At 47.7% G+C, this 113,905-nt stretch overlaps 1 protein-coding gene across 10 annotated transcripts; it reads right to left on the bottom strand.

Annotated features, from left to right (window-relative positions):
* Nucleotides 1-6,339: 6,339 nt before the first annotated feature.
* DLG1 (discs large MAGUK scaffold protein 1) lies at nt 6,340-110,021 on the bottom strand. 10 transcript variants are annotated; one of them, XM_077347925.1, is made up of 25 exons: nt 109,722-110,021; nt 109,317-109,448; nt 107,457-107,623; nt 94,248-94,415; nt 66,378-66,467; nt 61,683-61,736; nt 59,642-59,692; nt 56,721-56,845; nt 51,341-51,510; nt 50,814-50,953; nt 44,776-44,920; nt 41,638-41,764; nt 39,174-39,330; nt 38,716-38,818; nt 34,815-34,929; nt 32,676-32,852; nt 31,465-31,534; nt 26,381-26,414; nt 25,028-25,069; nt 22,258-22,308; nt 18,992-19,093; nt 15,658-15,830; nt 8,222-8,331; nt 7,837-7,928; nt 6,340-7,527 (listed from the first exon to the last, which is right to left on the bottom strand). In XM_077347925.1, the coding sequence occupies exons 1-25, from the start codon at nt 109,738-109,740 to the stop codon at nt 7,421-7,423; spliced, it is 2,721 nt and encodes a 906-aa protein (XP_077204040.1). In that variant the 5' UTR covers nt 109,741-110,021; the 3' UTR covers nt 6,340-7,420. The 10 variants fall into 10 exon arrangements, with proteins under 10 accessions (XP_077204040.1, XP_077204041.1, XP_077204039.1 ...); XM_077347926.1 differs by having other exon boundaries at nt 50,814-50,950; nt 109,722-110,020; XM_077347924.1 differs by lacking the exon at nt 26,381-26,414 and adding an exon at nt 26,860-26,956 and having other exon boundaries at nt 50,814-50,950; nt 109,722-110,020.
* Nucleotides 110,022-113,905: the final 3,884 nt, after the last annotated feature.

Consider the following 113,905-nt stretch of genomic DNA (forward strand, 5'->3'; position numbering starts at 1 on the left):
ACCAGTGGTCCCTCTAGTCCAGCATCCTGCCTCACACAGTGGCCATTCAGTTCAACTAGGGCAGAGAAACCAAGGCCTTCATACTTTGAGAACATCAGAAGAAAAGCTATTTTTTGTATTCTGATTTTTCCTACTCAGGGGAGTCTCGAAGCAGCTTAGAAGAAGAGTGTCTGAACAACCTGGCTGAACAACCGGGGTAGGGAGAAAAACAGCTGGGGCAACTCCGACGGGCGCTGTGGAACTGTCTGCAGAGGCTCCGTAATGAGGTCAATCCCCTTATCCTCTTCAGGACTGGTTGTATCCTCTTTATTCCGAGTTGCACAGCTCTGGTCTATGAACTCCTCCCCTTTCTTAATTTGGGTCAGAGTAATAATCCTCTCTTCTAAGCCCCTAATCCTTTCCTCCAAAAGTGTTACCAGATTCTATGATTCTATGATTACACTTGGGGCAGATGTAGTCCATCTTGTCTTCAGGGAGGAAGGCAATCATGTCACACTCACTGCAGATGGTGGGATGAGTGTCCTGGAGGTCCATTGTAACTTCTATGCAGTGCAACTACTAGGGAAATATAATCTACTGATTCTAATTGCTAGGCCAAGAACCCGAGGCTAAGAGCTGCAGTCTAAGAGCCCTTTGTCTCTTGCGCTCCTGTGAGGAGCAGCCCTTTTTAATCCTCCCAGCAATCACCTCACTCAGCACCACAATAGATTCTTGCCCTAGGACCATGGGATGTACCTGGACGTAAGCTTTAGCAGTTAACTAGAGGGTTTGCGAGCGGTTTCACTTCCACAGGAACATGCTACTGGTAAAACTGGGTGAGCATTGCACATGTCTCCTTCCCTACCATTGAGAGTCCAATTTCTCCTCAGGGAAGACGGAAAGGAATGTGCAGTGACTGCTGCCAAGCTGAATCAGTGAAAAGGCTGCTGGGTGGAGAATTGATGCAACCCCCTCCCCCAACTCCCAGTAGATAACTGATTTTTTATTTGATTTGCCCATGAAATGTCTGGAGAGGATGAGGAAGAACCTGATGCACAGAGGAGTGGTGGGGTTCCCAGCCGGGGAGTGCCTAATGTGGGAGCGGAGGAGGCAGAAACATGTCTCCCTGCTCACCAACCTTGGCCAGTGGAGAAGACATGCTGCAGTGCAGGGCCATTGCAGAGTCCATGGTGCATTTGGAGAAGGAAAGGATGGACAGGATGGAGTCAATCTCCAGTAGGGAAATGGAAAACTCAAGGGAAGAAGGGAAGGATTCACCACCAGCATGGTGGAGAACAATGCCATCTTTCACAGGACTGTGCAGTCTATGGACAGGATGGGAGACCTGTTGGAGAGGATTGTGGTCTTCATGGAGGCCAGGGAAAGATAGGAACAGGCCACTACACCCTGTCCCACCGCCCCACAGACCCCTGCACCACCAGCCTACTCCCACACACACTCCTGGGTCTAGCCTTGGTCAAAAGGAAGAGAATAATAAAGCCCAGGGACAAGTATTCACCATGAGAGTATTTTGCTTATCCAACCACCCACTTTTTTATTCACAATAAAAGGTTTATTTTGCTATAGCAGTGCTTGTGTTGGTCATCATTTCACTTGGGCATACCCAGAGTGGTGAAGGATCTTGGCTCAGCATTAAAACATTGGGAATCCCTTCCAGCAATGTGTGAAGGTTTGTGGTTGCTTGGGGTGTGTGTGGAGGACTGGAGAGGTGCCAGAATACTGGAGGAGAGCAAATGTATCCGAATCTTCAAAAAAGGGAGGAGAAAATCTGGGAAACTACAGGCCAGTACATCTGACCTCAATTGCAGGGAAGATAATGGAGCAGATTAAAGGGGGCGATCTGCAATCATCTGAAGGACAATTTGTTGATCTGGGAAAGCCTGCATGGATTTGTCTACAGTAGATCCTGCCAGACCAATCTGGTTTCCTTCTTTGACTGAGTGACAGGTTTATTAGTGCATGGAAACTCAGTGGATTTCAGTAAGGCTTTGACATAGTTCCCCATTATGCTCTGGTGGTTAACTGGAGGACTGTAAACGGGATTTTTGGAGGGTTGTGTGGATATGGAACTGGGTAGAAAACTTCACCCAAAGAGTGGTTGTCAATGGTTTTTCACCAGAGTGGAGGGAGGAGAGCAGCAGAGTGCCACAGGGCTCAATACTGGGTCCGGTACTTTTCAACATTTTTATCAATGATCTTGGTGAGGGGGTAGAGGAACTCCTCATTAAATATGCGGATGGCACCAAATTGCGAGTAGTAGTGAGCAACCCAGAAGATATAGAATTCAATGAGATCTGAACACACTGGAAAAGTTGGCAAATGAAAACAAGATACAATTCAATAAGGAGAAGTGTAAAGTTCTACGTTTGGGTCACAAAGCATGCATGCATACTAGATCGGAGATACACTTCAGGGTAGTAGTGTGTGTGAATGTGATCTTGGGGAACTTGTGGACTGTATATGAGCAGGTAAAGAAGGCAAATGCAATCTTGGGCTGTATCAACAGAGGCATCACATCAAAATCAAAATGTCATAGTCTCACTATATACCGCATTGGTCAGACCTCACCTGGAGTCCTGCATGCAGTTCTGGAGGCCTCACTTGGAAAACGACATGGAAAAAATTGATGGAAATGATCCGGGGCCTGGGGACCAAGTCCTGTGAGGAAAGGTTCAGTCTGAAGGTTCAGTCTGGAGGAGGCTGAGAGGGGACATGATTGTTATCTTTAGGTATTGGAAAGGTTGTCACTTAGAGCAGTGGTCCCCAACCTTTCCGAGGCTGGGGACCGGCAGGGCATCGGGCCGCGCCCCCGCGGCCCGTGCCCGTGCGGGCCACGCCTGCGGATCGGGCCGCGCCCACGCCGCGCCCGCGGGCTGCGCCCACGCCGCGCCCGCGGATCGGGCCGCACCCGAGCCGCGCCCGCGAGCCGCGCCCACGGATCGGGCCGCGCCCACGGGCCGCGCCCGCGGATCGGGCCGAGCGGGCGTGGCCCGCACAGGCGCGGCCCGGCCCTGATTCCCTCTCCCCGCCTCCCGCAGTAAGAAGCTTCCCGGGCCGCAAGCTTGCGGCCTGGGAAGTTTTTTACTGCGGGGGCGGGGCGGGGAGAGGGAGCCGCGGCCCGGTGCCATGGCCTTTGCGGCCCGGCACCGGGCCGCGGCCCGCAGGTTGGGGACCACTGACTTAGAGGAGGGCAGGGAAAGGTTCCTGTTGGCAGCAGAGGACAAGACCCGCAGACATGGGCTTAAACTACATGGATGATGATATTGGCTAGGTATCAGAATTTTTTTTCAGTCAGAGTAGAATCATAGAATCATAGAGTTGGAAGGGGCCATACAGGCCATCTAGTCCAACCCCCTGCTCAACGCAGGATCAGCCCCAAGCATCCTAAAGCATCCAAGAAAAGTGTGTATCCAACCTTTGCTTGAAGACTGCCAGTGAGGGCTCACCACCTCCTTAGGCAGCCTATTCCACTGCTGAACTACTCTGACTGAATTTTTTTTTCCTGATGTCTAGCCTATATCGTTGTACTTGAAGTTTAAACCCATTACTGCGTGTCCTTTCCTCTGCAGCCAGCAGAAACAGCATCCTGTCCTCCTCCAAGTGACAACCTTTCAAATACTTAAAGAGGGCTATCATGTCCCTTCTCAACCACCTTTTCTCCAGGCTGAACATTCCCAAGTCCCTCAAACCTATCTTCATAGGGCTTGGTCCCTTGGCCCCAGATCATCCTCGTCGCTCTCCTCTGTACCCATTTCAATTTTATCTACGTCCTTCTTGAAGTGAGGCCTCCAGAACTGCACACAGTGGTCTGACCAGTGCCGTAAACAATGGGACTATGACATCTTGTGATTTTGATGTGATGCCCCTGTTGATACAGCCCTAAATGGCATTTGCCTTTTTTACCGCTGCATCACACTGCCTGCTCATGTTTAGCTTACAATCCACAAGTACCCCAAGGTCTCGTTCACACACAGTGTAACTTAGAAGCGTATCCCCCATCCAGTAGGCATGCTTTTCATTTTTCTGACCCGGATGCAGAACTTTACACTTATCTTTATTATATTGCATCTTGTTCTTGTTCTCATTTGCCCATTTTTCCTTTGTGTTCAGATCTCGTTGAACTCTGTCTCTATTTTCTGGAGTATTTGGCAGTCCTCCCAATTGGGTGTCATCTGCAAACTTGATGAGCAGTCATAGAATCATAGAGTTGGAAGGGGCTATACAGGCCATCTAGTCCAACCCCCTCTCTAGATCATTAATAAATATGTTTAAAAGTACCGGACTGAGCACCGAGCCCTGGGTTACCCCGCTACTCACCTCCAGTCTGATGAAACACCAATCTTTTCTTGTTACAATGGGCTTCCCTGGCCAATCTTAGCTCACTCTCAGCTTTGGCCTTTCTGATGATTGATCTACAGTGCCTAGTAACTTGTAGGTACTCTTCTTTAGAGCTCTGTCCTTCCCTACATTTCCTGAACATTTCCCTTTTCTTTCTTAGTTCCTCTTGAAGTTCTCTGTTCATCCAAATAGGTTTCTTAGAGCTCCTGCAGTGTTTTCGTCTTTCTGGGATAGTTATTGATTGAGCATGCAGTAGCTCTTGTTTGAGTAGCACCCACCCTTCACATTCTCCCTTCCCTTCCAGCATTCTCGTCCATGGTATGACACTCATCATGTCTCTGAGTTTATTAAAGTTTTCCCTACGATAATCCAACATCCGCGTCTGGCTACAAGCTTCCTTGGCTCCCCATCTCAAAAGGGGTCCCCACCTCCTTCACCCCATCCACCAACTCTTGCCTCCAGGGGCCATCCAGGCTATCTGGTTCAACCCCCTGTTCAATGCAGGATCATAGAATCATAGAGTTGGAAGGGACCTCATGGGTCATCTAGTCCAACCCACTGCACTATGCAGGACACTCACATCCCAATCGCTCATCTACTGTAACCTGCCACCCCTTTGCCTTTACAGAATTAGTCTCTCCATCAGATGACTATCTAGCCTCTGTTTACAAATTTCCAAAGATGGAGAAACTCACCACCTCCCAAGGAATCCTGTTCCACTGAGAAACCGTGCTAATTGTCAGGAACTTCTTCCAGATGTTTAAATGGAATTTCTTTTGAATTAATTTCATCCCATTCATTCTGGGCTGTACCTCTGGGGCAAGAGAGAACAATTCTGCTCCATCCTCCATATGGCACCCTTTTAAATACTTGAAGATGGTTACCAGATCCCCTCTCAGTCATCTCTTCTCTAGGCTAAACAGACCAAGCTCCCCCAACCTTTCTTCATATGTCTTGGTCTCCAAACCCCTCACCATCATCCTAAAGGATCCAGGATAAGGATCTGTCGAGCCGCTGCTTGAAGACTGCCAGTGAGGGGGAGCACCCCACCTCCTTAGGCAGCCCATTCCAATGCTGAACATCGGGGGCAGCCCAACCGGCAAGGCCAGCTCATAGGGAACCAAAAGTAAAAGGATTCAGATGCCTTTATACTAATGCCCGAAGCATGGGCAATAAGAAGGAAGAGCAGGAACTTCTCATGCTGATGGAAAGGTATGATCTAGTAGGCATCACAGAAACTTGGTGGAATGATTCTCATGACTGGAATGTAATGGTGGATGGATATGAACTGTTCAGAAAAAAACAGAATAGATCGAAGAGGTGGAGGAGTGGCACTGTATGTGAGGAAAGGGATTACCTGTCAGGAAATTCTAATGAAGGAGAGCATATCTACAGTGGAAAGCATCTGGGTGAAAATAAGCGAGGGGAAAACAAACAGTGTGGTGGTTGGTGTCTGCTACCGACTGCCTGACCAACGAGAGGATGTGGATGCTGCACTTTGTGAGCAGCTTGAGAAAATATCCAAGCGGCAGGACCTTGTCATCATGGGTGACTTCAATTTTCCAGATGTGTGCTGGGAAACAAACTCTGCGAAGCGTCCTCAGTCATGCAACTTTCTGACCTGCCTGGCTGACAATTTAATTTATCAAACGGTGGATGAGGTGAATCTGCAATCTAGAGTTGGTGGATGAGGTGAGAGAGGATTTGCGGAATGAAACATCTGGTGACATGTCACTGCCAGGGGCATGACAAGGGAGGTGTGGTCAGTTGACATCACTTCTGGAGTGTCTCAAAGCCTGAAGAACATTTCAAAGGACCTCCACAGTCAAAAGGTTGAAAAACACTGCCCTAAAAGGTCTGGGGCCAAGACAGCCCAAGGACGATCCGCTCCCAATGCTCCAAGCATTCCTGCAATGTAGAGGGAGATGATTTTGGGTCTGCTTTTAGTCCTGGGTGAAAGAGGATGTATCTGGCGCTATGTAAAGAACACAATCCCCACAGTTTAGTTAAAGAGAGTTTAATATATATTTATATATATATTTATATATATGTATATAATATGCTTATTTTAACAAAATAGGCAGTTATTGTGAGTAAAATAGCCATTAAGATTTCTAAGAACATATACTTTGAGCAGAACTCTTCTCATCCTGACTAGAAGCACGAGAAGACTGGTGAGGCAGAAGCTCCTCTGGTGCACACAGAAGCCTGGAGTGCTCAGCCCCACTCCCCGCCAGATGTGCCTGTCAGAAACCCCCAACAGAGTCCTCTTGCTTGTGCTCTTTTAAGAAAATGGAAGACCCCCCCCCCAGACCCAGCAAAACATGAAAAAATAGACTATTAAGAACATTCTTAAGAAATTATGAAAGCTTGTTTTCCCTTGTGAAGCAGCCATGGCAATTCTGCATACATTCCCATGGACATTTTTTAAAAAGTTTCTCATTTAAAATGTATTTGTTACCAACAAAAGAAAACTATAACATGAAATCCTGAAACCAAGCCTCTTGAACCAAACCATGCAATTAAAGTTAAGCATAGAGTGCTTACACTTTACATAATTTAAGACCACTTTTCTTTCATTTCATTAGGAAATTTTTAAAGCTTTTATTTCTCAAAATCTCTGAAGGATACTTTTCCCTTAAACATTAAGGAGTTTACTATGTAATTCCCCATCCAACATCCACAATAGCTGGTCAAGCTGCTGCCCCTGATATTTGAGAAACTGGCCATACAAAAGCAGATTGGGAGACTCAAACTGGTCTAAGCTAGAAAGGGTAAAGGTAAAGGTAAGGGTAAAGGTGTGCAAGCACCGGGTCATGTCTGACCCTTGGGGTGACGCCCTCCAGCGTTTTCATGGCAGACTCAATACGGGGTGGTTTGCCAGTGCCTTCCCCAGTCATTACCTAGAAAGGGTACAGAGTGTAAAATACAACCAGAAGCCATAGGGCATGGCAGCTGTGAGACCACCTCCCTGCAGGGGAGAGACTGGAGGTGGTGGTGGTGGGGGGGCTGCCAGGCCTAGTGCCCCATAGAAAGCGGAAGCCTTCGGTTCCTGAACAGAATTGGAGGGGCCGGCTGGCCTTCACAACTTCTCCTTGGCCGGCACCCAGATGGAAGGGCCCGAGTGCTCTTCAATTATTTGCTTGACCTGGCTGTAAATGTCTTCCAAAGTGTCACCTTGCACTGTTGCTAAAAGCAGGGGAGAGAGAAAAACATCAGTCAGTGGTTTGGCCCACAGGACGGAGAGCAGTGCTTTCTGCCAAATCGGACCCCTGTGCCTCAGGTCTTGTGCCAGGTCAGAGACCCTCCTCAAGAGTTGTGCCAGGTCAGAGACCCTCCTCCCGCCTCCTCTTTAGCCACACAACATGCAGGGTCACCAAGGCCCATGCAGAGTCATCTAACCCGTTTGCGGCTGCGCATGTGTGGCCGCGCGATCGCCCTCCCCACCACCGTTGGTCCACAGCCTTGAAAAGATTGCGGACCACTGATCTGACCAACCTGTAAAATGTTCTGTAAATTCTTGCTCTAGCTTCATGGCTCTCTCAAATGTCTTCCGAGCTTGCTCATCTGTTAATCGTTTATTCATTTCCCTGAAATTATTAGAGGTTATGAAGTCATTAGCAGCATCAATTGTGATGGATTAAGGAGTTTTCACTTAAACAAATGAAGTTCTGGCCCTTAGGAAACAGACAGTCTCTGAACGGTGTTCCATATGTCCTGAATGTGGTTTGGGCCTGAATTTCTTCCCCTGGTCAGGAGGCAGAAGCCCCTAGTTATGGTTGCTCACTCCCCCCCCCCCAAAAAAAAAAAAGAAAAGAAAAAAAAAAGAAAAGAGGGTTTGTCATAGACAGAAGCCAGGGAGAGGCGCTGATTGCACACTCACATGACATTTTCCACTGATTTGGGCCTGATGAAAATGGAGATGGGGTGCAGCTGGGCAACCTGAAGCCTCTTGATGGCATTTCCGGACACATCCAGGATGCAGTGCTTGCCCTGGCACAGAGGGGAAAGGGGCGCTTTAGAGAGCAGAAGGCAGTGCCTGAAATCAGGAGGCCCAAACTCAGGCAGGCAAGCTTCAGAAGGTGGCCTGATGCCCAAGGCCATCCTGAACACACACCTACTGCTAGGGCAGAAGACAGCAACTCTTGATTATTATACAGTGATCCTAATATGACGCCTAAGGGATCCCCCCCCCCCAAAAAAAATCCCCAGAATCCATCCTGGCCTGGAGGGAATTCACCTGCCACACCACAGCGGTGATCAGCAATCCTCTGGGTATGCAAAGAAGGGCCACAAGAGACAAACCCTGTTTAGAAGAGCTGGTTCTTATATGCCACTTTTCTATACCTGAAGGAGTCTCCAAGTGGCTTACAGTCACCTTCCCTTTCCTCTCCTCCCAACAGACCCCCTGTGAGGGTGGGGAGGCTGAGAGAGCCCTGAGTTTACTGTAGGAGAAGAAGAAGAGTTGGTTCTTGTATGCTGCTTTTCTCTACCCCAAGGAGTCTCAAAACAGCTAACAGATGCCTTCCCTTTCCCCACAACAGACACCCTGTGAGGTGGGTGAGGCTGAGAGAAAAGAATAGTTGGTTCTTATATGCCACTTTTCTCTACCTGAAGGAGTCTCAAAGGGGCTTCCAGTCGCCTTCCCTTTCCTCTCTCCACAACCGACACCCTGTGAGGGAGGTAAGGCTGAGAGAGCCCTGAGATTACTGAAGAAGAAGAGTTGGTTCTTATATGCCGCTTTTCTCTACCTGAAGGAGTCTCCAAGCAGCTTCCAATCGCCTTCCCTTTCCTCTCCCCACAACAGACACTCTGTGGGGCAGGTGGGGCTGAGTGAGCCCTGAGATTACTGCCCGGTCAGAACACCTTTATCAGTGCTGTGACGAGCCCAAGGTCACCCAGATGGCTGCATGTGGGGAATGCAGAACTGAACCCAGCTCACCAGATTAGAAGTCTGCACTCTTAATCACTACACCGAACTGGCTCTCTTAAGAGTTGTGCCAGGTCAGACCAGTGATCCTTCTAGTCCAGCAACTTGTTTCACACAAATTTCATAGGGAGATTACAAAGAAAGCAGAAAGAAGGAAACTTTCCACTGCCGCTCCTGCTGAGCATGGAGGTTCCTTTCAGCCACATTCAAAGCCTAGTTCGCTGTTGATAACTATAGATGGGAACACTGCAGATTTAAAGGAGTGAACTGCTCAATTCCTATTGTTCAGTCTTCTCTTGAGAGGGGAATTTTGCTCAATGTGGCAAAATATTTCATGTGATAAATGATGGGAGTTTCTGCCTAGAATCACTGTAGAGGTAGTCCATAAACACTAGGTTTCTTTAAATGAAACCAAATACTTCTTGGAGGAGAGTGACGTGTGGAGTGCCTCATGGATCTGTCCTGGGCCCTGTGTTGTTCGATATATTTATAAATGATTTGGATTTGGATGAAGGAATAGAGGGGGTGCTTACTGAATTTGCAGATGACACTAAACTTGGCGGGTTAGCAAACATACCAGAAGACAGAATCAAAATACAGGATGATCTTGACAGGCTAGAAAACTGGGCTGAAACTAATACAATGAAGAGGTTCAGCCATACTGGACTTAATACTAACCAACAGGCAAGAGTTGGTGGATGAGGTGAAGGAGGTGGGGACCCTAGGGGGAAGTGACCATGTCCTCATAGAATTCCTTTTGAGATGGGGAGCCAAGGAAGCTTGTAGCCAGACGCGGATGTTGGATTTTCGTAGGGCAAACTTTAATAAACTCAGAGACATGATGAGTGTCATACCATGGACGACAATGCTGGAAGGGAAGGGAGCATGTGAAGGGTGGGCGCTACTCAAACAGGAGCTATTGCATGCTCAATCAATGACTATCCCAGAAAGACGAAAACACTGCAGGAGTTCTAAGAAGCCTATTTGGATGAACAGAGAACTTCAAGAGGAACTAAGAAAGAAAAGGAAAATGTTCAGGAAATGGAGGGAAGGACAGAGCTCTAAAGAAGAGTACCTACAGGTCACTAGGCACTGTAGATCAATCATAAGAAAGGCCAAAGCTGAAGGTGAGCTAAGATTGGCCAGGGAAGCCCATTGTAACAAGAAAAGATTTTTTAGCTATGTGAGGAACAAACGTAAAGTGAAGGAGGCAATAGGCCCACTGTTGGGTGCGGATGGACAAACTCTAACAGAAGATGCAGAGAAAGCAGAAAGGCTTAGTGCCTATTTTACATCTGTTTTTTCCCACAGGTCAAAGTGTTTAGGCACATCTAGAGATGGCCATAGCCAAAGGACAGTGTCTGGGTGGCAGGTTAACATGGATAGAGAGGTTGTCGAGAGGCATTTAGCTGCACTGGATGAGTTCAAATCCCCTGGTCCGGATGAAATGCACCCGAGAGTACTCAAAGAACTTTCCAGAGAACTTGCACAGCCCTTGTCCATCATCTTCGGAACCTCTTTAAGGACCGGAGATGTCCCGGAGGACTGGAAGAGAGCAAATGTTATTCCGATCTTCAAAAAAGGGAGGAAGGATGACCCGGGAAACTACAGACCAGTGAGTCTGACCTCTGTTGTGGGGAAGATAATGGAGCAGATATTAAAGGGAGCAATCTGCAAACATCTGGAGGACAATTTGGTGATCCAAGGAAGTCAGCATGGATTTGTCTCCAACAGGTCCTGCCAGACTAACCTGGTTTCCTTTTTTGACCAAGTAACAGGTTTGCTGGATCGGGGAAATTCGGTAGATGTCATTTACTTGGATTTTAGTAAAGCTTTTGACAAGGTTCCCCATGATGTTCTGATGGATAAGTTGAAGGACTGCAATCTGGATTTTCAGATAGTTAGGTGGATAGGGAATTGGTTAGAGAACCGCACTCAAAGAGTTGTTGTCAATGGTGTTTCATCAGACTGGAGAGAGGTGAGTAGCGGGGTACCTCAGGGCTCGGTGCTCGGCCCGGTACTTTTTAACATATTTATTAATGATCTAGATGAGGGGGTGGAGGGACTACTCATCAAGTTTGCAGATGACACCACATTGGGAGGACTGGCAAATACTCCGGAAGATAGAGACAGAGTTCAACGAGATCTGAACACAATGGAAAAACGGGCAAATGAGAACAAGATGCAATATAATAAAGATAAGTGTAAAGTTCTGCATCCGGATCAGAAAAATGAAAAGCATGCCTACTGGATGGGGGATACGCTTCTAGGTAGCACTGTGTGTGAACGAGACCTTGGGGTACTTGTGGACTGTAAACTAAACATGAGCAGGCAGTGTGATTCAGCGGTAAAAAAGGCAAATGCCATTTTGGGGTGTATCAACAGGGGCATCACATCAAAATCACAAGATGTCATAGTCCCATTGTATACGGCACTGGTCAGACCACACCTGGAGTACTGTGTGCAGTTCTGGAGGCCTCACTTCAAGAATGACGTAGATAAAATTGAAAGGGTACAGAGGAGAGCGACGAAGATGATCTGGGGCCAAGGGACCAAGCCCTATGAAGATAGGTTGAGGGACTTGGGAATGTTCAGCCTGGAGAAAAGGAGGTTGAGAGGGGACATGATAGCCCTCTTTAAGTATTTGAAAGGTTGTCACTTGGAGGAGGGCAGGATGCTGTTTCTGCTGGCTGCAGAAGAGAGGACACGCAGTAATGGGTTTAAACCTCCAATTCAACGATATAGGCTAGATATCAGGAAAAGGTTTTTCACAGTCAGAGTAGTTCAGCAGTGGAATAGGCTGCCTAAGGAGGTGGTGAGCTCCCCCTCACTGGAAGTCTTCAAGGAAAGGTTGGATACACACTTTTCTTGGATGCTTTAGGATGCTTAGGGCTAGTCCTGCGTTGAGCAGGGGGTTGGACTAGATGGCCTGTATGGCCCCTTCCAACTCTATGATTCTATGATTCTATGAAATTCAATAGTGATAAATGTAATGTTCTTCATTTAGGTAAGAAAAACCATATATCATATATATCATTATAGGGTGGACAAGACTTGTCCTGGCAATAGCATGTGTGAAAAGGATCACTCTAGGGGTAGTCCATAAACATCTAGTTTCTTTAAATGAAAACAAATCCTGTGGGCCAGATGAACTGCATCCAAGTTCTTGCATCCAAGTAAAATAATTTGCCGATTCTCAGCCCCTATCCAATATTTTTGAGAATTCCTGGAGAACAGGTGAAATGTCAGAAGATTGGAGGCAGGCATATGTTGTCCCCATCTTCAAGAAGGGGAAAAAGAAGGATCCGAGTAACTACCACCCCAACAGTTTGACGTCTACAGCTGGCAAAATTTTAGAACAAGTCATGTCTCAAGAACAAGTCATGTCAGACTAACCTTATCTCTTCTTTTGCTAGATCAGGGGAATGCTGTCGACATAATTCACCTTGATTTCACCAATGCTTTTGATAAGGTTCCGCATGATATTCTTATTGACAAGGTGGTAAAATGCAGTATGGATCCTATTACCGTTAGGTGTTAACAGATCACATCCAAAGAGTGCTTGTAAATGGTTTGTCATCTCCTTGGAAAGGAGTGATGTGTGGACTGCCTCAGGGATCTGTCAGGGGCCCTTTGTTGTTCAACATATTTGTAAATGATTTGGAGCGGGTACTTATTAAATTTTCAAATAACAGCAACATAACAGAAGACAGAATCAGGAAAAAGGATGATCTTGAAGGCTAGAAAACAGGGCTACAATGAATAAAATGAATGCATCACTAGAGGATGGCCACGAGTTGTCTTGGCAGTAGTACGTGGGAAAACTGGGTTCTCCCAATTTGTTACTGTACCCACCCATCAGGAACTAGGGGCCCATTGGCTATTGTGAGGAGATACGTTTGATGGTGAGGGGATACCGCCTCGAGCCTTCGGGGGGAGGCGGGGTATAAATACAATAATAATAATAATAATGGCTTCAGGTAGCTCTCAGAAACCGAAGTGGATGAGTTGCTGGGGTCAATAAGGGCGACCACTTGCCGCCTTGATCCCTGTCCATCTTAGTTACTCAAATCGAGGGACCAGTGTATAGGAGGCCATCTGGGAGAAATCACTGATCTCACCCTGCTTACCAGAGAGTTCCCAGAGGTGCTGAAGAAAGTGGTGGTTTGTCCCCTACCGATAAAAACAATGCTGGACTTGTAAGACCCGGCCAGCTACTACCCATTTCTGTATCTTTCGTTTCTGGGCAAGGTGGCTGAAAGGGCCGCAGCAGAACAGCTCCTGGCATACTTGCTTCAGCGCTTGATCAATACCAGTCTGGCTTCTGTCCCGGCCACAAGGTGCAGACATTGTTGGCCACTCTAGTGGATGATCTTCTGTGCCGGCTGGATCAGGGCAGTTCAGCCATACTTGATCTGTTGGCCACGTTTGACATGGTTGACCATGAGTTGTTGGCCCACCGCCTTGCTAGGGCTGGAATTCGGGGCACAACCACTCAATGACTGTGCTCCTGTCTCCAGAACCAGACACAGAGGATGGTTGTGGGGGAGGATATATCGTATCTCTGTTGACTCCTTGTGGGGTCTCACAGGGAGTGGTACTCTCCCCCATGCTATATAACATCTTTATGCATCCTCTGGCCCAGCTGGTTTGGAGCTATGGGCTGGGTTGTCACCAATATGCTGATGACACATGGTTGTCACCAATATGCGGACATTCTCATGGATGGCCACCCAATCCCCCCCCCCCCGGATACATTTGCCAGATGTTTGGAAGCCACATGAAACTCAACCCCTCCAAGACGGAGGTCATATGGCTGAGCAGGAAAGGGGAATGACAGGAAACGCATTTACCCACCCCGGCAAGGTCACTGCTTAACATCGTGCCCACTGCCAGGAATTTGGGGGTGATCCTGGATGCCTCCCTTTCTATGGAGGCCCAGGTCACAGGAGAAGCCCACATAGCATCTTACCATCTGCGCCAAACAAGGCTACTAGTGCCCTACCCCAGACTGTCTGGCCATGGTGATCCATGCAACGGTCACCTCTAGACAGGACTTCTGTAACTTGCCCTACACTGGCTTACCCTTGACATGGAAACTTCCAACTGGTACAGAATGCAGCTGCTGAGGTGCTCATTGGGACACCCTGGAAGGCCCATATCCAGCCTGAGCTGAGGCAGCTGCATTGGCTATCAATTATGCCCTGATCAGGTTCAAGGGGTGGCAGGTTACGTAGATGAGCGATTGGAAGTGAGTGTCCTGCATAGTACAGAGGGTTGGACTAGATGACCCATGTGGTCCCTTCCAACTCTATTATTCTATGATTCTAATGTTTTGACTTTTAAAGCCATCTGTGGCTTGGGCCCTGCCTGAAGGACTGTTTGTCTGTTTATACCCCCTGCAGGGCTCTTTGATCTGTGGGTGCTAATCTCTTGGAAATTTGTGGCCCTAGGAAGGTATGCCTGGTCTTGACCCAGCCCAGGGCCTTTTTGGTCCTAGCCCTGACCTGCTGGAATGAGCTCCCAGGAGAGCTGAGGGTCCTGATGGAGCTATCACAGCTCTGCAGGGTCTGTAAAACGGAACTTTTCCACCAGGTCTTTGGTTGAAGCCAGGAATAAAATCTATGAGGCCCCTCCTCACTTGGAGGAGGGCAGGATGCTGTTTCTGTTGGCTGCAGAGGAGAGGACACGCAGTAATGGGTTTAAACTTCAAGTACAACGATACAGGCTAGATATCAGGAATTTTTTTTCACAAGCAGAGTAGTTCAGCAGTGGAATAGGCTGCCTAAGGAGGTGGTGAGCTCCCCCTCACTGGCAGTCTTCAAGCAAAGGTTGGATACACACTTTTCTTGGATGCTTTAGGATGCTTAGGGCTGATCCTGCGTTGAGCAGGGGGTTGGACTAGATGGCCTGTATGGCCCCTTCCAACTCTATGATTCTATGATTCTATTCCTCAGGCTAAGCATTTACATCTTACAATCCCCCAAGGTGGATGGCAGCTGGGTGGGAAGGGAGCTACGGGATTATGTTTATTTTATGGAAAGGTTCTATGAGGTAGGGCTTTATAGGGTTTATATGACTTGTAACCCACCTCAAGTCCACGGAGAGTGACGGCCTAGAAATATAATAAATGAATGAATGAATGAATGAATGAATGAATGAATGAGGGGGGGTACAACATCTATAAGAACAGAATGACAATATTGGCTGTTTTATTTTTTGGACTGCTTAAGGACACCCAGCATGAAGTTCACCTTTTCCACTCCTACCCTGCACTGACCTGACATTAACTCACCATGATCCCAAGACCTTCCCATCTTCGTCTCCAAAGACATCCAGCCCTAATATTGCTTCATTTGAACCTCTGGAGTGCGTTGGCAGCAGCCTACCTTTTCAGCTACTTCTCGTACAGACTGAACACTCGTTCCATATAGATGGTTGTTGTACTGTCCAGCTTCAATGAATTTGTGGTCCTGAATATCCTTTTCCATCTGTTCTCGGGACATTACAAAATGGTAATCCCGTCCATCCACCTCATAGTCTCGTTTTGGGCGAGTGGTGTCTGTACCAAGACAGGAAAGCAGGCAGTCAAAGCATTTAGACAGGAGGAGACAAGACACAGGTCTGTTTCGCATGAAGCTCCCAATGGAGATATGGAGAGCCCACCAGTATTGCAGGGCACAGATGGCCCCACTCTCCCAAGGACAGCGGACCCAAGCAGAATGCTTTGTCACACAGAGGCTTCCTAGAAGGCCAAGCTGCCAGCAAGCCAGTGTGCAGCCAAAGGCTCCCACTGACCTGTGTCTGTGGGGAAGGAGCACTGCTAGCTGCAGTGAGAAAGCAAGGCCTCCTGCGAGGCCTCTGCTGCTCCGCCTGCCCGTCCCATCCAAAGCAACCTGCTGTTGCTGAGGCCGTGCCCCTAATCCCATCCATCCTCCTGCTCCTGCGCGGTACTCCTGGTTTTCTGAGTCTTCCATTCTAGCCTCTGGCTGCTTACCCCTTCTGCCAGAGCCCTTCTTAGGGATTGAGCAGCATCTTGCCTCCCCCAGCTCAGATTCCTGTTCCCTCCAATCTCTCCTTGTTCTCCCCCTGGAATAAGGAGGACACCTGTGAAGCTGGGTTTTCCCATCAGTTGCTCATGGAGGCAGGGTTTAATTAAAAGTGCCCTCCTTCCGGTCCTTGTCCTACGCATTGCACCTCGTCCCCAGTCTTTCTCCTGCCTCGAAAGGGAGAGCACTGTAGCTAGACTCTGCTATTTTTCTTCCTAAACTTTCTCTATAATATTTCCAGACTTCCTTACTACCTATCTCTACCTAACCTTCCCCCCCTCACCTTTTGAGTCCTTTCTTTCTAAGTAGATGACGGCCGTACAGGGGAAATTCTAGAACGTAGGCAGCAGGAAGAACGGCAGCCGCTTTTTGGCGCGTGTACAGAATCGCGGCAGCCATTTTGAAAGCATTTTTTATATTCGTGGTGGAATTTTCCTGACCAAAATAGCATCCTACAGGGACCAAGAAGATTTTCTCCCAGTGGATGAGCTGGAGGCCCCTTAGGGGCAAGTGGAACGAGAAGCAACGGCCCAGTGAGTGTTGCCCCACCCAGGGCCGCTCTATCCAAGGCGAAGAAAGCCCATAAATAATCAGCTAGCCCTAGAACCACTACCTCTGGTGAGAACAGCTCTTCTTCCTCCCGGGCTTCTCAAAAAATGGCTCAACCAACCTGGCAGCCAATACAAGAGCACAACAGAAAATGTTCTCAAGATTGTGCAGCAGAAGGCATACTGGTAGCACCCCACTGGACCAGGAGGCCATGGTTCTCCTTCATACTTCAAATGATAACAGAACCACAACTAAAACTTTCAGACCTTTTGCGACAGGGCCCAGTCTGGCACCCAGATGCAGACTGGATGGAACTGACCATCTGGAAATTGAGAGGAGACTTCTAACTGATGCTGGTTATTCGCAGGAGGAAGGGGTGACCATTATGGCCTCCAGGAGGGCCTCCACTACACAAATCTACAATGTCACATGGAAAGCCTTCATAAGATGGGGAAGAAGGAAAAAGGTAAACTTCATGGAACCTTCCATCACAGCATTACTCAACTTCTTACAGGATGGGGTAGCTTAGGGTCTCAAGCCAGCGACCTTCAGAAGACAAGTGGCTGCCATCGCCACTATATGTCCACAGGGTGATGGGTTCCAGTTGTCTCCTCACCCATTCATAGTGCGTTTCCTGAAAGGCACTACAGCTAAAGCTCCTCCACAGGTACCTAGATTCCCAACTTGGAAGCTGAATGTTGTTCTTTGGACCCTGACATGGACTCCCTTCGAACCCATGGTGATTATTCCCTTGAACAGACTTAACATGAAGGTGACTTCCTAGTAGCAATTACATCAGCAATGCGCATGTCTGAGTTGGTGGCCGTTTCCAAAAGGCCAGATTTTTTTTGTGTTTTCCACAAAGACAAGGTAGTCTTAAGACCAGATCCAACATTCAGACCAAAAACAGACACGGTTTTCCATATGTCACAAGAAATAATTTTTCCCTCCTTCTGTACAGACCCTAAACATCCTAAAGAAAAGGAATTGCACAAGCTGGATGTTAGGAGGGGTCTCAAGGCGTACCTAATCACACAGAAGATAGAGCTTCAGTACTGTAAGTTTGCAAAACAGCGACGTGGTCCTCCCTGGCCACCTTCACCAGACACTACAAAATCAACCAGTACAGTTCAGCAGAAGCCACCTTCAGCAGGCAGGTACTGCAGCAAGTTTTGGAACCTAAGTACCCACCCAGGTATCTAGGAGAAGAGCCCAGCTTCACAGATGTCCTCCGTTCCAGAGGGAGAACGGCCAGCGGACTTACCAAAGAGGGTCCTTCTCCCTTGAAATAAGGAAGACATCTGGCCCTCCCAAACTAAGTTCCAGACCCTATTGCAAAGCACTATGATGGCACAGTACAGGTGAAGTTAGAGAAGCGTTGCTGAATCCCCTTTCCTTCCTACTCTTCTTTCTATTACAAAAAAAGAAAGCATGTTTACATTTAATATGTGAAATATGTTAAAGTTTAACCAATAGTCAGTTTCAGTTAATGAGTGTTATGGCTCTTGGAGGGTCCAACTGGGGATGAGGTGCAACACGCAGGGCAGGAACCAGGAGGAGGGTGTTTTTAGTTAAACCCTGCCTCCCTGACCAGCCAACGGGAAACCCAGCTTCTCTTTATTCCAGGAGAGAAGTCCAGTGGCCGTTTACCTTGTTCCTTTGCCCCCACCCTCCACATTTTGGCACTTCTGTAACTTGGATGGACCAGCTATAATACTGTATGGGACTAAGAACATCTTCTTTTTGCTAGTTTGCATTTATTTATAAGAAAGAACTCCTCTCTTTTAGTCAAGTCTTTAGCTAAACATCCTAATCACTGCTCTACCCCCCCCCCCCCAACAAGTGTTGCTAGGGCTGTACCCCTCCACTGCTGGTGCCTTCAGCAGAGGGGCCGTGAGTCAGCAGCTGAGCATCTGCATGCCCCAGCACTCCCAGTTTAGTGAATGCAACAGGAGGCAATCTGAGAGTCTCTGGAGCGTTGCTACTGGTCTGAGTAGGCAACAAGGACCTTGATAGACCAGGGGTTTGACTCAATCTCAGGCAACTTCATGTGTGTGTGTGCACATGCTCATTTATCTAAACACCATCACAACAAGCCTCCCTTGAAAGGATCTGCCATACATACGTGGGACGCACGATCCAAATTTGTCTGGAAATTCAGATATCAAGTCGTCATTTATCCTGTCTTTCATAGGTCCTAGGATAATCACTGGCCGCGTGTAACTGACTGAAATAAAAAGGGACACACATGTTATGGCTGAGGCTTTCCCTGCAAGCAACAGGGGCCACCATTCAGGTACTAATGAGCTCCCCCCCCCACTTGCAATGGGAGCTTGCTCTCCCAGGAGGAGGGGGGGGGATGCTGGATGTTCGGCCTCACATTGTTTGGCTCTACAAGTGAATGATGGAGTGGGCCTCCCAGCATCAGCTTGTGCAAATGCCAAGGACCATGCAATCCTCTCAAACAGTGAGTGGAACCTCTTTGACTTTGTGGTGCATCATAAAGGTCTGGGCACTGTGCTCTCATGCTTGAGGGGAAATCTGTCACTGAACAACCATCACCAACCAAAGTGACAGCCTGTCAGGGGAGGGGGAAATGGCAGATCTGCTTTAGAAGGATTGTCCCTAGCTGAGGAGAGGCAGACTCCTGGGCCGCTGATTCTGCCAACATCTCAGGCTGAGGAACTAAGAAAGAAAAGGGAGATGTTCAGGAAATGGAGGGAGGGACAGAGCTCTAAAGAAGAGTACCTACAAGTTACTAGGCACTGTAGATCAATCATCAGAAAGGCCAAAGCTGAGAGTGAGCTAAGATTGGCCAGGGAAGCCCATTTTCAGTTATGTGAGGAGCAAATGTAAAGTAAAGGAGGCAATAGGCCCACTGTTGGGTGCGGATAGACAAACTCTAACGGAGGATGCAGAGAAAGCAGAAAGGCTCCGCGCCTATTTTACATCTGTTTTTTCCCACAGGCCAAAGGGTTTAGGCACATCTAGAGATGGCAGTAGCCAAGGGATAGTGTCTGGGTGGCAGGTTGACACGGACAGAGAGGTTGTCAAGAAGCATTAGCTGCACTGTTCAAATCCTCTGGGCCGGATGAAATGCACCCGAGAGTGCTCAAGCAACTTTCCAGAGAACTTGCAGAACCCTTGTCCATCATCTTCGGGACCTCTTTAAGGACTGGAGATGTCCCGGAGGACTGGAAGAGAGCAGATGTTATTCCGATCTTCAAAAAAGGGAGGAAGGATGATCCGGGAAACTATAGACCAGTGAGTCTGAACTCTGTTGTGGGGAAGATAATGGAGCAGATATTAAAGGGAGCGATCTGCAAACATCTGGGGGACAATTTGGTGATCCAAGGAAGTCAGCATGGATTTGTCTCCAACAGGTCCTGCCAGACCAACATGGTTTCCTTTTTTGACCAAGTAACAGGTTTGCTGGATTGGGGAAATTCGGTAGATGTCATTTACTTGGATTTTAGTAAAGCTTTTGACAAGATTACCCATGATGTTCTGATGGATAAGTTGAAGGACTATTAACTGGATTTTCAGATAGTTAGGTGGATAGGGAATTGGTTAGAGAACCGCACTCAAAGAGTTGTTGTCAATGGTGTTTCATCAGACTAGAGGGAGGTGAGTAGTGACCTCAAGGCTCGGTGCTCAGTCTGGTACTTTTTAACATATATTTATTAATAATCTAGATGAGGGGGTGGAAGGACCACTCATTAAGTTTGCAGATGACACCACATTGGGAGGACTGGCAAATACTCCAGAAAATAGAGACAGAGTTCAACAAGATCTGAACACAATGGAAAAACGGGCAAATGAGAACAAGATGCAATTTAATAAAGGTAAGTGTAAAGTTCTGCATCCGGGTCAGAAAAATGAAAAGCATGCCTACTGGATGGGGGATACACTTCTAGGTAACACTGTGTGAATGAGACCTTGGGGTACTTGTGGATTGTAAGCTAAACATGAGCAGGCAGTGTGATGCAGCAGTAAAAAAGGCGAATGCCATTTTGGGCTGTATCAACAGAGGCATCACATCAAAATCACAAGATATCATAGTCCCATTGTATACGGCACTGGTCAGACCACACCTGGAGTACTGTGTGCAGTTCTGGAGGCCTCATTTCAAAAAGGACGTAGATAAAATTGAAAGGGTACAGAGGAGAGCAACGAGGATGATCTGGGGCCAAGGGACCAAGCCCCATGAAGATAGGCTAAGGGACTTGGGAATGTTCAGCCTGGAGAAAAGGAGGTTGAGAGGGGACACGTTAGCCCTCTTTAAGTATTTGAAAGGTTGTCACTTGGAGGAGGGCAGGATGCTGTTTCTGTTAGCTGCAGAGGAGAGGACACGCAGTAATGGGTTTAAACTACAAGTACAATGATATAGGCTGGATAAAAAATTCTATGATTCTATGACTAAGGAGTGGTGAGTTCCCCCCACTAGCAGTCTTTAAGGAGTGACTGGACAGATACTTATCCCGGATTCTTTAGGCCAAGCTTTCTCGATCAGGGTTTTGTGAAACCATGGGGTTTCTTGATGGCTGAGGAAGAGTTTCCTGAATGGGTGGGAGTTAATTAACTTTTTATATATTTTTTAATGTTTGTGAAACATTCATCAGTTGATATTTATTTATTGGTTTTGTATGCCACTGCTCCCAGCAAGCTGGCTCGCGGCAGTTCAGTCATGTAACATAAACAATATCCAATCCATAAAAACTACATACAATATACAACAATAACATAAAACAATTCCCAAAAGCTAAAAATCTATAACTTTACAAGATGGCGGTAAAAATACTAACTCTCCTCTCCCTGCAGCAGAGCCATTGGAATCAGTCCAGATCTCAACACTGATGATGGTAAAAACAGGGGAAGATAACCCAATGGCTCAGTCTAATGCCATACCCAGGACCCCAGGACCACCACCCAACCTCAACCAAATGTCTGGTGGAAGAGCTCCGTCTTACAGGCCCTGTGGAACTCAGAGAGCTCTGCTAGGGCCCACAGTTCTTCTGGGAGCTCATTCCACCGGGTAGGGGCCAGAACAAAGACAGTTAGGGGCTCTGGTCTAGGCCAGGCGTACATATATGACCATGCATGTTCATGTTGATCCATCCACGCCTCCCCAAATGGCTGATGGGCTTGGCGGGGGAAGGAAGGAGAGGTATGTATACAGCTATGCTTCCCAACTGTATTCTGCATGATGGCACCACTTCTGGGGTTTCTCAAAGCCTGAAGGATGTTTTAGGGGTTTCTCAATGTAAAAAGGTTGGGAAAGGCTGCTTTAGGCTGATGCTGCATCGAGAAGGTGGTTTGAACTCAATGATCTCTATGGCCCCTTCCAACTCTAGGATTCTATGATGGCCTATTGGTTGCTGAGTGACTGACCTTCTTGCTGAGTGACTGGCTCGTAAGACAAAACAAACTCCTCTTGGCCACCTAGAAAGTTGTATAGAAAATACATTTTTCCAAGCAATCAATGAAAGTATTTTTACAATAAAGTTTAGGAAAGGAGCACTCAATGAAATGCTGATAAATACCACTTTACAAGCCACCATGGTGCAAAGGCTAGACTAGAACCTGGGACACTCTGTTCTGAATCCACACTGGGTCACAGAAGCTCAGAGGGCAACCTTTTGCTAATTTTGCTCTCTCAGGCCCACTTGTTCGTGTGTAGGTTAAATGGATACCAGCTTCCCCCCCACCTTACTGCAGAAAAATAGAAAGACAAAACTTGTTGGCACTTCAGTCTTGAAAGAGTTAAAATTGTTCCTATTGTATTCGTCTCATAGCGAGTTAACACAGAAGCTATAGGGCGCCCAGTAACAGTTTCCCTCCAAAAGGGAAGCTGTATTAATGTAAATACAGTAGTCATTAAAAACACAGATTGGTTAACCACGATATTGATTAGTGCGTGTGACTGACTTTTTGTGTGCCAGTGTGCCCGCAGTGTGACTGCAGGCACACTGGCAAAATGGAGAACTGAAGTGTAGTATCCCTGTGTTCATTGTTCTCCCAAACACTGAGACTTAAAGAAGCTATGATAGTGTAGATAAGAAAGAGAGGTGGTTGTTGTTTTTTATGTTTATAACAACAGTAAAATGTGTAAAGAAGCTATACACACGACTGCATGATCTATTTCAAAATCTATTTCACATTTTAAAACTCCCTCCATATATAGGGTTGTATATAAATAAGCAATTTCTTTTACTTCTGTACTAATTCTCTGCAAAAAAAAAAAATACAAAAGATGATCACTATTGCTTCTACCAGAAGCCTCCTAGTCCATAGAGAGAGTCCAACACAGAACAGCTGTGCTCTCTCGTCCATTGCTAGGATAAACCATGTTCCACTAACCAGATGTGACTAACCAGCAACTTTGTTGTATTTGATTTTGGGCCAAGAGCATCTCTTTTATCTGGTACCCATCCAACTGAGGCCCGCCCAGCAACTATGCCTGTATGGTTAACAACTTAAGTCAAGGGAGCCCTAAAAGGCAAAATGTTCCCTTCAAAAAATGGAAGGTTTGTCCAAAAGAGGTTTGTTCCGAGAGCTCATTCCACCAGGCAGGTGGAATCTCACGAGGGCCAGGGACCTCCAGTCCGTTGGCAGTTTATTTATTTAGATTTATATACCGCCCTCCCCGAAGGCTCAGTTGCAGAACTGGTTGAATTCCAGATCTGCACATTGCAACTTACTGGCAGTCCCCAGCCCCAAAGACTGGCAGTCCCCTTTTCGGCCCTGGCTCCAGCCTGGTGGAATAAGTTGCTGGCCGAGAACTGGGCCCTATCGTAGCGGACACTCCAAGGTGCCTCAAGACAGCACTTTTCCACCAGGTATAAATCTGAAGCCAATGTAAGCATAATATGACACCAATAAGCCCCCTCCCTCCTGCTCCCATTCCATCTTGGAATCTGGACACAAAATTGATGCCAGAATTACTCTGAGCCAAGTTGTCAGATCCAGTGCACTCTAGACAGTTTTTAGATTAAGAATGTTTAAAAATGAGCTTTAGCTTAAGAATTTTTAAAATTAACATTGAATATTTCATTTCTGTATATGTATTTTTATTGATGTTAGCTACCCCAAGCCTATTTCTAGATTTAATATTAAATCTAAATAATAATAAATCTAATAATATAATAAATCTCAATAATAATAATAATCATAAGAACTTGTAAATAATTTAAAATGAAGTCCATCACTCATCTGACAAAGAGCTCTGCCAACCCCACCCTGGACCTTGATCTAGGCAGCCAAGTCCCTTCTTTCTGCACCCCACAAATGCCCGCCCCAATGAAGGAAGGGAAGATGTCCCCTAAGGAGAAACAAAAGGAAACAGGGGGTCTTTGGAGGAGGAGGAGGAGGTGCTGCAGGAGGAATCTTACAGGAGGAAGTTCTAAGTGCTGCCAAGTGGGAATGCACAGATTGTACTCATCCCAGTCTGCCCATTAACGTTCCCTTCCTCCAGCTGGGCAGGCCTGGCACCAAGCGCTTAGTTCTAGAGAGCCCCAAATAAGGCTTTCTGCAGGCACAGAATCCATCAGTCTGCATGCATGAATGCCACAGACAGAGAGTGATTACCATGTGTAATAGGTGTTCCCTAAGCAGTGATGACAAGATGCCTCCATGGCTGTGCCCCTCTCCCTGCCTGGATCCTCACTGTGCCAGGGGACTGAGGAGCATACACTCTAAAATAAAGATCAGCCATTGAAACACAAGAAACAAAAAAGAATTAAAGGAGGAGGTCAACAAGAATGATCACAGAAGGTTACTGCACAGTCTAAGGAATGCAGAAGAAGCCCATGAGGGCTTATGGAGTTTTACTGGGAGTTGGGATTTTTAGGCTTTTCGTCTCCAAGCTCCTCTTTGGGGGTGGTGCTTTATGAGGCTGCTTATGTGTAGGAGTGAACAGACACAAACACAGCAGGAGGGCCGTCTACTGCTTGGATCCCTCAATGACCCAGTCTAACAAAAAGAATGCAAGAGAGCTGGGAATGAGGCCTTTGGCACAAACTCCAGAGCTCATCAGGCCTGGAACAAAACCTCCCTATGAAAATGGCTGCAGAGATCCCTGGACCCTTTGTGCAAACCACAAGGAAAGAAACCCAACGCCTCGAAGCTAACATCCAAAGGTGAAAATGAAAACCATACTTACGGTAGCTACTTTCACTGTCGCTGGCATTAGATGTTACCTGTTCTGGAAAAGCAACAAAAAAAGGGGAGTGTAAGTTTGCAATAAGATCACAGGAGTTTTGAATAAAAGTGTATCAAAGGGACAGAAATGGCCAGCAATCCAGAAGCAACAGCATGGGAATAACTTCCTTTAAGGACAAATCATACTAGGCAATTTTTAATTTGGCCTTCATAAGTGTATTCTACAACTCAGCTGTTGCAAGCAGATCAGATGGGCTGATTTGCTACTCATGGTTTATGCACTCAAAATATAACAGTACAGTTCAAAAACGCTACAGGAGACAAAGAAAGTCCTTAGATGTACAGAAGAGTGGAAAAACACTAAAACACCAGAGCAACCCTGCCCTGCGGAGAAGCAGCTTTCTGTGTCCTTGCAAGGCTGAGCTGCAGCTCAGGCAGAGGCCTCCTGGAGTGTAAGGAGGGGGAAACCAACCTAGGCTCTGCCTTTCTCCTGGCCATGGCCCATTCCTGTTCCCCTTCAGCAGTTAGAAGCCTGAGGGCCAACTGCATGGCATCAACAGCTTCTTGCTTTGCACCAAGTTAACTTTATTAGTTGGGCCACATTTTAACAGCCCCATCCCCTGAATATTCACTGTACACTGTACACTGAATATTCCCTACCGCAGGCCTCTGTAGCCTCTAGGGCAGCCCAGGAACCACCATGGACAGGTGGAGATTTCTGTCCTCTCTCCAGGTCATCCAACAAACTCTCTGCAACTCTCCTCCATGCAGACGAGGCTCTCTTCCTTGTGTAGTGCCTCAGTCATAGAATCATAGAGTTGGAAGGGGCCATACAGGCCATCTAGTCCAACCCCCTGCTCGACACAGGATCAGCCCAAAGTCAGGAGAATCAGTCAGGAGGTGGGGAGGGACTGCACAGCACTCCATGTGGTGGGATCCCCAAAGGGGAGACCAATGTCTCTGCATAAGGCTGTTGTGTTCTTTTTTTGGGACACCAACCTGCAGGCTCCATAGAGCTACGTTTGGGACCCCGTTTCTGCCTCGTGGTGAAGGCATCCAGTTAATTTTTTGCAACACAAAGGGTAAAGCAAACTAGCCACATGAGTAGAAATGCTTGTAACTGTGGAGACATGGGAAGGACCTTCTGGTCAAAAAGCAAAAGGCAGATGAGGGCCATGGGATCTGAATGAGAAGGGAAACAATTACAAAGGAAGTGAAGGCCAGCAGAGGGATCTGCCAGGAAGAAGCTCCTGAGCCAGCAGTATCCACAAAACATGATGCCTCGGAAGAGGGACATGTGCAGGCAAGAGGGGGTCTCAGGGGGGTGCAGAACTTACTCAGGCGGCTCACTTACTCAGGCCTTTTGAACCCATGTCCTCAGGGATCTCCTGCAGAGTAGTTCCCAGAGGGCAAGCAAGAGAGAGACAATCACAGAGAAAATAACTGTCAGTAGCATGTCACAGAGGGGCTACAATAAGGCGGTTCCAAGAAAACCCACAGGGGACCAAGAGGCCCATTCAAAATTTAGTCAGGCACCAATTTAAGAGCAAGGAAGGAGGCTCTCAGGACACCTCCCTCCATCTGTTCTAGGCTAGGATGGGAGGGTCCCCACACAGCCACTTAAGGAGACTGGGAACCCTTCCCTCTGAGGAGCAGCCTGGCTTTGAAGCCAGTCTCAGAATGTACAGTATCTCTCTGGCTCATGGCAGTCCCCTGCTGCGGCTTTTGGAACCCCCTCTGAGGGAACCCCCTGCGGCACACCAGGCAGGCCCATGTTTGTGGTGGTCACTTCTCTCTCTCTCTCTCTCTCTCTCCCCCCACCCACATACTTACGGTCAACATCACTGGTCTCTTGCTCACTCTGGTCCTTGTTCTTGTAGAAGGGGAATTTTCGGGAAAAGAGGTTCTTTTTACGCTTGTCATTGAATGACTGCTGAAGAAGAGAAGGAGGGGCAAAACAAAGCATGTCGAATGTCCAGGTTGTCACTGAAAGGCCCAGCCCTAGCTGCGTGGCAGAGGCTGACTTCTAGGTCCACCACATGCAGTTCTTGCCACAAGGCACAGATGGTGGCCTTCTGCAGGCACTAGGAGGCTTTGAGGCTTGGTGGAAGACAAGGCTTCCAGCCTGCAAGCAGCGGGAGACACCAACAGGAAGACCAGATCATGGCCCCAGAACAGCAGCCAGCAAACCCCCAGGGAAGGAGTCGTTCCGCCCCACAGGCCACTCACAAGGATAGGACAGGTTGGAGTCCAGCAGCACCTTCAGATCTTGGGGGCATAAGCCTCCGAGAGGCAGAGCTCTCTTTGCCAGATACCTGCTGGGAATCTGGCTGGTCTCTCTGGTGCTCAAGAATGTGAGTGGCCTCGTCAAGGACAAGAGCCTCTTACAGGTGCAATATGTGCACAAGAGCTGCTGTGCTTCTATGAAGAAGCCCGGCATTCCCTCCTCCCCTCAGAAAAGGGCTCCTACGTGCCATAACTTATTATCCTGCAGGACCTTCAAGGACCTTGAAAGAAATCAAATTGCCTCCCATCTTGAGCTGCCCAGCCTGAAGATCCAGGGGGTAAGGCCTTTTGGTGGGCAGGAACCCACTACTGGCACAGAGACCCTCCTCAGAAGGCTTTTTTCATCCCTGATGCTTCCAAGTGGTGAGGCTGGCTGGCCCTCAAGTCCTTGGGAGGTCAAGGGAGGGAAAACTCTCAAGCAACTGCGCATTTGACTGAAGAGCTTTAAAATGAATTAAATTATTTAAAACTGATTCTAGGTTTTATACTACTTATGGTTGTTTTATCTATTTTATACTTTTGTTGAAAATTGTCTTGGAGGCAGAAAGGCAGCCTAAAAGTGAAATGAATAAATACACTGCTTGCAAAAGTATGGCAACCAGCATGGCCTCCGTGAATAGCTGCTGCTTTATCCTCTCTGAAAAAATGTCCAGGCTACAGTTCTCATGGAGGGCAACACCATCCTACAGATGGTATAGTCCTCCCATGGAAGAAAGAGGTTTGTGAGCAGCAGTGCCTGTGTCGGAGGACACGGGCCATACCCAAAAGCATGCCACCCTGACATGGACACAGGGAGGCCTGCCTTTAGGGGGTCCCTCTCCCCAGAGGAGGAGGGACTTGGCGAGGAGGGGGAAGAATGCAAAAGTGCTCCACTGTGCCTGTGGCCCTCTGGGCCCTACTCCCTGAAAACACACAACATCCTGGTCCACTACTGCTGTGTATCTCTACTCAGGAGCCAGGAGCCACAGAGCTGACACAGACTGTCCTCTTGCCACAGAGGGCTTGTGGAGGAGATGCCACTTAATCTCAAGGCAATTTTTGGCCACCCTCCTGTCAAGATGGCCACCCTCCTGTCCTGACAAGATGTCACCACCACTGTGCTCAGCAAATGAAAGATATGCTTGAAAAGGAGGCTGCATCTGCCTTGGCCCAGGCTGAAAGGCTTGCGGCCCCATTTCCCACCCCCTCCTGTGACTGACATAAGACTGCTCCCTGGAGGAGCCAAGCAGGGGTTCTGTGGGCATCATGGCACAGGCCCTGCTCAGCAACTGCATGTGGGATGCTCAGAGGTCAGCTCCGACAGCAACAAAACAGAAGAAAACATTATCAGAACTACCTGTGCTTGGATCGGTGGAGAACACCAGCGTTAGGATTTTGAGGTATTTACAAAGCGGGAAAGAAGTGTTTTTTAGCTATAGATCCACTTTAAATTCTCATAGTCTCTTATAAGCTCTACTCCATTTGTAAGAACAAGTTAAAAAAGGAAGGTACGAGTTAAAAACCCAACCACCCCACCTGGACACTCTCTTCTTGTGCCAGACATGAGACATGGCATAAGTTGATTTTGCCCAGACCAAAAGAAACCCGCAAGATTTCTGAAAGAGTCTGTCACTGAAGCCTGGCATCAGAAGGGAAGGAGATGTACTATCAGTAAAAGGCACTATGTGCATGCTCACGGCCTTCTAGAGAAGAGAGCAAAGGGCGACCACAGTGGGGGAAGCCCGATGATTTCAGCATTAGAGACTACAATTAAGAAGCTCATCTGGTTTTGCAGCCACGTGCAAGGAAGAAAAATGGCCACTGGACACTGGAGACATGCACGGGGCCCCCTGCCAGGTCAGAAGAGAGACAGGAGAGAGAAAGCAGAGTGCGAAGGAAGGACAAATGTTAAAGCAGGCAGTTCTGTCTCAATGGCAAGCGTAGTTGGGTTTCTACTCAGGATCTCATGCACAGGTGTGACGCAGGGTGAGGACACATGGGCCGTGGACACATGTCACAGATGGGAAGATGGGAAGCAATCAGCAACCAGGGCTGTGTGCACACAGCACGGTATAATGGGGGGGAGGTGGGGGAAGAGAGATCCACATTCCGTCCCAAGATAACCTGAATTACAAACTGCACATAGCACTGCAGGATTCCTCTTGCTGAAATGGTGGGGAAGGACCAGGAACAGCACAGGTCACCTAAGCCACTACCCAGCCCTTGGGATGCCTCCCCCCCCACCTTTTGGGTTGCTGACCATTTGCTAAGTACATCAAATTGATCATCACCATCAGAAGGTGGTTTAGAAAGTGGCTTTTAGGGGGCAGGAGGATCACAAACTTGCACTATGCACCCAATTTTATCCGACACACCCTGGATGAGGTCAGTGTATCAGATTTGACTGGCTGGATGGATTGAAGTTCTTCCTTTCACTAAGCGAGGAGCTGTACTCCATTGGAAAACAATCCTTGGATGTAGCTCTGTATTTCACTTTTTAAAATTAAAACATGCAAATTTCAAGCTTAGCACAGCAACAGTGTCCTACAACTCCCTATGCTTCTGTTCAGAGATGTTTCCCCTAGACACACTGGGGGGGGGGGGGGCGCTACCACAGTGGAAATGATCCCAGCCGTTTCCAGTGAGCAGAAGCCAACGTGCCCTGCCAGACTGGTACAGCTCTGGGGATCTTTTTAGCCCACAAAGGCCACAGGACCTGCCCCAAGGTAGTCCTCTGCGGCCACTCCACTTGATGTTTGTGGTCTTCCCTCTCCCCTTGAATTTCCAAGCTCAGGAAAACTTCCCATTCAGCAGTGAGTCAGCCACCAAGTTCAGCATTCAGGTCATATCTCCTCTCAAGAGCTACAGATCTGCTAAACTCTATATAAGCACAGTCTTGTGTCTCTGAAACCAGTCCCCCTCACCCCACACACCCTAGGAATGGCCATGCTGACCTAAAGGCATTACTCTGTAGTTAAAAGGGTATGGTTGGAAGGGAACACTATCCTGCCTAGGTTTTCAGGATTCAAGTATATTCCAATTTAGCAAACTTGGCTAAAAGCTACATGCCACTCAAGGCTCGGCTTCCTTTACTTTACTTATCAAAACCGGCATAGCCCGCCTTTTCCTGTGGTTAAAGGCAGGTTACAATAATAGTTAAAAACATCCCCAGCTAAAACACCCCACATCCCTCCCTGTCCCCCTTAAAATATGCCTTCCATTCAACTCCCTGCTCTATGAATGTGTTTACAGTCACTTAAGCTGGTGGCTCTAATTCAGCTTGTGGCTACACTTTCTATACATTTTACTGTGTTGCCTGAAGAGACACCCCTCCTGTAGTCTGCTCTGAATTGAGTGCCTGTCAATTTAATTTGGTTTACTACCGGCTAGTATTATGAGAGGGAGAAATTTTTTTCTGTATTTTTGTGCACATCATTCATAACTTTATATACCTCCCGCATTATGTCCTCACAGAGAATTTTTTCTTCTATACTAAAGACCCCGAACAATTCAGATACAACCCTTTGGGGATCTGATTCCTTTCACTGCATGTTTTCCAGCTCAATAGTAGACTTTTAATAAGGTGACCACACTCCTCTGCCTATGGCTGCACTACGATGAAGATACATAAAAACCACTGTGGTAATGGCCACTATGATGCACTGTCAGTTCCTGTCCTGATGACCTCTAGCATGCTCTCTTCACCCGTGATGCACCCAGGAATGTGTTTTTTATTGACCTGCTCACCACGACTCCAAGACCCTGGCAGGCCATCAGTAAGCGTTATTGTTCTCCAAATGTTCTATTGTTCATAATGCTATAGTTAAAAAGGTAAAGGTATCCCCTGTGCAAGCACTGGGTCATGTCTGACCCTTGGGGTGACGCCCTCTAGCCTGAGGCAGACTCAATGCGGGGTAGTTTGCCAGTGCCTTCCCCAGTCATTACCATTTACCCCCCAGCAAGCTGGGTACTCATTTTACCGACCTCGGAAGGATGGAAGGCTGAGTCAACCTTGAGCCAGCTGCTGGGATTGAACTCCCAGCCTCATGGGCAGAGATTTCAGACTGCATGTCTGCTGCCTTACCACTCTGTGCCACAAGAGGCTCTAAATAAATAAATAAAATAAAATAAAATAAAATGATACGAAGGAGGCAGTAAGTAATTCAAACTCACCCCTTTGTCACCTCTTGCTTTCGAATTAAATTTCACAGTTTTTAAGCGGGCTCGTTCTTTCTTCTCCACCCTGCCAGGGAAATGCAAGAAGAAAACCCATGATTTTATCACACTACTAGATTTAAAGCCCATTTTACATGCAAATGAAATGGGCGCTAGATGGCCTGGGAGAAGGCTCTCTGGAGCCTTCTCCCCACCCGTGGCTCTCTGGAGCCTTCTCCCCAACCGTGGCTCTCTGGCAGAAGGCTGCCCAGGCCACACACCCCCCCCGAGGCTCTCTTGAGCCTTCTCCCGGCCGGCAGGAGAAGGATCTTCTCCCGGTCTCCGACGCGGTGAGGCCACTCCGCCGGCCAGGAGAAGGCGGCCCAGCCCACCACTCACCCGTGGCTGTCTGGAGCAGCCGGGCAGATTCCCTGGGTGGGTGAAGCAGCCAATGCACTGGCTGCTTGGGGCAGGATGGACACTTGGGAGGGGCCAATCAGGAGCCGCTTTGCGGCTCCTGTTTGGACCCTCCGAGTTTTTATCCCGGACAGGGCCCGCCCTAACTCCTCCCACAGAGCCCTTACTGCTTTATTCAGTTCGTGGCGCTCCGCGCCACGGGGCTGTTTAAAGATGGCCCCAGCAGCTGCAGTCAGATGGGAATGAAGAACCTGTGAGGGTTCTAAGACATGCCAACACTCATGACTCCAAGAAAGATTCTTCTGATCATTCTGATTTTGCATCTCAGAGATACAGAAATTTTTATTACAGCATATCCAAAGAAGTGCATTTTGAATGAGGGAACCTTGTAAATGCTGAGCTCGGCAGGGGTCTGTGCCTTTGGGCACAATTTAGAGGGCTCCTCTAATAGAGCATTATTTGTTTATTTGTAAAGTTCACATTACGGTGGAAAAAGGAAACCAGGCCGACAGAGGGCACGGTGGTTGGGCACCATCGGGATGGACAACAGCACTGCTAAGGGAGGTGGGGTGGGTTTGGGGATCATGGCAATAACTGTGCCCTCAGATCGCCAAGAGTCGGACATGACTGAATGGCCGACAACAGCAACAACGTTTAGAACCCGCTTTGTCAGAACAGAAGCGGGGAGCTTTGTGCTCAGAAAACAGCGCCTTCTGCGTGTGGAGGAAGGAACAGAGCGGAGGGACCGGGCACCATCCTTTTCTTGCGTATGCTGAGGCCGGTGCTGAATGCTGAGTTTTGGGAGTCTGTACCTGCGCTTGCTCGGAATCACGCCAACCTCGTCACTTTCGCCATTGGGCATCACCAGTCGTGCTTGCCACCACTCATCATCGGAAGCATTGAGGACGTGCAGGATGTCACCAAACCGAAAGTTCAGGCCCTGGCTGGGGAGGCCACTGTCTTTAGTCTTGTCATAATCAAAGAGTGCTCTGGAGACGGAAGGGGAAAAGGTCAGCATTTCAGGAAGAAAACACAAACAAGACCTTTTCAGGGACAGTTTGACTCCCTATGACCCGCCCAGGGGATTGCATTTCGCAATGGCCAATAGACTGGGGATCCCCCAGCCCCTGTGAGATTCGCCTGGCCTTAACCAGGGCCAGGGCCTTTTTGGCCTTGGCCCCTGCCTGGTGGAACGAGCTTCCAATCGAGCTGAGAGCCCTGGCAGAGCTAAGCAGGGTGTGCAGGTTCCTCAAAACGAAGCTCTTACTCCAGGCCTCTGGATGAGGCTGGGTGTAGGGTTTATTTTATTTATTTATTTTTTCAAATTTTTATACTGCCCTCCCCGAAGGCTGAGAGCGGTTTACATATAACTGAAACTATACATGAAACCATACATATAATAACATTAATATTATTAATTGATAAACCAGGTGATAGTATAACATAACAGTGTATCATAACATAAACAGTGGTAACTCGAACAGGTCCAGGAGTCTTAGTGGGTTTCTGGGGGGAGGGGAGGGTTTACTTGGATTTTAGTAAAGCTTTTGACAAGGTTCCCCATGATGTTCTGATGGATAAGTTGAAGGACTGCAATCTGGATTTTCAGATAGTTAAGTGGTTAGGGAATTGGTTAGAGAACCGCACTCAAAGAGTTGTTGTCAATGGTGCTTCATCAGACTGGAGGGAGGGGAATAGCGGGGTACCTCAGGGCTCAGTGCTCGGCCCGGTACTTTTTAACATATTTATTAATGATCGAGATGAGGGAGTGGAGGGACTACTCATCAAGTTTGCAGATGACACCAAATTGGGAGGACTGGCAAATACTCCGGAAGAGAGAGACAGAGTTCAACGAGATCTGAACACAATGGAAAAATGGGCAAATGAGAACAAGATGCAGTTTAATAAAGATAAGTGTAAAGTTCTGCATCTGAGTCAGAAAAATGAAAAACATGCCTACTGGATGGGGGATACGCTTCCAGGTAACACTGTGTGTGAACGAGACCTTGGGGTACTTGTGGATTGTAAACTAAACATGAGCAGGCAGTGTGATGTAGCGGTAAAAAAGGCAAATGCCATTCTGGGCTGTATCAACAGGGGCATCACATCAAAATCATAAGATGTCATAGTCCTATTGTATACTATACGGCACTGGTCAGACCACACCTGGAGTACTGTGTGCAGTTCTGGAGGCCTCACTTCAAGAATGACGTAGATAAAATTGAAAGGGTACAGAGGAGAGCGACGAAGATGATCTGGGGCCAAGGGACCAAGCCCTATGAAGATAGGTTGAGGGACTTGGGAATGTTCAGCCTGGAGAAAAGGAGGTTGAGAGGGGACACGTTAGCCCTCTTTAAGTATTTGAAAGGTTGTCACATGGAGGAGGGCAGGATGCTGTTTCCATTGGCTGTAGAGGAGAGGACACGCAGTAATGGGTTTAAACTACAAGTACAACGATATAGGCTAGATATCAGGAAAAAAATTTTCACAGTCAGAGTAGTTCAGCAGTGGAATAGGCTGCCTAAGGAGGTGGTGAGCTCCCCCTCACTGGCAGTCTTCAAGCAAAGGTTGGATACACACTTTTCTTGGATGCTTTAGGATGCTTAGGGCTGATCCTGCGTTGAGCAGGGGGTTGGACTAGATGGCCTGTATGGACCCTTCCAACTCTATGATTCTATGATTCTTCCCCACTTCCATGAGCAGTTGCTCATCCTATATACTAAATCCTTATGGCAGAGGCAGTTCCTTCTTCTGAGGGGCAACAAACCACAACAGAGTCTTACTGAAGACAGATAAAGCCATTTTATATGAAGAAGTGTCTCTCATAAGTTCTTCAAGCAGGATGGCAAAGATAAGCAAGTCCTTACAAAGACCATCTGTCCTCCTGAACATCATCCAATCTAACAAAGAGTTTACAAGGCTAATTTGATTTAAGTAGAAAATAACCTCACCTGACATAGAGGGACCGCTTCTGACTGGTCCGCAGGGATCCAGATCCCGAACTGATGCTGCTGTTCATCATTTGCTCTCGCAAGTCATGTATTTTAGCTTCAAAACGGCTATATTCTGCAAAAGATATACGGGTGGGAGGGCAGAGGAAAACAGAGTAATAGGTTCTTAAGCCAGTTTGGTGTAGTGGTTAGGAGAGCCAGTTTGGTGTAGTGGTTAGGAGTGCAGACTTCTAATCTGGCATGCCAGGTTCGATTCTGTGCTCCCCCACTTGCAACCAGCTGAGTGACCTTGGGCTCGCCACAGCACTGATAAAACTGTTCTGACCGGGCAGTGATTTCTGCGCTCTCTCAGTCTCACCCACCCCACAGGGTGTCTGTTGTGGGGAGAGGAATGGGAAGGCGACTGTAAGCCGCTTTGAGCCTCCTTCGGGTAGGGAAAAGCGGCATATAAGAACCAACTCTTCTTCTTCAAGATCACCTGCCAATTGCAATAACTGCTGCTATCTGCTGACAGTTTAGATGGTGTGGCAGCACTGAAGCCTCTCTCTCTCTCTGGCATGTATCAGATGCTTTGCAAATTTCTGTATTTATATCTACATTTCTTGATGAAATGCCCAAAGTCACATGTACCTGTATATACTCGCATATAAGCCGAGGCACCCAATTTCCCCACAAAATCTGGGCAAACTGACTCGCATATAAGCCGAGCGTGGGAAATGCTCCATCATCACAGGCTATCCCACCCAACATCCCCCACAACAAATACAGAAAAGTCAAGAGGATGAATAGCTGCTGGTTTTTGTACCCTGCTTTTCACTAACCAAAGGAGTCTCAACGCCACTTACAATTGCCTTCTCTTCCTCTCTTGATGCCAGATACCCTGAGAGAGCTCTGACAGAACTGCTCTGAGAGAAACCAAACAGTGCCCCCCAGGCCAGCAAACCAAAGCCGAACAACAGTACCCAAAGTTTACAACCTATAGAATCATAGAGTTCCCCTTGTGGCTTCGGTTTAAAGCTCTCCTGATGAATCTCCCCAGGTTCCTGCCAAACACATTCTTCCCCAACTTCGACAAGTGCAGTCTATCAGGTGCTAGTAGGCCTTCCTCAAGAAAGCCTATCCCATGGTCCCAGTAACCAAATCCCTCCCGCAGGCACCAATTACGCAGCCAATGATTCACCTCCATTATCTTTCTCTCCCGATGCATTCCTCTTCCCTTGACAGGCAAGACTGAAGAGAATACCACTTGTGCCCCCATTTGCTTGAGCTTCCTCCCTAGATCTTGATAGTCTGTTTTAATAGGAGCGACGGTATTCACGGACATGTCATTTGTTGAAATCTATTCTGGAGCTCCAAAGGCCCCGAGAAATGTCTCGCTCTACGCCGTTGAGTCTTTTTCCTAACTGTCTGCAGAGGCTCTGTAATGAGGTCAATTCCCTTATCCTCTTCAGGACTGGTTGTATCCGCTTTATTACGAGTTGCACAGCTCCTGTCTATGAACTCCTCCTCTTTCTTAATTTCTGTCAGAGAAATTAAGAAGCTACCACAACAAGTACAACAGCTACCAAACTGGGAGAATGGACAACTCTAACTACAACTGCAGTGCCCCTCCAGAACAAAACACTAAATTAAAAAACTATAAAATTGAACACTGAAAGAAAGAACTGTAAAAATTAACTTTTAAAAGAAACATAACCCCAAGAAGAAAAGGCAAACGATGCTGCCCCTCAGATAATAGAAAAAACACTAGGAGAAAGAAACTGTAAATCCCAAAGCACCCCAAAACCCACCCCACTCCACCCACAGAAACCAAAATAATAGTTTGGAAGAAGTGATTAAGAAGAGAAGAAGTGAAGGCAAAAGGAAAAAAAAGATCAGATTCGCTTAGTCAAACTGTTGATGACTTACAAGCTGCCAGAGCAAGCTTGGCTTGCAGTACACATTTGCAAAAGACAATGCAATGATTGGCTGGCTGGAGCAGGCTTTTATTTTAATTACCGTATATACTCGCGTATAAGCTGAGGAGGGCTTTTTCAGTGTGAAAAAAGGTGCTGAAAAACTAGGCTTACATGAGTATATAAGGTACTTGCAAGTGTTGTTCTGTCTTTGGTTCAGGAACTTTTAAATGACCCCTGGCCCTCCCAGATCTCCATCCTCTGTGCCACCACTTTTACTTATTCCTGAAAGGCACCAGACCTTCTTTGAGCAGCAACCACACCACCACCAAATCTGCCCACTGGACAGATCTGTACCACCAGCATTTTGTTTAAATGTGTGGCCAGCTTAGTGGCCATCTCCTGATTTGCATACACTAGCTGGTGTGCCAAAGATCTATGTCACTTTTGCACCTTAGGAATGGAGATCTCACCTGTTGCCCTCCCCATTACTCCTCTCTGGAAAGCAGGACTCAGTAGGAATGTTGTGGCTAAAGAGATCAGCTCATGTAAGGATAATGTACTCAAAATGTGAGAAAATCTAATAAATTACTAAAAAGAGTATACATGGTCTGTAAAAGCAGCAGGCTGAGCAAGGATACAAGGGAAAAGTGAGCATGTACACTCTTCTAAACCAGCAATTCCCAACTTTTTTGGTACGTTAACTAAACATTTTTTTTAATGTCCTGATGGTTACAAGAATACGTTTTTTGGATTCTGGGGTGGGAGAAGTTAGAGGGTGTAATGGGGAAAGAGAAGGTAGTCAAGGGATGGAACATAACTTCCACACGCAGAAACCATGTATGTCAGAATGCCACTCGCTTGGGATTCATAGTTGGGATTCACAGCTGAGCCCTTTGTACAATCTTTGTTTGCTTCTCAAAACATCTGGTTAGCTACTGTAGAAAATGGAAATCTGAACTAGTTGGGTGACAAGGGAATAGTTTGTTTTGGGTGCCAAAAAATCTTGGGCCAGCCTTGGATGGGTTACCAAACCAAATAAATATGGACATAGAACTGAGTTGGAAGGAACCTCCAGGGTCATCTAGTCCAACCCCCTGCACAATGCAGGAACTCGCAACTGCCTGCCCACCCACAGGGACCCCAACTTCATGCCCAAGTGATTCCTCCACCAAAAAGCATTTCTGTCAGATAACAGAATAGCCTCTGCTTAAAAACTTCTTTTCTGTGATATAAATGCTGATTTTATTAATTTAGCAGCAGAAGAAAAAAAGTCTCTAGCTGACGATGGCAAAATTATTTATTCCAATGAAAATAAGGTTCAAACCAATTTCAAAACGGATTTCTAGGTATAGTCTGTTTTTGACATCTTCATGTGATACTCTAAATACCAATATATAACAAATATATCCCCATGTTACATATTAATTTACCTCAATATTGTTAATAACTGAATCTTCTCTAAACTTTTGGATGGTGAAATTATAGGAAAAAACCTACAAAAATAAATCATAGTATGAATCCTTATAAAACGTCGTAATCTGGAGAACCAGGTTTGATTCCCCATTCCTCTTCCACAGGCAGTCAGCTGGGTGACTTTGGACTGGTCACTGTTCTCTTAGAGCTCTCTCAGCCCCACCTACTTCATAGGGTGTCTGTTGCGGGGATAGGAAGGGAAAGGTATTTGTAAACTGCTCTGGGACTCCTTCGGGTAGTGAAAGTAGGGTACAACAAAACAGCTTTTGTTTTCCCATAAATCCAACCCTTTGTTTAAACGATCAAGGCAAAGGCACCAAAGTGATCCATCAGCCCACAAGGATGGTGAACATCTCCAGAGTGTAGAGGGCGAGGGGGCAATGGCTGGCAGTGCTCATGGGAGTGGTGGGAGGCAAGACTTCTGCCTGCAGCTCTGCTGATGGACTCCAGCTTGTTCAAGCCTCAGCACAAGAAACCATATCCCTGAAATCACATTTTGTCACCCACTGGAGCCCCACAGAACCACTGACCTTCTGGACGGTACTGAGCCATGATCGTAACAGCCTGGCCAGCGTTCTTCAAGGCAACTGCTGCCTCTTCATGAGTTGCCGCTTTGAGGTCAACGCCATTTACCTGCAGAAGCAAACACCAGAGAACAGGGAGAGCTGCATTTTCAAATCCACTGGCATTCCAAGCCTAAGTCACCATGGGAAGCCAAACACATCATCTAGGCCTCAGCCTCCACAGCTCTGGTTCCCAGGATGGATCTCTATATCTAGACAGAACATTTTCCAACCAGACCCACAAGAGGGTGCCCCACTGCCCCTCTTTAATTATGGGCTTTTCCTTCCTTGTCTCTGTCCAACATAATCCTTCCTGGTCTACAGAATTTACATTTAAACACACCAGCTGGTCACATTCTGTCAAGTTTACTGACGGGACTGAGAGCAAACAAAAATGTTTATTCATCCCAGTTTAATCACTGTACCGAAATAATGCGGTCGCCTTTCCTGAGCTCGCCACTTAGATCTGCAGGCCCTCCTGCGAGGATGAACGAGACAAAAATTCCTTCTCCGTCTTCCCCACCCACAATGTTGAAACCAAGACCCGTGGATCCTCGATGGAGTACCACCTTCCGCGGTTCCCTGGAAGACAAAGAATTCTGGCCATTAGCCACCACTTTGAAAATCAAGCTTTGCTTCAAAATAACCTGTTACGATGAGTAACACCAGTCACTGCAGTGGCCCTATTCTCCAGTTGCTTTTGTAGTATCACTGATATAATTTTCCCAACCTGAGGCCAGTTCACTGGAGAAAAGCAGCTCACATGAGAGGGACAGGATGGCTCTCTTTAAGTATCTGAAAGGCTGTCACTTGGAGGGGGCAGAAAAAGGTTCCTTTGGCAGCAGAGGAGAGGACCTGCAGGAACGGCTGACTCAGTCCAGTTGGTGGAGATCCTCCGTCAGGGCGACCAGCACTGTCTCCACCCCATGGCCAGGACGAAAGCCAGACAGGTATGGATCTAGGGTTGACGTTTCCCCACAAAATGCCAGGAGTTGTTCCGCGGCAGCCCTCTCAACCACCTAGCCCAGGAACACAAGATGCGATACCGGGCGGTAGCTGGTGGGGTCCCACAGATCCAGTGATGTTTTTTTCAGAAGAGGGCTAACCACAGCTGCCTTGAGCCACGTAGGGAATTGCAATGCAAGGGAGAGGTTGATAATCTCCCTTAGGGCAGCGGTCCTCAACCTTTTTATGGGTGGGGAAGAGCTGGTGGCCCGGGTGCTGCGCATGCACATTAGCGCCCCTGGTAGTGAAAACGCGCATGCGCGGAGCTGTTAACCCATCACCAGGGGGCGCTAACGCACATGCATGGCAGTGCCGCGCATGCGCGTTTGTGTCTGCCGGCATGCGGGCGGCCGCGCCTGCCTCTTCCCCCCCTCTTGCAGCAAGAAGCTAGCCGGCCTGCGAGCAACGTGGCCGTTTTGGTGGCCGTTTCTCTCATGGACTGGTGAGCTTCTCGCTGTGGGGGGTGGGGGGGGGGTGGAGGCAGCCATGGCCGCTGCCAGCCCGTTACCGAGGCCTTTGTGGCCCGGTATCGGGCCGCTCCACTACCTTGCCCAGAAACGCAAGATGCAAGACTGGACAGATGCTGGCGGGGTCCAGTGGGTCCAGCAATGTTTTTTTCAGTACAGGGCACACCACTGCCTCCTTGAGCCCCTCGGGGAAATCTCCTGATGTTCGGGAGAGATTTACAATGTCCCTCAAGGGGCCTCCTGTCCACTTGTCGCCCGATCTGCGCAGCCAAGACGGGCAGGGATCTAAGGGACAGGTGGTGGCCCCCACTGACCCTAGCAACTTGTCCACTTGGGTTAAAGATAGCCGCCTGAAGCCAAAGGGCAGCCACAAACGAGCTGCCTGATTTCAATGGGTCTGCCCGGGAAAGTTCTGACAATTGCCCCAAAAACTCGCTCTGCATTGTTCCACTGAACGGAGAAGCCACAGATATGGAAGTCACGGGAAGTTAATTTTCTTCTACGCTGATCACAATATTTAAATACAATCTCTTGCCACTGCTAAAAGAAGAAATTTTGTATACAGATGGCTATTTACAGCTAGGCATAACTAAGGGCAAACATGGATATCGAGACATCCCTTCTATTTGTACCTGATGAAGTGAGCTTTGAGCCATGAAAGCTTAGACTCTGGGAAATTTTGTTGGCTTGCCAGAAATAGTAAATCAATCTACAGCACTGCTAGCAAACCAAGATTCACCAGCACTATGCCCAATACGTACAATGCATCTGGCAGCGTAAGCTCCTTTGCTAAATCTCATGCAGGTAATAATTGTTTCATCTATTTCCTTACTTACTATTTATTCAATTGATAGTCTGCCTTCCTCCCTAGACTCAAGGCAGATCACATGGATAGGGTCCCCCTGATGTTAAAAGGTCCACCTGCGCTTCTTGTCTCTCCTCGTTCCTCCCTCTTGACGTAGGGTAGAGGAGGGGTTGGGGGCTCCGCCATGTGTTGCTGCTAGGCTGTTATTGTATTGCTAACTGTCCATTTTAATGGGGCTTAACGGGGGGGGGGGGGTTAGTTGGACTTTCTGTAACCTGCCATGAGCCTCCTGGGAGTGGTGAGAATTTGATGACGATGATGAAGATGATGATGATGATGATGATAATAATAATACAACTCTGTTCAAATGCCTGCTAATCTTCCTGGAGTTCACAAAGATAGTGGTGGCTGGCTGGCTAACTAGCTAAATAAATAAATGAATAAATAAATTCACGAGGTAACCTTGGACTCAAACCCTCAGCCTAATGCTCATGTGATCGCTGGGCTCCTTAGCAGGACAGAAATGTTAACAAGAGCAGCTAATTTAGCACATTGTTGTCACTGACACAATGCAGATGTAGCATTACATCTTTGGACATAGCAGCTCCCTACCTGGTTATCTCATCGTCTCCAAGCATCCCCTTGGGAATGGGAGAATATCTTCCTGGTGATGCAGGTGAGAGGGACTGTCCGAGGTAGGATGAAGGGCTGATATGGTTGTCCACAGATGGAGGACATGCTGTGAAGTAGAGACAAGGAGAGGCAAGTCAGATGTTGGGCCTGATAGGTACACAAGGAAGTGGTACACCTGCTAACATTCCCCCCTCTAGTATTATTTATTTATTGAATTTATTATTGGATGTATTACCCACCAGTACCAGGCCAGCTGGCTTGTGGCAGTTTACAACCAAATACAAACACAATAAAAGCAATAACTGAAAATAAATCCCCAACCAACCCCACATGGCTCATTTAATCTGACCAGATTCTGTGCCACAAGTTGGTGAACTTTTTGTTGACAAGTTGGTAAAATGTGGTATGGCTCCTATTACTGTTCGGTGGATACCAGTATTACTATTAGGTGGATAGATAACTAGTTAACAGATCACCCCAAAGGGAGCTTGTTAGTGGTTCGTCATCCTCTTGGAGAAGAGTGGCAAGTGGAGTGCACAACACGGCATGGAACGTATTAAGAAAGACGTTGTGGAGAGCCTGGGGGAAAAGGTAAAGGGCCTGGGGGCACAGGTTGCGTTTTCAGAGGATGAAGAGAGGGCTGAACTGCTTAACTCCTATTTCTCCTCAGTCTTCTCTAGTCAAGTCCTGGGGCCTGTGTTCTTCAACATATTTATAAATCATTTGGATGAGGGAATAGAGGGGGTACTTATGAAATTTGAAGACGATACTAAACTGGAGTAGCAAACACAACAGAAGACAGAATCAGAATACAGAATCTTGATAGGCTCGAGAATGGACTAAACTGAATAAAATGAAGTTCAATAGGGACAAATGTTAAGTTCCGCATTTAGGTGGGAAAAACCAAACACACCAATATAGGATAGGGGAGACTTGTCTTGGCAGTAGCATGGTGTTTCATGAGCAGGGGGTTGGACTAGATGGCCTGTATGGCCCCTTCCAACTCTATGATTCTATGTTCGAAAACGATCTAGGAGTCTTAGTTGACCATACATTGAACATGACTCAGCAGTGTGACTCGGTGGCTAAAAAGGCAAATGGGATTTTGGGCTGTATCAAACTGAGTATCGTGTCCAGATCACAGGAGATAATGGTGCCGCTTTACTCTGCTCTGGTTCCACTTCACTTGGCACCACAGTTGAAGAGGGATGTAGACAAACAGGACGGTGTCCAGAGGGGGGCAACAAAGATGGTGAAGGGTTTGGAGACCAAGACGTATGAGGAAAGGTTGGGGGAGCTTGGTCTGTTTAGCTTAGAGAGGAGGTGACTGAGAGGGGATCTGATAACCATCTTCAGGTATTTTAAAGGTTGCCATATAGATGATGGAACAGAATTGTTTGTTCTTGCCCCAGACTGTCCAGAACCAATGGGATTAAATCAAGTCAAACAAAATTCTGTCTAAACATCCGGAAGAAGTTTCTGAAAGTTAGAGTGGTCTCTCAGTGGAACAGACTTTCTTGGGAAGTGGTGGGTTAGCCATCTTTGGAAATTTTAAAAGCAAAGGCTGGATAGCCATCTGGCGGAGAGGCTGATTCTGTGAAGGTTCAAGAGGGTGGCAGATTACAGTGGTTGAGCGATAGGTCTGTGAGTGCCCTGCATTGTGTGGGGGGATGGACTAGATGACCCAACTCTTATGATTCTATGAATAAAGGAATAGAGGGGGTGTTTATTAAACTTGCAGATGATACTAAACTGAGCAGGGTAGCAAACACAGCAGAAGACAGAATCAGGGTATAGGATCATCTTGACATGCTAGAAAAATGTGCTAAAATGAATTTAAATCATCATAAAAGTAAAGTTCTACATTTAGGTAGGAAAAATCAGATTCAGAATCATAGAATCATACCGTTGGCGATACAGGCCATCTAGTCCAACCCCCTGGTCAACGCAGGATCAGCCCAAAGCATCCTAAAGCATCCAAGAAAAGTGTGTATCCAACCTTTCCTTGAAGACTGCCAGTGAGGGGGAGCTCACCACCTATTCCAGGGGCCTCTGATGCATTTTGCTCTGCTGTCATAAAAAACTCCAGTCTCAATCCTGTAGCGGCTACAGTTAATCCTACTTTTAATTTTTTTTCAAGACAAGGAAGAAGAACTGGGTTTCTTTGTACTACTTGAAGGAGTCTCAAAATGGCTTACAATTGCCTACCCTTCCTCTCCCCATAGCAGACAGCTTGTGAGGGAGGTGGGGCTGAGAGAGCTCTGAGAGAGAACTGGGACTGGCCCATGGTCATCCAGCTGGCTGCATACAGGGGAGGAGTGGGAAATCAAACCCAGTTCTCCGAATTAGAAGCTGCCGCTCTTAATCATGACACCCAATTGACTCTCTATTTGAGGCTTTGAATTGCACACAGCTCCCTGCTCCTCATTGTTCCAATTCACTTTCATCCCTCTTTACACAGGACAGTTTGGTTAATTAAAAAAAAAATTCAACTCCAGCAGTGAGCACAATAAAAACCAACAAGACTTCCAGGTTCTGAGCATTTGAGAGTCAAACCTCTTGCCTCTCGTGAGCTTCTACTTTGGAAATTCTGTTTGTCTTTTAAGGTGCTGCAGGACCCAAATCTGGCGCTTCTGTTGCATACCAGCACTCAGCTATCCACCTACAACTGTTTGCTTTTGCTTGTGTGTAAAGGTATCAATGATACAATGATAGAATGAGCCTCTTGTGGCGCAGAGTGGTAAGGCAGCCGTCTGAAAGCTTTGCCCATAAGGCTGGGAGTTCAATCCCAGCAGCCGGCTCAAGGTTCACTCAGCCTTCCATCCTTCCGAGGTCGGTAAAATGAGTACCCAGCTTGCTGGGGGGTAAACGGTCATGACTGGGGAAGGCACTGGCAAACCACCCCGTATTGAGTCTGCCATGAAAACGCTAGAGGGCGTCACCCCAAGGGTCAGACATGACTCGGTGCTTGCACAGGGGATACCTTTACCTTTTACTTTAAAGGTATCAAAATAATTTCCATACACAAAGCTGTGGCATGATCAGTAAAAGAAAACATTTTTTCAGTGCCTTTTCTAAAGGTGTTATAGATGCAAAATAATAAAAATAGAAACTTACAGTTGGTGACCTCTGGAGGAGTGTAAGTATCATTTATGAACATGCCGGCAGGTTTTGCAACTTTCAGATAAACGCAGTCTGAGGTATTCTTTAAAGCAGTTACCGCTTCTTCATGTGTGACATCTTCTAAACAAACAGTGTTTACCTAGAGAGCAGGAGAGAAAGCCAAAGTAACAGGCATGGAGAGGACTGTGAGCCAACAAATGCAAAGCCAGCTGCCAACAAGACTAAGGGGGGAAATGAGCAGTGAGAAACTGGTGAGGGGCCCAGGGGAGCCTCTCCATGCCCAGGGAACGAAAAGGTTGCGAAAGGAAGATTGGGAGAGTGCAGAAAAATGAAATAATTTCATTTGCAGTTTTACTATGGAAAATGAGGGGCAATGGCTCAGACCAGAGCTGCTGTCTTTAGCAAAGGCATTAGTAACAAGTTAGGAAATGGAAAACTTTGCCAGGTTCCTACAGCACTGTCTTCTACTGCTGTAATTCCAATTTCTGCACAGTTTATGATTAATACCTTTTTCTTTTTGCATTGTTAACTTTCATTATCCTAGTCCCATTGTTTACTTGATTTCTTATGCTCTCTGGTTACAAGAGCCTTCATGGTATAGAGTTAAGGGCAGTGAAATCTCACATGGAGAACTGGGTATGACTCCTCTCTCTTCTTCCCCCTGAAGCCTGCTGGGTGACCTTGGGCCATTCCCTGTTCTCTCAGCACTCTCTCAGCTCCACCTGCATCACAAGACACATGCTTTAGGGACAGGAAGGGACTGTGGCTATAAAATGCTTTGAGCTTCCTTAAGGTAGAGAAAAGCAGGGTATAAAAACCTGCATTTCTTTATTGTTTGTTATTATGAAATTGATAGTCTTGAGTCGCAGAGATAAAGACTAGATATACATTTAGTCTGGTAGCTGGGTCTGGAGAGCATGTCTGGGGGTTCTCAAAGAATTCATAGGTGAAACTGCTGATTGATTACCTGAACAAAATATACAATGCATCGCTAAACGCAAATACAGCTCAAGGTCATTCTTTAAAAGTCCACCTAAATATTCCTTCATATTACTCCTTCACTAAGGAGAACTTAGTAATTAATTTACTAAGCCAGTTTGGTGTAGTGGTTAGGAGTGCGGACTTCTAATCTGGCGAGCCGGGTTCGATTCTGCGCTCCCCCACATGCATCCAGCTGGGTGACCTTGGGCTCGCCACGGCACTGATAAAATTGTTCTGACCGAGCAGTGATATCAGGGCTCTCTCAGCCTCACCCACCCCACAGGGTGTCTGTTGTGGGGAGAGGAATGTGAAGGCGACTGTAAGCCGCTTTGAGCCTCCTTCGGGTAGGGAAAAGCGGCATATAAGAACCAACTCTTCTTCTTCTTCTTCTTCTTTCTAAGGTACAAATGTAATTCCAACAATCCCATTGAGTATAATCTTTAACCGTTCCTGCAGAGCGGATTAAATAAAAGGCTCCCGGGGAGGAGTTAGGGCGGGACCAGTCCAGGATAAAAACTCGGAGGGGCCCAATCAGGAGCCGCGAAGCAGCTCCTGATTGGGCCCCTCCGACTGCCACTCGGGGGCCAAGTGGCCAATTGGGAGGCATGCAAAGCGCGCCTCCCCATTGGTCACTTGGCCCGCCCTGGACTGGCTGCCCAGATGGTTCGGCGCCGGCAAAGGAGCAGATTGCCCTTGCCTCTGCAGACCGCGGCCGGAAAAGGAGCGCTGCCGTGGCGGCGCCCTTTAAACACACACGCCTGGAACGACCGCCAGCGCTGCCCGGGGGCCCTTGTGCACACTCCCCGCAGCCCTCCTACCCAGGATGCCCTTCCCGAGCTCGCCGCCAACATTGCCACCAGCCGCCTGCCAGTAAGCCTATCCACCGCACGCACCCGCGACCGTTTGCTGACGATTCCCAACCTCCTCCCACCCCCGCACACCCATTGCCACACCTTGCAAACCACCAACCCCACTCTCCGCTCCCCACCGGACCCTCGCGCCTGCCCCTTTGCCGTACGCGTGCCTACCCGTTTGCCCGACGTCCCGGCCTCACAGCGACATGCCCGCCGACAGCCCGTCCGGCCCGCCTGGCCGCAAGACTTGCCTCACAATGAACCACGCGTGCACGGAGCTCTGCGCATGCGTCGTTCATCTCCAACTTTACCTCCCCCCTCCTCCCCCCCAACCTACAGCCATGCGCGACTGCGCCACATGCCTCCCCCCCGGCCCCGTCGGCTCTCACCACCCACTGCCACGCACCCCACTGCTGCCTTGGAGTGGCCCGAACCGTAAACAGATGCGCCAATTGCCCCGGGACTCGCCGGGACCGGCGTACCCCGTGGCTGGCAATACTTTCAGGTGCCCTAGCGCCTGCTGTATTCACACCACGGCGGGCTTAATTTCTAGTAATGCCATAAAGTATTAAAAAAACGAACAGGAGGTGAGGGGCTACTCTGATAAGATCATTCGTAAAACAGAATTCAGGACTTCTCATCAACCGAGGGATGCACTCCCCCAAATCCACAGAACAAATATAACATCTGACAATAGATTATCTTGCTCCCTAGACTTTTCCTCCATGTCCACCAGAATTACAGCAAGTCTTTAATTTATAAGCACTAGAACATCACTGAAAATCTCCCAAGCTGCCAACCACGTTCCCCCATAGGATTTTGACACTCTTGCTCTATTAGGCAGTGGTTGGTCAGGGGAACAGGAGTAATATGGGAGTTCAAACTAGTGGCCCCTTTGGGAATTTTCCTTGTGGAAATTGTAGTGTTTGTCAAAAGGTTGATGTGAACTTTATTTGCTTTATTTATTGATTTCTATACTGCTGCTCTCGGTTGACTCGCAGCAGTTTACAATAAAATGATAAAAACACAGTTAAATCCTTAAAAACACCCCTTAATACAATTAGCAGTTAACAAGATAGGAATTCCCCCCTCCCGCCCCCCCAAAAAACCTGCACATAAATTTCTTCCGTAACTACAATACCACATTTGTGCCTTAATTTTTATTTGTGACCAACTGGTCAGACAACTCGACCTCTGAAACATCACACCATTGAACATTGCTCCCGAATCAAAAGTAGAACTGGAGACAATCCTCTTATTCAACATTTTACAGAGAAAACAACATTGAGAGATCCAGAGGTTTTTGCCTTAAGGTACTAAAAAGGAAAATAAAACATGGCCATAGGGACTTTCAATGTCTGCTCCTCCAGGAAGACAGCTATTTCATTTTTAGACTTCGAACTTTATAGCCACACAAGTAGTAAAGCCCGCTGCATTCTGTAATACAACAGGCGCTAGTTCATGGTTTGGTGTGGGTTTAGTGCCTTAGTTAAAAGCTGGCAACCTTAAGAGGAGGTCTCTCGGGGCACAGCAGTCTTGACCCTAGTCAGGTTTATGCACACCTAGGTAGTGTAGAATTCCACCTCCTCTCTGCATTTTTCCTTGACATGAAATAGGTCAGGGGGTGCTATATATTTATTATATTTATATAACGCCCTCCCCAAAGGCTCAAGGCGGTTCACATAAAACAGAAACAATACATATAACTCAGTTTAACAGTAATACAGTGATAACAGCAACATAGTCGAATGATAGAATAACATGGCTATGGAGGCATTATACTCTTTTGAGGCCCCACTTCCAAACCTCACGGAATATTTCCAAACCAAGGACAGCCAGCCTCCAGGTGAGGTCTGAGGGTCCCCTGGAAGTACAGTTCAGCTCCAGGCAGTTAGGCTTAAGGGAAAGGTCTCCCCCCTCACGTGTGCTCCTTCAAAAGGAATGCACGTGGCCACAGACACCCCTTGGCTAGCACAGTCTGTTGCTTGGCTGATGATGCCTGCCCTTCTGATGCCTGAGGCCTAGTGTTGGCAACTGCAGTTCCTGTTGCTGTCTCCACGGCCAAGCCGTTGCCTAATAAAAGGGGACTTTTTCGGGGTGAGGGGTGGGGGAGAGTTGCAAAGAAGAGACATTCAGACAGTTGCAAAGAAAAGACATGCATGGCTTGGCTGTACCTGCCTTTGAGCAGTAAGGCGAACCACAGCAGTATTTTAAGTGAGAAGGGGCTTTTCTGTGGCCTCCTTGTCACCCAGCGGTTAGGCAGAATGGGAAAGCTTTCCCCCACTCAAAAGGGATGCAAGCCATGTCCTCAGACTCCTCTGTGTTGCTCTTGGAAACACATCCCTCCCCTCAGGGGCTGTTAGAGGCTTCCTTTACAGCAGACATGAAGGCAAGAGGGGGCAGCTGCATTGGTTGCCGGTTGTGTCCTAGATCAAGTTCAAAGTTTTGGTATTAACCTTCAAGGCAATCTGCAGTCTGGGCCCCACATACTTGAGAGACCACCTATCTCCTAAGCCCCCCCCCCTGCAGGGCTTGCACGCTGCAGGTGCAAATATGTTGGTAGTCCCTGGCCCACAAGAAATATGCTTGACCTGAACCAGGGCCAGGGCCTGTATGGAATGAACTCCTGGAAGAGCTGAGGGCACTGATTGAGCTTTTGAAGTTCTGCCGGGACTGCAAAATGGAGCTCTTCTGCCAGGTATTCGGTTGAGGATGGGGCAATTCATATCAGGGGTCCTCCTAAGCTTACCGAGGACAGCAGGGCATTCTCCCCTTAATCTCCCTGAGGAACCGGGGGTGCAGGCATTTCTTGAGTGGGGGGAGAGGATGAGGTTTTGGTCTGGGAGGGCTAAGGTTTTAAGGTGGGGATAGTTTTTATTGTTTTATCATGGGGTTTTATTCTTGAAACCTGCCCTGAACCAGCATGCTGGGAGTGAGCGGGCAAGAAATTAAATAAACAAATAAATATTATGAAGAGGTCAGTCCAAAGGAGAACTGGGGGGCTGACTTAGCTATGCAGCCTCCCTTTACTGCTGCAACATGAACCTGCAAGTGTTGTGTGAGACAGCACTCAGAGCTATCGAAGCTCAAGAATAGATTTCAAGACCTTGCAGAGGAGATGGAAGCAGGAACCCAACAAATTCATAGACGGAGTCAAAAGGGCATGGGACAGGAGGAAATGGCTTTCGAAGGAAAGAAAGGCTAAGCACCTATTTTGCACCTGTGTTTTCCCAAAAGGGTATGGACACATCTAGGGATGGTAGTGGGCAAGGGATAGTGTCTGGGTGGCGGGTTGACATGGACAGGGGGATGTCGAGAGGCACCTGGCTGCACTGGATGAGTTCAAATCTCTTGGGCCAGGTGGTATGCAGAATAACTTTCTGGAGAGCATGCAGAACCCTTTTCCATCATCTTTAGGACCTCTTGGAGGGTTGGAGATGACTGGGGGAGAGCAAATGTATCCCAATCTTCAAAAAAGGGAGGAGAGATTACCTTGGAAATTGCAGGCCAGTGAATCTGACCTCAGTTACAGGGAAGATAATGGAACAGAGTTTAAAGGGGGGTAATCTGAAAACATCTAAAGGACAATTTGTTGATCTGAGGATGTTTTCAACAGGTTCTGCCAGACTTGTCTTGGCAGAACCTTCTGTGAAGTCTCAAGGCTCAAGGGGTTGGCGGTAGGTTTGTGAGTGTCCTGCAGGGTGCATGGGGTTGGACTAGATAACCCATGAGGTCCCTTCCAGCTCTATTATTCTATGATTCTATGATACGAAGCCTTTCTACGGCTGGCTTCAGCCCCTACTCCCAGTGGAGTTCCATGGGCTCTGATTGGCTGACAATTACTTGGATTTGTCTGAGACCAAAATTGCAACATTGGTTCAGAGCTCTGGAGGAAAGACGGGACTTTTGAGGATGGCGACCACAAGATCCTGAGAGAAGGAACTGGAAACAGGACACCCAAAATTGTAAAGCTGTTGTAGAGTTGTATGCTGTGGCCCAGAGTTATGAAGGGCTAGGTAGAGAACCAGAAACAAAGGGTAAAGGGGGCTAGCCCCATGTTTTTCTGAAGACTCCATTTCAAATTTTCTGATAGAAAAGTTGAGAAAATTGAGGGGAAACTGAAAAATATTCTATGACATAATTCATGTTTTCAGATGCATGAGAAGAAAACAAACGGATAGTCGAACTGCCACTCACAGCCAGAAGCTTGTCTCCGATCTGAAGTTTGCCATCCTTGTGTGCTGCTCCTCCTTCAATGATTTTGGTGACATAGATGCTGTTGTCTCCAGGGATGTGCTGATTTCCAACACCCCCAGCTATGCTGAACCCAAGACCTGCTTCAAGAAAGGGAAGACCGTCAGCACCATTTCCACATCCTGGGCAGCTCATCCTGGGCTGCTCATCAGCCTACCAGGGCTGGACTAATTCATCTAGAATTCTGCCTGGGAAAGATTTTAGGGCAGGAGGAAAACTCGTAGGAGAAGTGGAACCATCAAAGAGAATGTCCCTTGACTTGCTGGAAAGCTTACTAAATCACTCAAGGAACACTTGCTCTCTGTTGCCTAAACACAACTGTAGGGAACCCTAGTCTCTCTTGGAAGGGCGGCCTTTGAAAACAAATTCTGTCCACAATTCCGGGGGAGTGTGAGAGCGGGGCACAGCAACACTGACACTAGTCGGCTGCAATTATTTACCGACACACAAACCAACTGACTGCCACAAACCTTTGGGACCTTTCACAAGCTTGATCTCCACAATTTTCTCTGTGACTTGCTTCCTTCTCTTGACATAAAGTCGAACCATGGAGCCAGCCTCCTTTAACGCTTCCACTGCCTTGCTGTGGGTCACATCGTGGACATCCACGTCGTTCACACGCAAAATGCAGTCATTAACCCTGCAGGTAGGCAGCAAGGATTTTTGTGAGTTCTCCTACACCTACACCCGCCTGCCCCCCCCAAGTAATTTTTACCAAATGGTATCTTAAGATTTGGATTTAACCTTAAACCCAATTCCAGACCAAAAAAACAACTTTGGGAACACCAATGGCTTGCTATCAGCTTAAAATGCTTAACACTGTGAGCAAGAACCACAGAAGAAGAAGAAGATCCCCTACCCGAAGGAGGCTCAAAGCAGCTTACAGTCGTCTTCCCATTCCTCATCTCCCAACTCACTTTTTCCCATGCAATTCTGCATACGTCTGCTCAGCAGAGCTAGCTTGGAGGAGTGGTGGCTTATAAGAGCCAGGTTTAATTCCCCTGTCCTCCCCGACATGCAGCCAGCTGGGAGACCCTGGGCCAGTCACAGCCCTGATAGTGCTGACCTGTCAGGGCTCTCTTAGCGCCACCTCTCTCACAGGGTGTCTGCTGTGGGAAGAGGAAGGGAAGACAACTGGAAGCCGCATGGAGATTCCTTTGGGTAGAGAAAAGTGGGATATAAAAACCAGCTCTTCTACTTCTGGTTAGTCCTCCGTTGTTCAGTGGTCTTCACTTACATGTGTAGTCTTCACTTACATGTGTAGCTGACTCAGTATTTCTCCCCCATGGGCTGCCACTTCCGCAGCAGTTCTATTCTTTCCTCGGAACAAACCATGGATGGCACGCCAAACCTTCTTGTCTTGCTTCACTTCCATAACCAGCCCACCTTAGGATGGAACATACACCACACCCTTCCCCCCATTGGCGGTACTGACTGCTGAAAGGAATCTATCAGCTGCTGACCATTCTGTGGTACTATTCCAACTCTCCTGAGTGCTTTATCCTTCCATATTGACAGTGCAGTTATGTTTTCTTGAAGAATTTCAGTGTTTCCTTTTTGAGCCATGTAAAAAAGTTCAGTTTTTGGCTTTACTCATGAATTGGGGTGATCACATGGTATATCACATTTCATCCACCTCATGGAGCAGGAAGGACCCTCTCCATTAGCACATGTGGCCCCTGGCCATCCTAGAGGTTGCATCAAGCAAAGCACTATTTATTTATTTTTACATTTATACCCCACCTTTCCCTTCTTAGGTTTCTGCCACAACTGCAGGGCAAACTTTGGTCCAGAAATATGAACAGAGAGCTTCACACCTGAAGTCTTTCAAAAAGTTGAACTGGTTCAGAAGGCAGGGGAAAAGGTTGCCATCAGGCCTTTGTTTTCATAGAATCCCAGAGTGGGAAGGGGCCATGCAGGCCATCTAGTCCCACCCCCTGCTCAGTGCAGGCTCAGCCTCCAGCATCCAGGAGAAGGATCTGTCCAGCTGCTGCTTGAAGACGGCCAGTGAGGGGGAGCTCCCCACCTCCTTAGGCAGCCCATTCCATGGCTGAACTAGACTCCTAGAATCCTAGAGTGGGAAGGGGCCACGCAGGCCATCTAGTGCCACCCCCTGCTCAGTGCAGGATCAGCCTCAAGCATCCAGGAGAAGGATCTGTCCAGCCGCTGCTTGAAGACCGCCAGTGAGGGGGAGCTCCCCACCTCCTTAGGCAGCCCCTTCCACTGCTGAACTAGACTCAGAGAATCCTAGAGTGAGAAGGGGCCATGCAGGCCATCTAGTCCCACCCATTGTTCAGTGCAGGATCAGCCTCCAGCATCCAGGAGAAGGATCTGTCCAGCCGTTGCTTGAAGTCTTCCAGTGAGGGGGAGCTCCCCACCTCCTTAGGCAGCCCATTCCACTGCTAAACTACTCTTACCATGAAAGATTTTTTCCTGATATCGAGCCAATATCATTCTCCACAGTTTAAACCCATTACTGTGGGTCCTGCTGCTGCCAACAGGAACTTTCCCTGCCCTCTTCTAAGTGACAACCTTTCAAGTAGCATGCAGTAGCATGTGCGAAAAGGATCTAGGAGTCTTAGTAGACCATAGATTGAACATGTCAGCAGTGTGACTCGGTGGCTAAAAAGGCAAATGGGATTTTGGTCTGTATCAAAAGGAGTATCATGTCCAGATCACGAGAGGTGATGGTACCGCTTTACTCTGCTCTGGTTCGGCCTCGGAGTACCGTGTTCAGTTTTGGGCACCCCAGTTGAAGAGGGATATAGACAAAGTGGAGTGTGTCCAGAGGAGGGCAACAAAGATGGTGAGGGGCTTGGAGACCAAGACGTATGAAGAAAGGCTGGGGGAGATTTGTCTGTTTAGCCTGGAGAGGAGATGATTACGAGGGGATCTGATAACCATCTTCAAGTATTTAAAAGGGTGCCATATAGAGGATGGAGCAGAGTTGTTCTGTCTTGCCTCGGAGGGACGGACCAAAAACAATGGGATGAAATTGATTCAAAATAAATTCCGTCTAAACATCAGGAAGAAGTTCCTGACAGTTAGAGCGGTTTCTCAGTGGAACAGGGTTCCTCGCGAGATGGTGGGTTCTCTATCTTTGGAGATTTTTAAGCAGAGGCTGGATCGCCATCTGACGAAGAGGCTGATTCTGTGAAGGCAAAGGGGTGGCAGGTTACAGTAGATGAGCGATAGGGTTGTGAGTGTCCTGTACAGTGCAGGGGGTTGGACTAGATGTCCCATGAGGCCCCTTCCAACTCTATTATTCTATGATTCTATGAAATACTTGAAATCCTGTCCCCTCTCAGCCTCCTCTTTTCCTGGCTGGACATCCTCACATCCCACAGCTTGGTCCCCAGACCCCGATTCACTCTCACTGCTCTCCTCTGAACCTCACTCTCCAAAATCTCTACTTGCTTATGAGCAGTTCTGCTTATAATTTGCTTAGGAGCAGTTCTGAAGGCCAAGGTGCCTCATCCTACTTACGTGAACACACCAGCTGACTTCCTCAAAGGCTCTACTCATATACCCTACCCCCCCCCCGGAAAGTAGAAGGTTCTTATATGCCACTTTTTTCTAACCGAAGGACTCTCAAAGCAGCTTCCAATCGCTTTCCCTTTCCTCTCCCCACAACTGACACCCTGTGAGGGAGGGGAGGCTGAGAGTGCCCTGATATTACTGAAGAAGAGGGTTCTTATATGATGCTTTTCTCTACCAGGAGTCTCAAAGCAGCTTACAGTTGCCTTCCCTTTCCTCTCCCCACAACAGACACTCTGTGAGGGAGGTGAGGCTGAGAGAGCCCTGATATTACTGAAACATAGCTGGTTTTTATATGCCGCTTTTCTCTACCCGAAGGAGTCTCAAAGCAGCTTACAGTTGCCTTCCCTTTCCTCTCCCCATGACAGACACCCTGTGAGGTGGGTGAGGCTGAGAGAGCCCTGATATTCCTGCTCAGTCAAAACACCTTTATCAGTGCTGTGGTGAGCCCAAGGTCACCTAGCTGGCTTCACATGGGGGAGTACAGAATCGAACCCGGCTCGCCAGATTAGAAGTCCGCACTCCTAACCACTACACCCTTTCAATGGAGGCTCAGGTCATGAATGTAGCTTGGTCGGCATTTTCCCATATTTTCCAAGCCCATTTACTAGTGCCCTACCTGTCTCCGAACCACCTAGCCACAGTGATCCATGCAGCGCTCACCTTCAGACTTCTGTAACTCGCTCTACGTGGACCTTGTCCCTGACCCAGAAATTATAGCTTGCATAAAATGCAGCTGCGAGGGTCCTCACCAGAACTTCTTGGAGGTCCTATATCCAGCCTGTGCTGCGTCAACTGCACTGGTTATCCGTCTGTTTCCGGATCAAGATCAAGGTTCTGGTTTTAACATTTAAGGCTATATGCTGCCTGGGTCCTGCCTATCTGAGGGACTGCTTGTCTGCCTATGCCCCCCATAGGGCACTTCATTCTGCCGGTATGAATCTCCTGGTGGTCCTGGGCCCCTGGGATGTCCGCCTGGCCTCAACCAGGGCCAGGGCCTTTTTGGCTCTGGCCCCTGCATGGTGGAATGAGCTCCTGAAGCCCCTGACAGAGCTATCAATGTTCCGCAGGGACTGCAAGATGGAGTTCTTCTGCAAGGCTTTTGGTTGAGGCTGGGGGAAGATCCTGGGGTGATCGATCTGTGGGTCCCGCCCTATGTTAATTTACCAAGCTTAGATGCTGGCCAGTACATCTGACTGCACGATGTTTCATAGCACGCTGTGTTGGCGGGATATGGGCGGTGGGATGGGTACTGGGGAGTATTTTTTTATTTTGTCCGCCATCTTGTTGCTGTTTGGTGGTTTTAATGCTGTTTGATGTTTAATTGGGAGGAATACTGATTTTACAGTTTTAATGTATTGGAATATTGTGCCTTTTTTGTAAGCTGCCCTGAGCCAACATGTTGGGTCGGGCAGGGTATAAATTTAATAATAAATAAATCAAATCAAATAAACAGACACCCTGTGAGGTAGGTGTGGCTGAGAGAGCTGAGAAGAAGCAAAGAGGATGCGAACAGCAGGCAGGGCCTTCTCTGTGATGCTTTCCCCAAGGAGATTCATCTGGCACTAAATCAGTTTCTTTTAGGTGCCAGGCAAAAACTTTTACTTTCCCAAACCTTTGGCCAATTGTTTCCCCACCAATGAAATGCATTTTCTCTCTGCTGTCTGATTGTTTTAGTGTGTTACTGAGAGTTCTTAAGCCGAGGGCATTCTTGCATTCCTTCAACTGCTGTTAATGGCTTGTTTGTTTTTTTTACTGCCATGCTCACGTATTGGGATACTGTTTTTTATTGTTTGTACTGAACATTATAAATTACCTTTATATTTTATTAAGACCATGGCAGTAAATTATAAACGAATACCCAACTGCCCACTTCAGCTCTGTGTACGAGAGAATGATCATCCCCCCACCCCCACCCCCCAACTTCTAATATAGCTCCCAATGCACTTTGGAATCCACCACGTCTCAGCTGGAGAAAGTGGCCACTGTCTGATCGCTGTCAGCACACATCTAACCTTTCTTTCCATTTATACGATGATTCTGTCTTTCTGTGCAAGAGACCCTACACAATGGCTTGAGTGTCTGTGGAGGCTGGAAGGCTTATGATGTTTCAAGCAGAGGGAGAATCCCACTGCCGCAGAGACTCTCAGCAACAATTCCACACTGGATCCGTTTGTTCTGAGTTCACACCTAGGACATGTCAGCAAGGGGCAGAGGAGCAGAAGCAACAGCAGCACCAAAGCCATGGGCCAAAGCATGAGCCTCTCTTTCCAAGACAGCCCAAGCCTAAAATGGGACACATGTCCAACGTACCGCAGTCTTCCATCCTGTGCTGCTGCACCCCCTAGGATAATCTTTGTAATGAATATACTGGAGTCCTCCCCAATGTGTGGGTTGTCAGTTCCTCCTGCAATGCTAAAGCCAAGACCTGAATTGCCCTGAAAAAGAAACATGTCAGCTGGAGAAACCATGTGATTTCAAACAATCCATTTTGCTAACAGCACACCAAACAGATGAAAAATACTGGGAGATAAGAGAGGCCCTCTAGGAACAAGCAAAACTTTCCAAAACATACACAATACCTCCCATTGGATCTTGTCCTTGAGAGAAACAAGGACAACCACGGCCCCAGGGAAGCTCGCCTGGCCTCAAGCAGGGCCAGGGCCTTTTCGGTCCTGGCCTCGGCCGGGTGGAATGAGCTTCTGGGTGAGTTGCGGGCCCTGCGGTAGCTTCTGGCATTCCGCAGGGCCTGCAAAACAGAGCTCTTCCATCAGGTCTATGGTTGAGGCCAGGGCAGCGAAGAAGCTCAAGCCCCCCCCCCCCCAGTCATCCAGCAATCAGTCTGAGATCTCAACCTCTTCTTCCATTCCTCCAGAGACAATGGCTGGGTGGGGAGGTTTTTTATAGAGTCATTATCGCCAGGTTGCCGGATTTTTTTGTATTATGATTGTTGTCCATTTTAATGGGGTTTTATCGGACATTGCAACCCACCATGAGTCGTTCTCAGGAGTGGTGAGGAATAAATTGAATAAATAAATAAATATGATGTTATTCATTCAGTTGTGTCCGACCCTCGGTGATTCTATAGGAAAGTTTTCTCCATTCGTCTCTGTCAATGACTGCTTCTTTCAGTTGGTTCATGGTCATCCCTGTATCGGCTCTGTGTCGAGCCAGAGGATCCTTTGGTGACCACTTTCCTTTTGCTGCTGACCATGCTGAGCATTAATGATCAGATGATCAGAAATGATTAGAAAAGAGTCTGATCGCACGATGTGTCCAAAATAAGTGAGCTTTAGCCGTAATATCTTGCCTTCTAATGACATAGTTGGTTTGCTCCTCTCTAAAACTATCTTGTTGGTAACTTTGGCTGTCCATGGTATTCGCAGCATTCATCTCCAACACAATAAACAAACAAAGAAACCCAACTGTGTACATTCGCCAGTGGAAGTGGCCACCTTCTACTCTTATGGGGCCACAATCCACTCCTAAAAGTCCCCTAGGAAAGACACTGGGGCACATTCTAAAACATCAAAGCTGGAATAAAAGCACCAAGACCACCCAAGACGCAAGGATGCATGCTGACTAACATGGGAAGAAAAACCTCTTGGAGAAAAACTGAGCCCAAGCACACAGGAAATGTCTTGGCAGGGACAAAAAGGCATTGCACCCAGAGGTCACCACCACACCCAACCCTAACTGGCAATCAGGCTTTTATATATTTATTATCTATTCAAAACATGGTCACACCACCTTCTCACTAAACTCAGGGCATCAAGGTCTTAAACAATAAAACAAAACAGAAAGGCTTTACCTTTCACAAAAGGTGATGACAGGACAGGAAAAACCAATCTCCCTAGATAGAGAATTCTACAACCCTTTTTCTGCTTGCCACTTCTTGGCCTCAGATGAAGGAGGGCACCTGAAGAAGGGTCTCCAAAGAGGGTCACAATAATCAGCTAAGTTCACAAAGGAGTAGGTATGTAGGTCCCGAGCTGCACAGGGCTTTACAGGTCAAACTTTGTTTCCTGACCTGGGACTGGACTGGAAGCCAGTAAAAATGGCCCAACCTGTAGGAGTAGGGTCCTTCTAACACACTCCTAGTCAACATTCTGTGATGTCAATTCTGAAAAGGGATCAAGGGCAGCACCACATGGAGTGCATGGCAGCAGTCTGCTCTAGATGTTCCGGAGAAAAAATGAAATAGGAGGGGTAGGACCCAGTGAAGGACCAGACACAAAGCAAGTAATAGGGCACTGGGATACCAGTATGGTGTATCAAATGTTATAGTATAGGTGTCCTGAATGCCTTAAGCTAGGAGCAGTAGTTGTTGTAACAGTCTTATTCCCTGTTAACTGTTTCCGGTTGAAAACATTAAAATTGATGTCATAGAATCATAGAGTTGGAAGGGGCCATACAGGCCATCTAGTCCAACCCCCTGCTCAACGCAGGATCAGCCCTAAGCATCCTAAAGCATCCAAGAAAAGTGTGTATCCAACCTTTGCTTGAAGACTGCCAGTGAGGGGGAGCTCACCACCTCCTTAGGCAGCCTATTCCACTGCTGAACTACTCTGACTGTGAAAAAAAATTTCCTGATAGGGTTAGGGTTAGGTTAGATGTCCCTTGAAAAAGCTACATAGTGAAACACGTTGGGATCTGTTTAACATTCTGGACACTGAAGAACCAAGTTTGTTGCTGCTGCATGGGCAGCGACCGCAAACAGTGGCCGGCAGTGGCCGCAATCGGAGGCGGGCAGCAGCGGCGGGCAGAGGAGCCCTGGCAGTGGCTGCATCTAAGCTGCCCAAGCGCTGTGCGCCTGCCCGTGCCTGAGCATGCACACACACGCACGGACACTGCTGCTGGGGTCGCCAGCTAAAAGCGGTTGAGAACTGCTGCCATAGATGGCCATTAGACCAAGTATCCTGCCAAAAATGTAAAAAGGAAGCCAACACTCTTCCTGCCTCCCAGAAATAAGATTGAAGCTGAAGAGCCTGAGTCAGTTTATAGATTACGGGGGGCACAGTCAGTGATGGGCCAGGTGGCTCTCTTCAGCTGCCCCCTTGGAAGGGGCCAAAGCAGCCAAGGCAGAGAGCAGCCTACCATTGTGAAGCGCTGTCTGACAGGAAGGGCCCCCAGCAGAACATCTTGAGCAACAGCAGCCAAGCCAACAAAAGCCAGAGGACAGAAAAAGAAACTGGTCCCCTCCATGTACCTCCAAACAACTAGTGAATATTTACCCGTTCCAGAGTAATTTCTTCATATTCATACTCTGCATCCGTGCCGTTAACCTACAGAGATACAAAAACACCCGTCATGCCTTTTCCAACACTTCGGGAATCCATCTGCCAGAGACTGGAAAGAGCCAGAGAAGCTGCCATGGGGGCGGCAGCAGTGACTGGGGGTCTGCGCTGCCTTTCAGAGTCGGAGGGAGCCATCTGGTTCAGAGGCACAGTTGTTTGGAGACTACTCTGCATGGCAGGGGACTGTCATGGCAGAATCAGATTACAGGATGATCTTGATAGGCTCGAGAACTGGTCTAAACTGAATAAAATGAAATTCAATAGGGACATAAGTAAAGTTCTGCGTTTAGGCAGGAAAAACCATATTCAGCAATATAGGATGGTGGGGGGGACTTGTCTTGGCAGTAGCATGTGCGAAAAGAATCTAGTTGACCACACATTGAACATGAGTCAGCAGTGTGACTCGGTGGCTAAAAAGGCAAATAGGATTTTGGGCTGTATGTCCAGATCCCAGGGTACTGCTTTACTCTGCTCTGGTTCAGCCTCACTTGGAGTACTGTGTTCAGTTTTGGGCCCCACAGTTGAAGAGGGATGTAGACAAACTGCAGCATGTTCAGAGGAGGGCAACAAAGACTGTGAGGGGTTTGGAGACCAAGACTTATGAGGAAAGGTGGTGGGAGCTTGGTCTATTTCTCCTGGAGAGGAGATGACTGAGAGGGGATCTGATAGCCATCTTCAAGTATTTGAAAGGGTGCCATGTAGAGGATGGAGCAGAATTGTTCTCTCTTGCCCCAGAGGGATGGAACAGATCCAATGCGATGAAATTAATGCAAAATAAATTCCGTCTAAACATCTGGAAGAAGTTCCTGACAGAGTAGTTCTCAATGGAACAGGCTTCCTTGGGGAGGTGGTGGGTTCTCCATCTTTGAAAATTTTTAAAAAGAGGCTGGATAGCCATCTGACCGATAGATAGATAGATAGATAGATAGATAGATAGATAGATAGATAGATAGATAGATAGATAGATAGATAGATAGATAGATAGATAGATAGATAGATAGATAGATAGATAGATAGATAGATAAAGATTCAAGGCGGCAGGTTATAGTGGATGACTGATAGGGTTGTGAGGGTCCTGCATTTTGCAGGGGGTTGGACTAGATGACCCAGGAGGTCCCTTCCAGCTCTATGATTCTATATTTCTATGGTTTGTCAGCCACAGAAGGCCTTCTGGCCTCATTTCCTTCTGGTGGGGACACACAACCACTGGTTGGTCCTTCCTGGACAGTAGCTGCCCACACTGTGGCAGGCCTTCCAAGCCCTCCACCAGCACTTGTGCTCCCTAGCAGCTGCTGTATCTTTGGGACGGGGATACACTGAACTTACACGCCTTGAGAAGGACGCACAGTGAAGCTATAGAACCACAACTAAGATGTATTCCTGGCCTTGTCTGTCTCCAATTCCTACTGGTGGAAAATTTTTAATATTGGTAGAGCTGGCTGACAGAATCATAGAGTTGGAAGGGATCTCCAGGGTCATTTAGTCCAACCCCCTGCAGAATGAAGGAACTTCACAACTACCTGCCCACCCACAGGGACCCCAATTCCATGTCCAGATGATACCCCCCCCTAAAAACTAACCCAGAATCCCTGGTCTCTCTTCTAAGAATGGCTGTCAATCCAATGCCCATTTCCAAGCAGGGGGCTACAGGGCAGGTATGAGGCCCATAAAATCCTGGATGGGCTCTAGATTGCATATCTGTGAATTTTGTCCTCTGGAAGAGCACCCAATTACAGCAGCACTGCACCTCTTTTTTAGGCACTGCTTTAGAACCCTCTGCTGTCTGTGATTCAGACTGAAGGCCTTTACTTCCTGGGCCTGAACTCCAGCTCTTGCTAACCTCACCAAGCTCTGGAGACAGCGGGAGAGATTAGTGGCTACTAAGCCAAATGGACACTTTAGCTGGCACAATGGCTATCTTGCGGGGGGGGGGGGTGGAATTGTGTCTGATAAACATACTTTCCAGCTGAAGACTTACGTAGGATGAGGTCTCCGGAGCCTCTGTATTGACCACCAGTGGGGGGGGATTTGCCTTGAAATGAAAGCAAAGGTTCATGTAAGAAGGACCGTCCCATAAATGACTACTAACCCCCACATGCTTTGACCTCTGTCTAGCTGGCTGTAAAAAAGTGAAGTGTTTTCATTTGCAAAAGGAATTGTAAGAAGATGCAGACAAAACCCATTGTTCAACTGAAAAGCCAGTTCATAACGTCTCCTTGGGCATGTCTGTCTTGCTTGTAAGCGTGTTGGGCAACTGCATATTGGGTGTCATGTGAGCACTGAGTTGAACTGCATTGTTAGCCCCAATAAACCAGATGCTTCAAACAGAAAACATCTATATCCCCATGATGGTATGGTTTGTGTCTGCTGCATCCAATAATACCTGAGCAGATATGTCCAGTGAAGAGAGGGGGCTGCAGACCTGCACCTAAGCTATAAAATTCCTCTCGAGGACACACAAAGGCCAGGAATGCTTTATTTCAGGGCACTCAGGCTTTTGAATTCAAGGCAGAAGGAAAGAGCACACATGTAGTTCACGTCCCTCAAATGAAGAAAAATAATGATATATACCTCTTGGCCACCCGAAATTATGTTCCAGATGCCAGTACTGTGTAAAACCTCAACAAATACGCAGCCAACACGACACAGCCCTGACCAGGATGGCCCAGGTCAGCATAATCAGTCATCTCCCAGAAGCTAAGCAGGACTGACTCTGGGTTAGTACTTGGACAAAGACCAGCAAGGAAGTCCAGGACTGCTACACAGAAGCAGGCAATGGCAACCCCCCTCTGCTGCTCTCTAGCCTCGGAAATCGCTATGAATCATCTGCAACGTAGCGGCACTTTCTGCCACCAAGACAGATTCATCAAACAACCCCCCAAAACCTGGAGAAACCCAACACAAGAGAGAGGATGACAGCAGCATGGTGACTCTACACCTAGATGAAGTATCTTCTGGCTTCAGGGAAGCATCTGCACCATTGATATGCAATGGAACATTCTGACCCCAGGTGGTTAAGCCTGTGAAGAACGTGGCTGGGGTTGAAACAGAAGGCAGGAAATAGGATAAGTACTTGGGAAGCTCTCACCCCAGGCCAGCCATGAGTCCCTCCTCAGTCTTCTATTTTGGGCTGTAAATAATGCAGGATCATGGCCTGATGTGCAAGAGTTTGCATTGGACTTGCACAGGAGCTGCACATTAAAGGCATTATGGCTGTGCTAAGTGCAAACAACAGAACTTAAACACACACACTCTCTTCTCTCAATTATTTAAAGCCGCTGCTGCTACAGTCAGAAGCTGGGAGAACCATCTCAGAACAGACTTTTGGGGAGATGGGTGTATACACTTGTAACTGTCAGGTGTCCCTCCTCCCCCCATATGTGCTCTATTCAGACAGAACCATCCAGGCAAAATGAAAACCATGTCATTCCACAGATAATGAGACCCCCAAAGCTTGTGTTTCAGAAAAAAACATCAGCCCAAACAACAGTGACACACCACCATAAATATAGTAGAATATTTCTGCACGTGCTCTCAACTCAGACAGCTCAGCTTCCCAGTAATATAACTGCAAAGCCTGGAAAATCCAAGACAGAACCACAGAAGAGCAACAAGGAATTTGAGAAGCAGATTCAAAGCCACAGCAAAACCATCAGCATCAGTAAGCAGCAGAAAATTAAGAGCCTTCAACAAGCCAAGCATCTCATAGCAAGCAGCACCAAGCAGTCTTTATAGCCTACTGAAATGGGTCTGAATAATCTGCCTCCTCTACAAACACCTTGTATGGCTGGCTACCCCATGCCCCTCGAGCACCTGTGCCTCCAAGGGGCTTTGGAAACCCATTGCCTCCTTCACAGCAGTCAGCACCCCTCCCTTTACTGAAGGCTCACCATCTTCTGGACCCACCTGGGAAATCCCCTCCTAAGCAGGATGCGGCAGGGCTGCCAGGTAAGGGCCAGAGCACCTTCTCTGCATCCTGGGTCTGCAACAACCAAAGCCACAGATGAAATTCTGATTTCATCTGGAGGAAAGACTGTCAAATGGTACAGTCACAACAGACAGGAGATATGAAAAAGTGCCCCCAAACCCAGATCATAGCAGACCATGGATTGTAGGCCCCACCTCACAAGCAAGACCCCATGCTCTGGACAACAGAACTGCACACATGGGATGGGATGGGGAAGGCAGACCAGACACTTGGCAGCCTGCATCACTGAACAGGGGGCTTGGATTTGTTTCTGGACTCACTGAGAAGATGGGCTTTGGGAACAACCCTGTGTGTCAACAGTCAGGATCTTTCCATGAGGGCCTCAACAGAAGGTCCTGCCACCCAAGGGCGAAACATCCAGCAAACACTCAGGAAACCAGACGCGTCCACCGCAGCCCTGGCAAGGGAGCCGTCTCAAGAGGCTCTGCCATGCAACGGTCACTTCTAGATTAGACTTCTGTAACTCACTCTACGCGGGCCTACCCTTGTCCCTAACCCGGAAGTTACAGCTGTTACAGAATGCGGCTACATGGGTCCTCACTAAATCATCTTGGAGGTCCCATGTTCAGCCTCTGGTGAAGCAGCTGCACTGGTTGCCAGTTTGTTTTCGGATTAGGTTCAAGGTTTTGGTATTAACCTTCAAGACTATAGGCGGCTTGGGTCCTGCATACTTGAGAGACCACCTATCTCCTTTTGCACAGGGCACTTCGCTCTGCGGGTAAGAATCTGCTGATGATCCCAGGACCACGGGAGGCACGCCTGGCCTTGACAAGAGCCAGGGCCTTTTCCGTCCTGGCCCTACCTGGTGGAATGAGCTCCCTGAAGAGCCGGGGGGGGGGTCTGCAAAACGAAGCTCTTCCACAAGGCATTTGTCTGAGGTGGCTCCCCAGAATGTTCCACCCTATGCCCAATTATCCAGCCGCTCCCTTCTGCTCATCCAGTAGGCCTGTATGCAAATAGTTTTTTCTTAATGGCCATCATTGTGATTGAGTCATTGTTTTAATGGGGTTTTAATGGGGAATTGTAATGGTTTTTAATATACTGTATTTGTATTGAAATATTGTGAACCGCCGCAAGCTGGTTTCCAAGAGTGGCGGTCATGCAAATCTTATCCATTTGGTGTCTCTTAATAATTGTGAAACAGCCTTGGGGGATGGACTGTCCAGCCTCTCCAGGGCCAATCAGGGTGCAGCCAGCTGCACCCTGATTGGCCCTGCCCCTACAGCTCCCGCCCTCCCTCACCAAGTCCTCACCGCTTACCTCACAGGCTGCCTGGCTGTTAGAGCCAGCCAGTCTGTGACTCTGCCACTCCACTTGCAGGGCCCCAGGTAAGAGGCCCGGCCGGGGGGGGGGGGGGAGGGAGCGCTTCTCAAAGGCCTAGAAAGGCCTCGCTGCCGCCCCGGGTGTGACCCTTTCAAAGCCTGTTCTTACGAATGGGCTCTGCCACTAGTCAAATAAATAATAATAATAAATAAAATGAACTATTCAAAATATGAACCTCACAGAACAATGACCAGTCCACGAGGAGAGCATTGCTGGTACATTTCCCAAGCTCATCAGTCAACCCCACTCTTGCAAAGAACAATCTGGCTGGCTGATCTGCCATGTGATTGGGGACAGACCTGTGGCTGTCATGGCAACTATGTCCTGCTGAACGAAATCTGACAATTTGGCCTCATTGTGCTGCTGAGCACTAAAAGATGTGCAGAAACATTGCACACTGATAGTCTTGTCAACTGGATCACCTAACTGATAAAAAAGCTCTTGGCCCAAGAGACTCTCGTCTCTGAAGACCTCCAGGGGGCGTTTCTGAGTAGCTCACACATGGCGGCAGCACAGTCAGCAGCAGCCTTTGCATTGGACCGCCCGGCAGGGGCGGGCGGGACCCCCCCCCAGCCATTTCCTCTGCCCTGGTGTCCTACAGAGCTCTCAACTAGCAAGCCCCCACAGAATGACTGCTTCACAGGCCATGACAAGCAACCAGTCCCCTGGCCCTTGGGGCTCAGAGGCAACCAAAGAAGTAGTGGGTGCACTTTACTTGGACTGGGGGAGGGGGCATCTCGAGCTGGACAGCTTTAGGAGGTCACAGCAGGGTCTGCAGGCAAAGGAGCAGGAAGGGACAATGGTGGTTAATTTGCTGTTTATCCCCACCCCACCCAAAGAATAACCTCTGGAAAGGGGCTCAAGAGGAGACAGACTGCCATGCAGAATGCAGCCAGTCCGAAAGAAACTATCACGAGCAGAGCAGATTAGAACTGTCATTGACAGGTTTACTGGGGGGGGGGGGGAGCTTTTAACTAGGGGCTGGGTTCTTCCATCTCCTCAGCTCCAATCTTGGCCACTCTTCTTGTTCTATTGTTGCAATGTTATTAGCTGTGCTTGTTTTTTAAAGCTTTGCAAAGCCACTTTGCACCCTGCTATCCAAGAAGCAGGCAGGATAAAAATCACAATATTGAAGGGAAATATGAGGACAATGAATTCTCGGTCATTCCATAAAGGTGAACACAAATTACAGGCCTTCTATAAGGGAGAAAACTGCATGATCTGGGCAGCAACAACACCCTGGTCACCTGCAGCCCCATGCAAACCACGCTCAGCCCAGCACCAAAGCTGCATGCCATAACTGAAACACTCGTATCCACAAAGATGGCAGGAAGCACAAAAATGCAAAAAAGGAATAAAAACCTGTGATTTGGAGGATGGGACGAATGTGGCCTCAGCAGGGGCTGGCAGGACAGGGGCCAGGGAAGGAGAGATAGGCACCTCTTCCGTGGTCTAAAATCATCAACGAAGAAAGGTCAACAGAGCAATGCAGCACAGATAAAAACTCTTGCTAAACACCCTCCTGGATGGGCAGGTGAGACCGAGTCTGGTTGCAGCCGAAGCAGCTCCCTGGGAGAGGCGCACCTGGCAGGAGAGGTGCCCCTCCCCTCTTTCTCCAGCAGCCTATTTGCCAGGGCACAGCGCACCCAGGCTGCCTCTCCTCCCTGCCCACAAGCCAAGGGGAAAGCCAAAGTGGTTCCTCTGGGACCCTCACCCCACCCCACCCCCTAGGGATGTAATTTCCATGTCGGATTGAGGCAAGACCACAGATTGGAACCAAAGGCTGTTAAAGATCAGCTTGTTCCCGCAAACACTTCAGAAAGCAGCCTGTCAACACTGCAGCACGGTCCAAAGGGCAGCCATGGCCAGTATCTCTAGCAGGGAAGCTCCATCAAATGGCATTCTGTACAATGACTGGATCTTGGAGTCAGGACTCTGCGTGGGCCCCATGTGGCTCGTTTGCTTGGAGAAGGGAGGGAAATCAGAACGTCCCACTAGCAGCAGAGACTGTCTGCGGCCAGGGAAGGGAGTGCTACCTTTTGGTGGCTTCTAATTGGCCCAAGAGCTCCACGTGCCATGACTCCTTCCCCAGCACAGCAGTCCCCAACCGCTTGTGCACTCCCAAGTATGTCTGTTAGTATGTCTGTAAAAGCCTCCTCCTCTCTTATAGAAACGTTATTATTTATTATATTTGAGGGCTCAAACCATCTTCACCCTCCAGTTGAGCTCTTCCATCAAAAACACTCCCCAATATTGTTGAGTGTGCCAACATTCTAGAAGATCCAATGTGAGGCCTGGAAAGCATGCTGCCCACACCTTTTATTTCCTTCTCTGATGGTCCCTCCCACTTTCTCTCCAAGGGGGACTCAAAGCAACTTCTACTGCTCTCTCTCTCTCTCTCTCTCTCTCCCTATTTTATTCTCCCAACAACCCTGTGAGGTAATGGAGACAGAAAACGTGTGACCAGCTCACGGTATTCCACCAAGCTTCCCCAACGCTCCCAGACACGAGCTGGACACTCTAACCCAGGCTTTTCCAACCATGACATCATGACATCCTAGGTTTTCTTCACAGCCCTGAAAGGATTCCCTGAATGGGTGGGAGTTAAATAATAAAAATACTAAAAATTAATTATTTGATTTGTTGAAATTGGTTAAACATTTATCAGGTGATAGGGACCATATATGATGTTGACCCCCCTCCCAAAACAGTCAATGATGGGCCTGGAGGGGGTGGGGAGGAGCCCCAGGTGGCATGTACACAGCGACATTTGAAGACCGTCAGTGAGGGGGAGGTCACCACCTCCTTAGACAGCCCGTTCCACAGAGGAACTACTCTGACTGTGAATTTTTGTTTCTGGATATCTAGCCAACATCATTCTACGCATAGTTTAAACCCATTACAGTGCAGCGTTCTACAGCAGTGGTTCTCAACGTTCCTACTGCCGCGACCCTTTAATATAGTTCCTCATATTGTGGTAACCCCCAAACATAAAATTTCCTAGCCATATTCTGCACACCTGCCCAGTTCTGGGGTTTCTCAAAGCCAGAAGAATGTCGAGGGTAAAAGAGATGAGAAAGGCTGCTCTAACCACTACACAACCTTGGTACTCTCAGTGCTGAAGTACTCATGGCAGACAAATTCAGGTGTCACTGTGTTGGTCTGAATCAGCAGAACAAAGTCTGAGTCCAGACAGGCACCTTTAAGACCAAAATAGATTTATTTGTTTGTTTGTTTATTTATTTATTTAATAGTTGGGTTTATATACCGCCGTTCGCCAAAAGGTCTCACGGCGGTTTACAATAAAGTATAAAATCACTGTAAAATCACATAAAACAGGCTGGAAAGATCATGCTTTAGGATGCTTTGGGCTGATCCTGCGTTGAGCAGGGGGTTGGACTAGATGGCCTTTATGGCCCCTTCCAACTCTATGATTCTATGATTCTATGAAAACTGGGCTAAAACAAATAAAATGATTTTCAATAGTGATAAATGTAAAGATCTGCTTTTAGGTAGGAAAAATCAAATGGATCATTATATGATGGGGGAGACCTGTCTTGGCAGTAGTACATGTGAAAAGGATCTAGTGAATCTAGTATGTTGTAGGCCATACATTGAACATGAGACAGCAATGTTGTTATTGTTGTTAAGTGCAAAGACATGTCCGACCCATCGCGACCCCATGGACAATGATCCTCCAAGCCTTCCTGTCCTCTACCATTCCCCGGAGTCCATTTAAGTTTGCACCTTCTGCTTCAGTGACTCCATCCAGCCACCTCATTCTCTGTCATCCCCTTCTTCTTTTGCCCTCAATTGCTCCCAGCCTTAGGCTCTTCTCCAGGGAGTCCTTCTCATGAGGTGGAACAAAGTATTTGAGTTTCATCTTCAGGATCTGGCCATCTAAGTAGCAGTCAGGGCTGATCTCCTCTAGGACTGACCGGTTTGTTCGCCTTGCAGTCCAAGGGACTCGCAAGAGTCTTCTCCAGCACCAGAGTTCAAAGGCCTCAATTCTTTGACGCTCGGCCTTCCTTATGGTCCGACTTTCGCAGCCATACATTGCAACTGGGAAGACCATGTTGTTGTTGTTATGTGCGAAGTCGTGTCCGACCCATCGCGACCCCATGGACAATGATCCTCCAGGCCTTCCTGTCCTCTACCATTCCCCGGAGTCTATCTACCATTCCCCATGTCTATCTACCATTCCCCAAGACCATAGCCTTGACTAAATGCACTTTTGTTGGCAGGGTGATGTCTCTGCTTTTTAGGATGCTATCTACTGCTCAGGATTGTAGAATCTCTGTCATAAATTAGCCTGAGTTCTTCCATGACAGTTATAGGGTGGAAGGATGTCAGGATTGTAGAATCTCTGTCATAAATTAGCCTGAGTTCTTCCATGACAGTTATATTGCTTGGTGCCTGGTTGCCACAGGTCCTATATTCCTGCTAACAATTATAAGTGAAATATGTTGTTGTAACTCTTATCACTTGTTGAGGCCTCTCGGCTGGGCCTGGTTTCGCTATCACCCAGTCAAGGCCATGAGAATGTATCACTGTTTTAATTGCATGTGCCTCTTCTCTCCTTCCCCCCTCCCTTGGGAACTTTCAAGTTTTAGGCGGGAGAATTGTATTGATAAGAAGAAGCAAATCTGTATTCAGGTCAGATTTGACTTCTCCAGTCTTGATGCGTGTAGTACTTCTCAATAAAGCTTTCTATAATTAAGAAGCTAGTTGTGAGTTCTCTTACGTTTGACATCTAGATTTGCCATAGCTTTCCTCCCCAGGAGCAAGAGTCTTTTAATTTATTTGCTGCAGTCCCCATCTGCAGTGATCTTGGAGCCCAGGAAAATAAAATCTGTCACTATCTCAATTTCTTCCCCATCTATTTGCCAGGAATTGAGAGGGCCGGATGCCATGATCTTTGTTTTCTTGATGTTGAGTTTCAAGCCAACTTTTGCACTCTCCTCCTTCACCCGCATCAACAGGCTCTTTAGTTCCCCTTCACTTTCTGCCATTAGAGTGGTATCATCTGCATATCTGAGGTTGTTGATATTTCTCCCTGCAATCTTGATCCCAATTTGTGACTCCTGTAATCCCGCCTTTCTCATGATGTGCTCCGCACACAAGTTAAATAGGCAAGGCGACAGTATATACCCTTGCCGAACTCCTTTTGAACCAATCAATGATTCCATGTTCGGTTCTCACTGTTGCTTCTTGACCTGCATATAGGTTTCTCAAGAGACAAATAAGATGCTCTGGTATTCCCATCTCTTTAAGAACTTGCCACAATTTGTTGTGCTCCACACAATCAAAGGCTTTAGCATAGTCAATGAAGCAGAAGTAGATGTTCTTCCGGAACTCCCTAGCTTTCTCTATGATCCAGCGTATGTTGGCAATTTGATCTCTAGTTCCTCTGCCTCTTCGAAACCCTGCCTGTACTTCTGGAAATTCTCGGTCCACATATTGCTAGAGCCTAGCTTGTAGGATTTTGAGATGACCCAGGAGGTACCTTCCAACGATATGATTCTATAATTCTTGCATACCCAGGAAAATTCCAATTGTCACTTTGGAATCAGGAGGCGAATTTTCACCAGACCGGCCATGGATTCTCTTTTTTTTTTGGGGGGGGGCATAATCTGGGCATGGGTCACTGTGGGTAGGAAGGTAGTTGTGAATTTCCTGCATTCTGCAGGGCATTGGACTATATGACCCTGGAGGTCTCTTCCAACTCTTCTATGATTTTGATTCTTGAGGCTGAACATTCTCAAGTCTCTCAGTGAGTCATTTCATATTAAACTTGTTTCATGGATTTATAGAAATCTAAATAAGATATCCTTTTATTTATTTTAACAGTATTTACTGATATTTGTAATTTGCGCAGCATAGAATAAATATATACATAAAAAATTAGGTGTTGGCTTGTAAACAGAGGCTTATATCAGGCTCCCAGCCAACTTCTCAAATAAATAAACTCGGGATTTACTGAAAAGAAATGAACTAAGCTCGTTACATTTTTTGTTAAGCTTGATTGGCAATACACATACAGATCAATATGTATTCCCCATTGACTCCACTTTCAGACTACCTCATTACTGCTGGTAACCTTCCCACTAGAAGCATAGAACCATATGAGGTGGAAGGGATCTCCTGGGTCATCTAGGACATGCAGGACATCCACAACCATATCGTTGACAGTGTAACCTGCCACCCCCTTGAATCTTCACAGAATCACCCTCTCTGTCAGATGGCTAGCCAGCCTGTTTAAAAAATTCCAAAGATAGAGAACCCACCACCTGCCGAGGAATCATGTTCCACTGAGAAACCAGCTCTGTCAGGAACTTCTTCTGGAGGTTTAGATGGTATTTCTTTTGCATTAATTTCATCCCATTGGTTCTGGTCCGTCCCTCCAGGGCAAGAGTGAATCACCCTGCTCCATCCTCTACATGGCAGCCTTTTAAATACTTGAAGATGGTTGTCAGATCCACTCTCAGTTGTCTCCTCTCCAGGCTAAACATACCAACTTCCCCAGAAGTTCAGAGGATCCCTGGGTGACTTGCATGACATGTGAAACGGGGCACTTTAAGAGGTGGACTCTCCTCCCTGTGCCAGGATGCTCACCAGGCCACCTGCCTCTGTTTTAGATAGTTCCATCCCTCCAGGATTACTTTGATGCCAGCCTGAGCATTTCTGCTGGTGCTGCAGATGGTTATGTGGGCTTCCCCCTCAGCTTGGTTTTTTGTTATTTTGGGGGTTTTAGTTTTATGCAGGCACTTTAATAAACTAATTTGTATTGTGCATTTACACTGCTGGCACGCAGGAAGGCAGATTTTAATCTACAAAAAGGTGAGATGCAGGCATTCCTAAATGCAATAAATGCATAAAGCAACTCACAGACAACACCAAGTCAAAACAGCTTCAAAATACAGGCTGTGGTGGGGGTGGGGGATCACAACCATCAGCATAAAATAAAGCCAACCACAAATGGACCAAACTGAGGCTTTTCAATCACTGTGGAAAGCAGCCAAAAAAGAGCTCTTCTCACTTCTCCCAGCAGATTGTTCCCAAAGCCAAGAACCGCAAACACAAAGACACCCTTCCCAGCTAGAGGCGACCCGGGGAGCTGGGAGGCACTACACAGCAGAGCTGGATCTGCCAACAGAGGAAGGGCAGCTCTCATGCCTCTAAAACAACAGATGGACACCGGGAACTAAGTGGAAGCTGACAACAAAGCCAAGATGTAAATGCAGCCTAACAGACAAGAAACTGAGGCAGAGATGCCAGGAAGAGATCTCTGGTCCACACAACTGGCTGGAAACAAAGACTGGTTATAAACGCAGCAAGTGCACAATGGGCACCGTTGCCAGCCAAGAAGGACGATTGAGGATTGAGGGGCTGAGCTGCAGCTTCGGAAAAGAACTCAAAACCTGCTCCTCTACTGAGCAAGTCAGGAACAGAGAAGGAGGAGGAGTTGGTTCTTATATGCCGCTTTTCTCTACCCGAAGGAGTCTCAAAGCGGCTTACAGTCGCCTTCCCTTTCCTCTCCCCACAACAGACACCCTGTGAGGTGGGTGAGGCTGAGAGAGCCCTGATATCACTGCTCGGTCAGAACAGTTTTTATCAGTGCCGTGGTGAGCCCAAGGTCACCCAGCTGGCTCCATGTGGGGGAGCGCAGAATCAAACCCGGCATGGCATGCCAGATTAGAAGTCCACAGTCCTAACCATGACACCAAACTAGGAAGGGTGGAGCCAGGGCTGCATCAACAGCACACAGTGAAAGTGTGGAGCAAATTCCAGATTGGCTATTCCATCCCATCCCATCCTATTCTTTTATTTATTTATTTTTGAATTTGTATAAATTTCATGTGTCTAGTTGAGAGAGGACTAGCTCCCAATCCAGCTGTCCTCACTTCATAGCTGGCCAAGAGCCACACTTGCAAGTCCAATCAACCAAAGGAGCCAACTGCCTACTCTATACCCTTTGCACCTCATCCCCAGGTCCAAAGAAACAACAATATACAGAACTATAACATAACCCACTGGCCATGGAGGGCTGCCTCCTTCTTTGCTAAGCAGGCAAAGGCTTGCAAGTTAGACTTGTGTCACAAAACGTACAAGCTCTCCAGAACCTTTTCTAGCTTGGATGTTTAAAAATTAATTCTCTGTCAAGTTCCCTTTAAGTTTTCCTCAGGTTCTGCTGGAGAAGGGGTAGCTAGAACAAGTGTTCTACTTGCAAAGAGTTTTGTTCTAGAGGATGACATTCCACAGCGGCAGGCCCTGTTCCACTATCACCTCCTCGCTTGGAGGCTGCCTGCCCCGAGTCCTCCCCAAGGCAGGGGGCCCCTGCACACAAAGGCCACCAGCAGTCTGGCAGCAGGAAGGCCCCCGAGGAGGCACCAGCTCACTTCCTCCAGGAAGCTCTCCAAAGTCGGAATGTGGCTGCAGCTCTCCCCCTTCTGCGGTCCCCTGCAGCCGGCTCCTCAGGTCTTGAGTGCGAAGGTTTATCAACACTAAAGTCACTGCTGACTTTTAAAGCACTTTTTGTTTTGCTCATCAGTATGGCTTCACTGTAGCAAAACTCTAGAGAAACATTTACAAAGTGAACAGAATTACAGTAGAAGCCCTGCTATACTAAAAAGCAGCAGAAATGCTGAGTGCCATTTCTATTCCAGCAAGCAGAGAAGCATGTCCACATCCAACTTTGATATTTGTATCTGGAGACTTGATTCACTTTCCAGATCAGACAAGCAGTGGAACATTTAGCACACAGAGAGAGGCCTTCCTTCCATGCCTAACTCCCCCCCCCCCCCGCAGCGGTTTCTATGACAACAGTTCAGGTGGTGACTGTCTTGTAATGGAAAACCCACCAAATAATCTAGAAGGCTATTCTGAGTGTGCGCCTCACTTATGACCAAAGTGGGCACAAGCCATGCTCTGGATAACAGGGTGATATCAAACTAAAATCTCAATGGTGAATAGTTTCAGTTATAAATTTTGCAAATATTTATTAGAAATTAAAACATTTGCTCTATTCAGATTTCTTTAAAAATGTATTACTGTTTTATGACACCTTTTCTCAGGGTTTCTCTCTTATATGGAGTCAACGCAATCCTCTGCCAAAATCAGTATTGTCCTCTCTGTGAGGGGCAGCTGCTCTCTAGGGTCTCACCTGGAGAAAGTGGGCCGGGTTGAACCAGGGACTTCCTACCTGCTAAGAGCCAGCTTGGTGTGGTGGTCAGGAGTGCGGACTTCTGATCTGGCAAGCCGGGTTTGATTCCCCACTCCTCCTCCACATGCAGCCAGCTGGGTGACCTTGGACTCACCACAGCACTGAAAAAGCGGTTCTGATTGAGCAGCGATATCAGGGCTCTCTCAGCCCCACCCACCTCACAGGGTGTCTGTTGAGGGGAGAGGAAAGGGAAGGAGACTGTAAGCCGTTTTGAGACTCCTTTGGGTAGAGAAAAGCAGCATATAAGAACCGACTCTTCTTCTTACTCAGTAATAAAAGGGCTCTCTCAGCCTCACTTGCCTCACAGGGTGTCTGTTGTGGGGAGAGGAAAGGGAAGGACACTGTAAGCCCCTTTGAGACTCCTTCGGGTAGAGAAAAGTGGCATATAAGAACCAGCTCTTCTTCTTCTTCAGTAATATCAGGGCTCACTCAGCCTCCCCTGCCTCACAGGGTGTCTGCTGTGGGGAGAGGAAAGGGAAGGTGATTGTAAGCCACTTTGAGACACCTTCGGGTAGAGAGAAGTGCATCCAAGAACCAACTCTTCTTCTTCTTCAGTAATCTCAGGGCTCTCTCAGCCTCCCCTCCCTCACAGGGTGTCTGTTGTGGGGAGAGGAAAAGGAAGACGATTGGAAGCTGCTTTGAGACTCCTTCAGGGAGAAAAAAGCAGCATCTAAGAACCAACTCTTCTTCTTCTTCTTCTAAGCACATACTCAGTCCCATCCCTAACCTGGTCCTTATCCTACCAAAAACATCAGTGACAAATCTGCCATGCAGGAACACAAGGTGAGCCCTACAAGGAGCCCCCACCCGAGCTAGGTCTCTGAGCAGGACTGAGCATTCTCCATGGCAAGGGGGCAAGGGGGACCCCACCTCAATTAGCCTCACCAGCAACCCTTGTAAGGAAGGAAAGGCAGGATACAAATTTTGGGAAGGAACAGGAGAAGAAAATAATCTCCTCTACCACTAAGCCTTATATGTTGCTGTTCTGATGATGAAGCAATTTTCTTTGAAAACCACAAGAGTGCTTAAAAGCTTTTATACTTAGCAGCCATAACGACAGTTTCTGGGCTACAACTGCCCATAATGGAAGCCACAGATTGTCTGTTCTGTCTTCTTCATACATATATAATAGCACTAAGCTGAAGGTGAAGATTTCTATTTCTTCATTCGTTTTTTGGCACCGCTGGGAGGTGTTATTAGAACAAACCTTCTGACCACGCACCCTGGTAAATTGCCAGCATTCATTCAGGTTCTGTGCAGGTAGTTTTAATGGCTTATTGGCTCTCCCACCCATCCACCTCGAATGTAAGTGGAGGCTCTGTGTGAAATATTAAAAAAAAATCTGGAGCTGTTAAACTGCTTTGCCGCCAATACTTGCTACCATCATCCACCCCTGCCCCACCCCACCCCACCCCTGTCTGATGGCTATTCCACCACTGCCCACTTTAGAAAAAGGCAGGGGATTTCACTGTCACACCCCTGCTCCCTCTGACAGGAACATCCTCATCTGATATTCCACTAGACTGGAATGTATGGATCCAGGGTAGCCATCTAGTGAAGCAGAGCAGCAGCCTTTGCCCTCTTCCCCCGTCATGCCCCCTTCAGACGTACCCACCCAGGGGCCAGGACCACTTTGCCCCATGGTGAAGGCGCAACAGAAACTGAAGGCCTGCCCGAGCCCCTCGCTGGGGACAGACGGGACACGCAAATCCAGCACTTCCTCCTGAGGTAGGATGCTGCTTCAGCTGTCCCATCACGACCCTCAACTGAACCGCAACCCCGGTCCACATCACTGCCCAACAGTCATTTCCTTGGGCCTTCTAGCTCCTCTGCTTCGTCCCAAAAAGGGGACTGGGGCATCTTATTCGTTTAAAACATGTATTAGCTGCCTTGCTTCTTCACAGAAAGCAGCTGACAATAAAAACTAAATTAAACCAAAGGCTGATATGGCCCTCCACCCACCAAGATGGCACTTAAGCCTTCCAAATAGGACACAGAAATTTCAGCCAATTGCCCCCTTCCAGACCTCCCACTTTGCCCCTCCACAGGGCTGCTGACCCCCAGGAACAACTTTCTGCATCTCAGAAAAGCACAAGAATGAGGGATTAGAGAGAACTAAAAGCTGCCAAGCTGGTTTAGCACTGATGCCCAGGTGGCCTTAAAATGGATCAATACTGGATTCAAAACAACCAGAGGCATCCCAGGGGATCAGTACTGAGCTGGATAGTGTCAGCATCTTTGCAGTGACACAGAATGAAAGATATTCATGTGTTATAACATTCTGAAACTTCAAGAGGTCCTTATGTGGCTAAGAGAAAGCCAAAGAATAGCACAGATTAAGCTTAATATAGAGCTTAAATGTACACTCAATTGTTTGGACAAGCATAAAAATGATATAGTAGTTTAAACTCATTACTGCAGATCCTATTCTCTGCTGCCAACAGGAACCTTTCCCAACACTCCTCTACGTGACCATCTTTCAAATACTTTCCAAGACAGCAATCGTGTCCCCTCTCAATCTCCTCTTCTCCAGGCTCCCCTCAGCCTTTCCTCATAGGGCTTGGTCTCCAGGCCCCAGATCATCCTTGTTGCTCTCCTCTGTACCTCCTCAATTTTGTCCATATCTTTTCTGAAGGCCTCCAGAACTGCATACAGTACTCCATTTGGGAACTGAACAATGCAGTATACAGCAGGACTATAGCATCTTGTGATTTTGATTTTTTGCCTCTGTTGATACAGCGCAAGACTGCATTCGCCTTCTCATGGGCATGTCTGTTAGCCTCACCTCAACAAGCCCCTGCCAGGGATACCTATAGTATATGGTGTCCTCCCACTGGGCAGCATGCCCTGTGGCATGCTCTGCTATCCAGGTCATCTTATTGAGCTCTGCTCCGATTGGCCTTGGGCCACTGGCTTCAGATAGGAGCAAAGCCCCTCACTTTCTTCCTCCAAGCAAGCTTCAAGTTCTTCATGATCAGAATCCTAACTTTGCAAAGGGATGGGGGGTTCAGTTTCTAACTCACATAGAGCTCTTGGAGGTTACGGGCCAGGAGTCAGCTGTAAAGCAACCCTGGGCTACATCTGAGCAAATGCAGACCATCTCCTGAGATTACACTGCCCTACTCTAAGCTGAATCTCATTTGGCTAGATAGCTCACATCCAGCATTTTTGGGGAAAGCATAGAGTAGTAACAATGAAACTATCAGCGGGAGTTAATGCAGCAGGCTGTTAATCTATGGCCACAGTATTTAAAGTGAGGCTGAAAGACTCACTCATGAGCTGCTGCAACCAGGAGATATGAGGGCCCCTGGTCCTCCCCTCCCAGGCTCCTCGCTGCTACAAATGGCTGCTCATCCCCATGCCCAGATGCAGAAGCAGCCACTCCAAAGAGTGATGCTTTCTTTACCTGGCCAGAGCTGGCAGAGACAGAAATGCAGTCGAAGAAGCGGTGCCTGCGGGTGAAGAAGGCGAGGATCTGCTGCCAGCGCGATGGCTCTGGCTCCTCCGACAGAGCTTCCACCGAGCCCTTCTTCACCCACAGCTTCTGCTTGGGCCCTCCTGAGCCCTGGCCCGATCCGGTGTTGCCACCTCGACTGGTGCGTGAGTAGAGGAGAGTGTTGTTTCCAAAAATGTAGTTCATCTCTGCAGCCCTGCAGGTGGTTGTCAAGCAGGCGTGCTTCCCTGTCAGCTGCTGAGCCGTGAATGATCAGGCAGGCCGACTGCAGGCAGAATTACATCTGCTGCATCACTTGGGAAGAGAAGCAAGCCTCAATCGCATCCTCCCTGGGCAGGCAGCTCCCTCGCGGGAGCCCAGCTGCACCTGTGGCTTCTTCCAGGAGGCACTGCCACTGCTGGAGTACACAGAGGCAGAGATTTCCTGCCCTTTGTCTGCGGCAAGGGAGATGGACAGGAATTCAGGCAGTGAGGCCTAATAAGAAGAGGTACAAGGAGGTGATCCCAGGGCCATGAGTTCTCCTTAGACGTGGGGCTAAGGTGCTGCAGCCAAAGAGCTAGCATATCCTCTGACTCTTTACAGCTACATGGTTAAAGGTACTAAAGTAGGCTGACAGCTGTGGCTACTGACTTCCAAATATTCAGTTTCAAATGACCTAGGACTTTCTTTTTTGCCTTTGGAGATCAAAACATAGAATCATAGAACCATAGAGCTGAAGGGAACATACAGGCGATCTAGTCCAACCCCCTGCTCAAGGCATCCAGGATACAGCCTAAAGCATCCAAGGGTACTTGTTAATGGTTCAGCATTCTCTTGGAGAAGAGTAACAAGTGGAGTGCCCCAGGGATCTGTCCTAGGGCCTGTGTTGTCCAACATATTTATTAATGACTAGGAATTGCAAAATAAAATGGGCACTAGGGGACAGTCCCTGGGGAAGCCTTCGCCGGGCGAAGGCTTCCCGGGGGTCTGGGTCGCGACCTGTTGCGTTCTCCTGGTCGTGGGCTGGTCTGCTGTGGCCGGGAGAAGGCGGGGAGAGTGTCTCGGTTCCTTCTCCCGGCTCCGGGAGCGGCCTCGCCACTCCGGAGCGTGCCTGGGCCTTCTCCCGGCCACTCCTGGCGACCCACCTCCCCACCCCAGAGCGTCGGCAAGAGGACAGCTCCACTAAGGGCGCCCCCCCCCATGGACAGGGTTCCCAGGGCTGGAAAGGAGCAGTGACCCCTGCTCCTTTCTTAAGGTGGAGGAGCACCTGGGGCAGAGGACTCAGCGTGCGGGCTGCCAGTTCAGTCTGTGCGGTGAGTCCCCGCCCGGGCGAAGCAGCCAATGGGGAGCCGCGCGAAGCTGCTCGGCCCTGGATGGACACTCGGATGGACACTCCGAGTTTTATCCCGGACAGGGCCCGCCCTAACTCCTCCCAAACAGCCCTTACCCTTTTATCTAATCTGCTCCGCAGGAGCGGTTTAAGATTTGGATTTGGATGAGAGGGTACTTATTAAATTTGCAGACAATACTAAACTGAGAGGGGTAGCAAACACAACAGAAGACTGAATCAGAATACAGGGTGATCTTGATAGGTTCAAAGACTGGGCTAAACTGAATGAAATGAAATTCAATAGGGAGAAATGTTAAGCTGCATTTAGGTTGGAAAAAACTTATATACCAATATAGGATTGGGGAGACTTGTCTTGGCAGTAGCATGTGCGAAAAGGATCTAGGAGTCTTAGTAGACCATACATTGAACATGAGTCAGCAGTATGACTCAATGGCTAAAAAGGCAAATGAGATTTTGGGCTATATCAAATGGAGTATCATGTCGAGATCACGGGAGGTGATGGTACCACTTTACTCTGCTCTGGTTCGGCCTCACTTGAAGTACTGTATTCAGTTTTGGGCGCCACCGATAAAGAGGGATGTAGATAAACTGAAGCGTGTCCAAAGGAGGGCAACAAAGATGGTGAGGGGTTTGGAGACCAAGACGTATGAGGAAAGGTAGAAGGAGTCCTCAAACATCCAGCTCTGACATTTGAGAATCTAGAAGCCATGACCAGCTGAAGGATATCCTCAGCTCCTACTCTTTCCTGCATCCCATAGTAAACCTATGAGTAAATCGCATGCACATACCTATTCCAGTGACACAAGACACATGACTCATGCAGAAAGCAAGTATTGGAAGGCAAGACAGAGCTATGTCAAAGAGGAAAAGATGGGCCCTGAGCAAATAGGAAGTCCTAAAAGTTACCACCACAACAGACAATATGGAGAGTGGGAGAATCACAGAGCCTGCAGCCCAAAGATCAGGACAGGAGAGATCACTGGGGCTCTAAGCAGACATATGCCCCAAACCCAATGTCAAGAGCCAGCACAGGAGGGGCCCTCATACAGACCTCCACATCACAACTCCACAGATGCAGGTGAGGAGGAGAAGGAATCATTCCAGTGCAATGGAGGCCAGACACAGATATGGCTGGCCAATAGCACAGCCGAAAAAGAACTGAGGAGGTGCACATATTTTTTGGGGGGGGAGTTAAATCTGAGTCTGCAGGTGCAAGTAGATAAATCATCTCTACTGCACAACACTTTTTGGAGAGGCTAGATAATAAACATGATCATCCATGCTCTCATTACATCCAGGTCAGATTTCTGTAATAAATGTTAAATGGGACTATTCTGAAAGACTGCTGTTCAGGATCATCTACCACACTATCTGTAACTGGTACATATCTCACCAGAGGGCCCATACCTAGCCACAGCCGATCTGGCTACCTGGATCCACTCCAGTGTAACATCAAGACTAGACTACTGAACATAAGACATTTTGGATCAGGACAATGGTCTGTCCAGTCTAACACTGTGCCACACAGTGGCCAAAGTCACCCATAACTACAAGGTCCTGTTGCCCAGACAGTCTATCAAGCTGCTTAAGATGGGCAGCATCCACATTTTCACCCTGGTTAGGTGGTCTGTGATAGATAACAACCACTAAACTCTTTGTTTTCCCCTCATATTCACCCAGATACTTTCCAATGAAGTGTCACTCTCCTCCTTTAGCAAGCCCTCTCCTCACAGACAGCACCACTCCTTCTTTGACATTTTCTGCTTTTTTTGAACAACTCATATCCCTCTAGTACTACACTCCAGTCATGGGAGGCATTCCACCATGTTTCTGTAATGGCTACTAAATCATCTTTCTGTCTTCATTAGACGTTCAATCTCTTCCTTTTTATTGCCCATGCTTTGGGCAAGCCTTTTACCCTTGGTTCTTTTTGACCCATTCTTCCCAGGCGAGCAATAGGAACTTGATCTCATGCATTAGAACCCCTACAATTGACATGTCCTTCCCACTGTGGCTTCAGTTTTAAGCTCTCCTGATGCATCTCCACAGATTCCTGCCAAACATAATTCTTCATCCTGGAGAAAAGGAGGTTGAGAGGGGACATGATAGCCCTCTTTAAGTATTTGAAAGGCTGTCATTTGGAGGAGGGCAGGATGCTGTTCCCATTGGCTACAGAGGAAAGGACACGCAGTAATGGGTTTAAACTACAAGTACAACGATATAGGCTAGATATGAGGAAAAAAAATTTCAGTCAGAGTAGTTCAGCAGTGGAATAGGCTACCTAAGGAGGTGGTGAGCTCCCCCTCACTGGCAGTCTTCAAGCAAAGGTTGGATGCACACTTTTCTTGGATGCTTTAGGCTGATCCTGCGTTGAGCAGTGGGTTGGACTAGATGGCCTGTATGGCCCCTTCCAACTCTGATTCTATGATTCCCTAATTTGGATAAGTGAAGCCCATTCTGTGGTCCCAGAATCCAAATCCCTGTTCCACCAATAAAGCCATCGGTTTACCTCCATTATCTTCAGCTCCCGACTCGTTCCTCTTTCCCTAACAGGCAGCTTTGAAGAGAAAACCACATGTCCCATTTGTTTCAGCTGCCACCCAATATCTTCATAGTTCGCCTTAATATGTGCAGTTGTGTTGATGGTCATGTAGTTCATTCCCATATGGATCATCACAAATGGGTAGGGATCCACAGGTTTTATCAGTTTCGGCATCCTGTCCATAATATTTTTAGGCAGATTTTGAGCGGGTTTGCAGGAAGGGATGTGTGTTTGTCTCTTGTGGCCCTTCTTTGCATATCCAGGGAATTGCTGATCGTCACTGTGGGATAGTAGGTGAACTTCTTCCAGGCCAGGCTGGATTCTAGAGATTTTAGGGATTTAGTGGGGGGAATCAGTTGGGCATGAAATTGGGATCACCGTGGGTGGGTAGGTAATTGGGAGTTACTTCATTATGCAGAGGGTCGGACTAGATGACCCTGGAGGTTCCTTCTAACTCAATGATTCTATGATTGTAATCTTTGCCCCTGGCAAACAACATACCACTCAAACTAGGGAGTCAGGCCATGCCATGTGCCATTCCACGCCTCTCAGCAGAGTCACCAATGACCAACACTTTAGTTTTCTTTTGAATGCCATTTCCTCCTGTCCCGATGCCCTCTTCAGATTCTTCAAGGTTCTTCCTCTACCCACAATGCTGCTTTCATCTCCTCTGCAGGGGCTTGAAATCTGTTCTTGAGCTCCACTGGGACAGAGTGCTATCTTGCTCGACACATTTTGGCTTGTGTTAGTGAAGGGAGTCTTCATAGGGAGGCTCCATAGGGAAGGCCAATACCCCATTCCCCTTTGGACTGTTCTCCATATGCAGGTTTGCACTGCTCCTATCAATGAAATCCTCTCCTTGCTTGATTTCATGCAGTGTTTTAATCCTCCTCTAAAGGCCCCTAATCTTCTCCTCTAAAAGCCCCACCAATTTACACTTCTGACAAGTGTAGCCCATCTTATCTTCAAAGAGGAAAACAACCATGGCACACTCCTTGCAGGTGACTGGATGTGGGCCCTGAGTATCCATGTCTTCCAGAAATTGATTCCTTGACTCTAGAATCTGTATCTTCAGGCAAGGAGGAGCCTTTACCTCACAGGTTCCAGCTCAACACAGGGCAGGGTTTGTAATCCCTGTGTTACTCACCACCCACAGCACACACTTGATCAATCAGGCAGAACTCCACCAGAGCGCTCTGGACCTGTTTACACTGTTGCACTGTTGACATTGTTTATATTGTTACAACTATCAGTTACTAGTATTATTGTTACAGTTATTCATATGTTATGGATGTTTTCATGTATTGTTCATACCTTCTATGTAAACTACCCTGAGCCTCTGGGGAGAGTGGTATATAGACAGACAGACAGACAGACAACTTTCCAACTCTATGATTCCTTCCACGACCTGGCCACGGGGTGGAGACGGTGCTGGTCGCCCTGTTGGATGACCTCCGTCGCCAGCTGGATAAGGGCAAGTCGGCAGTGCTGGTTCTTCTGGACCTGTCGGCCACTTTCAACATCGTGGACCACGAGCTGTTGGTCCACCACCTTGCCGGCACGGGGATACAGGGCACAGCGTTACGCAGGATACGGTCCTTTCTCCAGGACCGGACCCAGAGGGTTGCAGTGGGGGATGAGTTCTCGTGTTCCTATAGACTCCCTTGTGGGGTCCCTCAGGGCGCGGTCCTCTCCCCCACATTATTCAACATCTTTATGTGCCCTCTGGCCCAGCTGGTACGGAGTTTTGGACTGGGTTGCCACCAGTATGCTGATGACACCCAGCTCTATCTCCTCATGGACGGCCGCCCGGACCCCCCCCCCCTGGAACCATTCGCCTACCCTTGTCCCTGACCCGGAAACTACAGCTGGTGCAAAATGCAGTTGCCAGGGTCCTCACTGGCACATCTTGGAGGGCCCACATCCAGCCAGTGCTGAGGCAGCTGCACTGGTTGCCAATTGCTGCCCGGATCCGGTTCAAGGTTCTGGTTCTAACCTTCAAGGCTTTACGCGAGTTGGGACCCACATACCTGAGGGACCGCCTATCGCCCTATGCCCCCCGCAGGGCCTTGCGTGAAAATCTGTTGGTCGTTCCCAGCCTTAGGGAAGCACGCCTGGGCTCGACCAGGGTCAGGGCCTTTTCGGTCCTGGCCCCGACCTGGTGGAATGAGCTCTCGGGAGAGCTGCGGGCCCTGCGGGATCTTTCAACGTTCCGCAGGGCCTGCAAGACGGAGCTCTTCCACCAGGTTTATGGTTGAGGCCAGGGCTGATAATAGATCTATGCCCCCCCCCCCGGGGACTTGGGTTCTGGACCCGAAGCAAAACATCATCAGGACCTCCTCTCCACCCGCTAGTAGTGGGAGGGAGGGGGGGGAAGTTGAGCTGCCATTCTTGCCATGCCGGTAATATTGGCAATGTTATTATTGTTTTTATGGGGTTTTAATGGGGATTTGTGATATTGTTACCCGCCACGAGCCGCAAGGGAGTGGCGGGATATAAATCTAATACTACTACTACTACTACTACTACTACTACTACTACTAATAATAATAATAATAATAATAATTCTATGATTCTTCTGGTTAAAACTGTCTTGTAGTAGAACAATATAAATTATTAGCACTATGATAGCATTTGGTGCAGATGGAGTTATTTTAATCCCATCACTTTTAAGAGAGATATAAAATGCCCATTTTATGAATTCATTTTAAATATGCAAAATTTCTTTCCCACAAGCTCAAAGAAGCTGATAAAGATTAACATAACCCCTTCAAAGAAAATATTAACCATACAGCAGCAGCCTGTGCCTCACCACAGCTCCTACAAATAATTTCTGTTCAGTCTTTTGGGATAAATTAGTTCTCCTTTATTTGGATAAAATTAAAGATGAATAATCAGTGAGACTGGTGGATGAAGAGCACCCCCCTTTTTTGGACCCCTTTTTCCACCACCACCCCCCGGGTGGAAGGAAACATTAAAAATACCCTGGTAGAGCTGCCATGTTCCTTCAATATCTTAAGAGACTCCCCTACACTGAGATTTTCTGGAATATGAAAATTTATACTTATAGTCTGAGATGATTCAATCAGTTAAAAGTTTGATAATCAACTAAAATGCTTTAATCAATTGTTAGCCCAAGTAATGTTAGCCCATGAAAGGAAGGGAAGGGAGGGACAGATCTCTAAAGAAGAGTATTTGCAAGTCACTAGGTGACATCAGATGTCACTAGGTGACATCAGAGAGGCCAAAGATGGGAATAGAATCATAGTGTTGGAATGGACCTCCTGGGTCATCTAGTCCAACCCCTTGCACTATGCAGGAAACCAACAACCCTATCACTCATGCACTGCAACCTGCCACCCCCTTGAATCTTCACAGAATCGCCTTCTCTGTCAGATGGCTAGCCAGCCTCTGTTTAAAAATTTCCAAAGATGGAAAATCCACCACCTCCCAAGGAAGCCTGGTCCACTGAAAAACCGCTCTGACTGTCAGGAACTTCTTCCAGATTTTAAGATGGAATCTCTAAACTCCTTACCATCTTTGCTGCCCTCCTCTGGACACACTCTAGTTTGTATACATCCCTCTTCAACTTGTTAAAACTGAACAAGTGAGGCCGAACCAGAGAAGAATAAAGTGGTACCATCACCTCCCATGAACTGGATACAGTACTCCATTTGATACCACACACTGAACATGAGTCAATAATGTGACTCGGTGGCTAAAAAGGCAAATGGGATTTTGGGCTGTATCAAACAGAGTATCGTATTCACATCACAGGAGGTGATGGTACCACTTTGCTCTGGTTTGGCCTTACTTGGAGTACTCTGTTCAGTTTTGGGCACCACAGCGGAAGAGGGATGTAGACAAACTGAAGTATGTCCAGAGGAGGGCAACAAAGATGGCAAGGGGTTTGGAGACCAAGACGTATGAGGAAAGATTGGGGGAGCTTGGTCTGTTTAGCCTGGAGAAGAGACGACTTAGAGGGGATCTGATAACCATCTTCAACTAGAATCTGATAACCATCTTCATTCTGCCATATAGAGCAGTGGTCCCCAACCTGCGGGCCGCGGCCCGGTGTCGGGCCGTGAAGGCCATGGCGCTGGGCCGCGGCTCCCTCTCCCCGCCCCCCCCCACGCAGTAAAAAACTTCCCAGGCCGCAAGCTTGCGGCCCGGGAAGCTTCTTACTGCGGGAGGGCGGGGAGAGGGAATCAGGGCCGCGCATCGCGCATGCGCCATGTGTGGCCGGAATCGCGCATGCGCGGCACTTTTGTGCGTGCATGCATGCGCAAAAGTGCCGCGCATGCGCGATTTTGGCCACGCATGACGCATTCGCGCATGCACGATGCGCGGGCGCGGCCCGCTGCCCTGCCGGTCCCCAGCCTCAGAAAGGTTGGGGACCACTGATATAGAGGATGAAGCAGAGTTGTTCTCTCTTGTCCCGGGGGGGGGGGGGCAGATCAGATCCAATGGGATGAAATTAATTCAAAAGAAATACCATCAAAACATCCGGAAGAGGTTCCTGACAGAGCGGTTTCTCAGTGGAACAGGCTTCCTTGGGAGGTGGTGAGTTCTCCATCTTTGGAAATTTTTAAACAGAGGCTGGCTAGCCATCTGACGGAGAGGCTGATCCTGTGAAGATTCAAGGGGGTGGCAGGTTGCAGTGCATGAGTGATAGGGTTGTTGGTTTCCTGCATAGTGCAAGGGGTTGGACTAGATGACCCAGGAGGTCCCTTCCAATTCTATGATTCTATGATACAGCACAAAATACCATTTGCCTTTTTAGCCACCGAGTCACACAGCTGACTCATGTTCAATATATGATCTACTAAGACTCCTTTTTGCACATGCTACTGCTAAGACAAACTCCCCCCATCCTATATTGGTATATTTGGTTTTTCCTACCTAAATGCAGAACTTTACATTTGCCCCTATTGAATTTCATTTTATTCAGTTTACTCCGGCTCTCGAGCTGATCAAGATCATCCTGTATTCTTATTCTGTCTTCGGTTCTGTTTGATACCCCTCCCAGGTTAGTATCATCTGCAAATTTAATAAGTATCCCCTCTAATCGCTCATCCAAATAATTTATAAATATGTTGAACAACCCAGGCTCCAGGACAGATCTTGGGGGCACTCCACTTGTTACTCTTCTCCAAGAGGATGCTGAACCATTAACAACTACCCTTTGGGTATGATCAGTCAACCAGTTATCGATCCACCTGACAGAATTAGGATCCATACCGCATTTTACCAGCCTGTCAACAATAATATCATGTGGAACCTTATCCAAAGCTTTATTGAAATCCACATAAACCATGTCTACAGCATTCCCCTGATCCAGCAAGATAGTCACTTTCTCAAAGTCTGACATGATTTGTTCTTGCGAAACCAGTGTTGAGTCTTAGAAATCACAGTTCTCTGCTCCAGCTGCTCAAGGACCGACTTTTTGATGATATGTGAGAAGACTGGTTCAGGAAGCCCACTATAACAAAAGCTTCTTCAGATATATGAGGAGCAAACATAAGGCAAATGAGGTAACAGGCTCACGGTTGGGTGGAGAGACTCTGACAGAGAACTCTGACAGGAAGAAAGCAGCCCCTCGCACCTGCAAATATTCTTGGTGAACACCAAAAAAGTGTCTGGTAGGCACCATGCTGATCTATATGAAAAGTGCAAAATGGAGCCATTCTGTTTGCACCCTGAGCTGGGTGGTTAAATTTGAAGAATTTCATGTAAAGATAAGTTCTACATTTTCCAAGATCTTGATCTACTTCTATATCATATTAAAGAGAATTCCTCTAAGTTTCATATCTGACAACAGTTTGCAAATGGCAGAGATAAAATGGCCAGAAAAAATGATACACAGATGGGGAGAAGGCCAAGAGGACATGGAGAGTTGCTAGCAAGGTGAGGGTGTTTTCTTCTTTCCTTTTTTGCCACATCTAACTGAGGCTGCTGTGTATGAGAGAATGTGGACAGTATTTGTGGATGAGTGGGTGTTTTTATAGCCTGCTAGAGAGTGGTTTCTGTTAAGGGATTTTCTCTGTGGCTGACTTGGGAAGTGTATGCTGGAGGTGTATATTTAAACTTCAAGGGACTGTGTTTATTAAGGAATAAATATCACAGTATTCAATGTACTTAGGACTGCAACTCTACCATCCGGTAGACCAGATTGTTCCTAGCCTGTGTATATAGCCCAGTGCTTCTGGGAACTATAGTGGATGGGGGGGGTGCATGGGTCTCTTCTCTTCTTTGCCTTGGTCAAATTGAAAATGTGCAGCAAATAGCAGCTAGAGTGGATTTAATAGGAAAGGGAAGGAGTTAGGTCTTTAATGACAACGTGCCTACTGAGTACTTCTTTGTTTTAAACAAGAATAAAGCAGTTTGCCTGATATGTCTTGAAACTGCCTCAGTATTAAAGGAGGACAAAATTAAAAGGCACTTTGAATCCTGTTACAAGAGCTACTCAATATATCAAGGAGAGGTGTAAGTGAACTAGAAGAAGAAGAGTTGGTTCTTATATGCCACTTTTCTGTACCTGAAGGAGGCTCAAAGCGGCATCCAATCGCCTTCCCTTCCCTCTCCCCACAACAGACACCCTGCGAGGGAGGTCAGGCTGAGAGAGCCCTGATATTACTGAAGAAGAGTTGGTTCTTATATGGGGTGACCAGATTGTCCCACTTTTCAAGGGACATCTGGGGGCACCTGACAAATTGTACTTATGTTGTAATTAAAAATATATTTATTACAATACTATTTTTCATAGAATCATAGAATCATAGAGTTGGAAGGGGCCATACAGGCCATCTAGTCCAACCCCCTGCTCAATGCAGGATCAGCCCTAAGCATCCTAAAGCATCCAAGAAAAGTGTGCATCCAACCTTTGCTTGAACCTATGGATTCTATGAAACTTTTTGTTCCTTCATACAGACCAAATTTTTAAACAAGAACCCCCCCCCCCCCCGCCGGCCAATGGTGTCCTGCTTTACCAATGTTAGAATCTGGTCACTTTATTCTTATATGCCGCTTTTCTCTACATGAAGGAGTCTCAAAGGGGCTTTCCAATTGCCTTTCCTTTCCTCTCCCCACAACAGACATCCTGTGAGGTGGGTGAGGCTGAGAGAGCCCTGATATCATTGCTTGGTCAGAACAGTTTTATCAGTGCTGTGGTGAGACCAAGGTCACCCAGCTGGCTGCATGTGGGGGAGTACAGAATCATAGAGTTGGAAGGGGCCATACAGGCCATCTAGTCCAACCCCCTGCTCAACGTAGGATCAGCCCAAAGCATCCTAAAGTAGCGGTCCCCAACCTTTTTAAGGTTGAGGACTGCCTCCAGGGGTGGTGAAGAGCCAGTGGCCCGGGTGCCGTGCATGTGCGTTAGCGCCCATGGTGGTGAAAATGCGCATGCGCGGGAGGAGAAGAGCTGCATATGTCACTGGTTGTCAAGGCAAAAGTTTTGATTTATTTTCCTTTGGCATTAGATGAGAGCAATGACATTACAGACACTGCTCAACTACTAATTTTTATCAGGGGGATAGATTCCAATTTTAGAATTACAGAAGAGTTGTGTACACTGCAGAATTGAAAGGCAACAAAACTGTGGAAAACATATTATTGAAGGTGTGTAAATCAGTGGAAAATCTTGGTCTGAGTTGAGATAAATTGAAAAGCATCAGAACGGATGGTGCAAGAAATATGATGGGAATTAAAACTGGCATAGTTGCAAAAATCAATGAAGAGATATTGAAATTAAATGGTACACTTCCCATACAATTTCATAGAATCATAGAATCATAGAGTTGGAAGGGGCCATACAGGCCATCTCGTCCAACCCCCTGCTCAACGCAGGATTAGCCCTAAGCATCCTAAAGCATCCAAGAAAAGTGTGTATCCAACCTTTGCTTGAAGACTGCCAGTGAGGGGGAGCTCACCACCTCCTTAGGCAGCCTATTCCACTGCTGAACTACTCTGACTGTGAAAAACTTTTTCCTGATATCTAGCCTATATCGTTGTACTTGAAGTTTAAACCCATTACTGCGTGTCCTCTCCTCTGCAGCCAACAGAAAAAGCATCCTGCCCTCCTCCAAGTGACAACCTTTCAAATACTTAAAGAGGGCTATCATGTCCCCTCTCAACCTCCTTTTCTCCAGGCTGAACATTCCCAAGTCCCTCAACCTATCTTCATAGGGCTTGGTCCCTTGGCCCCAGATCATCCTCGTCGCTCTCCTCTGTACCCTTTCAATTTTATCTACGTCCTTCTTGAAGTGAGGCCTCCAGAACTGCACACAGTACTCCAAGTGTGGTCTGACCAGTGCCGTATACAATGGGACTATGACATCTTGTGATTTTGATGTGATGCCTCTGTTGATACACCCCAAAATGGCATTTGCCTTTTTTACCGCTGCATCACACTGCCTGCTCATGTTTAGTTTACAATCCACAAGTACCCCAAGGTCTCGTTCACACACAGTGTTACCTAGAAGCGTATCCCCCATCCAGTAGGCATGCTTTTCATTTTTCTGACCCAGATGCAGAACTTTACACTTATCTTTATTAAAATGCATCTTGTTCTCATTTGCCCATTTTTCCATTGTGTTCAGATCTCGTTGAACTCTGTCTCTATCTTCTGGAGTATTTGCCAGTCCTCCCAATTTGGTGTCATCTGCAAACTTGATGAGTAGTCCCTCCACCCCTTCATCTAGATCATTAATAAATATGTTAAAAAGTACCGGGCCAAGCACCGAGCCCTGAGGTACCCCGCTACTCACCTCTCTCCAGTCTGATGAAACACCATTGACAACAACTCTTTGAGTGCGGTTCTCTAACCAATTCCCTATCCACCTGACTATCTGAAAATCCAGATTGCAGTCCTTCAATTTATCCATCAGAACATCATGGGGAACCTTGTCAAAAGCTTTACTAAACCCATTCAGGGTCAGGGTTCACTGCATCATCCAACAGCAAGCCTTGTGCAGTAAGATCCTTCAGTGGGAAAGCGTGATACATATTGTTGTATCTAGCAGAATTTACATCAGGCATCATAGCCTTGTTCATCAACAGTTCCAGAATTTTCTCTCAGAGATAGATGCAGAATATGGGGAGGTATTGTACCATGCAGAAGTCAGGTTGCTTATCAGAGGCAAAGTCCTCAAAGATTTTTTCAGTCTTCATCATAAAACTGATGTTTTTATTAAGGAAAAGGTCAAAAATCACTTTCTGATCCTGAATGGATTTTTAATTTGGCTTTCTTAACAGATATCACAGAGCATCAGAACACATTGAATCTAAGATTGCAGGGTACAGGAAAGCTCCACAAGCAAGTTGGTGGTGGCTTGATGAGCGCTCTCCTGGTGCTACCCTCTGTCCATGATCCCAGAGGAAAGAGATCAGTCACTGAAGGGCAGTCCCTCTGATCCTGGCATCAGCGAGGTGGTGAGCTAGAAGCTCATGGTCGACTGTGTCGAACAATGCTGAAAGGTCTAGTAATATAAGGAGCTCTGACCTGCCCTGGTCCTACTGGTGACAGAGGTCATCCACCAGGGCGACTAGCACTGTCTCTACCCAATGACCATGCCAGAAACCTGACTGAGATGGGTCTAGGACCGAAGCTTCTTCCAAGTATGCTGCTAGTTGGTCCGCGACAGCCTTTTCAAGCATCTTCCCCAGAAACACTAAATGCGAGACGGGTCAGTAGTTGGAAGGCTGTCGTGGGTCCAGATATGAGTTTCTAAAGTAGCGGGCGAACCACTGCCTCTTTTAGCCCCTCCGGGAATTCTCCTGTTGAAAGGGAGAGGTTGATTATCTCCTAAAGGGGGGCCAGTACTCTTATATCAGATGTTTTTAATTGCCATGATGGACATGGATCTAGAGGGCAAGTGGTTAGTTTCACTGTCTTTAGCATCTTGTCCCCTCCAGTCAGCGTGAGTCATTTGAAGTTAATGTACTCTCCAAAGACAGCCAAGGGGCCTCTAGTTCACTTTCTATGTCTAAAGTTGGAGGAAGGTCGTGGCAGAGTGACGAGATTTTATCTGCAAAGTAACTTGCAAAGGCCTCACAGCTGATGTCCAATTTTGTTACATTTTGGTATAGATGTGGCCCTCTTCCAGCATTGGGCCTGCTAATGTGGCCCCCATGTGCCAAAAGATTGGGGACCCCTGCTTTAACCATTAAGGAATTGCTGGCATGTGGAGCGTTTTGACAAACAGTCCAAATGACTGGAGAGCTGCTAAGAGGGAGCACCAATCTGATCCCTTTTCAGCACATCCAAGACAACAGGAAACAACTCTAAGAAAAAACCCTCCCGGCAACTATTGCCTAAGTTCAGAGGAAATCACAGTTTGAGACTGGACAGATGTTTGACATTACTGGACCTGACCTTCAAAAATAAACATGCCAATGAGAAACTGAATCTCCTGTAAAGTACTCCCTCCCTGAAGCAGGTCACTTCTCCCTTTTCTCCATAGCACTCACAGTTCCATCATCAAGACAGGGAGAAAGAGCACTAAAAGGGGGTGTGGGGAGGGGGGGCACAAAAATCTTTGGCTTAACCATGTCTGCTTGAATGGAATATTCCACACCACTTACTGAGGCTTTTTCCATACTGAAACCCCTATCAGCATTTCTACCATCTCTATAAGCACAATAGGAAGAGAAGGCACACGAACTCAACCTGGTGAAAAGATGAAAGTGCCAAAATAGAGGAAGGAGAGCATAAGGAAAGAAAGGTACTACAAGAGAACACAAAACCTTCTAAAAATTAAAGACAAAGAAAAACAGAATGAAAGGATCACCTGCAGTGGGAGTAGAGATTGTGGTGTCCTGCTCTCTTCATGGCACAAACACTAACCATTATCAACCCACAGCTCCCAACCCCCCAAGCACATTCTGATGGGCTGCATGTGGTTGGTGCCACATATACCATATAATACAAACTGGAAAATGTGGCACCTGCACCACATCCAGAAACATCCTGAAGCCTGGCCAACTCCCAAGCATTCAAGTCTACCTACCATCAGATGAAGATTGAAGTGCCTGGACTTCCGTGCACTCTTCAGGAACCTTCTACTCGTCTTTTGAGCATGCCACACTGAAACGAACATGGTGGCTTCATCCAATTCCAAAGTTTCTCCAAATATTTCCTCGAACCCCAAAGCAAGCGACCCTCCACACCAAGTGTTCCAACAACCAAGCAGTTTTGCCTGGACAGATGCTGACTAATCCCTCTCTGGATGTATTAGTTCATCTGGATTAAGCCAATTTCCATCTGTTTCATGTCCCAGCTTCCTCCTCAGACTCACTAATTATGAGGAGCACTCTGACACAGCTCTTCTGTTAAGGGGGCCAACCCATTAACTCCTCTGCTTCCTATTATATAACAAGGATGTCTTATTTCACAGATGACTACAGCCCCTTCATGCTTCCTTTGTGCAGCCGTCCCACAGCCATCACTTGAAATGTTTCAGAGACTGCCAAGAGACAAATAAGTGGGTTCCCAAATCAAGCCAAACTTGGAAGACACAGGTCAAGAAAGGGACCTTGGGCTGCTAGTGGACAGCTCCATGAAAATTTTTTTTGGGGGGGACACAGAGGGCGTAGGTGGGTTGGAGAGTGTGACAGTGCCTTCATGGAAGGGGCGGGGGACTTTTCCATGAGCACTCAGCAGCAAAGACAGAGGGGAGGTCAGGGAGTGCAGCAGCACATTCTTGCAGGGGGGTCTTCAACACTGGCCAGAGGCCTGGTACATTGTCAGGTAGCACGGTAAGGATTTTATGTGGTATGATGATAACAGAGAAGATGATGATGCATGCTCTGTGGCAGGCGGTACACAGGGCCTCTTCCAGAACACTAGAATCCAGGGTCATCAAGTAAAGATGAAGAGTAAGAGATTCAGGACAGACAATTTTACACAGCTTATAGTTAATCTGTGAAGCTGGCTGCCACAGGATGTGGTCATGGGCAGCATTTTGGAGGAATTCATAGAGAACTGGACTATCTCTCCTTTCCTTTGAAACTCCTTGATACATAGATCCTGACCTGCAGTTTAAATTTGTTGCTTTATAGAAACATAGAATCAAAAAAGGGGGAGTGGTCATGGGTGACTTCAATTACCCAGATATCTGTTGGAAGACCAACTTACTAAAAATGCAAACTCCGTTAAATTCTTAACTTGTCTTGCCGACAGCTTCATTTCCCAGAAAGTAGAGAGGGGAACCATATTGCTTGACAGACACTCTAGATTTCTAAATCTGCATTAATCAATTAACTCTTGTTTCACAAAGGTGTTAGGAAATAAATTACTGAAAACTTTGTGATTTCAGATTGGATCCAATCTGAACTCCTGGTGTGGGCACTCAACGCCCCTGTCTCTTCTCTCCAAAACCAGCCCAAACCACTCCCCCTAAAATACTTTCCCAGGTGATGATGATTCCCCATCCACCCCACACCCAAGAAGCATGAGGAGGGAGATTGTGGGCTGCTGCAGGGGGGGGGGGCAGCCCTCCACTTGTACATGTGGATCTTTCCTATGGGATTCAACCGATTATGGCCTACAGATCAGAAGGAAAAACAGCCGTTATTTTGTAATCACCTGAAATGTTTATGGATAGAGGAAAACGTGCAGCTTTTTATGCTCAAATGTTATTTTCAGATGCAAAATGGTACTACAGCAACCAATATCTTCTTACCTTGACTGGTGAAATATGAGAGTGAGAAACAAATCCATGTACATTCTCCACTTGAGAAAGGCTCTTCTCAGACACGTGAACAAGCTCTGGGACGGTCACCTCGCCAGAAACCTGATGACAACTGGGTTCCAACAAAGAAGGAGTATCCTCATCCTGGGAGGGATATTTCTGTAAAAATTCACAGAGAAAGCTTACAAAACCGACCTAGAATCATAGAATCATAGAGTTGGAAGGGGCCATACAGGCCATCTAGTCCAACCCTCTGCTCAACGCAGGATCAGCCCTAAGCATCCTAAAGCATCCAAGAAAAGTGTGTATCCAAGTGTTGATCAGTATATCTGTATTGCCTGGGATTAGATCACCTTTTTTGGAACCACCAGTAATTGTTCTGATAGGAGTTGGGAAGAACTTGATGTCATTCCTAGCATATTAGCAGTATTCACCTTCTCTAAAATGTCATCAATCTCGGAGCCTTCGAAGGGGAGGTCCTCTACTGTCCCTCTGGTATCATTAGATAGTATAGAAGAGAGTAACCATGGATCGTGTCGGAATACCACTGCTGTACCCATTGACTTTGTGTGACAATCAGCCTACCTTCCAGTATTAACCTGACAGATCGTAACTAGAGTGTAATTGTTAATGGTTCAGCATCCTCTTGGAGAAGAGTGACAAGTGGAATTCCCCAAGGATGTGTCCTGGGACCTGTGTTGTTCAACATATTTATTAATGATTTGGATGAGGGATCAGAGGGGATACTTATTAAATGTTCAGACGATACTATACTGGGAAGGGTAGCAAACACAACCAAAGACAGAAACAGAATACAGGATGATCTTGACAGGCTCGAGAAGTGGGCTAAACTGAATAAAATGAAGTTCAATAGGGACAAATGTAAAGTTCTGCATTTAGGTAGGAAAAAGCAATTACACCAACATAGGATGAGGGAAAATTGTCTTGGCAGTAGCATGTGCTAAAAGAATCTAGGAGCATTAGAAGACCATATATTGAACATGGGTCAACAGTATGACTTGGTGGCTAAGTAGGCAAATGGGATTTGGGGCTGTATCAAACAGAACATAGTGTCCAGATCATAGAATCATAGAGTTGGAAGGGGCTATACAGGCCATCTACTCCAACCCCCTGCTCAATGCAGGATCAGCCCAAAGCATCCTAAAGCATCCAAGAAAAGTGTGTATCCAACCTTTGCTTGAAGACTTCCAGTGAGGGGGAGCTCACCACCTCCTTAGGCAGCCTATTCCACTGCTGAACTACTCTGACTGTGAAAAATATTTTCCTGATATCTAGCCTATATCGTTGTACTTGAAGTTTAAACCCATTACTGCGTGTCCTCTCCTCTGCAGCCAACAGAAACAGCATCCTGCCCTCCTCCAAGTGACAACCTTTCAAATACTTAAAGAGGGCTATCATGTCCCCTCTCAACCTCCTTTTCTCCAGGCTGAACATTCCCAAGTCCCTCAACCTATCTTCATAGGGCTTGGTCCCTTGACCCCAGATCATCCTCGTCGCTCTCCTCTGTACACTTTCAATTTTATCTACGTCCTTCTTGAAGTGAGGCCTCCAGAACTGCACACAGTACTCCAGGTGTGTTGTGACCAGTGCCATATACAATGAGACTATGACATCTTGTGATTTTGATGTGATGCCCCTGTTGATACAGCCCAAAATGACATTCACCTTTTTTACCGCTGCATCACAGTGCCTGCTCATGTTTAGTTTACAATCCACAAATACCCGAAGGTCTCGTTCACACACAGTGTTACCTCATCTAGATCATAAATATGTTAAAAAGTACTGGACCGAGCACCAAGAGCTGAGGTACCCCACTACTCACCTCCTTCCAGTCTGATGAAACACCATTGGCAAGAACTCTTTGAGTGCGGTTCTCTAACCAATTCCCTATCCACCTATCTGAAAATCCAGATTGCACTCATTCAATTTATCCATCAGAACATCATTCAATTTATCCATTAGAACATCATGGGGAACCTTATCAAAAGCTTTACTAAAATCCAAGTAAACGACATCAACCGAATTTCCACAATCCAGCAAACTTGTTACTTGGTCAAAAAAGGAAACCAGGTTGGTCTGACAGGACCTGTTGGAGACAAATCCATGCTGACTTCCTTGGATCACCAAATTGTCCTCCAGATGTTTGCAGATCGCTCCCTTTAATATCTGCTCCATTATCTTACCCACAACAGAGGTCAGACTCACTGGTCTGTAGTTTCCCAGGTCGTCTTTCCTCCCTTTTTTGAAGATTAGAATAACGTTTGCTCTCTGCCAGTCCTCCGGGACATCTCCAATCCTTAAAGAGGTCCCGAAGATGATGGACAAGGGTTGTGCAAGTTCACCGGAACGTTCTTTAAGCACTCTTGGGTGCATTTCATCCGGCCCAGGGGATATGAACTCATTCAGTGCAGCTAAATGCCTCTCAATAACCTCTCTGTCCATGTTAACCTGCCACCCAGACACTATCCCAGGGGTAGTCAAACTGCGGCCCTCCAGATGTCCATGGACTACAATTCCCAGGAGCCCCTGCCAGCGAACGAAGGGACAAGAAAACATGCGAACGCTGGCAGGGGCTCCTGGGAATTGTAGTCCATGGACATCTGGAGGGCCGCAGTTTGACTACCCCTGCACTATCCTTTGGCTACTACCATCTCTAGATGTGCCTAAACCCTTTGACCTGTTGGAAAAAACAGATGTAAAATAGGCGCTGAGCCTTCTGCTTTCTCTGCATCCTCTGTTAAGAGTTTGTCCATCTGCACCCAACAGTGAACCTATTGCCTCCTTTACTTTACGTTTGCTCCTCACATAACTGAAAAATCTTTTCTTGTTACAATGGGCTTCCCTGGCCAATCTTAGCTCACTCTCAGCTTTGCCTTTGTGATAATTGATCTACAGTGCCTAGTAACCTGTAGGTACTCTTCTTTAGAGCTCTGTCCTTCCCTCCATTTCCTGAACTTTTCCCTTTTTTTTCTTGGTTCCTCTTGAAGTTCTCTGTTCATCCAAATAGGCTTCTTAGAGCTCCTGCAGTGTTTTCGTCTTTCTGGGATAGTCATTGATTGAGCATGCAATAGCTCTTGTTTGAGTAGCGCCCACCCTTCACATGCTCCCTTCCCTTCCAGCATTCTCATGCATGGTATGACACTCATCATGTCTCTGAGTTTATTAAAGTTTGCCCTACGAAAATCCAACATCTGCATCTGGCTACAAGCTTCCTTGCCCCGCCCATCTCAAAAGGAATTATATGAGGACATGGTCACTTCCCCATAGGGTCCCCACCTCCTTCACCCCATCCACCAACTCTTGCCTGTTGGTCAGTATTATGTCTGAACCTCATAGATGAAATTGTCAGCCAGGCAGGTCAAAAAGTTGCATGACTGAGGACACTTTGCAGAGTTTGTTTCCCAGCACACATCTGGGAAATAGAAATCACCCATGAGGCGAAGAATAAAATGCAGAAGAGGGAGGAGTGCTTGTCCCTCCCAGATCACGTGACTTTTGAGTGGGAAAAGTCTCCTCACTCCCTGAGATGGAAGGGGGATAGCACTCCTTGGAATTATTCTTTCCTTAGTAGCTAGGTACTCTCCGTGGCAGGCTCCATGAACTGCAGATCCCATCAGGGAATGTAGAGACACAACGAAGATAAGTATCTATTCCACTTTGATGGCATCATCAAGGTTGTCAGGGAAAGGGCATTCTGAACCTCTCGTTTCCGGATGTGTACAAGCAATTGGTCTTGGCTTCTCTAAGCAACACCTTCTTGTACTTTGAGGTGACTATGGCCTTATGTCACAAGTGCAGGAGGTACTCAGCTTGGAATAATTTGGTGGAGATGTCCGTGGTTACTTTGGCTCCCTTGCCAGACTGATCGCCCCCTTCCTTCTGTGGTTGCATTTCCACCCTAGAGGCAACATAGCACTCTTCCACTGGGCTGCGCAGCCTATTGCTGTACTGCTGCTTGGCTGGCCTTGTAGTCGCTCCAGCCTCCCCGCCATGTTTAAGTCTAGTCTCCCTTGAGGCTTCAGGCTCATCGTAGTCACAGAATGCCTCCAAGACATCTCCTCCTGTGTTACCCAGGCCTGTTCTTAAATTCTGCTGTCTGGGCAGATGGGCCTTTCTTTTCTTTTGCATTCTTTCTACATTATACCTCTATGATATGCAATGCCTTCTGCATATTCTTCAGTTACAATCTCCACTGTACAACGTGTGTGTGGGCACAAAAGCTCGTACTTTGAATAAAACTTTGTTGGTCTTAAAGGTACTACTGGACTCAAAAATTGCTCTCCTATCAAATATGCTTAAGATTTTTTTGTTCCAGTGTGTATCACCAGATGCTTATCACCAATGAATTTAATATAAGCTGTTACATGGCTGCACACTCACCCAATTTAGAGAAATCCTCCTAAGAACTGAGGGTGAAGGGCACCAGAAGGGGTGGAAACAAAGACTGCAGCTACTTCCTGTCTTCCAAAAAGATGATGGGAGAGGTGCTACCCAGTATTCAAAATTATTCCTTCAGTTCCAAAATTGATTAATTACTTCTAACGTGGGAGTCGATGGGGCACATATTGAATACTGAACGACAAACACATTGATATCTTATTTCTGGCCTCACTGATGGCAGATGACACAACCTGAACAGTGATGGGGGGGAGGAAGCAGGGTGAGACAGTGCTCAAACAATGCTGCCCCAAAGTAAGAACCTGAGCAGTCCTGTGGTTGAGGCTGCAGCTGTATTTGGACAAGGAGCTTCCTCGTGGGTCCCTTCTTCAAGACACACAGTTCAAGAGTCCCTTTTGAGTCTGTTAGTCCAAGAGTATCCCCCCCCAAATCCTTCATGAGCAGAGATCATACAACCTTCTGGGAACCTGCCTCTGAGGCTACACAGCAAGGCATCACCACTTTGGGATCAGAAGGTAAATTTTCTCCTAGCCGGTTTGGGGGGGGGGGGGATCATCTGGCCATGGAATTTGGGATCATTGCAGTGGGCAGTAGTTGTGAGCTTCCTGCATTCTGCAAAGTGTTAGAGGTCCCTTCCAACTCTATGATTCCATGGTTCTACTTCCTGCGTCTGCAGCAGAGCGCAGGACATATTCTGCCTTGGAAACGAGCACTGGGGAACCTGAGGGAAAGGAGCTGCAGGGCACATGGAGAGCTTGAACTGAGCCCTCAGCCTCAAAAGTTCCAGAAGGGACCCCAGTGTTCTCACCTTGTGCCTTGGAATGAAGGAGGAAGATGGAGCAGGGGACTTTCCTCCCTCCACACGTAAGGCAGAGAAGGGAGCAGACATAGAGGTGATGGACCTGGGAGGAGGAATATGGGTCACACACGACTCAGGCTCCCCTCCCCAATGCCGTCACATGCTCCCTTTAGGCTACAGATGAGCAATCTGCTCTCCATGATGATGGAACATCAGACCTCCAAGCCGCAGGATTGGATTTTCATTCTTCTAAAAGCAGCCCTCTGCCTGGCTGTTTCAAATTCTTCTCCATTACTGTGAAAGCTGAGCTCCTGCCCTACATCTACTTGGTACATCTCACAAAAGGACAGTGTATTGCGCTATGTTCAACCTCAAACAAAGCACGGAGATAAAAATTCAAATGCTTATGCCTTAAGATCCAAGACCAATGGCACAACAGCCAGAAAAAGTCATTAAATGGCCCACTAGCAAAGTTAGAACATTATAAGCAAGTTAACAAATAACAAAAATAAACATATGATTTTTTTAAAGTAATCAAGGACGCACATTAAGTATCAACAGCATCAATGGGATGCCTGGAAAAAAAGGTAAACTTATCTGGTAACAGGTGAACGGTTTGGAGAAGCTCTGGATAAGAAATTACACTTTTCATTATCACCCAAATTATTAATTTACCTGGCTTTACACTTCTTCAGCAGGTGCCATCCAGTCCTAGCAGCCTGTAAACCTCCGTGGGCACCATCCAGCTCCTTCTGAAAGCCTCTGCAGCACAAGCACAATGAAGAGGCACAGAACAGGAGCCGAAGGCTGCTAATTGTAGTACGCATTACACGTAACACTGTGTATGTTTCTCTGCTAATTGTAGCATACATTACATGTAAAATTGTGCATGTTTCATGGGAATTCATATCAAAAATACCTATGTCATCCTGATTGTCCCAATTTTACCTGATGTGTCTCACCTGCACACATTGGCCCACCTGCATTCTGCCCCACATGGAACTGCAAGGCAACCATGTCCGGCCTCAACCATCCAGCATTTAATAGGTGTGACATGCACATCAGCCCACAAAGGCTTCTTTTAATCACATTCTAATCACATTCTGTCGCCTGAGTAGAACTGTCCAAAGTTGCCTCCTTCCAAGTAACATCTAGATATTTCATAGAATTGGAGCTGAGATGAGCAGCTGTGTTAGCTGTAGCAGTAGAAAATTCTAGGCCAGTGGCATCTTAAAGATCGGCAAGATTGTTCAGTCGGAACTCCCTTGGTCAGCCACTGTGAGCAGAGAGGGAAACCCTGAGTCATCAGAGCCACTTCCCTCCCTGAAGTAGGAAATCCAGCCAAGAATAATCCCATCCTGCTACCAGGCAATACACTTCCCTCTTAAATATGAAGGCTGCACAGCGGGAAAACCCCTACTATTAACCAAGCCTACACAGTGCAGTACAGGAGCTGGGCAAGGATTGAGGAGATCCAGGTTCAATTCCCTGCTCTTCCATGAATGAATTTCTGACAATTTTTGGAGAACAGGTGAAGTGCCAGAAGACTAAAGGTAAAGGTAAAGGTATCCCCTGTGCAAGCACCGGGTATGTCTGACCCTTGGGGTGACGCCCTCCAGCGTTTTCATGGCAGACTCAATACGGGGTGGTTTGCCAGTGCCTTCCCCAGTCATTACCATTTACCCCCCAGCAAGCAAGCTGGGTACTCATTTTACCGACCTCGGAAGGATGTGTTTTTAAGAACAAATCATGTCAGACTGACACCTGTTTTTTTGAGAAAGTTACTACCTTGCTAGATCAGGGGAATGCTCTGGATATATTTTATCATGATTTCCATAAAGATTTTGATAAAGTTTCACATGATATTCTTGTTGACAAGTTGGTAAAATGTAGTATGGATCCTTTATTTTTCAGTGGATCGGTAACTGGTTCAAAGATCATACCCAAGGGGTGCTTGTTAGTGGTTCATCATCTTCTTAGGGAGGAGGAACAAGTGGAGTGCCTCAGAGATCTGTCCTGGGTCCTATGTTGTTCAACATATATTCATATATGATTTGGATGAAGGAATAGAAGGGGTGCTTATTAAATTTGCAGTGATACTAAATTGGGAGGGGTAGCAAACATAGCAGAAGACAGAATCGGAGTACAAGATGATCTTGACAGGCTAGAAAACTGGACTGAAATAAATAAAATGAATGGTGTCATCAATAGTGATAAATGAAAAGTTCTGAGAGCCAGTTCGGTGTAGTGGTTAGGAGTGCGGACTTCTAATCTGGCACGCCAGGTTCAATACTGCACTCTCCCATATGCAACCAGCTGGGGGACCTTGGGCTCGCCACGGCACTGATAAAACTGTTATGACCAAGCAGTGATATCAGGGCTCTCTCAACCTCACCCACCTCACAGGGTGTCTGTTGTGGGGAGAGGAAAGAGAAGGCAACTGTAAGCTGCTTTGAGCCTACTTCGGGTAGAGAAAAGCAGCGTAGAAGAACCAACTCTTCTTCTTCGTCTTCTTCTTCTTCTGCATTTAGGGAGAAAAAATCAAATGCATCATTATAGGATGGGGGAGACCTGTCTTGGCAGTAAAAGATCTAGGGTTCAGTAGACTGTACACTGAATATGTCAGCAGCGTGACTCAGTATCTAAAAAGACAAGTGGAATCTGGGGCTGTATCAAAAGAAGTTTAGTGTCCAGATCATGCGAGGTGATGGTACTGCTTTACTCTGCTCTGGTTAAACCTCATTTAGAATACTGTGTTCAGTTTTGGGCACCACAATTGAAGAAGGATGTAGACAAACTGGAGCACATCCAGAGGACAGGAACAAAAATGGTAAGGTGTTTAGAGACTAAGACTTATGAGGAAAGGTTGAAGCAGCTGTATCTGTCTAGTCTGGAGAGAAGATGGCTAAGCGGTGATATGACAGCCATATTCAAGTACTTGAAGGCCCGTAACATAGAAGGTGGAGCAGATTTGTTTTCTGTTGCCCCAGAAGGACAGACCAGAACCAATGGGATGAAATGAACAAAGATTTTTCAACTAAACATCCAGAAGCTCCTGACGGTTAGAGCAGTTCTTCTGTGGAACATGCTTTTCTGTCTAAACATCCGGAAGAAGTTCCTGACAGAGCGGTTCCTCAGTGGCACAGGCTTCCTCGGGAGGTGGTAAGCTCTCCTTCCCTGGAAGTTTTTAAGCAGAGGTTAGATAGCCATCTGACAAAACCATTAATTCTGGCTTTTTTGGCTCTCTTTTGTATGTCCAGGGAAATGCCGATCCCCACTTTTGAGTTGGGAGAATATCCTCCATAGAAGACTGTCCAAGGTTTGTTTTTTTTTGGGGGGGGGGGGATCTGGGCATCAAATTGGGGTCACCGTGGATGGTTAGATAGTTGTGAATTCTGCAGAGGATCAAATTATTATTATTATTATTATTATTATTATTATTATTATTATTATTATTATTATTATTATTATTATTATTATTATTATTATTTAATTTTTGGACCGCCCTTCTCCAAATAGGTCTCAGGGCGGTTTACAACATAAATAGTTGAAACACAATAAAATCCCCATAAAAACCCCAATTAACATCAACAAAAGTTACATATAACATATAAGCGGCAGTGGTCACAATTCTGATCTTAGTTACCTGAGTTCCCCCCAAGTTCAGCCTGGTGGGGAGAATAATATTCAGAAGAGGGTGGCACCAATACAATAGATCTAACAATGATCTCGATGTTAGAGATCTCAATATTGGAGGGGATCCTCTGATGGATTTGTGGGAGAGCTGCCCTGGCCTCAACTAGATGACTCTTCCAATTCTATGATCCTATGATTCTAACACTCAACCAGTCATACACTCCAAGCCTATCCTCACTGGATCAGATCACTGTAAGGATAAAATGGAAGATGACAATGCATGCTACTTTGGCCTTACACTGGGGGGAGAGGGAGCTCAAAAACAAAAAACTCTAACTGACTAACCCCATCCTGCCACAAAAAGGTTTCTGCCACACACAAACATAGCAGAACCACAGAAAATTCTAGACTGTAAATCAATATTATTTCAATATAATATCCTGGCAAATACAGTCATGCCTCTCAACAGTCCATTAGCATTTTTGCTAACCTGCCTGTCCAGACATACACAACAGGTCTCTCAGGCATAAATCCTCCCCTCCCCCTCTTTTTTTAAAGCCTTTTATTTTTTTAAAAAAAATGGCAGGCTCTACATGCTCAGGGATTAGAGCTTTTAAAAAGGAGTGGGAAAGTACTCAGTAGTTTGTATTCACTTTGAAGGAAATTCAAAAGAATTATTCTTCCTGCTTCTTTCCCCTAAAAAAAATGCAAAAATCCAAACTAGCAGTGACTGACTGACCCAGCAGGGTGAGCATCCTTTCCCCCCACCCCCCCCACAGAGGGTCATGTTAATGGGGCTTGACGAATACCCATGCAGAACCTGTTTGCCCTCCAAAATCGCGCAAAGAAACCAAACCTCTGAACACATGCACAGTGTTCTCCTTGACCACAAATAACTACAGCAAGCTGCCACTTTAAAAAATATAAATTGGAAGAAAGCATGGGTGGCATTTGTCTAAATAGAAGAATGATAATTAGGAGTTTAACTGACAAAAACAATGATATAAAGAGAATATATAAACAGAAAGGTGAAACGAAACATTGGAGTGGTTAGGTCACGCCTCTGCTTGCCTAGGTAGGGCAATTGTAATGCACATTTCTTGCAGCCACTTAGCTGGTGACCGGAGCCTGACCTCCCAGTTGTTCCAAAGCTCCCGCTGCATTTTCATATAATGTCAGACTGTTATTTGTTTTTGTTTATTTAATGTGTGTGTGTGAATGCACACTCTATCCCTTGGGCAGGATGTGGATGACTTCGCCCCACTGGACAGAAGAAACCCTCAGGCGAGTCCAATGTTTCATTCTCCTACAATGTGGCCGAAGTCATCCAAAGTAGTTACCAGTTCCCAAGCGGTGTCTGGGGTGGGAGACTGCATGTCACATTCACTCTAGAGTTGCGTTGCAAGACACGACAGCCAAAGTCAGCCTCCAGAGAGACCAACTGGTCTCTGTGATAGTGTCTCATGAAGGTGGAGAAAAAGACCATGTAGCCATACGGCAGATTTCTACCATCAGTGCACCGATGGAGAAGCCTGTGGACGACGCTACGGCGGAAGTGGAGTGTGCCATGATCTTTGCTGGAGCAATCTTGCCCTGGACCTCACAGGCCTTGATAATGCACAGTTTGACCCAACAGGTGATGGTGGCCGAAGAAACTTTCCAATCACTGTTTGTCTTGCTATGGAAAATGAACAATGTGTCCATGCCTGCTGTTCTGTGTGAGTCGGGCCAGTCGCACATCCAGAATCATAGAATCTTAGAATAATAGAGTTGGAAGGGACCTCATGGGTCATCTAATCCAACCCCCTGCACCATGCAGGACACTCCCAACCTCCAGAGAAAGCCTGCTCCACTGAGAAACAGCTCTTACTGTCAGGAACTTCTTCTGGATGTTTAGATGACATTTCTTTTGAATTAATTTCATCCCATTGGTTCTGGTCTGTCCCTCCGGGGCAAGAGAGAACAATTCTACTCCATCCTCCTTATGGGAGCCTTTTAAATACCTGAAGATGGTTAGCAGATCCCCTCTCAGTCCTCTCCTCTCCAGGCTTAACAGACCAAGCTCCCCCAACCTTTCTTCATATGTCTTGGTTTCCAAACCCCTTGCCATCTTTGTTGCCCTTCTCTGGACATGCTCCAGTTTGTCTACCTCCCTGTTCAACTGAGGTGCCCAAAACTGAACACAGTACTCCAAGTCTGTCAGACCAACCAGGTTTCCTTTTGTGACCAAGTAACAGGTTTGCTGAATCGTGGAAATTCGGTTGATGTCATTTACTTGGATTTTAGTAAAGCTTTTGATAAGGTTCCCCATGATGTTCTGATGGATAAGTTGAGGGACTGCAATCTGGATTTTCAGATAGTTAGGTGGATAGCGAATTGGTTAGAGAACCGCACTCAAAGAGTTGTTGTCAATGGTGTTTCATCAGACTGGAGAGAGGTGATTAGTGGGGTACCTCAGGGCTCGGGGCTTGGCCCGGTACTTTTTAACATATTTATTAATGATCTAGATGAGTAGGTGGAAGGACTACTCATCAAGTTTGCAGATGACACCAAATTGGGAGGACTGGCAATTACTGTGTGTAGTTCTGGAGGCCTCACTTCAAGAAGGACGTAGATAAAATTGAAAGGGTACAGAGGAGAGCAACGAAGATGATCTGGGGCCAAGGGACCAAGCCCTATGAAAATAGGTTGAGGGACTTGGGAATGTTCAGCCTGGAGAAAAGGAGGTTGAGAGGGGTTTAAACTACAAGCATCCTCCCGTCGCCGCCTCCACCCGCTGCCGCCCATGGCTGGCAGCTGGCTGGAGCGGCGGTCAGCGCAGTAATGGCGGCGTGCAGTTTGGGGGGGGCAGGGCGGGAGGCTCGGTGCCAAGGGGCTGATTGGCCCCTTGGGTCCGGAATGGCAAGCAGAGGGCCCAATCGGCAGGCACTTTGCGCCTGCCGATTGGGCCCTCCGCTTGCCATTCCGGGTGGAAGGGGCCAATGGCTACCCTTCCTCATACCGGACAGGGCCCTCCGCCAGGGCCCTTACTGTTTTATTTATACCGCTCCCACGGAGCAGTTTAAGATTCTATCTCTAAAATGTCACCTCCTATTACCTCAATTTGACTCATTTTTTCAGACACTGTTCCCAAACTGGACAGGGGGATTAACTCTAATGTACAGCCATCTTTTAATGTGTCAGGGGATCTTTTTAAGAGTTCTATTGTTGTATTGTTTTTATTCAGCAGTGGAATAGGCTGACTAAACAGGTGGTGAGCTCCCCCTCACTGGCAGTCTTCAAACAAAGGTTGGATACACACTTTTCTTGGATGCTTTAGGATGCTTTGGGCTAATCCTGCGTTGAGTAGGGGGTTGGACTAATGGCCTGTGTGGCCCCTTCCAACTCTATGATTCTATGATTCTATTGTTTTACTGTAAACCGCCTCGAGTCTTTGAGAGTGGCATTATATAAATCTAAAAATAAAACAAATAAAATAAAATAAAATTGCAGCATATTCAGTGTTGGGGTACTTGCCTTACATTTTCCACAGTGAAGATAGATGCAAAGATTTCATTCAGCTTTCCTCTCACCTCCCATAAAAAAATTCTTATGGCCATCCAGTAACCCACTCCCCCAAACCTCAGCTGGTTTCCTATACTTGATATATTTGAAAGGAATGCTTTGATGTTTTTGCAGTCTACTGAAATTCTCTTTTAGTTCATTTTATTGGCAACTTACAGAGCAGGGGGTTGGACTAGATGGCCTGTATGGCCCCTTCCAACTCTATGATTCTATGATTTTCCTAGAACCTGCGGTCCTTACTATGCAACTTAATGGGACAAGTTGCTGGTTTTGGACTGCATCCTTTTTGCCTTTAAGGGCTCTCCTGACTTGGGCTGATTAACCACAAAGACATCCTTTCAGATTTGGTGCTACCTCTCCTGACTTGCAGTATACAGCCCAGCTGGACCTTTATGTTTGTTTTAAAAAGTTTTCAGACCTTGGTGGGATTTAGCCTCTTTTCTCTCTGCTAATCGCCTTCTGACTACTTGCTTCTTTTAATCAAGTTTCCCTCTTTTGAAACTGCTTTGGACCCTAGGGGCAACTTTCTGTTGGCATGAATGTTGAATCCAACAGGCAACAAAAAACTACTGCCCATTCATATCTAACAGTGATCACTCTCTTCCATCCTTTGAAGCCAAGCACATTATTGCATGCAACGCTGCCATGCTCCATCCAAGAATCATAGAGTGGGAAGGGACTTCATGGATCATCTACTTCAACCCCCTGCACTATGCAGAACTATCCTGTCTCACTGTTCATTCAGAAGGCAAAACACACATTTCAGCCACACCCCCACATACCTCTGTAGTTGGACTGAGACTGCTCGGCAAAGTGTCAGATGTCACCGTTGTGCTTGGAAGGCTGGAGAAGTCCCAGGTGTTCACAGCCTGGACAAATCCCATTTGCTTCGAGTGATCAATACTTTTGGGATTGTCAAGTAGAGTCACTTCATAAAATTCTTGAATATCTGGTGTCAAGAGAGAAGGCATTTTTATTGGAAACAGAGAAGCCTGCCAGCGCGTCCCAAAGAGCCCTCCTTCCATAGGGTGGGAAGAATGACCAAAAAGGCACCGGCTCCAGCTGACACCACATGAGCTGCCTCAGATGGACAAACCACAACTGGTCCATGGGGACACACTTGGACCATGAAGGGCTTTAAAGTTAATAGCCACCATCTGAACACCGCCCTAAATAAAATAAATAAATAAATAAATAAAAGAGTAAGGGCTTTAGGGGCGGGATGAGGAAGGGTCCGGATTGGACCCTTCCTCCGGACAGACCATCGGAGGGCCTGCCGATTTCCGCCCCAGAGCAACTGCGAGCTGCGCACAGCGCGGCTCACAGTTGCTCCTTTGCCGGCGGCCTGCCATTTGGTCCCTCTGATTTCCGCCCCGCCGCCTGACGTGTCAGGCCGCAGCCCGACGAGCCCCCGCCAGCTGCCCTGTGCCCGGCTGCCGGGGGCTCCCTTGCCTAGCGCCTGCTGTATTCAGAATACAGCGGGCTTGAATACTAGTCTTGAAATAAATTTGGAAACAAACTGGCAGCAAGTTTGTAGAGGGATACGTTCCCATCCTCTAGCCCTTGAACCAACGACAGATTTGGGATGCAGAGCAAATCACAGGAAGAAAGCTGTGAAGTTACCAAAGCCTAGCTCAACGTGGCCAGATGGGCTACGCCTCAGAAGAGAGGGGACAAGAGGGCACACCAATCTACTTTTCAAACAGGAAGGGGAGGTCCACAAGTACCCCAACCCAGTGCTTCACCTCTTCTGCACACACAAAGTCCGTCTCATCTGACAGCAGTGGACCTCATCCTTCCAACAAAGGTGTCCATGCTAGCACTTTTTCTGGCACTGAGAGCTTTTAGAAAGAAGGTAGGGCTTTTGTCCCGGCAGGGTTTCAGAAAGGCCACTGAAGAGCCAATAGGCCGTGCAGATGTTTTTAAAGTACTCCTTTTAGCAACAGCTTAGATTTTACTAGAACTTCAGTGTGCATCTGAAGGTAAGCTGCACATATGCAAGAAAACATTTAAAAATAATCTGTTCATTTTAAGATACACTTTGTTACTTTTACACATGGCTTCTGCCTGAAATGCCACCTCCTGTTGAATCCATTTCATGTTGTGCTCACCCTCCTCAGTGTGTCAGAATTTCCAAGGTGCACAGAGGTCTAAAATAGCGGTTCTCAACCTTTTCTTTGCCGGGACCGCAACTTTGGCAGCAGCTCATGCACGCGCACAACAACTGAGGTGGCCATTGCCATGGCTCCACCCACCTCCAAATGCCGCCGCTGCGATGGTGGGCAACCTGGTGACCCCAGGGAAGGGGCCAAGTGACCCCATGGTCTAAAGGTGGCACTGAAACATCCGTCTCCCTGACCGCCCTGACCTCAGCTGGCCTGGATTCCGCTTGCTCTGCCCTTGTCAGGGGGCTCCAGGGGCCTTCGAGGCGAGAGAGGGGAGAGGGAGACCCGGAGGGCTTTGGCTATGGGGGCAGAGGTCACCCATCGGCCAGCGTTTCCCAGGTTCCATTCTGTTTCTGTTTCCTTCTCCTGGTTCTGACTCATTTTCCCGTGGCTCGCGTGGCCCGGCGTGAAAAGTTCCCCCAGGAGTTCCCCGCGGGAGGGGCCTGGCCGTGGCCGTGGCCGTGGCGGGTCACCTACCGATGAGGGCCTGGAAGAGGCTGCTCTGGAAGATGCCGATGACGCGCTCCACCGAGCTCCGCAGCTGCCGCTCGTCGCCCTGGCCCAGCTTGGCGCGGTAGTCCTCCAGCAGGCACAGCGCGCGCCGCGCGTCTGCAAGGCAACCGGGACGGGACCGGGAGGGGGGAGGGGGAGGGGGGAGGGGGGAGGGGGGAGGGAGAGGAGAGGAGAAGGGGCGCCCGGCCCCAGGCTCAGCGCCGCCGGACCGGGACCCGGACCCGGACCCCCCGCCACACACCCCGCGCGCCCTGCCCTTCCCGGGCTCCTGACGGGGCCACGACCTGTGGCGCCTCCCGACGGAGGAGGAGGAGACGGCACCCCCCCCCCACCCACCCGGAGAAAGTTCCGCCGAGCCGGCAGACCCACCTTGCTTCCGCACGGGCATGGCGGGGGGGGGGCGGGGGGGAGGAGCGCGCTCTCCTCTCCTCAGCTCCGCACGGGACAGGGACGGGTGGGGGGGGGGAGAGGTCGTCGCTCCCTCAGCCAGCCAGGCCGCTCTTCTCTCCTCAGCCGCCCGCTTGCCCCGCTCCAATTATCTCTGAGGGGAAGAGGGGGGGGCCCCCTCCCTCCGCCGCTCGCTCTCTCTCTCTCTCTCTCTCCCTCAGTCTCGCGCCTCGGCGGGGGCGCCTCGGAAATTCCAAACTTTCCAGGCAAGATGGCGGCGCGGGGAGGGCGGGGCCGGGGAGCCGGCGGCCAATCGCGAAGCGGCCACGCCCCGGCGGGCGGGTGGGCGGGCGGAGCGGCGCAGGGCCGGCCCAGGGGAGCTCCTCGGAGGCGGGTCGGCCCTTCCTTCCCTTGGCCCTGGGGCGCGCCGGCGTCCCCTCGGATCGTGTTCCCCCCCCCCCACTGGCTGACTTTTTGCGGCTGCCCCCCAGCAGCTTCTTCTCCCCTGGTCTGGGAGGCCCTCGGATCAGCGGCGGGAGCAAAGAAACCACGACCAGGCAGGATCGAGCGGCAGCCGCCTGCCTGCCCGCCTTGCTCCCCCGTAGGCAGCGCTGCACAGAGGAGGCCAGCCCCGGGGGCGGGGGCGGGGGGGCACCCATAGGTGGGGAGCGTGCAGCGGCAGGCAGGCAGGCAGGCAGGCAGGCAGGCTGCCCTCCGCCCTTACCCTGTGGGTGTGTTGCCAGCCGCACAGACAGACCGCAGGAGAGAGTATCTGTGACCCCCCCCACCCACTCCCCCAGGGCCTTACTCCTCCGATCCCACTCCCTCCACCACCACGCCAGGCGGGCATTGAAGTCTTCGGCTGTCATGACTCCCATGAGGGGGGGGGAGGCTCAAAGAGGTGCCTTGCCCACCGAACTGCCTGCCACGGGCCAATGGAGGCGATCTGAGGAAATGTGCTGTTTGAGTCGGCCCTCCTTCCCTCATGGCGCTGCCATGCTCCCAGCAAAGTCAGCCGTGAATGCTGAAAGGCCCGGACAATCCAGGCCTTGTCCTCTGCTGCCAGGCAGCGCCTGCCAGCCAGAGCACCTCCCACACGGCCTGGCTGAGTCCAGGCAGTGGCCTGCGGAAGAGCGGCTCTCCCCCAGCACGAGGCTGGCCCACTCGTTCAGCAGTGGGATGGGCTGCCTCAGGAGGTGGGGAGCTCACCCTCACCAGGGCTCTTCAAGCAGCGGCTGGACAGATCCTTCCCCTCAGGTGCCTGAAATCAATGCCAGATTTACATGCCACGATAAATCCTCTTGAGACAACCTGAGCTAGATTTTTATCTAACATCTTTACGTGCCCTCTGGGTCAGCTGGTGTGGAGGATTGGGCTGGGATTTCATCCATAGGCTGATGACACCCAACTCTCCTCTAGGAGCCTTAACCAGAAGTCTGGAAGCAGTGACGAGGTGGCTCAAGCAGAGTTGTCTGAAGCTCAGCCCTTCAAAGACAGAGGTCCTATAGCTATGCAGGAAGGGTCCAAGCGAGGAAGTGCAATTGCCCATTTTGGACGCGGTACAGCTAACAGTAGCTCACTCTGCCAGGAGCCTGGCATGATCCTCAGTGCCTCCCTCTCTGTGAAGGTGCACGTCACTAGAGTAGCACATTTGGCATTCTACCACCTGCACCAGGCCAAACTATTAGTGCCCTACTTTGCACAATGGTCACCTCTAGACTAGACTGCCGCAACTTACTCTATGCAGGCCTACCTTTAGCCTTGATCTGGAAACTGCAGCTGGTCCGGAATGCAGTAGCCAGGGTCCTCACAGGAGCTTCTTGGAGGTCCCACATCTGGCTCGCCCTCTAACAACTGGTTGCCAGTTGAATTCCGGATCAGGCTTAAGGTTTTGGTAATCACTGTCAAGGCCATACGTGGTCTGAGTCTGGTGTATCTGAGAGACCACCTCACTACCTACTCCCTCCAAAGAGCCCTACACTCTGCCACCTCCAACCGGCTAGTGATCCCTGGCCCCAAAGAAGCATGTCAGATCTCAACCAGGACCAGAGCGTTCTCTGTCCTGGCCCCTACCTGGTGGAACAAGTCCCCTGAAGAGATCAGGGCCCTGCTTGAACTTCCACAGTTCTGCAGGGCCTGCAAAACTGAGCTCTTCAGCTGGGCATTTGGTTGAGGTCAATCAAAACAACGACATCTACTGGGCCCCCCTAGAAACCCTATCTATATACTGAATCTCACACTGGTCTTCCCATGGAACCACTGATGTATAGTTATCAAGTTCTGGTTTTGGTGCATCCCTACAATGATAGAACCGCTTTCTATCATTTCTCAAGGAGGCACACCTCATCCCCTCACTTTTGATCTTCTAGAGTCAGTTGAAGTCCATTTTATATAGGTGGGCATTTGACTAGTATTTTATTCACTAAAAAGAGCAAGAATCCTGCAGCACCCTTAAAGACTAACAAAATTTGAGGCAGGTCACTGCTTGCTCCTTCAAATAGCCTGAAAGATATCTGAAGAAGAGCAGAGAACAGGTCTTGTTAGTCTTTAAGGTGCTGCTGAACTCTTATTTCCCGGCTGCTACGGACAGTAACACAGCCGCCCATCTTAGTTTTTATTTATTGGCAGCCTTGAGAACATAAATTGTGGTGTCTGTGTTTTTACAAGAGTAGTTCTATTTATACTGTTCAGTTCCTTGAGTCCCACAATGTAGAAAGGTAGCTAATTAACAAAGCAAGGTGCTGATAATACCTGGGTGTCTAGTTCTTGGTCTAAGCCTCCAGAAGCAGGCCTCTCTGTTGCACACCAGGGTCTGCCTGACCCTACAAAAGGTTAACAGACCAAATTCTGACAGGAAGAAGGCAATGGTGGCTGGAAAGTCTGGTCCTTTGGATGCTGTGAAAGCCCCCACTTTTGATGGGATAGATCTGTCTTTGGGAGACTCACTTCAGAATGGGAGGGAGCTCTTCTGAACCTCACCTTTTTATTTAAAAAAGGTTTAAGTGGTAGCAAAAATGTGCTTTGAAACCGCCCTGAGCTGCAAGGGAGGGTGGTATATAAATCTAAATAAATAATAGCTCCTCTGTTACACTTGGCTGACCCATACTGCAGTAACCTTGAGGATGGACTACTGTAACTCACACTACATGGGGCTGCTCTTCAAGACCCTTCGAGATCTTCAGTTGACATAAAGAGGGTCAGAGGCAGCAGCACCACACAGAATGTTGTTATTCCTATTTTAAGAGGGCTGAATTAGCTGCCTATTTGTTCTGCAGTTCAGAGCAAGGTCTGAGTTCCTTCCTGAACGTCTCCCATGGCCTGAGGCCCATGTCCACCCCGGTCTGTCTCTCTGAAGATGGGCCTGGCTTCACACCTCTGACCAGTATTGGCAGGCTAGCCTGCCCTGCAGAGGGCTTGTTACACCATCACTCGACCCACTCCCTGGTAGCTCTATGATGGCTTTCCTGAGGATGTCCAGAAGGCCTGACTCTATCAAGTTCCCAGCAGCTCTGTGAGGCAGAATTGTGCAGGAGCACCTCTTCCAGAGGATGCCTGATCTCTCAGAGGATGACCGACGGCTAGTTTGGGAGCTTTTTCATGTGGGCCTGTTTTAACCTCCGCAGGCTTTCCAGTATTCCGTGCCCCACTACCCAAGTCCAAGGGAGTTAGAGAAGAGACCCAGGCTCCAGTAGGGACAGAATTTAAGGCCTTGAACAAGGGCTCTTGAACCTTTCCCCCACCCAAGAATATGGCTGCTACTTGCCCTCCCGCTAGCAACCACCCTCTGCTAATTCTGTGGGAAGAGGGGGATTTATTTATTTAGATTTTAGACAGATATACCAGTCCCTGTCCCATGGAGCAGAGTCGGAGGGGGGTTGGCAGGTAGGCAGTTGACCTCTTTTCCTTCTTCTCAGACAGAGTTAGACCTGTGACACTATCGCCAACTCACCCACCTGAACTCACCACATCATTCTCTTTGGGGAAACCAAAATGTGTGGTCGCTTTCTGTTTTTCTCTTCTTCCAATGGCAAGGCATTTTCCACAAAAGCATGCTCCTGGGATTTTCATGGCAAACCATGAAAGTTAAGGGACTACACTTTCTGCTATGGCTCAGTCCCAAGAGCAGAAAACAACTCGGGGGCCGAGAAAAACATCCGTGGCTTAAA

The sequence above is a fragment of the Paroedura picta genome, chromosome 8, assembly GCF_049243985.1.
Source record: "Paroedura picta isolate Pp20150507F chromosome 8, Ppicta_v3.0, whole genome shotgun sequence".
NCBI classification, from domain to species: domain Eukaryota; kingdom Metazoa; phylum Chordata; class Lepidosauria; order Squamata; family Gekkonidae; genus Paroedura; species Paroedura picta.

What these genes read in the sequence shown, in the direction of transcription:
- DLG1 (XM_077347921.1), bottom strand. An exon ending in CTCCGGAGACCTCATCCTAC is followed by an intron (nt 59,693 to 61,682) that starts GTAAGTCTTCAG and finishes GTATCTCTGTAG; the next exon opens with GTTAACGGCACGGATGCAGA. An exon ending in AAGAAATTACTCTGGAACGG is followed by an intron (nt 56,846 to 59,641) that starts GTAAATATTCAC and finishes TTTCTTTTTCAG; the next exon opens with GGCAATTCAGGTCTTGGCTT.